A 142,821-nucleotide genomic window follows, 5' to 3' on the forward strand; every position below is an offset into this window, starting at 1 on the left:
AAATGTTTCCATCTGCCTGAGCCTCGAGTTCACTGAATGATGTACTTAGGATTTTGAGCAAAGAAGCTTCCCCAGCTTGTTTTTGTCCTTCACAAAGGAGAAAATTATCATTATTATAGCTGTGGGGTCCATCAGGGTCTAGGTGAAACAGAGCTCCACTCTGACTCTCCCACCACCCAGTAACCCAAGAGCTGCTGCCTGTCTCTACCTGACCCACAAGTGCCAGACCCTACCTGCTGTCTGCAGCTGGCCTGGGACTCATGTCCCATCCACGCTTCCTTCCTCTCCCGCACTTAGCTCAGGGAACCCAGCAGCGTTACTGAGTGGCAGAGCACGATGTGTGTGGGGCTGTGCCCAGGGCTTGGGGATGGGGACAAACCACCCTGCAGCCATGAGGCTCCCCTGCTGCCTCTCAGGGAGTCACCACACCAGGGCTGGGGATGCCAGTAAGCTCCCACCCAACCTCCTCCCTGAGCTGCCCTGCCAGGTGGTGCCCAAAAAGGCTTTCCTAGGAAAAAAGCATCCATTTTCAGACAGAATTTGCCAGCCACAGGGGGATGGCCTTGTTCACCTCATTGCCTGATGTGACACTCTCTTTCCATTCGCCCCAGTCTTTTGGGGGACCATGGTGCTTGCAGCTGGGCAGATGTTTAGCAGAAGACAGGCTCTGGTGTGAAAACTATTCCCCCACTAGTTCAGAACTGCTGAATAGTACAAGCTGTGAGGAAAGGGAGTTTTGACAAGAGCCCCTGGGTACAAGGCTCAGGTGGTGTGGCTGGAGAAGGGACAGGAGGCTGGTGACATCCAGCATCACCCGTCGACACCAGTACAGGGTGGGAAGAGATGAGAAACACTTTGTGCTTTAACCCTTATGCAGTGGGTGCAGCACTCTGCAGTGACTGCTCATCACCTCCTCGCCCCTGCTCACCCATGATCTTGGCTTGGTTTGTCTCTGAGGCAGGTGGGAGCTGCTGGCTGTAAATCCACCAGGGAGCTCATGACTCACAGGGTGGGACCTGTGGAATGCCATGAGTTACAGATGCTCACCTTTCTGAAGGAGGTTTTGGCTCCCCAGGATGGTTGTGCAGGAGCAAATGAGCCTGTGCCATGACAGGGTGACCACAGCCCTGTATGGATGCTCCAGGAGGAGGGGAAGAGCATGACCCATGTCAGCAGGCCTGGAAAACCCATCAGAACTTGGTGTTGCTTTAATTACAAGCCTGCTATGTAGGATTCTTTTGGAACAAACAAGCTTAATCCAAGGCCTCCATTGCACATACATCCATCAGTTCACTGCTGTCCTAGTGGAATGGTTTCTCCAAGTGTGTCCCACTACAGAGTCAAAGCCTTGGGCCATCCACATCCTTGGGGTACATCCACGGGCAGCAGCACCCCAGGAGCTTGGTGGGAGAGCTTTGACACTGCCAGGGCTGCTCCTGCTTCTTTTTAATTGTGGTGGGCGAGCCTGGGTGTGAGGATTAGCCTTGGGACATCTCAGCACATCCAGGGCTCAACTCAGCTCCTCATCTGTGTACAGGCAGTGTCACAACCTGAATCTTTCACTACCCCACACACTGGCTGCCACCACATCTGGCAGCAGCTGGCACTGTGCTGGCAGTCCCCAAAACACCTCTTGGTAAGACCTCAGATGCTTTTCCCTTTGAGGTCAGAGCTGAGACATGCAGCTGGAGAAGGTGTGGGAATGCAGGATGTTTGAGGGTCTTTGCTCCCTGGCTGATGTCTGCTGCTACCTGAAAACCACCTCATGGATGGCAGCATCCCAACCTGCTCATGCTGCATGAAGATGCCAAGCACAGGTAGATACTGAGGGAGGCATTAGGCAACAATACCAATCCCCAGTTAGAAAAACAAAGGCCACTAATCAGAATTGGCTCAAAGGCTGCACAACAAATTTCTCTCTGTCATTCAGTGCATGTGGGTTCTTGAAGCCTTCTAATTCCTAGGAATGGGACCTGTTTGCCTCCCAGGTATGAGGTTTCTCTCTAACTTGTGGCTGGAAGTTCTTCACAGCTGAGCCCATAATTTTGATATAACCTCCTGAGAACTGCAAGCTGTCAAGGGAGATGACAAATGGAGCTGGTCTTTTGGGAGATGGAGCAAAAACCAAGATCTGTTCACATCTGCTGCAGGTGCGTGGGCTGCCTGTGCTCAAGAGAGTTTGCTGCTGTCATGCACATGTTGGAGCTTCACTTCTAAAGTCTCCTTGCTGTAACTCATCTGGGAAAACTGGCAACTCTGACAAAACATTGCAGGGTGTGAACATCTGCTGGAGCCATTCACCCCACAGTAACTCCATATTCTTCCTTGTGAGAACATGGTGTAACCAAGGCCCGCTTCACTGTTTGCTCTCCACTCTCAGCCTTTTCTCCTCCCTTATGCTTGGCACAAGGGGCTTCTCTGGGAAGCTCACCTATGTGGTTTGCCATTCTCTCATGGTATCTGTTCCTCTTCTGAGACTGCCTGAGGTGGCATTTGGTAATGGCAGAAAACCCTTTCATGGTGTCACCTTTCCCCAGGTGTTTCTGACTCAACAGAAAACCCAGGAAGACACCTGCCATCCTTATCAAGATACAACTAGCCCAGACATTGCTGGATCACATCATTTTTTCGGCCTGTATCACCAGTGAGTCAGCCTTCATTAACAGCAGTCATCAGGGATTGTTTCACCCTACCTTTCCTCCTGGCCAGAGGCCACCCCAAAACCTATGCAACCCACTGAGCTTCAGATCACGTCTTCCAAAGCTGCAGTTGCTTTTGAGCCCAAGCTGCTCTTTCTCCTCAATACTCCCCATAAGTGCTGCTGCAAACTGTCTAGGAAGGCAGGAACAAAAAAGGACAGCCCAGCATCTCACTGGCACAAGCTGGAACACAGGAAGTTCCATTTAAATATGAGGAAAAACTTCTTTACATTGAGCATGACAGAGCCCTGGAACAGGCTGCCCAGGGGTTGTGGAGTTCCCTTCTCTGGAGATACAGACCCACCTGGATGCAGTCCTGAATAATGTGCTCTAGGAGATCCTGCTTTAGCAGGGGACTTGGACTGGATGATCTCTAGAGGTCCCTTCCAATGCAAACAATTATGTCATTCCAGGATTCCACGGTCTCCCCTAACTTTGACATTTAGGACATATGAATTAACAAAGCTTCTGTTGGGGGTGATCTCACAGGACTACTGCTGACCATTGAGAGATTTAACACAGACTGTCTGTTTTTTTCCTCTGCTGTGCTTTCGATGGTTACTTTCCCAAAGATAATTACATGACTCAGGCAGACAAGCACATACCTTGCATTCTTGTGGGAACCATAACGCCCTACAGGTAGCGCAGAGCATTTGGAAGCTCTTTGAACACACAAAAGCAGCTGAATTCCCATGACTTACCTGCCCAAACCAGAGCAAGTCCAGGCAATGGCTGCATAGTTTTTATGGAGCCCTTACCCAACAGAGGACAAACGTCTCCCCAAGAAAGCTTTGGTCTTGCAGCACCGAGGCACGGACGCTTTTTGCTAGCAGAGAAATCAAGGGTGTTTCACCAGGTAAGATTTACCATTCTGTTTTACCAGTTTTTGAAAGATCTCATCCAAACTGAGGCAAGAGCAGGAACATTTTCTACTATGAGTGTGAAAAAAAAAAAAAGAAAAGAAAAGAAAAAGGCAGTCATGTGCTTTCTGAGAGGTCACAGGAACAGCACAGGAACAGCACACAGAAATTATTCTTTCTCAAACAGATAAGTGATTGTTATAGCTAAAATAACCTGGCAGCTAATGGCCTGTGAAGATAACTGGCAGGAATGAGGTGTGGTGGTGTTTGGTATCAAACACTGGTGTAGCACAGACAGCTCTGCAAGGCACAAAAGGAGACACAGGCTTTGCTTCCAGTGCTTAAACATTTGAATTGTTGGATTGCAATTCGATTTGCTGATTCTGGAAGAAAACTAGAGAAGTAAGAAAGAGAAATATTATTCCACGTGGTAACTTGCAGGACTTTTCAGATCTTAAAACTACCCCAAATCCGGGTCCACATATGCACACAGCATCTCCTGTCCTCATCAGAGCAGTTGTCCTGGAGCACTGTGAGATGGCTCCTGGTGTCCTGCTGTGCCTGTGGAATGGCTGGGGCAGGTTTGTGATCTCCTTTGGGACAATTTGGGGGGGCCACCCTTGCTCAGCAGGGAGAGTAAGAGCTTGGCTGAAATTTGAGCTATTATTTTTGAAGGTTTTCATTTTTTTGTTCTGATCCCTGTGTAGATAGTTGTGTGCTCCTGGGTAGGGATGAGCAAGTCAAATGAAATCGTTAATGCAAGCATGGATGTATTTATTGATTTGCCTCCTACCTTTGTATCCAAAGGGATTCAGAGGATATAGAGAAGCTTCTAGTGCCTGTCCCTATCAGCGTGGGTGAACTGAAACTACTGACCTGCTAATATGTGCTCTGAGACCAGAAGGGGAAAGGTCCACCAAAAAGGCTTTGTGATGCAGAAGATTGCTTATCAGAAATGCCTTGGGGTCTCTGAGCAATGCTGGGAGCCTGCACCTGAGTCCCTCCCCACTCTGACCATCCTCACAGCCCTGAACCAATACGGGGGGATGGTGGCTGTGTTTTTGGGAAGGTTACCTTTGGAGGAGATTGTATATTTCCTGACTCCTGGATGTTTTTTTTTTCAACAAGGCAAGGGGACTCTTACAACTTACAGCTTGTCCTGACATGTGCCTGCTGTGTGTAAACCTGCAGCTTTTATAAAAAGGGTTCCTGTCCTAGGGACTGTGGAGCCTTCAAGTGCTTCTTGGCTCTGGGCTTCTCTTAAGCCGTCGTAAGATCAGATTAATGATGTATTAGTTCAAGATAATTGCCATGAGATCATGTAATTAACTTGTGATTGTGTTCTGTGCCAGCTGGCTGAAACTTGTCAGTTTTTAAAAAAAGCCTTTCAGACCAGCCACAAATAGAGCTTTTTAAATGTTGGCATTAACAAATAGCTCAGTAGTCACCTTTTGGGCTAATTAAGGGAGACCACATCCAAGGCAGTAAGAAGAGCAGTGGGTGACTAAAGGCAGCTGCCAGGCTGAGCTCTACGGTACGGGGGACACAGTTTATCACCTTGTACCCTCTGCTGTGGCCATCGTGTTCTCAGTTACATGGGTTTGTGATGTCCCCCTCCACGGCCCAATCCTTCCCTGCTCAGCTCTGTAAGGCTCCATTAGACCTTCTCAGTCCCACTTGTGTTGCCTTTGGGCAGATGGAAATCTGAGGAGAGGAGGTGCAGAAAGGCGAGGCCTTCACAGGGCAGCGATACCTGCCCAAGAGCAGCTGCTGCTTGCCCAAGAGATGTGACTTCATCTCTGCACTGCTCCCACATTTGGCATACATGGTCTTTTTGACACATAAAAGTTTTGCTCTGAGCAAAACTGAGGGTCAGGAGATGTCCTAGCTTCTCTGGACTCACTGGGAGCGAGAAGAGTCTGGATTGGAGTGTAGGCACCATCAGGATGCATATACCATTTTGGTGAGCACTGGGCTGGAGCAGGCACCATAAGGATGTCTATACCATACATGTGAGTGTGGTGCTGGGCATTTCCAGCCCATGCCTGATGAGAGGAGGACTGTGTGACTATCCCAGTATTTTTGCAGGGCACTGGGAAGCATCCCAGGGGAAGGGATCTGTCTTGTACTATTTAATCCTGTGTGACTGCTGCAGGACTGCCCAAGGCCTGCTCCTGCAATCTGCCTGAGCTCCCTGCCTCTTCTCCAGCTGGACCAAACTCCCTTCTTCAGTCCCTGCTTCTTGCCTCAGCCTCAGTGCTGCCTTGGCTGCTCACCTCATCCCTTCAGCATGGTGAATGTCTGTCCCAAACCCCACAGGTTGCTCAGAGGTGCAGGGTAGGGTGGGTGCCCTTTCTTGCTGAAAAACACCCTGGTAACAGCCAGCCCCTGCTGAAGGGTTCACAATGTGAGCAGAAACAAAGATTTCTCTCCCCTGTTCTACCCTCCCTTGCCAAACTGGTACTCAACTCAGTCTCCTTGCTGTCCTCCTTTTTGCCCCAACTACCAGCCCTCCCATGGCTGGTGGCCACCTCAGTTGTTTTGTAGCCCTGTGTCCCAGTCCCTGCCAATGCCCTATCCCCCTTTACACCAGGTTGTGAAATGCTGGTGGTGGCTCTGCAGTCACCCACCCTGGCCTGGTCACCAAGCCCTGTGATGGTCTTGCTTGGGGCTGCCCTGCTGCCCAGGAAAAAGCTGCATGCACTCAAAACTGCACAACTCCCCTGAGTCAGATCCTGCTCAGAAGGGTTCAAAAGTGAGCACTTCAAAACCTGCTATAAGGGGTTGGAAAAGCTGTTCATCTAAACAAACAAATCCTTAAGTGCAAAGGGCTCCTGTATGCTGTTTTGGGTCTCAGACCAGCAAGGTGGTGTGTGGTTATCACCAGCTATCAGTGGTCACCAGCTCTTGGTGGTCACCAGCCCTAGAAATGCTTGTGTCAAGCTGGCCTGAGCACCTCATGAAGCTGTGCCCTCCTTCATCCCTCATGGAGAAGAGGAGAAGCTAAGTCTGTGCCTTCTGGAAGTAGGTGGATGCAGATAGAGCTCTGAAGTTTAACTGTATGCAAGGACACATAATAGCTCCAAGAAATGGGAGATGTTTCGTAGAGTGTCTGCATATCTGCCCAGCAGTTCCTGGTTTTGGGAAGCAAAAAGGATGGAGCTGATTTTGAGGGCAGTTCTCGGGCACACACTGCTGGCTTCTTCTTGTCCTCATGATGCTGGAGCATTTAGGTTTGATGCTTTAATGTCCTGTCTGTCTGGATTATGCTCAGGTCGTTAACTTTTATTTTCCTGCTGTTCTGGCCATATGAATTCTGCAGTTTATGGTACTAAAAAGAACCAAAAAAAACAACATGCAGCTGCTGAGGGGCCAGAGAGGCTGCATGGCTGGTTGTCTTAAACTGGAAATGCTCCAGAAGAGGAGCTTAACTGGGGCTTGTCCTCTGCCAGCCACTTCTCACAGATTAGAGGGCTTGTAAAACATTGCTGAAATGGTTGTTCCAATATTACACTACTTTATTCAGCAGTTTGGAAGAGATTTGTAGATTAGGCTGAAAATGGATGGTGGTTTATGATCTATCTGGGTATTACTGAGGTACAGTGAAAGCTGTGAAGTGAAAGGGGCCTTCATTAGTTCAGCCCCTATTGTATTTTTACATTTTATCAGGGTATGACATATAGCACAAGTATCAGTCAAGTATTTCTTCCCTTGTTTTTTTCTTGGAGGACTAGTGGAAGCTGTAGGTGTGTAAAATGATCTCCCCCTGCCCTAAATGGAGGCTAAGCACAGGATCTGAATGGAAGCACTTTGGAAAATCTGACATTTGGTTTGTCTTCTTCTTAAAAGGTGGAGGCAGTAGGTGTTGACTACTGTCTGCAGCAAGGCTGAGTGCTTCAAACAGCTGCAGCATAAACCCCAGCCCCCGTGAGACACCAGGCTGACTGGCAATGCCTTTTTCTGCAGCTTTGCATTCCAGTGAGAAATCTATTGCATGAAAGTTAACACAGTTAGTGGGCCCTGGTCTGTGTTCATACCCATCCCTCTCCCTCCCATCCCATCCTGCTGGGCAGCTGCAGCAGAGAGTGGACACGATGGGTGCTCTGTGGTGAGACAGGGACCACAAACCCATCCCTGATCCTGTGTTGCTGGCTCTGAGGACCTGACACCACCAGCCTCTGCTGGCACCAAGCTCTACTGTGAGGGGAAGGGGTGGATGCTCCAAATCTACAGCAATGACTGAGGTTTATTATCTTTTCATTGTTTCTCATTGCCAGTGTCATTGTCCACTGTAAATATTGGCTTTTGCCTTCTCTGATATTGGTTGGACCTTATGCATCAGTAGAGTCAGAATTTTACATTTGCAATTAATCTTCTGTGTGATAGGAACTCAGGACTCCTGTCTACATGATTTCTTGTCTAGATCATTCTAAAGAGAGGAGAAAGAGCTGAGATCTGGAGGTTTGTTTTTTTCTTCTCTCAGAAAAATGAGTGAATATGAAAAATCCATTTTATCTTCTGTGCTACCTTGATAAATTGCCCTTTCATTCTTTATCTTTTATATTTTTATTGAACTTGGAGACAAACCTCTTCCTTGGCAGGTAGAAAGAATAAATTGCCAGCAATACACTTTGAGGAGATGATTTTCAGTAGTGGAACTGTACACATAATAGGTTTTCATTTCAGTGACTGAAGAGAAAAATAGAAAATACGTTTTGTTTTGGGTCATCCCCTAAAGGAGAATGTTTCTCTTCTTCTTTGGTTTCTTTTCATGAGCATCGCAAGAGACATTCTGGTTTGAGATTATTTAGTGCTTTACATAACTTAAAAAAGAAGAAAAAAAAGAAAAGAAAAAGCAAACTAAGTCACTTACAAACTAAAAACATCATTTGGAAGAGCAACAACAAATGTTTCATTTTTAAAATGTCAAAATGGAGCCTTGCAGCTCTTCTCAGAACTTTTTTTTTCTCTTTCAGCTAAAACTCATTACATATTCAACGCAAATTCACCCAGAGTCTTGGTACCTATTAATTGCCCTTGGGGTGAAATTGCTACATCAAAAAACCCCAGTCAAGCTCTGCCTGTGTGTGGTGGTGACAGGTTCAGTTTTCTTGCCCAGTAAATGCATGCACAGAAGTATTTAGTTCTACTTAAGGTGTTGAGCAATAGAGCTGGTGAAATGACCTCTGGCAGGTCTGGCTGGCCAGAGGAGCACCAGTAGAGCTGTGATTCACCCTGGTGAGACCCAGAAGGTCTGGGGCTGGCAGCCACGGGGGCAATACACCGGTGTGGGGCTGCTGCCCCTGCCAGCTCCAGCTCCAGCATCTCCCCATGATGGGATGGTGGCTGGAGTGCTCCAGTGCTTGGGAAATGCAGTGTGGGGATAGAGGCCATCCACCTCTTTCATTGTCTGGTTTCCTAAAGAAATGGTGCTGGGGTGATGGTCTCCCTCCATCACTACCTGCCCGTTTCTTCCAGGAGTGCCCTGCATTCAGGGCCCTGGTGCCATTAAATTACAACAAATTCCTACAAATCATTATGATGAAAATTGGGTGATGAGTAGAGATGCATAGCTTGCAGTGTGGTTGGTCCCAGGGGACTCACCTCACCATGAAACTGGTTCAGTTGGTGTCATTTGGGGTCTGGGTTTGGCTCAGACAACATTAGGGGAAATCCCTGTTGTCACCTCCTCTTCAGCATCTTCCTGCAGAGGTATGAAAGCTCTGCAGTAAATTTTTGTTACATCCCAACACTGCTCTGTGCTTCTTTGATAAATTAGAGGTTGTTAACAGTGGAAGGACTCTATTCCCTCCCAAGTCCATGTAATCCTCAAAATTAAGGGATGGATGAAATATCCCTGTGTGCTTACCCCACCAGGGATGCACAGGTCCAGAAGGTTAGGGAGGGAACATGCCTCCATGTATTCCCATGTACTTAGAGCTGCAGCAAACCTGTAGGTAACACCAAAGGGCTGTTAGACAGGAAAATTGTTCAGTGTCTACATCAGAAAGGGAGTTTGTTGGGGTTGGGAGCTCCAGCTTTAACTGCTCAAGGGTCTCCATCCATCCCTGGTGGCTCACAGCCCCTGCTCCAGGACTGGCAGAGCTGTGAGAGCCAAAGAGTCAGTGGCAGCATCAGCTTGTCATGTGTAACTGGTAACTCCCAACCTGCAACTCCTGTCCATGGAGGGCCTGGGGCATGGGAGAAAAGGCCAGAACTCCTGTCCACTCCCCTCACAGCCAGGACCCTGGGGTGTAGCCAAGCTGGGCATGTGGAACTGAGACACTCATCCCTGATGGACACCCTCATGGCACATCATTCTGCTCCTATCCCTGCAAATTTTTTGAGGGATTAGGAATATCCCAGCACTGGTCAGAATGGCAACAGAAAAAGGAAGCTGTCCAAGCACTGGTGGCCTTTTGACACAGCAGAGACTTTTCTATGTGATAAGTCAAAGTGTGGCCAAATCAGATACTCCTCGGTCCAACAGTCCCCTGTGAGCCATGCAATTTTTTTCTTGTCTTTTTTATTTCCTGAAATACTGATAAGATGTTTTTATTTGATGAGAGAAGCTTTTCAGCAGCTGGCCATGGTGTGGACCACGGCAGGCGCTCAGAGTATCTTCTGGTTGTTCCCCAGAGAGAGCTGCAGGAAGCATTGCAAGCATATCTTTGATGCTGCAGATCAGAGATGGACCCTGGTGAAAGCTGGAAGCTGGATGAATCCAACTGGTTGTCTCATGGTGGGATCCATGCCTTTGCCAGTGTGACAGGAGGTAGGACATGACTGCTGGTTTTCAATCCACCCAGTGAATGTGCTGGGAGCCCCCCCAGTGTGCTGCCGCCCTTCACTGTGCTTGCAGCGGTCCCAGCGGTTCTGCTGGGCTATGTCTGGAGCAAGGCAGAGCTCAGCATGAAGGTGGGAAAGGTCTGATACAAACTAGTGTCTTGCTAGGAGCTGGCACACCCACACAGGCACTTCATCTGCAACTTGTCTTCCTTCTCTGGAGTGATCTTTTCCAAAAAAACCCACAACCCAACACTTACCCTCTGGCAAGGCAATATGCCACGTGCTAGATGTGACCACCCTCATTCTCCACAGGCAGGACTCAGCAGGTGGCAGTGGTTGGGGAGGTACGAGGAGGAAAGAAGGCAAGATATCCCTTTCTCTTTTCAGTCATATTTGTGTGGGACATGCTGTCCCAGCAGTGACGGACCAAGGGCTGCCCTGACTGGGGCTCCCTGAGCAGGACCCTTCAAGGTTTCAGCCCACCTTAGCATGACAGACCGCCCAGCCCAAGGCTGGGTCTGTTGCTCTCCAGGAACTGCCCATCTCAAGAGAACACTCAGAGCAGAGGGAATACCCAACACAACTAGTGCCGCTATGGATTAATCTCTACCTAATTTCCAGACGGCTTTTTAATCCCCGTTTGAACGTTTGGCAGAAGCAGCCACATGTGCTCCCTGCTTAGCCCCAGCTCCTCTTTCTCACCGGAGGTCCCCATCCCCCAGGCCAGCACAAGCTGCCCCTCCTCGGGCAAAGCTCCTTGTTTGGCTGGGACACACTGTGCCTCGGAGTAAAACCAAAACAAACCCACAGCCTTCCAGATGACAGCACCTTGGGAACGGAAACATTTTGTTTGGGTAAAACGCTGCACTTATCTCCATCTGTTTCCCTCGGCTTCCCGCTGATAGCCCAGATGCCCTGGGAAGGGGACAATCCAAGAGGCGGCATCGCCTCCTTTTCCAGGAGAGTTGCTTTAGATAAGGAGGTTTATGCTTTGGAATGCAGCAGCCTGGGGTTCAGTCTCCCCAGCCAAGCGCCACTGGGTGGCATCCTTAGGACAGCACAGCTCCTTCTGCTGCAGGTACCCAGCCCAGGGAGGCTCTGCAGGCCCAGCACAGGGATGTTTGCTGCAGCCCAGCCATTTTGCCTATCAGGACAATCTCTGCTCCTGTTATTTTGATAAAATCTTCCCCGTGTGTGTGGTCTGTTTATAGGTTGAATGATACTGTTGGATTTGGGATCCCACTGTGCTTGGATCTGTAATGCAGAGGAGGGGAGAGCTGATGCCATCAGGAATTTATAAAAAGCCAAAGCAATTAAATACGAATATACATTTGCTTTTGGTTTTACATGTAGTTTGTTGTTAGTCTAAACTAGTGGCTCACAGCTTCTTCTAAATTATGGGCTTAACAGCATTTTAAAGTGGGGGGCAAGATCTTTTAGAAATGTCACAGGTATGGATTACTATATGGTATCATGCACCTGCCCTTCCTAAACATCCTCCTTGAAGCCCCTAGCAGTCCACAGATTTCAGACCAAAAGGTTTTTCAGTCTAACCCATGGATTGAACAAATGGCATGAACTTGAAAGGAAAAAAAAAAACCACTAGGAAAAAAACAATCTCTGCAATTATTATTTTTTTAATTGAGTTTCTGTATTGACTTTCTGCAATTTAGTATTTTTTTGACATTGAAAGAAATGTTTGAAAATAAAGAAGTATCCACCAACTCCAAGGCAAAACTAGCATTTAACATTTGGCCACATGCTCCTGTGTAGCTGCAGGTTCTTCTGGCAGAGAGGGATCCATGTGTGCTGTGGTCTGCAGCTGGGAGCAGGCAAGGATGGGTGGGCTCGTGGTGGGGTTGGGCTTGGGATCCAAAATAATCTCCCATGAGATTTTGGGGAGAGATGCTACCAGTTCAGGAGTTTTCAGAGTTCATGGTCTAACCCGCCACAGACACTGAGTTACAGTGATATTATTATCAGGTGACTCAAGGCTTTGCATGGTGTCTAAGAAATCTCAGCTGGAGCATTTTCCTGCTCCTGCAGGTTAAACCTACCCCAGCTGCCATTGTTGGAAATCCCTGTAGCACACAGGAAAGCTTTGCTGCAGGCAGGATGCTCCTGGTCATGCCCTGAGACCTCAGAGAGCAGGGGAAAGGGGGCAGAGATCCCCATGGCCAGAGGATCCCAGCATGTGCAGAGACAGGGAAGCAGAACTCTTGTTCTTTGGCAGTGCTGGAGAGGGGTAAAGGTTCATCCTGACAAGTGTCCATCCTGAGCTGACTGCAAGGTTTTTCAATAACAGCTGGATTAAAATAAATACACATATCAAGGCTGTCTGGGTGAAGTGGCAGCAGGTTGAGCAGGGGCTTTTCTGCAGTGTGGTTAAAACAGAGTTGTCACCCCAACTCTCCACACCTCCCTCTCCAGCTGACCTTTCCAAGCATTTATTCTTCTTTCCTCAGACAATGAGCTCTCCGAAGGTGCCTCAGCCCTCTTTGCTCTGGATCAACTGGGTAAGTCCATGTGTGATAATTTTTTTTTCTTACTTTTCCTATGTAAAGTAATTAGGAGGTGACTTAAAACACAAGGCAGATACTGACTGCTTCTTCCTGCATAAATTCATCGTCACTGATGCCTCCTTTCTGTGTTGCTTTTGAATGCTATCCATCAGAGGGATGGGACAGCTCAATGCTAAGTGTGCTTAGTACCTTTCTGTGTTAAATTGATGTAGTTTTTCCATGGGAGACAAGCTGTCACCTTTCTGGTGCAGAGTGATCTTGGATGCTGCTGCTTCTTGGCTGGGGGTTTGAGGTTTAGTCCACAGCTGGTACTGGAGATTCTGTGACTTTCTGGTACTTTGTAACTGAATGAGGGTTTTTTTTTTTCCACCCCCTGGGAGGCAGAAATAGATGTATATAAAGTAAGAATGAGGAATAGAACACTCAGGGAGAAAACAACTTCAAATGTGCATGGGAAGCTGTAGGCTTCAGAGGCTGAATCCATGAGGGATCCCTATCTGGCAGTGCTCTCTCCTTAATCCCAGGGCCAAGGTCAAAAAAGATGTGTTGCTCAGGAGGAGTTAGAGGAGCTCAAGGTGAGGGTGAGGACATGAGCTGCACTCTGTGATATTTTTGTTGGAGGTCTCTTGTGTAAGGAAGGTGGAAATCAAGCCCAAACCCCTCCTGGGATAATGAGGGGAAGGCTGGACATGGAGGTTGTGTGGGGAAGCAAGAATCAGATGTGCTGTAAGAGATGCCAGGCTCAGATGTCTGTACACCTTGCCTTGCTCTTTGGCAGCATGGTGGGGCCACCCTGCCCAACACCTTATGTGACCAAGCACCAGCCCTTCCTCCCAAGGAAAAGGGACCCTCCTCTTTGCTATCAGGGCAATGAATTCTCCATCCTTGAAGACTGTCTGGAAAGGGTTTGAGGCAACCAGCTCTAGGTGGTCCTGCTTGAGTAGAGATGTTGGACCAGATGACCTCCAGAGGTCCCTGCCAACATCAGCCAGTCTGTGATTCTGTGACTTCCCCTCTTCCCTGGAAACCCACCTCATTCCCAGCAAGGATGCTCCACATGCACACAATGGGCTGCTCACCACATGCAGCACTGCTGGAAACTTGGGGTAGGAAAATAAAATCTCCAGGAGCCCAAAATGTTGATTTATATCATGTGTAACTGTCTTTGCTGTAAATTTCTGCTGCTAAGAGCCAGGATCTTGAAAAAAATCCTATAAATACAAAAATGCTATAAACTGTAGGGTGGCTGGCACGGGAAGGCGTGGCTGGGCCAGCAGCTGGCTTTGCTGGCCGTCTCATACACTTGATCGTATCATACAGGAGTCCTTGTGAGCTCTCTCCACTTGGTGTCAGGATAGAGACTGCTCTGACATGCGTTCAGAGTGTCTAACAGGGACTGGGAATAAAGTCAAGAGCCTTCCCTTGGCTGCCTCATTCATTAGCCAGTTGCTGTTGAAACAGGTCAAGTGACTTTACACTGCATTTTCTGTGACACAGCTTCCACCAGTTCCTTTTCTCCTTGATCTTCCTCATGCCTTGACCAGTGCCTTCTGTCAGTGACATGTGCCCATTTCTCCTAACCTTGGCAAATGTATTCAGGGACAAAGAACAAATTCCCTCTCCCCAGTAACAAGATTTGGTTGGTTTTAGTTGAGTAGCAAGGAAATACACGAGCAGACAGACAGATGTTTCAGATGTGCAAAATGAGGTTTGTGGTGATCCCTCCTCAAGGGGCAGGACCACAGAGGGGCAGGGATCAGGGCTGTAACATGGGACAACCAGCTGCCTGGAATTCCCCTCATGTTTATAGGGAAACAGTCTGTGCCATCCAGTGTGATCCATTGCTCCTTGGCATTTCCCAGGGCTTTTGCACAGCCCTGCTCCCAGCCAAGGGGCAGCAGGAGATCCTTGCACACTGCTTTCCTCTGCACAGCAGTATTAGACATCCCTCAGTCTGGGAAAGATTATTCAAACCAGTGCTTGTATCACCTTACATTTCCATTCTGCTTTCCAAACATAGCACAAGACGTGATTGCTCCATCCAAGGTAGACATGACAGACAAAGGGTGTGAGATAGCAGAACAAGTCATGGAAAACTGATCTCTCCTCTTGCCTCCCTCCTGGCTGGTGAGTTTTCAGCTGGATCAGTCTCCTGACCTGAGTCATGCACAGCTGCGTGGTCTGCAGTGCCAGGCAAACAAGGGGCTAAGAGCAAGCAGTTGTTGGAGGGGGAGAGGACAAGACTATCCCAGTGGCAGCTCAGATTTATGCTGTGTTGAAGTGGCCATGTAACCAGAGCCTGAGAATACCGGGTCAAAAATACTCAGCCCTGGTCAAACCAGACACCTGAACAGCTGGAGTTATTAGTAGAGGAGCAGAGAATAAAACAGCATTATAATAACAATGTCCTGGGACAAAACATCAGCATCATAAGAGAGCATGATCACCATAAAAATCACAGAAAAGCAAGTCTGAGCAGGACTTTAAGAGGTCAGCAACACATCTCCTCTGCCTGAAGGCAGGAATAGTGCCTTGGATTCACCCATCACCCCACTTGGAGGACCAGCCTGTCCTAGCAGCCTTCCTAGGCAACCCACAGCAGTGCTTCACTCACTGCAAGGGTTTGCTTGGTGTTTAATTATAGTTCTGTCATTTAAGCCAATTATGCACTGTGCTGCCAAGGGTAGGCATAAGCAGGGAAAAGCCCTTTCATGGGTCAGACTGAAAGTTTCTTGGCCTCTGTGCAGGGGCTGGAGAAGCATCCCAAAGGATGCATCAAATCTGCCTCGACCTCTAGTCCTGCATCCAACTTCCTGGCAGCTTGCCCCAGCCTGCTGTCAACTGCAAACATAAAAAGCTGTGCTTGGATTTTGAGTCATTCGTGGAAACGCTGATCAGTACCAGACTTGAGAGAGGCTTTTTCATCACTTCATGCCATGAGTAACTAACCATCTGACCATACAGCCATCTATCTATACTTTCTCCTAGTCCAGCTGTCCTTTTCTTGCTCTCAGTGATAGCAAAGTATCACAAGCTGCACTTATGGGTCAACTTATACAGCATCTGCACCTTCCCCCTCATCTGCAAAGTTTATTACCTCATCACAGAAGATTAGATGAGTCTGGTCAGCTCTGTTCTTGCTGAATCTGCACTGGCTATTACTCATATCCTCCTTTTCTACACGCTTGCAAAGTCTTCGGTTATTCCATTACTTTCAAGGTTGGAGTGAACAATGACTAGGAAATTACTTCCTAGTTCTTTTTTTTTTTTCTCTTCCCATCTCCTGCTCAGCCTTTGGAAACCTCTCCCTGGGCTGCCACTATGCAAGTCAGTGCCTGGCTCACCTGTACCTTGAGCAGTGAGCACATTGCTGAGGTTCTCTAGGGAAGTGCCAGGCAAGGGAGGCAGAGGTGACGAAGGGACAGAGCAGCTTATATGAAAGCAGACACTGTGCAAAGTAACTTGATGTGGAAATGAGATACTTGAAGGAGGATATAGTAGAAATACAATAATTATGAATGGCATATAAGTAAATAAATGCAAGAGAGAAGGCTTGCAGGGATCTCATCAATGTATACAGAAACCTGAAGGGTGGACGCAAAGAACATGGATCTAAGCTGTTTTCAGTGGTGTCCAGGGACAGGACCAGAGATGATGAACACAAGCCGAAACACAGGAGGTTCCCTCTGAATACCAAGAAACTCTTTTCTTACAGTGAGGGTCACCATGTGCTAGCACAGGTAGCCCAGGGAGGTTGTGGAGTCTCCATCCTTGGAGGTATTCAAAAGCCATCTGGATGTGGTCCTGGGTAACTGGCTGTAGGTGGCCCTGCTTAAGCAGAGGTTTCGATCAGATGACCTACAGAGGCCCCTTGCAAACTCAACCATCTGTGATTCTGTGAAATAAGGGAAGGCTTAAAACAACGCAAAGGAAGTGTGTCTTCAGATAGCACACAATTACATCGTGCAACTTGCTGCCACAGGAAGTCCAGGGTGCCAAAAGTATGAATGGGCTCCAAAGGTGATTAGAAAACATCATGGAAGAAAGGTATAAGAAGGGGTCTCAAACCTGATGATGCAGCTACCACTTCTGGCTCAAGAAGGGAAGCTGGATCAGGTACTAGAGGAAATAGCATTTGTACCATTTCTTGTATTTCTCTGCAGTCATGTACCAGGGGCCACATCAGACAAGGGACACCAGGGACTCTTAGACTTCAGTATAATCCAGCATAGTCCTTCTTGTCTTTTCTTAGGTCAGTAGTGACTAACCAAAAGAAAAAAAACAAACCAGACTCACACCTCTCCTTTCCTTTCTTCATCTGTCTCCCCTCTCCCACAGCTTTGGCTGCTGGATTTCAGCAGATATGAATCAGACAGTGACTGTTGTGTTCCTTTTGTTCTGTAAATGATTAAAACAGAACATTTCACACTTGCTTTGTGGCCCAGCAGAGGAATGCTGCATTGTTTCCTTGGCAAATCCTGAGGTGGAATTTCTGGCCATGGAGAAAGTGAGGTCAGGGAGAGAGAAACTCTCCAAACAGGGAATATGTGCAGACTGCTTCGCCTTCTCTCTCTTGTGCTTGCATGTCTTTTCCCTGCCTTCCATTCCTTCATCCCTCCCCTCTTTTCCACCTCCTTTCTGCCTCACTGGCAATTTTTCTGCTTGCTGCTTTAAGGTGATTTAGTCAAATATCAGAAAAAAAAAGAAAGAAGACTGATTGAAAACTGCAAGGTGAAAGCCCCCAGCTTGGGAAGCCTTGGGGACACTAACGAGCATCTGATGAAAACAAAAAATCAAGGGGGACCCTTCCAAAATCAAGATGAAAATGCTTGTGTAGGAGATGCAGTATCTCAGTGGAAACCCCTAGGACGTGAGTGCCTCACATTTCCCAACAGCCACCAGAGGAGGAGGGATTAGCTGGCTGTGCTATTTATACCTGCACCCTGGGTACAGTCAGCACAGAGGAGGCTCCCTGCAGGAAACACTGCTTTTGTGATACTGTCTGCCGGGGGAATAAATATGCCCAGGAATGAAATCCCATAGGATAAATAAAAAGGGAAGGAAAGAAAGAGCTCTGGTCCCTGCCCTGTTTGTTCTCACCACTTCGTAGCCATCCAGCTGTTTCTTTTTCTTTGTCGTCCTGACCTCATTCCATACTGGAGTGAATCCAGAGAGCGAGTGCTCTGCTTGGCCGTCTTCTGCCAGAAACCAAACAGGTCAAGTTATGAGAGAAAAATGAAAGGTCTTTGGCAGGACTGGAAAAACAGATGTGCAGAGATATTTCTGCTGCCTCCAAATACAGTGCTGCCTGTTATGTGTGTATCAGAGGGGACCTGATAAATACGCACAGTTGTCAGTGTGAAAATCTTAACAGTGGCTAGTAATTCATCAGGATAAGTTTCCTCAGGGATCCCTGAGCTGTTGAGCTCACTGGCTGCCTGGTAGCCAGACTGCTTAGAAACCTTCTACAGATGTGGCTTTCAAAGCACTACTCCAGCACTGCGAGAGGATTTGCCTCTGCAGGAGTCAGAGATGCATCAGGGGTGCTGAGGGTGGGTAGAAGGGTCCTGCTGAAATGTGTGCTGTGTGAGTGGGACCTTTGACTAGCAAGAAGAGGCAGGATTAGCTCAACCTGCAAGAATGGTAAGGGAGTCCTTCATGTCAAAGACTCTACACTTTTTATTACTTAACTTACCTGGGTGAAGCTTTCTACCTGATATGCTCTAATTTCTTGATTCAGTTCTTACATTGATCTCAACATGGCCTGGCGGTTGTTTGTGCTGTCTCCAGCAGTGGCATTAATGGGGCTGTAGCTCTCCAGCAGCCCGTTGGCCATCATTAAAAGCAGCAGAGACAGCAAGAAGTGAAGCTGTGCAGGCATTCGGGGTTGCCGCAGTGTCAGGCGGAGCGGGACCATTATTTGTTTGCTTGCAGCATTAGGAATCCGTGGGATTACATGCATGGGCGGGTGCAAATTGAATGAACATCAATACCCGAGTGCACTAGTGGGCTGGGATGGCCCAGCCCTTCTGCAGGGCCTTGGTGGTCAAGCCCTGGTCTGGGGGCAGCAGCCACTCAGAGGTCCCCACCCATGGGGGATGGCACAGGGGTGCTGAGTGATCCAGCAGCTCCTAATGCCTGAGCTTAGGAGGCACCTGGGAACACTTCTCCTTTCCCACGCAGATTGCCAAAACACTTGGAAAATTCATGAGAGGTGTTTACTTCCCACAGCAGGGTATAACAAACATGTACTTCCAGCCTGCAGGTCATGTGTGTCTCCTGGATCTGTGGTTATCAGGGAGAAGCTGGAGGGAGGTAGTGAAGTGAGATGGCACTGTGCTCTGCTGACCTGACAGCTGTGGTTGGCCCTGGATCTGCAGGTTAAGACCAAAAGAGATGGAAGGGTGAACTTCTTTCCTTCTCCAAATTCAGCAGGGGAATAACATAATACGAATATTCATATAGTTAAATACATACATATAAATAGTGGAGCAATTCTAAAAGTCATTGGGGAACAATATATTGTATATATATATAATATATACATATATGTATATAAATACAGAAGCTGCAATGTGAAGAAGCTTGAGCAGCAGTTGCCTTGCCCTCCTGGGCAGACACAGCTCTCCAGCAATTATCAGGTGTGTCAAACCGCAGAGGGACCAGAGAACTCCCTCTCCAACCTTAGTTTATCAATCAAAACAGAGTCGAACGGGAAAAAGATTTTTAAAAATCACTGGGAAATATGCACCGGAAAATCAATAATGGAGGGAAAAGAGAAACAACACTTTTACCTAGGCAGAAAAAAGTGATGTTTTCCTTGGAAACATGACACCATGGTTCATGAGGTCCTTGTGATGCTACTGAGAGACAAGAGAGCAGATAATCCTTTTTCTTGATATATTTGTTCTTCTAGCATCAAAGTCGTAACTGATCATGATGCAGCATAAAAAAAGCATAGACTGTGAGGCCAGAACGAGAACCAAAACAAGCTCTTGGACATGCTGAGCCTGCTTGGCTATGAGTAGTACAGACAGACCCCCTTGGAATGGCCCAGTGCCCCTTGATACAGACTGTGAAGCAGAATAACCAAAACAATAATGTGTCCCATCGTGCCTCACCAAATGATAAAGTCAGAGCATGACAAAAAGCAGTGTTCGACTTGCCATTTTGAACAGGGCTTGGTGAGCAGAGCCCCCATCCCAATTCCTCATCCACTGCTGTGGACAAGCATCCAATGAGCTAAGGGCAAAATTTCAACTTCATTTACAGTTGAGCAGGTTCATGGTTTTCATGTGACTATAAGCAAAGCCAACATTTACCTCTGAGGGAGGTAGGAGAGGGCAGATACACAACTTAAAAACAGAAGACTTATTCCCCCAAGGGTCCGAGGTGTCTATCTGTCGTCAAGGTTCCTCATGATTTCACAGAGGATTCAGGTATTTAAAAACCTTACCTTGCTTCTGACTTGCTTTGAGATACTCAGGGTATCTGCAGGAGACAAGAACTGAACATCCCTTTCTTGTCCAGGTCTGGTACCCTAAGCACTAGCCTGTGTTTCTTTCCCTGAGGAGGCCAAGAATGTGGTGGTTCCCCTTGCCTTGCCCTCAAGGAGCAGCATATTTGCAAGTCTTTGCTCTCCCCCCTGAGCATAACCCCAGCCTGGATTAGGTGAGCTCAGGGAGACAGCTGATGGCTGCCTCAGCATCAAAGCTCCAGAGACCTGCAGGGACAGCACTCGTCTGCCGCCTTGCCATGCAGGCCAGCACGGAGAGAAGGGCACCCCTGAGGGTGCTCATCTCACATGGGAAATGTAGTTCAGGGCAGCTGCTGTGGGAGACGTGCAGGTGCAGGGACTGAGGAACCTGAATTCACCACCAGTATTTTTATCTCCTTTGCTTGTTTCCCACATTCTGCAGTTTCCCCATGTCTTGCACCTAAGCTAAACCCAAACTCCAAGCAAAGCTGAGTTTTGCAATTGCACAAAGCCCTGCCTCAGCCTGCTGTGATCCACAGCACGCTCCCAGTGTGTGGAGCTGCCAGGAGTCCCTGCTGCACCCATCCAGCCTCGTGGTGGTGGCACTGGGCCAGTTGCTGTCTTGCCATGCCCCTTTACAGGGCTGTGGTGGCACTGGGAATGCTCCTCTTCAGCCCTTCACTGCATTGCTACCTGCTTTTACCCCTTTGGCACAGTATTTTGGGAGGCATAAGCCACCGTTGGTCCTTTTGGAAAGGGTAACCCTGGCATCATTGGGAACCTTGCTGGACTGAAAGAGGTTGGAGTAATGAGATGGGGAAACCCAAGCAGCTGAAAAGAGGATGGGAAAGTGCTGGGAAAGGGTTCAGGGCGACTGCTGAACTAAATTTGTGCTGACAGGGCCCTGAGAAGGGGATGGAAGTGAGGTCCAAACATCCAAGGAGATCAGCCATGCTGTCTGCTGTGCCAGACCCTTGGCAACAGGGCCAGGGGGGCCTGGGGAGACCAAGCAGTTGCTCCAACCCCGAGGAAAAAGCATCCCATGGAGCTAATGTGTCAAAGAGCAGAGAAATCCTGGGTCGCCCAATGTCCTGTGTTCCTGCTGGCACAGTGCTATTCTCTAGCATTGGCCAGAAGTCCCTGATGTCAGGGGGTATGTGCATCCCTGCTCCTGGAAAATCTGTGATGGAGTGGGTGGGAAGGAGGGGAAAGGGCTGAATTTAAGATGGAGGCTGCATTTAAGAGCTGAGGGGCTGCCCCAGCTCCAAACTGCATAGCTACAGCCCACTTGCTTCCCAAAGGGCCACCCACTTCTCCACACGCAGGGGAAGCAACTGGAGCACTGGAAAACATGGATGATGCCTGTGGTTAACCCACGAGTTTGGTATTCAGGGCTATCTTCTATCAACCGGGTAACTCCTCATCCTGCGAGGTGCAGGGTGAGATCTGGAGTGCCTGTGCTGGTACCTCGGATGGGATTTACATCCCAAGCATCCCCAGGCGTGAGGTGGGGAAGAGGTGCTGAGACAGACGCCCACCCCTGGCCACACCCGGGTGGTTTGGGTTGCTCGGTTTGGGGCCGCAAACAGAGGAACAGAGGGAGGGGGGGAAACACTCGGCAGGAGGCACTTGCAGCCCGCTTCCCCCAGAGAATGGGCTGGGTTGGAAGGGACCTTATAGACCATCCTCTTCCAACCCCCTTGCCTGGCGGGGACACCCCAGGCACGCCCCGGGGGCAGCTCAGCGCCCGCTCTGGCCCCGCCCCCAGCCCCGCCCCGGGCCGCCCATTGGCCACACCCCGGCCCCGCCCCCGGCCCCGCCCCTCCGGCGGAGCGCGCCCGGGGCGGCGGGAGCGGCGCGGATGGCCCAGGTGCTGCCGGGGGGGCGCGGAGCCGGAGGTAACGGGGGGTCTGCGTGTGTCTGTGTCACCTCGCAAGTGCGTGTCTCTGCGTCCCTGCGCCTGCACGCGTGTGTGTCTGCACGCCCGTCTGCCTGGGAGCGCGTGTGCCTTTGTGGGCCGGGGGGGTGCACCCGGGAGTGTTCGGGTACCGGTACCGCGGGGCACGGGAGTGACGCTGCCGACCGTCCTTGCTTGCACCCACCCGCGCGTGGAGCGGGCGCGGCACCGGGGGTCTCCAGGAGCCTACCCGCTGCTCCCCGGGACGTGCCCCACTGCTCCCCCGGGACGTGCCCCGCTGCTCCCCCGGGATGTGCCCCGCTGCTCCCCCGGGACGTGCCCCTCAGCTCCCCCGGGATGTGCCCCGCTGCTCCCCCGGGACGTGCCCCGCAGCTCCCCCGGGACGTGCCCCTCAGCTCCCCCGGGCAGGATGCGGGAAGGCCTGGGCAGCTCCCGGCCCCAGCACACCGGGATACCCCCGGGCTGCGTGGAATCTCCCCGCCGGGACAGGAGCGGGGCGAGTTGCTCCTTCCCCGCCGCCCCGTTAGGGCCGGGCAGCGCAGCCAGGCAGCCCCGCCGATCCCGGGATACTCCATGTTTCTCCCTGAATCCTCCCTGAATTACTTCTGCGAGTTTTCTCCGCTCCGGGAAGGCAAAACTCGCCTGGTGCGATCCCACCAGGGGTGATCAGCGGAGCAGCCACCTCGCGAGTTCGGGATGTTTGCGGTGTGTTTGGCAGGAGGGACGTGTCAGGCCGGAGGGAGCCGCCTCCCGCCGCCCCGGGGCCGCGCCGGGGGGGACGTTTCCAGCGGGACCCGGAGCGGCCGCGGGTGTTTCCGCAGCGGGTGGGTCCCCCAGCCCGGGCTGTCCCCGCCGGCCCCAGCCCTGCCGCCCGCTGGGGATGAGGCCTCGGAGCAGCCCCGGGGTGACGGCGGGTCCCGGCCCGTTCCGCGGGCGGCGATCGGGAAGGGCCTCCCGCTCTCCCAGAGGCTTTTCCCACGTCGTTGCTGTGGGGTTGTGGCGAGAGGGAACTTTTATATTGAACCTTCCCTACCCCTGCAGGGAGAACAAAGATAAACTCCTGTTTCAAGGGGGGGCGGGGGTGGGGAAAAAAAGGCATTGAAAGAGGAGGAAAAAAACCCCACGTGAATTTCACTCGAATCCTCCAGCCAGGCTCTGTGATTCATAGCTTCAAGTACAGGAAGGTGGCCGCTTGTTCTTTTTCCTCTTTCGATGGAAAGAGGGTGTTGTGGGGTTGTTTTTTTTCTTTCTCTTTCCTGGTGCTGTGTGAGTGTCCCGGGAGCGGGCACCGGGACACCGGGACACTGCTCCGGGACACCGGGACACTGCCCGGGCACCGGGACACTGCTCCGCCCGCCAGGCACCGCGCTCTGTCAGACGGGCACCCCCTCCGCGGAGGTTTTGTCTTTTTCTCTCTCTCTATATATATAAAACTAAACCTAAAAAGCTTTGAGAGAGGGGTGGCCATGAAGATGAGGGGTTCCCCGATGTTTCCTGCTGGCTGTCAGGGCTATTCCTGCTCACAGGTCTGCATGGAGAGATATATAATTATAGATATTTTAGATGTATATGTACAGTTTTAAGTCTCAGCTCGACAGGGTACTGGGCCATCTCGTAAAAACTGTAGTATTACCTAAAAAGCTTGGGCTAGATGATCCTTGACGTCCCTTCCAACCTGGCATTCTGTGATTCTGATATATGTAGAGATATATAAAATATGTTTTCATATTTACATATGCATACATAAAAATGACTACATAAATATTATATATAAAATAAAATACACTATGTGTATATTTTATGTGTTTATATATAAAATATAGGTAATTTTATGTATGTAGTCATTGCTAATGGACAGGAAAGCTCTTTAAAGGGTCCTATGAATACCTTATCAAGAAGTGTCAGGGTGGTGAGGGCAGGGAATATCAGGTGGGTGAGAGTCCCTAATAAAACCCTCTCTGGGGCTGGGTTGGGTGTGTGCCATGGCCTTGCGGGGAGGGGCCACATCCTGCCCAGCCTTCCTCATCCCCAGCCCTGGCTGGAGCAAGGAGCATGAAATCAGGAGGGGTTGTTTTAGTTTGTTAAATAGAGAGGGATGTGCCCCCCAGTTTCCCCAGGCTGTGTGGGAGGGAGCTCCCCCATCACATGCATGTCTGTCCTTCTCTGTCCTGATACCCATCACTCCTCTTTGCTCTCTCTCAGCTTTTGGCAAGGGAGCTTTCCTTTCCCTTTACTTTCAGGAGGCACTTGACTGTTGGAGGAGGGCAGCTTCAACCCAAACAAGCATGGTGCTGCCCCTCCAAAGCCCCAGTACCCACAGGATCAGTGGTTACCCACTTATTTTTCATTTCCATGCACCTGGGGCATCGTGGATTGGCAAAGGGGCAATTCCTGGGGTCCTGCCCCACGCAGCAATCTGGACCAAACCTGCTGTACGTTGGCATCCTGGAGGGAGGGGCTGATGTCCAGGGAGAGCTCCAGTGCACCTCGCAAGAGCTCCTCTGCGAGGAAGCCTGGGACAGACACAGCATTTCTGCAGGGACGACACCCTGAAGGGGGTTTGCAGGGATCCCTGCAGCAGCTCTGGGAGGGATGTGTGCAGGGCTGCCTTGTGGGGCCGTCAGGCTCAGCTGGACTCTGGGGGTGCACATGGAGGTTTCAGGATGACATGGAGATATTTCTGCTGATGACTGCAGCTTTCCTTTGGGAAATGAAAGCCTGCTAGTCCCCAGTGCCATTTTTTTAAAACTCTGATAGGTGTGTATCTCTCTTTAAAGGCCAGATCTTGTGTAAGCGTTGTTTGGTGCTAAGGTGAAGGTACATGCCTTGTGCAGCCTCCTTGTCCTGGAAACCATTAGGAGGGGGATGGCTGCATACTCGGGTTTTCACACAGAGACTATCTGCTAATGGAATAGTCCCAGTGGAAACTTTAGTGCTCAGGAATATTTTGTGGATTTGGGAAAAATCCCAGGAGGATTTTTGGTTTCATACAGCAATTGCTTTTTTGGCAGCTTTGGGATAGATGTGATCTGGTTCCCATTTGTGTCCTCAATTTTTAAATCGAGCAGCCTTGCCTTTGGCTCAGGGCAGAAGTAGAACTAGATGGAAATAAATAGAAAATAATGGTAATAACAACAAGAATAACATCACCTCTGTGAAAAAGTAATTGTTAGGTCCACTTTTCAATTGAAATGTTGCACTTAGGAAGTGTGTCTGTTCTTTCTTGGTCCTTTAAGTGACTTTTTCAGTAGCTGGGATGCTGTTGTGGGTGTAAATCTGGAGAAGCTGGTGAAATAGCTCAAGATTTGGACCAATGAGTTTTGCCTCACAGTGAGGTGTGTCCCATGTGCAGCAGGAGGTCCTGCAGCATTTGCTGGCTCTCAGTGGCTTTGCCCAGCCCCAGTGTGCCCCCCCACAGCCCATGGCCATGCCTTTCCCCACGTGTGTTACTACCACATCTTGAAGTTGTGGCAGGTCCTTGCATGCACCAGGTGATGATGCTAGACACGCATCGAGGCAGAGCAATGACACATCTCAGAAAAACAGCCTGGGGTTAAATAATTGAACAATACTTGAGATTATCTGCTCTGACCATATTGGTTAGCACAAATATAAATAAATGTGCTTTAGACAACAGCAAGTCCAGTGATCAAGGCTCAGACTGGAAAATAATGACATTATTTTATTAATTTAATTAATAATTTAATGAATTAAAATGCTTTTAGTGGAATTCAGTCTCCATTGAAGATGTAAACCAACTGAAGTAATTTAAAACTTGTTATTTCTCTGCCCTCCCTCCTTGATGTGTATGCTGTGAGCAGATATTTCAGTGAAGTCCCTGCCAGGCCAGGGGATGACACATGGATCCCTTGAGGTGCCTGGAGGGCAGGAGGCACCTGGCTCCCCCTCAGGGACCTTTTCTGGGCACCTGCATTCTACAGAGGGAGGGAGGCACTTCTTGTGGGGACACTTCCTGAGGATCTCTACTTGGGGTGGACAGAGGGTTCCTGTCAGTGACACGTCCTGTCCCCTGGGACATGTCCCCCTGCCTGTGACATGCATAATTTCTGGGCCATTTTTGAGGTGATGGCTCCACACTGTCAGCCGTTACCATGATTTTCCCTGATCTAAATGTGAGCTCAGCCATCTGGGAGCAGGATCTAAGGGCAATTATCTTGTTAGCACTTCTGTGTATAATACCTTTATTAAACTTTTGCATTTTAAAAGTGGCTGAATATAAATTGCACGTAATGATTTAATAATGAAAGGCTCATAATTTTAATATGTATTCCAGCGGGAAGAAGATTTAATTTCTTTTTCCTTCAGACATGACACTTAGGGTAAGAATAATGCAAAGGCCCTGCTCAGTGCAGGGCTGCCATAAGCAGGTCTTAACATGGATCAAATGAAGCACTGTAGATCCTTAGCCTGTGGTTTGTTGCCTGTGTTTAAAAAAAAAGGAAAAGATCTGGAAATCTGAAGTTCCATACGATAGGGTTCAATGCCTGCATTTTCAGTTAGAGAGTACTGTACAGTCTTTGTACTATTTTTGTTCTGTCCTTATCCCAGGGTCCTTTGTACGCTGCAAGTTTGTGGGAATGACTCAGGGAGAAAGCTATTTAACCTAAAGGACACCACTGACAAAAAGAAAAATAAATAGATAAAGAGCCATGTCAGTGACTGTGAGCGGGAAAGGAGAAGAACATTTGTGTGAATCAGAGGATGAGGGTCCCAAAACTGCTTCCAAATGGAGTGAAAAAAAAAATAATCCGTTTCTTCAGATGATGTTTATTCAATTCAAGAAGGGAGTTTTATAATGTGGTTGTTCAAAGTAACAAGGAACTAGACTTAACAATCCACAGTCCTAGGTCCTATTTCACTTCTGGTTAATTAATGGAAGAGCTTAAACATCTGAGTGACATGGATCATGTCAGTGCTTTTCTGTAATATGATAATTTTTAAAGGCAGTAAGTCCAGCAAAGTTAATCATAGCTTAAGCTCCTGCCTTGTGTGTATTATCTGTGTGTTGTAGCTGGTTGATGTGTGATTTTTTTTTTTTTTCCCAGTGGAAAAAAAATTCCTTACCTAAGACATTGCATGATGAATTTTTATCTTGGACATTTTGTATGGCTTGGAAATCAGAATTTATGGTGTAGAGAAAATGTCTGCAGACTCCTTGTTGTGCTGACAAGTGATGTGGCTGTAGCAGAAGCGATGTCTCACTCCTTTGCTCCATGTCAGCCTTTGTATTTCACTCTTTTATGGAGAGTTTTCCTCCTTACTTGTAGCTCTGAATAATACTTACCTTTTATCTTGGAGCAGCAGCACTGACATGAGTCATTATTGTGCCACTGACACTTTGATCAAAGTAGAAATTTCAATTATTGATTCAATTTTTGGAATAAATTTAGGCTGGCTGCATATTGTAGAGTCAGTGTTACAGCTGCAGAGGCACATTTATAGCTTATAATATATAGAGACCTTAAAAATGTACATGTTTGTGCGAAACCTGGTGCAGCCACCTAAGGAACAATGTTGCTTTCTCTGTTGGGTTGATGCCCAGGTAACTGCTCAGTGCCTGCAGCTGTGATGAAAGTACTGTGGCTGCGTCCTGCCTCTCCTCCAGGAGTAAGCCTGGGAAGGGGGAAGAAAACAATGTATTATTCTAAAGTTATAAAACCCATAACCATCTGAGATGAAAGAGCTGTGACGGGCACCGTTTGCCCACACACACCCGCACACCTGATTTCCATAGAGAAGGTGGAGAGGCACGGGCATCTGTGGGGGATCTCCCGGGCAGGCAGACTTGGCTCCGCTCTTCCCACTCTCCATCTGATCTCATTCCAAGTTCAGGAGCTGCTTTCAAGGCGCCTTTGCTTTGGTTTGCTTTCAGCTTTTTTTCTTGTCCGCTTCGTTTTTTTGCTGAGGGGAAGTGTATATGGAAATAAGCGTGTGAGGCAGAAGTTTCACAGAAAGTGTTCATCCTTGTAGGCAGTTAAATTTGGGTGTGTTAGCACAATTCCTTGGGAGAAATGGGATTTGGCTGCCTCCATCGCCTTTTCTCATTACTCTTGCTAGTGCTTTCTTGGATGAGGCACTTTTTGGAGAGTGAAATGACGGTACCTGAGCTGGGAGATGCCAGGAGCTCTTCTTGAATGAGGGAGTAGCCCAATGTGGATTCTGGATCTAATACTGGGATGAGGATTTCTTTCTCCAGGACAGGGAACTGCGGAGGGGAGACTTGGTCTGGTGAATCCCGCCAGGCACACGGGTGAGGCTTCTTCTGGCTCAGATGTGGTAGATCCCCAGCTTTCATGAGGGAAGTGAGAGGTGTTGCTGACTCACATCTGTTGTACATTATGTGGGTTGGATTTCTGTCCTGCAAGATGTTGCACTGCTCCCATTAAAGTAATAGCGATGCTTGTTCAGTCCTTGCAGGGCTCAGGAACCCTGGCAGCAGATGTGAGGTTCCCAAGAAGAATTATGGGTAGCAGGGATGAGTTGGCCACACCACAAGTGATCTAGAAAACTTGCACATCAACTGGGCAACTGCAGATGGGATATGATTGCCAGGGTCTGACTGAGCCCCTGCACTTCTTTGGAGCTGGGGCTGCAGAGGAGTCCCAGCACCACTGGAGGAGAGCTGCTGGAGGTACCAAGAGCATCCTTTGGAACTGGTGTCTCTACTTTTTGTACCTAAACCAAGGAGTGGGACGCACGAGTTTTGGGTTTTTTTCTGAGCCAAATAAAACTCAGATCTCCTCCCAAGCCTTGGGAGAGTGACACGGCCGTGTGGCTGGGGTACAGCAGTCCTCCCCCTTGGAACTAGGCTGGTGCTTTGGAGGGAAACCAAGGTTCATGGCCAGGATGCACATGGAGGGGATGTCCAACCTCCATGGAGGGTCCCTGCACTCATTGGAGGGACTGATGTGTCCACCCTGGGGAATTCATGGCACAACCTCTGGGCAGCCTCTGGGACCCTAGAGCACTTTGACTGTCTTTTCATTATTTCCCTTAAATAATTTTATTTCTTTTTTCTTGTTGACCCGAGATTTTTATGCAGTAACAGAGGAGAGAAAATGTTTTAAATGTGTAATAGGGTATTTATACTCCTCTGTGGCTTGGCTATGAGACAGAAGGATAGATGTGGGCTTGGAAACGATGTCATTTTTGTTCTGTCATTTTTGGACCTCCCTTGCAAACCATGACAGTTTATAGGAAAGTGTAAAGCCACCTTACTTACTTTTTAATTTCAGATGATTGCTTTGGATGATATTTGAAATGCCTCAATCTCTTTTGAGCCACTCGCTCAGTAGGGTACAGATTGGAAGAGGAGTTTTTGGAGGACACCTCTGTGTTTTTGTTTGGCTGGCTGGCTTTTGGGTGACAGGAGAGGAGCTGGTACACACCAGCAGTGTGGGCAGTGGGGTGTGATGCAGAAACTCATCCCCTGGGTGTTGCTTCAAGCTGTTGCCTCTGAATAGCAGCACAATGGGGATATTTTTGGGTTTGACTGAAGGCAAGAGTGGTAGTACAGTCTGGCTGTAAGAAAACCATCTTCTCCAACTTTTTTTTTTTTTTTTTTTTTTAAGGAGGAAATTTTCTTATTGGGGATGCTGTTATTGCTGTGAAAACGTGGCTTTCCTGTAATGTCGCAGCAATGAGCTTCCTGTGAGGTTTTGCTTTAGATCCTTTTCAAACCAGACTGAAACCACATCAGAAACTGGAAATATTTAAGCATTACTCCTCTGTCTCTGGGTCCTTGCTGACTGTCTGGTGTTAATCTTAGCAAGTGATTCACTGAAATTGTTTTGAGTCTTCACATCAGTTGTGCTGCTGTGAAGTAACCCTCTAGGATATTATGTTTGCTTCTGGATAATGCATGTTAATCTTAACTAAAAAAAAAAAAAAAGGAAAACAAATCATTGGTGTCAGACAGTCACTTAGATGGGGAGAGTCAGTAGAGATGCAGAAATGAAGACCTGGAGCACCTGATCAATTCAGCAAGGACTGAAGCCTGCCAGCAGAATGATCACGTATTACAGTGTTGGCTGCCAGAGGCACCAGACATGTGGCAAGTGAAGAGGTGCTGTCTGTGGACTGGGCTGTATCCTGGCATGCTGAGGGCGCGGGGGCTTGCCTGGCTTTGGGATGGGGCACAGGACAGCTGGTAGCTGCCATGGGCACCTACAGAGGTGGTGGGGTCAACAGGCAGCTTGGCAATAAAACACGGGGCAGCAGGCATGGTTTGTGGCTTGGGTAGAAAGCCCCTTCCTGGGGACACAGCCTTGGAGGGGTCATCCTAGGTTTCTATCCTAGGTTGCCCTCAGTTGCCTATCAGCTGCTTACCCATTGCCACTGGGCACCACTGCTCTGGCACCAGGTTTCACTTTTAGGAATGGAGATTGCTTTTTTGGTGAGCATTGTAAAAGAACAGGGAGGTCTGAGGAAGGAATGGGTGCCTGAGCACTGGGAAGATGTCTTACACCCCAGCAGGGCTGGGTATAGCAAACCCTTTCCCTCCAGAGAGGGGAGCTGGGATTTGGAAGGCTCCAGTGACAGCAAGAGGAGAAAGAAACTTCCTCTTGTGCCTTGCTCCAAATGGCTTGTGGGGCTTCACTAACTTTCAACTTGGTGTGTTATTGCCCCTGAACTGAATTGCAGCTGCGTGGCAAGCACTGGTCTTTCATCAGCTGTTACCTGTTTGACACATAAATTGGCTTCCTGCACCACGTACAGCTGACATTTTATTAAAACCTACCATGAATGAACAGAAAACATTGTTACATAGTTTTTAACACCATTAAACATCATGACATCAGTTTATGATGATAAGATATCACCATAGGTACAGCAAAGTGGAATGGTCTCTGCTGGGATAGCTGCTGGGATAGCAGCTACTTGATTTCAACTCCGATATAACAGAGATCAGCAGCTAAGCACTTTGGCAATGCCTGGACTTGACAATCCTGATTTTAGTAGGGTATTGCTTTGCCATGACCACAGCTCCCAAAAACAAGTGGTTAGGTGAGAATATCTACTCTTATTACAGAAAAAAAAAGCATAAGTCTTTAAGCTTAAATTTTTATCTTGGAAAATTTGAAACCATGTCCCAAAGGTGCCTGCAGACTGAGAGCACAGGAGGCGAGTGACCAGTTCTGCTAACAGCTCTATTTCTTTTAATTTCTGTTTGATGAGTGGTGAGGCCAAGGTGGTAGTTGCTGGCTGTTCAGGTCACCTGTAGTGCTTGAAACCGTTTGACTTCCTTGGGTGTGCAGATTTTATATTTTTTACTCCAGTTCACTTTTTTATTCATGAAACAATCCTGTGCTGAAAACTCCCTTGTTCCATATGGAATTCCTGATTCCAAGGCAGGATCATGTGTGGAGCAGCAGCAAAGGGTGTCTTTAGTGTTACTCTTCACCAGAATAGGGTAATAAGTTTGGAAATTAGGCTTCTTGAGATTTTTTGGAGTCTGTGTCAGCATCAGCACAAATTCCAGAGCAGTCTACCATGCTTATTTCCACAAAGATCTACTTAGATCTATGCAAGTGAGCAATCTTTCCCTCTTGCTCTCTAAATATAGATGACTGCCATACACATTCATGCATAATATGAATGGTAAAGTGATGAATTCATTAACATTTTGCAGAAATGTCTATTTCCTCTCCTCTGGGCACAGAAGAAAATACTATCTGCATCTTCATGCCAGTAGAGAGGACAGGATGGATATTGCACCCCCAGTGCCCCCTGGCTACCCATTCAGGGCTGTGGGGTTAGTGATGATCTGTATGTAAGGAGAGCAAAGGAACCTCCTCATGTGATATATCACAGAATCACAGAATGGTTTGGGTTGGAAGGGACCTTGAAGATCATCTAGTTCCAACCCCTTCTCTATGGGCAGGGACACCTCCCACTAGACGAGGTTGCTCAAAGCCCCATCCAGCCTGGCCTTGAACACTTCCAGGGAGGAGGCATCCACAGCTTCCCTGGGCAACCTGGGCCAGTGTCTCACCACCTTCACACTATAGAATTTCTTCCTAATGCCTAACCTAAATCTTCCATCTTCCAGTTTAAAGCCATTACCCCTCATCCTATCACTACACATCCTGGTAAAAAAACTCCTCTCCAGCTTTCCTGTAGCCCCTTCAGGTACTGGGAGGCCTCTATGAAGTCTCCCCAGAGCCTTCTCTTCTCCAGGCTGAACAAGCCAAACTCTCTCAGCCTGTCTTCATAGCAGCAGTGCTCCAGCCCTCTGATCATCTTCATGGCCCTTCTCTGGACTCACTCCAAGAGCAATATGTTCTTTCAGTGTTGAGGGCAAATATGCTCACTGGCATACCTGGCAATGAGCATGCAGTCAGCTGAGCACAAACCAAGTGGTCAGGATTAATAAATCCGGATTACCTATGGCTGCTGGTTTTTCCCACAGAGGAAGGTGCTTGTGGTCCCTGTGCTCATGGACTTCCTGGCCCATTAGGATACACAGGTGCTTCAGTGAGAGAGATGGATGCACCACTGGTGTCACTGCAAGCCCTCCACTTCCTGCTCAGGTGCTGGAGGTCAGTGGCCATTCCCTTAGTCTAAAACCTATGGCAACTGGTGGTGTAAATGGACAGTGATTCCGCTGCACCAGGGTACCTGGAAACAAAGAGATGCTCACCTCCAAGGTTTGGACCTCAAAGAGCCTTCTCTTTACAAAAATGAGGTAGTGCTCAAAAAACAAGTAGGAAGTAGAAAGTAATAGAATCATAGAACAGCCCAGGTTGGAACGGACTTCAAAAGATCACTTGGTTAAGTCTTTTGTAGGAAGGGGAGCCTAGATGAAGTTATCCAGCACCCTGTCCAATTGCCTCTGGAAAATCTCCAGTGATAGGGACTCTACCATGTCACTGAGGAGGTTGTTCCGGTGAATGATAGTTCTCACTGTAAAGAATTTATTTCTTATATCAAGACAAAATCTCTCTTAGTGCAACTTGCACCCTCTGTCTTCTCCATGTAACTTCTAGTGAAGAGAGAGCTTCTGTCCTCTTTGTAGTGACCCTTTAAGCACTGTAACACTGTGATGAGGTGTTTCCCCAAGCCTTCTTTTCTCCAGGGAGAAAAGACCTAACTCCTTCAGTCTTTCCTCATATGGCAGGTTCTAGAGCCCTTTGATCATCTTCCTGGCCCTCATTTGGCACCCCTCTGGGCTGTCTGTGTCTTCCTTGAAATGTGGGGTCAAGCCAATGTCATTCCCGTCTTAACACTGCTGTGATGCATTTTGTATGAGCTTGTTAAAACAATCACTGCTGGAGAAAGCTGCCCCTGGGAGCAGATCTAGGATGAGCCTTGTTGCTTTGCCAGGAGAGCTTGTTCCTGCTCACTGATTGTGAAGGGGGCTGGGGGACTAGTGCAACTGTTGACATCTGTGGGATGCCGGGGTTTGGGCATGTGGCTCCTGTGCAGTCTGTGGGACAGATTCCCATGGCCTCCAGCTACAGCTTCTCCTTACCATATTAAGAACATCTGGACAAAGAGATTTATAAACTCTCTCCCCTGATAGCATTGGCTGTGTTTTATGTTTCAGTAATTTTCTGTTACTGAACTATTATCCATCAGTGGATTTTGTGGTAAAGCCTTTCCCAGGCTATTGAATGTGTGGCTGGGTCCTCACCTATCCTTCTTTCCTTCTTTTTAGCCTCCTCTTTCAGTTTTATGCTGGCTCTGTTAGCTTCATGTCCCAGGGCTGTGCCTTGGTTTGGGAGCTTGTCACTGTCAGTTCTTACAAACCAATCTGTGCCAACTTTGCTTTCAAAGGCCAGGTTGGGTTGATGCATGAAACAGCACTGATGCTGCTTCTTGTTCCTCACAGCTAATGTGTTATTTGGTGGTGAGGACAGCAGAGGTGGTTGGCTCAGTGGCCTCAGCAGGGCTTCTCAGGTACCTCACCATGCTCGAGAAACCTTTTTGGACTTCTGTCACAAGTCGTGGCTTTATATTTTGTCGTTCAAGAGGTCTATTTACTGACATCCCATGCTTCTTTCTTGCAGGCTCCACATCTGTTTGTTACAAGCCCACTAGCCCAGTCCAGGTACTGGAAGACACTGGCTTTCTTTACCAGGATCACCAGTTGTTTGCTGGCAGGCATGAAGTTTCTCCGCTGACAGCTGAAGTGATCAGTGCCAAAGAAAAAGCTGGTAAGTGCGTAATGTTGACAGAGTTGAAGGCCAGCTTCTCAGTAGAATCAAAGGGGAGTTACCTTTGACTTGAGTGTTGTGACCACCATCATTTGTCACCTGTGCTTGTGGAGGACACAGTGTTTCTGCTTGTCCTTCAGGACATGGCTGCTCTTCTCTGCACAGCTGGACTGAGGTCCATAGCTTTTTGCCAATGGAGCAGAACCACAGGCACCTTGTGAAAGGCTCACTGTTGGTCAATCCTTTTGGACCTCAGTAAAAGGCAACTAAGTACATCTCTCAAATATGAAGATGCTAAAAGATGAGTAGCACAGAGGTGAAAATCCTTCTGATGTATGATAAAGAGCTGCCTTGACTGTGTCACATTGGCTTTATCCACTCAGGCTTGTCTCAGGAGTAGTCTAGAAACATCAGCTATGAGCTTCCTGGTGTGTTAGGGTGCCTTTTATTGCATGTCTGCAAAAATGTGCAGCATGGTGAGGCTTCTGTGCACTGCAAGCACATGAATAAAGCATAAAGAGTCTGCTGTCACCAGGGTCATACAAAGTAGATGGATACCTGGCTGTTGTGCAGACAGGTAGATGGAGATGTGTGTGTCTGTGCGTCTTGCTGGCTCAAACTCTGGTCTGAGGAGCTGACAGACCCTCTGACAGCTGGTGGCCGGGCTGCAACCCCAGCGAGTCAGGCTGGCAGGCAGATAACATTGTCTCAGGGGAAGCTGAAGTGTACTTTGTAGGGCAGGAGTGGAGTGAAACAGCTTGGGAATCTTCTCTCTCCCTTAAGCCCCACAATCATCTTTAAGGCTTTGCCACAGAAATGTTAGTGGAAATGACCTATTCTCCTAGTCAAGAGTCAAAGGCTTTTCTTCCTCTGGGTTGTATGTAAGTTATCCCACAGCATGTGCAGTAACTGATGAAACCTCAGGGAAATACCAGACCTCAAGAGAAAGTTTGCTTTTTAACTACTTTCAAATGCCAAAAATGAATGTAAGTCCTTCTGAAGAATTCCTCTGAGAATTGGAAACAGCAGGAGAGAAAGTTGCCAAGAATGACCTCAAAAAACTGAACTGAAAACAGCATCTCCTTCTTCCCTAGGGACATGGGAGGACTCTGTCCAGAGCTGCTGGCTTATTCTCTCTTTTATCCTCACTGGGGTCTTTCAGGAGCACCCCTCTGGGCTCAGACACTGCTGTCAGGCTGCTGTCTTACACCACTTTTGGGATGGGTGCAGGAGGAGGGCTCCAGGAGGGAAGGATCTGGATCCCAACCTCCCGGCTGTGTTTATATACCTTTATAGAATCATAGAATGCCAGGTTGAAAGGGGCCTCAAGGATGATCTGGTCTAACCTCTCTAGGTTTATATGAGATGGATCACCACCCTGTCAAGCTGAGACTTAAAACTGTCCAATGTGGGGGAATCTACCACTTCCCTTGGGAGACCATTCCAATGTTTGACTGTTCTCACGGTGAAAAATTTACCTCTTGTGTCCAATTGGAATCTCCCCAGGAGCAACTTGTGCCCATTACTCCTTGTCTTTTCCATGTGACTCCTTGTAAAGAAGGAGTCTCTGTCTTCTTTGTAGCCACTCTTTAAATACTGGAACATGGTAATAAGGTCTCCCTAAAGCCTTCTTTTCTCCAGGCTGAACAAACCCAGCTTTCTTAACTTCTCGTCATATGGAAGGTCCTCCAGTCCTCTGATCATCCTTGTGGCCCTTCTCTGGACCCTCTCCAGCCTGTCCCATCCTTTTTGTAGAGCAGGGACCAAAACTGAATGCAATATTCCAGGTGTGGTCTGACAAGCACTGAGTAGAGCAGGATGATGACTTCTTATCTCTGCTGGTGATGCCGTTGTTGATGCAGCCCAGCATCGTGTTGGCCTTCTTTGCTGCTGCAGCACAGTGTTCACTCCTGTTGAGCCTGTTATCCACCAAGACTCCCAGGTCCCTTTCCACGGGGCTGCTCTCCAGGCAGGTGGATCCCAGTCTGAAATGCGCTCCTGGGTTACATGTTCCCAGGTGGAAGACCTTACACTATTCCCCATTGAGCTTCATAAGGTTCCTGCTAGCCCACTTATCCAGCCCGTCTAGGCCATCCCAGAGGGTGGCTCTCCCTTCTGGAGTGTCAGCCTCGCCACTCATCTTGGTGTAATCAGCAAACCTCATCAGGGTGCTGTTGATCCCAACATCCAGGTCACTTAAGAAGATGTTAAACAGCAGTGGGCACAATATCAATCCCTGGGGGACCCCACTTGTGACTGGTTGCCAGTTTGAGGAGGAACTGTGGGGCACATGGAGAATATGGAGGGGAGGGGATGGGGAGAGGATAGGAATATGTTTTTAGGGGTCACTGCAGACAGAATTAGGGATGAACTGAGGTGGGTGGGCAAGCAGGAAGCAGTGCCCTCCTTACTCCAGCTGCTTCCAGCCATATCCCCTCTGTTGCCAGGGGGACCTTGTCAGGGCAGCATTCTGGGCGTGGGGTCACAGCAGTGGGGTGTGGGAGGAGAAGAGGAGCGAGGGGGCATAATTGGTCCTTCCATGTAGCAGAGTTAACGTCTGCCTCTCTCTCTCCCTGCCCAGCCGAGGAGACCCTCTGCACCCTGCGCCCACCCAGCTTCCGCCGGGTCCCAGAGGCGGAGATGCGAGGGGCGGAGGAGGTGGCAGCCGGCACCGTCCTGCAGCGCCTGATCCAGGAGCGGCTGAGGTATGGCAACCCCAGCGAGAACATGAACCTGCTGGCCATACAGCACCAGGCGACGGGCAGCGCCGGCCCCTCCAACAGCACCGCCAGCACTCTGTCTTCCGCAGAAAACCTCGTGCCCGAGGAGCCGCCAATGGTCCAGCCGTCAGGGCGGCAGGAACCTCAGGGGCAGGAGCACCAAGGGGACGGTGCTGCGATGGAGAAGCAGCCCCGGGCCCCGCAGGCCCCTCACGGCACCGAGGAGCTCCCCACCTACGAGGAGGCCAAGGCCCAGTCTCAGTTTTTCCGAGGCCAGCCGCCGGCCACCGCTGCCGCCCCGGCTGTGTACGGCTCGTCCGGCCACAAGTCCAGGACGGAGGGGAGAGCGACGGTGAGCCGGGCCAGCAGCGGGCAGGCGCACAAGGATGAGGCGCTGAAGGAGCTGAAGCAGGGCCACGTCCGCTCGCTCAGCGAGAGGATCATGCAGCTCTCGCTGGAGAGGAACGGGGCCAAGCAGCACCCCCCGGCCCCGGGGGGCGGGAAGGGCTTCAAGGCGGCCCCGCCGCCCGGCAAGGCCACCGACCCGCGGGGCCCTCCGCCCGAGTACCCCTACAAAGGCAAGGCGGGGGCCCCCGGCAGCAAGGCACAGGAGCACGGGCTCTTCTACAGCGAGCAGCCGGCACAGGATGTCCTCAAGGCCTCCTACGCCGCTCCCCAGCCCGCGCGGGCCGAGGTGGCCCTCGTCCGCTACCAGCCGCCCCCGGAGTACGGGGTCAGCAGGTAATGGCACCGCGGGGAGGGTCTGCCCGAGGGGCCTGCTCCCGCCTCGGCCGGGGAGGTGGCTGCCGCGGGGCCCGGGGCAGGCCTGGCCCTGCCACCGCAGGCACGCGGCGGGGACAGCGCGGCGCAGCGAGGGAGGGCAGCGCAGCTGCGAAGGGGCCGTGTGAAGCACGTGCACCGCTGACCCCTGCTTAGATCTTCCCAAGAGAGCTCAGGTTGGGCTTTCACAGTACCAGGCCCCCTCGTGCCAGGCCTCCCCGTGAGCATGGATTTACTTCGGGCTCGCTGAAAGTAATCCGCAGCGTTTGCTCATGGCGGGCTGATCCCTGCCAGCGGCGCAGGTCCTGCCCAGCCCCCGAGCGGGTTTGCTGCCTTCAGAAGCAAGCCTGTGCGTTGAGGGCTCCCTTCTCCTTGCTGTGCATATAAGCAAGTGTTTCTCTGTCTCATCCCTGTCTGTCTGACCATCCGGACAGTTTTCTGCTGGATTTGGAAGGCTGGCACTGCCTGATGTGATCGTGGGTGGTTTTCACATTGTGAGCTGCCTCATTAGGTCTTTTCTGACCCCAAAATCCCAAAAGGTTTTGTCTGTGTTGACTTAAGTTGTATGCACTTATTTTGCCACAGCACAGACAAAGAGAAAAGATGGTGCAGCTGGCCCAGCCCTTCCTTTCTGAAATTTGTGTGGCATAAAATCAGGGGGTAAATGCCCTGCCTTTCTGTGTTTGCAAAAGCAACACATTTCATGTTGGGATAGGGAGGAACCTGGAGCATGACTCTGGTGAACGTTGCAAGGCGGTTGTGACAGGCAGAGGAGGGCCTGTGCCCAGTGCTCCTGGCCTTCCTCCAGCTACACATGTGCTCTGATTACCAGCCTACCACTGTGCAGAGTTTGTACAATTTTGTCAGAGCAAGATGATATTTTTAAGAGCTCAGCAAAAATCTCTGTTTGTGCTAAGGAACAGCTATATGAACCAGAGGGCAAGGGGGTTGAGGTGGGACTGTGCTACACTGCAGCCATTTGTGGCTAACAAACATCTCCAGCAACAAGCAGATTCATCCCCACAGAAAAGGAGCTGTGGGGAGAAACCACCCAGATCATGATAGTGGTTACTGCTCATTCCTGGTAAGGCAGCATGGTCTAACCCCCAAATCACACTGCATAGGGGATGCCTGCTACCCCTGTGTGCTGTTTTCCTCGTTTGACAGTGAAGAAATGTCCTTTCTGGCAGGTGTAGGGTCATTGGGGGGGGTTCAGCAGAGGACTGGCAGTGGAGCAGAGTAGAGCTGCTACGGACTTACTAAAACATCTTGGATGGTGTCGGTCTTGCACCTCAGCAAGGGCCTTAATACCTCTCAGTCTGCATATATCTCTGCTGGCTACTCCAGCATGCTTTTCCAGGGGTGGCTTAGGAGGCTAGCATAGCTGGAGGGCATTTTGTAGGTTTAATGGAAGAGTAGGGTTTGGAGAGGCTGTTTTTTTGTTAGAGGAGCCAAAGAGGTGAGAAATTCCAGCTTTCATCTTGTTGGGAGGGCCTGGGAAAGAAGCTAATGGAGACAGAGCTTTGCCTATGTTTAAATGGGAAACTCATATATCCCAGCATCTCCTTCCCTCTGTCCTGGGCATGTATCTGTTATGCAGCCCATCCGTCCTGGCATCCTCTGGACAGGGACTGGGCAAAAAGCTTCTGCCTTCCAGAAAAAAAGAGAGAAGCACAAAACTGCATGAGCCCAGAGGAGGCACTCACAGCTAGCAGGGATGGAAAAGACCCGCAGGGTCACCAATCCTCCACTCTCCCATAGTCCTTCTGTGATGAGGGACATGTGGCTGGAAACCCACAAATGCTGGCAGGGAGCTGTTGAAGATGGGTTAGTTACAGCTGCTCCTTAACTTGCTTTTTTTGGTTTGGCTTTTTCTTTGCACGTGGCTGGTTTTAAAGGGAGCAAAATTGCCTTTATAATCATCGTGATGAAATGTCACAACTTCATTGTAAATCCCAAAATACTTGTTATTGTCCAGTATCATCTGGTGCTGCAGTAAGCTCAGCATTTATATAAATTAGACTTAGTGACCTCTATTTTATGAACATCATGATTGCAGAGCAGAGCTTGAACCGTTGTCATGGTTTGGGCCTAACCAACAACAAAGAACCAGCCACGTGGCCACTCACTCACCCCCTGCCCCACACACACCCTGGGATGGGGAGTTGAAAGGCCAAGTAGAAGCTTGTGGGTCAAGACGAAGGACAAGGAGGATTCACTCACCAGTTATGGACCTGGCCAAAACAGACTTGACCTGGGAAAAAATAATAATCAAATCACTAATCAAGTGCAAACAGGATACAGACAAAACAAAGAGCAGTGCTTACACACGTTACTCCCACCCTTCTCTTCTTCCCGGGCCCAAACTACTTTGTTCCCAATTTCTGTCCCTCCTTCCCCCCAGCAGCACAGAGAGACGGTGGATGGGGTCTAGAGTCAGTTCACAGGCTGTTGTTTCCTGCTGCTCCTTCGTCCTCAGGAAGGATTCCTTACAGTCCTCTCTGGTTTCCCCAAGGAGTCCCTCCTGTGGGAGAGAGTCCTTCACAAACCTCTCGTTCATGAGTCCTTCCCATGAGATGCAGTCCCTCAGGAGCAAACTACTCCAGTGTGGGCTTCCCACAAAGTCACGTGCTGCTTCAGAAATAGTCATCTCCCCTGGCACAGGGTCCTCCATGGCTGCAGGTCCACATTTCCCCCTTCTGGCACCTTCAGGGGATGCTCCACTACATTCCTTCATGAGTGCAGAGGGACAGCCTGCTGATTGCCATGGGCTGCAGGGGAACTTCTGCTAGGGCACCTCCTTCCCTTTCTTCCTCACCGACCTCGGGATCTCTCTGTCACTGCTCACACCTCTCCAGCTCAGCTTTGCTCTCTGCACAGGTCTTGTATTGGTTCTTTCATATGTTATTTGCAGATGCACATCTCTTGTGTCTCTAAGGGCTCAGCCTTGACCGCCTGAGCTGGGGGAGCTTTTAGAAGCTTTTTACAGGAGCCATCCCTGGGGCCCCTCCCCTGCTACCAAAACCGTGGCAGAACCAAACCAGCACAACCCTGAAGCTTAAAAGGCAAAAAACTGAGAGGCAAATAAAAGGGAACCGATATTTGTTCCTGTTTTAAAATAACAGTATTTTGAAGCCAGTTGCATGGTGCCTGGGGCCCTGACTCACAACTTCTGAATGCTTTAAGTTAGCCAAGTGTAATAATCTTTAGAAAACGTTTCCTTTCCTAGATGTGCAGCTATTCCTGAATGGTGTCTTTGCTAACTTTGCTTAGGTGCATGTTCAGAGAGTCACAGCTTGTCAGGTAAAAGGGCTTGGAAATAATCTAGTTTAGTCTTTTGCACTATGCCATGACTTAATTCCAGTTTGCACATTCAGCCCCAGTGATTATAACTTTCTCCATCTGGACAGTCTATCATGGCCTTTACAGACTTGTTCCACTAGCTAATTGCCATCTCTGGCACAGATCTGCATCTTAGTTTTAGCCTGTATTTTCTAGTTACTGGTTGGGGTTTTGCAATATCTTTGTCAGATACTGTGAGGAGCCCTGTGCTGTTGGTCCTTTCATGCATTTAACAGATAGAGCCCCATAATTATTTCACTGTTGTCAAAACCCCTTTTTTCACTGTGGAAAGCTGATCTGGACACTGTTGTAGTATCAGCTGAACCAGAGGCTAATCAGATATAATATCACCTCTGCTATGTGTCTCAGTGTTCCTCGTTTACGTAGCTCATAAACACTTGCCATTTCAGACATTGGCACTGCAGGAGCTCCCCATCCAACTTGTTATCCAGTCAGGCATGTGAGAGTAGTCACATCCCAGGATAGGATTTCCTACTCTTTTACTGTAGCTTGCTGTATTTATTCCTGGGTGGATGAACTTGGACCTGCTCAAGTCCATATTGTTTCTCCATGCTCTGCTTAAGCATTGATCCAGATCACTCAGTGCAATGAATCCTCTTCTTTGCTCCCAGTGGCCCTGTCAGATCCTGGTGTCTTTTATCTGGAATGAGTTATTTCTCTGCACCATTAATAAAAAGCATTTATTATGCAAATGAAGCCTTGAACTGGAAACACCACTGCTTGTTGAGAGGACCTCATTCACAGCTACATGTAGAAGTCAATCACTCAGGCACCTTTTTATTCTGATTTAATCCATGCATTTAAAAAGATGCCATGCAACTGAAGAATAAATCTGGGCTGGTTTAAAAGATATTCCAGTTTTTTATGTGCCTCATAAAGTTCCACCCTGCTTGGATGTAGAAGCCTACATTTAACTGCTGGAATAGTCTGTGGATTCTCTGTTTATTTTGTATTAACCCCCTGCACACATTAATGCTGTTTTCAGTCAACCTGTTGATACTGACTCATTCAACCACATGTCTGTGGCTGCTGAGGGGACTACAAGGAGCTCCTTTTCTTCCCTAAGTCACCCCAGATGGGTGGGTGTGCTGGCAGCATGGCTGAGCTGAGGGATGTCTTATGACTTATGCTGGCATTTCTCTACAAGGACATCCCCAGCATGAGTGTGGGTCAGAGGTTGCACTTCCAGCTGACATGAATGCTGGCAGCCCTGCAGAAGAGCTTTGTATTGTCTCCTTCTGGTCTAATCTGCCTTTCTTTAAAATAAATGAAAGAGGAATTAAGTCGTTCCGATGGCTTGGGTGATGCCCATGTCATTTTTTACCCTCTGTGTTGTTACCCTGGTTGGTTCCTCTAGGGGCACGGAGGTTGATGAAGTCACTTCTTCCTTTGCTGATAATCAGCTGGGCTTTAGAAAGAGTATCCATTCTGAGTGTGGATCTCTGTGAAGAAATACAATATCCCAGCCTTCTCTTATCTAAAGATGATATGTTTAATGGGACTTTTGTCTTTTCAGGTAATAATTTTGCCCAGCAAATCTGAATGTAAACATTCTCCAAAGAAGCCAGGCCAAGTTTCCCCAGCACTAACAAACATCACTAACAAAACAGTTAACTCTGGAGATGTGGGTCCAAGTCTGCAAAATGGTTTTGACATAAACCTTTGTGTTTACAAGGTGCTGCAATTGTTGGTGATTCTGTAAGCGAGAGGATACCATGAGGGCTACATCTTGGCTGTTGAAAGCCTTCTCCCATTTCTGGCTATCTCAGCATTTAATTATGGGTCTGTAATTGTGTTTCCTTGCACCATGACCATCAGGCTAGACTTACTGACTTTCCCAGGATTCTGTATTTTCCCTACATGCTGACAACACCAATTATTCTATGCTGATCACAGCTACAAAGAATAGCATTTGAAGTCTGCTTCATGACTGCAGAAACCATAGCTGAAGTCAGGCAGACACTTGGGCCTGAGGTTAATCTCCAGACTCAAGGCTCCTGGTCAGTGGGCAGGAATAATCACCTTTCATGCTGTTTTTACTCTCATTGTAAGGTAAAAGCCTAAGGCAGCTTCAAATAACTGCACCCCAGAAATGCCTCTTTCTCCTCGCTGACTGAGCTAGAGCATCCGCAGTAAATGAGTGAAGTTGTGACATGAAGTCCTTGAGAGATGAAGTAGGCCAGTCTGCTCTGGAGGCAAAGGACAGCAGAGCAGTGAGAGAAAGATGAGCTAAATAGGTTAGAGGAGGGCATTTTAATTATGAATGTAAATGCCATGGTATGTTGGAAACAAAATCCTTTCTCTATTGGCTGTTCTCCCTCCCTACAGAAAGTAGAGCTGCATTGGCCCTGTAGCAGGACAGAGGTGGACTTTCCTTTCCAGAACATTCACAGGCATTTTAGTTTCATTACTTCCTAATGCAGCCCAGCTTTATTAAGCAATAGCCCTTCTGTATTTATGAATTCCTGGTCATTAACAGCAAGTGGACTTTATCATTAGTTACCCTTTCAAGGTTTCTTATTCCTACATACAGTTACAAATTCTGCCCCACCCCTGATTCCTCTGTGTTGGTCATATATATGACCAAGGGTTATACTGGAACCCTTGCTCCCAGGGGCTCCAGTATAAGAAGTGTATTAAGACTATGCCTAAATTTGGGGGCTTGGGTGGCCTCACTGAATTCTGAGGGATTTCTCATGAAAGTGAGGTCCATGGTCAAGTATTTTGCTGAAAGCACTGTATTGCAAGCTATGTATAGCAAGCTATTATGTATATCACAGGCTAGACATTACTTAAAACAGAGAGTGTGCAGTCTGGTGACCCTAGCATGGAAGCTCTTGAAAAGCTCATTGTGTTCCTGGTGCTCCCTAGCCAAAACCTGGTTTCCTTATTATTTTTTAGTTCTTTACATTGCATTGCAGAAGTGTATAGGAGCCCTACTTCTACAATAGCGTCAACAAAGAACTTTATTTTCAATAGAAATGTAGCTGAAGTGTTGCAGACATACCCAAAACTCATAATGTCCCACAGTTTAATATTTTTTAAGAAGGATGATTTTCTATGAAAATGTGTTTGGCTGGAGGACTTTAACCTGCTCTAATGCAAAGTAAGATCAACACTTAAAATACAGTAGAAGCATTTTGAGAATGTCATTCTTTGCTAAGCCTGAAGGAGCTCAGGATAATCCTGACTGCTTCATTTCTTTGGAGCTTTACATGAGAGGCTGGATGTGAACTAAGCTGATGTTATAACTCTCCTATTCCTAGAAATGTTATTTGTTAATGTGAATTGCTGTGTTGATTTTATTGCATATGGACTCAGATTTTGCAGTTGACAGAATTAAATTGGGAAAGATTAAACAAGTAAAAGGAGAGTGAGAAACATGTTCAGTATGTTGAACAGCCGTGCTTCAGAAGGCATAGTGACGACTGTGCCTGTTCAGTTTCCAAGCTGGAAAAAACCTTGGAGGATCTCTCCTATGGCCCTGGCTATTGAGACTGTGAAGCCTGGCTGCTGCTACAGGGTGTAAATCTTTAGCAGCTCAATAAGTGGTTTGTAGTTCAAGAAAATTGAGATCCTGGGGATCTCTCCTCTCTTTGCAGCATAAAGGGCCTGTGGTTAAATTGATGGGACGTTGAGATTTCGCTGAAATACAGTGTCGAGAGTTCTTACAAGTACTTGAAGAGTGTATCTACAACCAAAGATTGTACTTCATTATGAAAAAGAAAAATTGCTAAATCTCCACTGGTTTAGATTCAGAGGTCAATTTAATTATATTGCTTTAAGCTAGTTCCATAAAAGAGTGAGAAAATCTGTACCTGTAGCAAATCTGTGTCTTTGTAGTGGTGTATAATGGTGGCCAGACAGTTGGCCTTTTACTTGCATAAAATCAGCTGTGGCCTTTGCTTTGGTAAAGCCAAACAAACTCACTCTTGGTTGAATTCATTGCCACAAGAAAACATGCATGTGCAGACCAGCTGTCAGCAGCACTGAGAAGGTGCCGTGTTCTTGGCTGCCTTTGCACATGCTTGTGAAGCATCTTTTGTATAATGAGCAACATCCCTTGCTCATGATGTTCTTTGTTCAGATTTTTGGGCAAAAAAATATTCCAGTCCTGTGACAGGTGCAGGATCCTTTCTGAGTTTTACATGCTGGGACACCAGAAAGAAAGGGACAGTGTGAGGATGTTGTGAGAGCTGTTCCCATGGTGGGCTGTCCTTGCAATTTGGAGGGCAGTTTGGCACAGGGCTTACTGGCTTACACAGCCTTGGGTCACCAGGCACTGCTATGAAATGTGCTTTTGGTCTCAGAAAGGTAAAATGATTCCCCCCCCGTCAATATCACCCCTCCAGGGCATCTTGCTGTGAGGTCCCAGCAGCAGACAGAAGTGGTGAGACTGAAGAGGCAGTGAACTGCAAAGACAAGTGTGCAGGGAGCAGCATCTTAACCTAGTGCCAGTGTCCAGGTGCTCTGGGGCCACCTTGGGCCCACCATTTTGAGTGGATTTCAGGGGAGGTCATGACATGCATCCTTTTGCAGCCCAGGGCTTTTCTGAGTCTCTGAAGGCCACAGTCCAGACACTCTAGCCAGAAAGTCAGACTGAGTGGTGCACACTCGTTTTCCAAATGCGAGAGAGCAGAGCAGCCCAACACCCTGAATCAAAATCAGATGCTCCCCTTTGGAATGTCCCCCGTCCTTCTAGGGCAATGTTGAGCTCTGCAGCAAATGACTGCAGTCAGTACAGAGGAAAGAGATGCAGTAGCATCCTCTCCTCTGGTAGGGTGGGATAGTTTTTGGTTCCAGCTAGCATGGTGTTCATGGAGGGGTGTTTTTGTGTAGCTGATGTTGTTCCCTTTCTCCAGCTTCTCCGTGCAGTTGCGTTGCCACTGTGGTGTGTTCTGCAGCATGGGATAGATGACTGAGGCCAGTGTGAGCAAGCAAGGACAGATAAAACTTTAGAATGTTTTTTAAGAAAAGGTAAGAATGGAACAGATGATTCTGGAAGCTATGTTGAAACACTGGGAACACAGGGAGGTGATTAGAGACAGCCAACATGGCTTCACCAAGGGCAAGTAGTGCCTGACTAATCTAAGGGCCTTCTGTGGTGGAGTGATTGCATTAGTGGATGAGGGAAGAGCTACGGTATCACCTACCTAGACTTCTGTAAGGCCTCTGATGCAGTGCCCCACAACATTCTTCACTCTGAAGAGTCCATTGATGGATGAACCATTATATGGATAAGAACTTGGCTGGCTGGCCTTGTCCAGTGAGTTAGAGTCAATGGCTCAACATCCCCGTGAAAACCAGTGATGAGTGGTGTCCCTTGAGGGTCCATACTGGGATCAATACTATTTCATATCTTCATCAATGACATAAACAGTAGAGACATCAAGTGCACCCTCAGCAAATTTGCAGGTGACACCAAATTGAGTGGTGCAGTTGCTTCAGGGAAGGGATACCATCCAGAGTGGCCATGACAGGCTTGAGGGGTGGGACCATGCCAACCTCATGAAGTTCAACAAGGCCAAGGTGAAAGGTCCTGCACATGGGTTGGGGCAATCCCCAGTATTCAATACAGGCTGGAGAATGAAGTGATTGAGTGCAGTCACACAGAAAAGGTCTTGGGGATACTGGTGGATATCAAATTGGATGTGAGCTGGCAATGTGCACTTGCAGCCTAGAAGCCAATTGTATCCTGAACTGCATCTAAAGAAGTGTGACCAGCAGGTTGGGGAAGGTGATTCTACCCCTCTATTACACTCTCAGGAGACCCCACCTGGTCTACTGCATTCAGCTGTGAAGTCCTTAGCACAACACAGTCATGGACCTGTTGGAGCAGGTCCAGAGGAGGGGTACAAAAATGGTCAGAGGATTGGAACACTTGTCCTGTTAAGAGTCTGAGAGAGTTGGGATTTTTTGGCCTGGAGAAGAGAGTGCTCCGGGGAGATGTTATTGCATCCTTTCAGTACTTAAAGTGGTCTTATAAGAAGGAGAGAGACACTTTTTACCAGGGGCTGTAGGGATGAGACAAGGGCCAACAGTTTTAAACTAAAAGACAGTAGATTTAGAGGGTGGTGAAACAGGAACAGGCTGCCTGGAGAAGCTGTGGTTGTCCCCTCCCTGGAAGTGTTCAAGGTCAGGCTGGATATGGCTTTGAGCAACCTAATCCAGTAAAAGGTGTCCTTTATCATTGCTGGGGGAGTAACTTTAAAGCTCCATCTGACCCAAATTATTTCATTACTCTGTGACTTGCTGTATGTTTAGTTGGCCATATGTGAAGTGCCGTATATCACCTCCTTGCCTTACTGTCCTTTGGAAAGTGTTACCCACTTTCTGTAGAAATCTGGCTCCTTAGTCATTAGCCTGCACCTCTGCCAGAGTAGTAACATGCCTGGAACCAAGAGCAAACTCTCCTTGCTCTGGGAGCTGCTCAAGGGGAATAGCCCCCTCTCCTGTGTTCCTGGTCTGCCTCAATGGATGTTTAATTAGATGGGGAGACATGGCCTTTGGCTGTGTCTGTGCTGTGCAGGTAAAAGCCCTCTGGAGGCCAGAGTATGTTCAGTACAGGCTTTCCCAATGCTGGTTGCATGAAGCTTTGCCAGGATCTTCCTCTCAGGGACACTGAGCCCAGACCAGGCAGGATAGCAGTGTGCTTGCATTGGGGAATAGCTCATCTCTGGTCTTCACTGTTTCAGTACCTTCCTGTCCATGGCGGACGCATCAGGCAAAGAAGGGGAGCAGGGATGGGAGCACGAGGCTGTGTGTGCACTGCGTCTGGGGGGCTTAAGAACCCCATTTGGCTGACTTCCCTCAGTGTTGTGTGGCTTGGTGGGGTCAAGCTTGTTTGAGCAGTGCTGTTCACTCTTAGGGCAGGGCTTTAAAACTACCCTCACTTTTCATCTTCTTGTGCTGCAGTTGAAGGCGGTGACAGGTTATTATCAGTAGAATTAAGCCAATGCTGAGAGCTTTTGAAAACCCTGCTTTGAGAAGCTGTGTAGGTGCTGAAGACAACAAGCATCATATTTATTATGTATTTATATAGCACAAAATTGTCTGCCTAAAAAGTATCATTAATGGATCTTTGAGGCCAAATGGGGTAAATACATATGTTTGTTAGGTCTCCTGCCTCATGTAGGGTACAGAAATAAAGGCAGCGATAGCTACAGCAGGCCTAATAGCTTGTGGTTAAGCTAAAATACAGCTTTCAGGAGGTGCTTGATTGCAGGCTTCAGGTGGGATCCAGCAGCCAGCTTATTTTCCAGCCAAACTGGGCTTGAACATAGATGTGCCATGTAGTCTCTGTTGAGTCTCTTAGACAAGTGTGGTGTAGAAAGTTGACAGCTTTGGTGTCTGGGCTGAAGAGAGGCTCAACCTGTGTACAGCGAGGCTCTGCTGCTCACCCTGGCCGAGCCTCCAAGGCAGGCTATGTGATGGAGGGATGGAAATGGGTCTGGAGCAGACAAGCTCTGAGCTGCTCCCTGCCTGAATTTTTGCCTTATGAAACAGGGACAGTCTCCCTTCTCGAGCTCACAGGGATGAAATACAGGATAGAAGTGAGGGAGTTGTCCTCACTGCTAAGACATCCTCCGGGGTTATCTCCAGCCATTCCAAATTGTGACTTGGGTGGATTAAAGAGCTACCTGCTGTCAGAAAGCCTTACCCACAAGCAGGTCCATCACCAGCTCTCTTCTTATCCTGCTCTGATAAGAGCCTGGTACGTGATGGATGCGGTTAGCTGGGGAGTGACACATTGAGGTCTTGCACTGGGAGGTGGCAGTTGTGGCTCACTGTGACTGACTGGGGCTAAGCCTCCAGCAGCTCTGCAGCAGCCCTTCCCTCTGCCGCTCGCTAGAGCCGCTCAGGGACACTGCTGCGCTCACATCACTTCCTTTCGCCTCCCAATTTGGCCGATCAGCCGGTCTCGCTCCAGGCAGGGAGCTGTGTTTGAAGGGTGAGTAATGCATCCCTTGTGTTTCCTCCAAGCCCGCTGGCTTATGCTTCTCAGTGGTGGGGTTTGTGGCAAGGGGGGCAGGGAGAGGCTCGGTGGCTGCTGAAATATTAGCTGCTCACCTAGGCAAAAGTGCCGTTTTCCAGTCAATGCTTCTTTTATCCGTTCGTGCCAGATGTATACATCACTGTCAAAAGCAGGCGAGGAGACAATTTACCCAGTCCCTGCTGTGATTGTTGGTATTTAGCAGTGACTAAGGACAGGAATCACAACCGTACAGTTATAACCCTATTAATAAACCATGCAGTCATTAGGTGAAAGCTCCTGCGCGCGTTTCAAGGGCGAGCGGCTCTAACGCCTTCCCCTGTGTGCTTCCTCACAGCCGACAATGCCAGCCGCCCTTCCCGCCACCGCCGGCCCAGCAGCACAGCCCCATGTCCTCACAGGCCACTGCTGCTGGTGGCCCTTTGCTCCCAGGAGCCTTGCCACCACTGCCAGCCCCCACCACTGCCCAGGCGTCGACACCGTCACCACCAGGCCAGCAGCTGACACCCGACGCTTTTGCCATCGTGGAGCGGGCACAGCAGATGGTGGAGATGCTCTCTGAGGAGAACCACGTGCTGCGGCAGGAGCTGGAAGGGTACTATGAGAAGGCAGACAAGCTGCAGAAGGTATGTGGAGAGGTGGGGATGGGGTCTGCACAGGGCAACTGTTTTCATGCTCCTTCCTTTGAGTCCTCCAAGCTGTTCTTCATAGTTGTGCCACTGCAGTGGAGACACACCACCTCTAAACATTGCCTCTCTGTGGTGGAGATGTGTAATCCTGTGTCATTTGGGCTTTCCTGCTTTTAGGGCAAAATGAGACAGCTCATAACATGTCTCTCAGCTGGGGATTTTCCCTTTCCATCCTTCTGTGCCAGCCTCACTAGAGCTTTCCCTGGAAGTCTCCCACAGGCAGAGTCTGCTTCTGGTGCAACTGGGTCCTGCATCATCTGCACAGGCAGTAGAGGTGCAGGTTAGGAGCATTTGAAGAGTATCTGTCTTATCTGCCTTATCTGTCCTGAGTGCTCTTGTCCACCACAATATGCTCAAGTGGTGCTCCACACTCTTTGGAAGTGTAACAGCCACTGGTGGGGTTGCCTTTTATTTGGAAGTGCATTAATTTGATTGTCTCTGTGGGCTTCTCACAGCTGATGTGAGACACCTACCTTTGAACATGTTAGTTCAAAGAACACTGCCCACTTATCTGAAATAACCATTTGGTAAAGATTTTGCTCAAAAGTCCTTTTGCAGAGATCCTGCACCCTCTTTTCTGTATGCAAGTTGGCATTTTCAGTGGAGAAGGGCCATGTCTTGTGTGCTGCCTGGGGTGACAAGAGGAAGAGTCAAATTAAACAAAATAGTTGCTTGAAAATGGGAGTTCACTGAAGGCAATGCAGAGATGTTCCCCAGATGTGCTGGTTTTGAGTCCCAAGGGCCCAGACCAATGAGTTATTTGAAATCCTACACTGCTTTTTAATTTGTCTTCCCCCTGCTTATACACAAATGGGCTCAGGCTGCAGGTCTTTTATCTCTGAATTTAGCCTAACTAAGACCTCAGTTTTTTCCTGTGCTGTGAAGCATCAGTGTGTTCTTGTAGACACCCTTCACAGGAGAAGAGACAGCTCTGAGAGACCAAATTCCAGCCTCAGTTTTGGGAAAAATCTATGAAAATCTGTTCAAACAGGTTAGAAAAAAGACCTGTTGTTTGGTAGCTGCTGTCATATTTTCAGCCTCCTCCTTTGAAACCAGTGGAGTTGAGTTTATTCACAGAATTCACTAAGCTTACTTGAGAAATTTTTGCAACAACATTAACTATTTGTGAAGACATCTGCAAAGATTTTCATGCTGACTTCCCTGTAGCCTTCGTGGGCAAAAATAAATATTCCAGCTGTTTAATTTCACAAAAGCTACATTGTTCAGTGAAAGGTATTTGAGTGCAATGCCCTAAAAATATTCTGATTTCCTTTTACACTCTTGGAAATGGCTCTCTCTTTATCTTGGATGCCCCTCGAGTCGATTGCATCAGACACCAACTGAAAGGTATTCAAGCATGGACTGAAGTCTCACTTCAGTCAACAGAGCATGGACTTGAGTCCCATTGACTTTGGGGGAATGTAAGCAGAGTATTAAAGCAAAATGTGTGCTCAAGTGCATTCTTTCTTCCAGAAAATGTCCTGAACCAAAGCTTTAATACACAGGATCCCTCCCATGCTAGTTTTCTGTGTTTGAACCTAGGACAGGGCATGTCCTCTGTTCCCACAGTTTCATCTCCTGTGAAAACGTGACAGTGAGTTAAATTACATACTGGGTGTGAAAACTGTTTTCCTATTGTTGGAGGTTGAAGGGTCACCAGGAGTACTTCTTGTTTGTCTGTGTGTAACTCATTTATTCTAGGTAGGACCACTCTCCCATCACTTTTATTCATTACAGAATAGGAGAAGAATTAGAGAAAATAAGTTTGATGTGGCGAGTTCTCTGGGTGTTCATACGAACAGATCAGCCCTGAGGGTTGTCACATTCCCAGTTGTGTCTGAACAGACTTTTTGCAGAAAGGTACAAGGTGATTAATTCCTCTGCTGTTTGATGAGTTGTCTGGTTTTCTTACCTAAAGAGTTAGGGGGCAAGAGGGTTGTAGGCATTTTACTTTGAGCTTTTTTTGCAAAAGCAAGGCATTACTTTTTCTTCTTTTTTTCTGTTGTGTTGTTTTTTTCCCCTGTTGTCTTTTGTTGGATGGTGTTACCTTGATGAAATTTAATTGCCAGGCTAGGCTGTTTCTTCCCCGTGCATGTGTGGGTTCTTTGAGTGAGTCGGCTCTGGGAGCTGCCAGGCAGAGAAGAAGCTGAACGTTTTTTCCCCTCTATAGAAGAAGGAGAAGAAAATCCCAGAGCTGCTGAGAAACACCAACGCAATTTATGGCTATTCTTCTGCGCTCCTTTAATTTGGTTCATGCTGATGGAGGTTCTTTCTTTTCCTGCAGCAAGTCTTTGCCTCCTGGGCTGCAGGGAACTTGTGTGATGACGTGTTTTGGGAAATAATGGCAGATAATGGGAAGAGCAGAGTCCTTGCAGTAACCAGCAGCATTGGGCAGGACTGTTGGACTGTGGTAACTCCCTGCAATGTTGGCAAATGTGTGTGGCTATGGTAGGAGCTCTCTGGAGCAGGCATCTTCTCCTGCAGATAGTGGCTCACCCAGGAGAGGGGAGGCACAGTAACTGGCAGGTGTCAGGGCACCCAGCTGAGCATGGTCTCTGGTTGGGATCATGCAGTTAAGAATTCAGGAAAGTGCTTTAAAAATTATTTATGCTAAGCCAAACCTCCCTTTCAAGGAGAGAGAAGCTTAATCTACTTAAATGGTCAAGAAGAGCAATGAAAGGTGGCTTGAATATAGCCTCTAATGACTTATAGGAAGAGAAAAGCTTCTGCTAGAAGAGGTCACACTGATCTAAATAAAAAGCTGTAACAGAATCCAGTAGCTGAAACTATGCTGTTATTGGAGTAACTAGTCAATGTCATTTTGATTCCAGAAAATTCACATGAAACAGATGTTCTCAACAAAGTTCCAGCTTTTGCTATGGATATGAGGATAATTAAAACTGACTGACTTTTTTGAACCACAGTAAGGTTCAGTCTGAATTTCAAACAGGTTTGGATTTGTGCAGTGTTCCTCCAAACATGCTGTCCTCATGGTGGGAACACACTTGGTGTCTAGCCTTGCATCAGCAGAGTGGAAAAGAAGGACCTGCTTCTCTAGATGTGGTTAGTGAAAATGTAACAGGGCTTCCTGAAGCTCCTACTTTAAAAACAAACAAACAGAAAGAAAGTCAGAATAATGATTAAGTTTGTAGTTCACCAAAGAAGGAGTGTCACAGCCAGTTCATTAGATCATCCTCTTCTTGGAGGTGAGGACCATTGTCAGCTGAGATATAATCTCCATATGATACCTTTTACTGTCATGCATGTAGGAGAGCAGCTTGTATGTCTGTGAAATACCTATGAGCTGTTAAATCACCACCGGTGTGAGATAGGTGATGTGATACCCAGCAAGGTACTAATGCAAAGCTGCTGGTGTCATGGGGCCACACCATGGGCTTTGCAAATCACCACTTGTTTCAGAAGCTTTTGTGCCTGAGAGAGCTGAAAGAAGAAATCGGGGAAAGTAACTGAGTTCCCCATCATGGCTCTGCCGGGCTTTCCTTGGTGCGTGGTTTGGAGGTGCCATATCCATGCCTGTATCCATGCTGTATCCATGCCTGGCTGCAGGTTCCTAAGCAGGCAGCTGGATAACAGCCCCAGTGTCCATGGAACTTTTGTTCTGCAAGTGCTGCAGCTAGCAAATTACACCTAAAGCTTAATGAGCCCTGGAGAGGAACCTACTCCACAGCAAGTGGAGGTGGGCTCACACGCAGTCTTCACAAATCACTGGTTGGTCCCACCCATGATTCAAGAGGCTGAAAAAGCACCAGATTTAGAAAGTTATGTGGGAGGCTATATATACCTCTTGGTTTTCCAGCCTATGCACATTATCAAACTTTTCTCCACAAACACAAGGGCTAGGCAAGCAGGAGGAGATTCCCACATTGGTGTTGATCATTCCTGCAGCAGTTATCTCAGCAGAGCACTTAACAAGGCATTAGCTTAATAAAAGAGCTGGACAGAATTGACCTGAACATCAAAACTTTGCCTGGGACTATCCTCCTGTCAGTTTTTTGGATTTGGGTGTTAAGATGCAAGTTCACCTCAAAGAAGTTGCTCTGCATCCTTTACCTGCAGTTTGTCATATTTCAAGGAGATGAAGATAAGAAAATTGAAAGACCAAAACAGTTGGTTTGATCTGTTATAGTTTCTTTTTGTATAGAGCAGTCTTTGGTCAAGGGTGCAAAGGAGTGAACTGCAATAGTTTAAGACTGGTGGGAGGTCAGAGCTGAGCCTAAAGCTTTTCTGGTGGTGCATAGAGCTTAGAGCTAAGTTTTGTGTTAAGGATTTGGCAGAATAAAAATCTTTCCTCCTAAAACCCTTTATAGGAAGGAATACAGTCCATGCAAATGTGCTTTTTCCTTCACTTCTCCTCTTGAATGATGTTGAAGCAGCCACCTTGGCTGTAGAGGGGAAGCAGCTGAGTGGTTAGTTTATGCCATCCTACACCAGGAGATTAGTCATTGTAGAGCTGGTGCTGGTGTAGCATTCAGCACTGACATTGCTCCTACCCTTGCACCCCATCAAGATGTGCTAGGCAGATGGTGGGATGCATTCCTTCTGGGCTTTAATGGGAGCTCTCTCTCCTTTCAGTTTGAAGTAGAGATTCAGAGGATTTCAGAAGCTTATGAGAGCCTGGTCAAGACCACCACTAAGAGGGAGTCTTTGGACAAAGCGATGAGAAACAAACTTGAAGGAGAAATTAGGAGACTTCATGACTTCAACAGGGATCTCCGTGGTATGTTACGCTTGCTTTTCTGTGTTTTTTTCCCCCCAGTTTATATGGTATTCCACGTCTCACAAGCTTCAGAGTAGCAGGCTTCAAAGGAGTGGGTTCACACGTGTTTTAGGTAAACTTCTGGAGAAGTCAAGCCCTGCTCATTGACTTAAGACAAAACTGCTGTCACCCCCCAGTTGCAAAGAAACCTTCTGGCAAAATACGAGAGCCAACTTCAGACAGTACTTTTGACTTGACTTTTACTTTGAGCTATTAAGTGTCCAGGTGCCTGATGGGAGTACTTTGAAATGTTTTTGGGCAAGGAAATGCCTTCTGCAAGCTGGCTTATGCTTTTTGGAACAGTGCAAGGGCTCTGGATGACGTTTTTGGAGGAGTGGGGCACCTGAAGGCAGGCCCTTCCCAAGGGAAACTGTTGCTTGCTGCAGAAAAATGCTTCTTTCCCAGGGCAGTGCCAAGGATGGGTGTCGCCAGGCTAGGGGCTGCCTTCCCCCAGGCATCTGGCTGGACCAGGGGCTGCACTCCACTGTGGGAAGGCACCCGTCCCCTTCAAAGCTGGGCAATTGAGACTGCAAATGCCTTGTGCATTTTGAACAGCATGAGAAGAGAACTGTTCAGATGCATCAGCCATGGATGGCAGAGGCTTTTTCCCCAGTTTCTGTAAATCTGAACCCAGCTTCATGGCAAAGGTCAAAGGCCTCATCTTTTATGTATGTGTCAGCCTCCATTTTCATGCCCTCCTTCAGAGAGTCTATTTATACTGCTCTGCTGGCATGCATCGTATTTTCTTGGTTGGCCTGCAATTTTATATACATATATTTATACTTTAAGTATTTCCTGTTTTTTGCAGAACGACTGGAGACAGCCAATAGGCAGCTAGCCAGCAGAGACTTCGAAGGGCATGAGGATAAGTCAACAGAGGGCCTTTATGTCACTCAGAGTGAGTACTGTGCTCATCTGTTTTGAAGGTGCATATATTTATATACGCACGCATATCTGTATATATCTGTATGTCTGGAGGTGAATACTCTGCTCTTAATAAGACCACTCTTAATTGTTATTGTCCTTAAGACTTGGTTTTACTTGACTAGTTCATCATGTACTCTTATTTGAGCTACAGATTGGATTAGTTTGCTGTTGTGGTATTTTTTTTCTCTCTGAGCACCAGAACCAGCAGTAGGAGATAATGGTAACACAACTTAGCTTATTTATGATAAATATTGATCTGAAATGGTGAAGTGTTGCTTGCATGGATCATCTCTGGAGCTGCATGCTTTTTAAAGAACCCAGATTCTTCTCTTGCCTGGAATAAGCCCAGAGCAACCTCTGCTGAGTTGTTAAGAGTGACAGGGGTTGACTAACAGGAGCCAGAGCAGAGCTGGACCCTCCTTTTTACAGAGGTTGGAAGAGACAAAGATTTCACAACTTCTGCTGCTATGAGAAACACCCATTCCTGTCTAGTTTTAGGCTCACATAGTGCCTGAGCACAGTGCTGCAGCATTTTCATGCCATGTGCTGACAGCTCCATGTGACCAGCCAGAACCCAAGCAGCTGGATGCTGCATGACAGCACCTGGCTTCTTGTGCATCCTGAGCATCTTCAGCATACTTCTAGAAGGGCTTGACCACCTGGGAGCTGTGCAGGACCTTGTTGGCTTAAATTCCATTGAAGCTAAATGCTGTATACAGCTGGTCCTTCAGTTTTATTTACTGCACTGAGAGCTTCCTTGGAAGATGAGCTGCAGCTGCAAATCCTTAGGTGGAAAACTGGCCACCTCCATTAGCAGTGTGGTGTTTGGTAATACTCAGCATGCCTCACCACCAGCCCTGCAATGTCCACCAGCTGCTCCAAATGCAGGAGAGCCTTCTCCTAGCTCCTGCAGGCAGTGACTATGCCCACATGACAACTTTGCTGAGAATTTGGTGTATGTGTCCACAACCCAGAAGAAAATCTAATGATCTTTTCCATGACTGTGTTAGCTTTGCCATATTAGCAGATGCCATAAGAGCTTGTAGATACTGCTGCAAATCCAAGGGTATGATCTGTTAAGAAAATATCATCGCTATGTAAGTCCTGGCATCCTTGGGAAGAGTTCACACGGGGTAAGTTGCACAGTGTGAACTGCAGACTGGGGTCTGCTGTCTTCATACAGAGATAGCCTGGCAGTGTTCCCATGTACTAGTAGCTACAAGGGGGAGTTAGATCCCCAGGATGTGCTCAATTTGTGTAATTTTCCAGCACATAAACATGCCCTGTGCTTCTGTTGATAAATATCTGGCAATAAATTTTGTGCTGTGCACTCAGCATATTACTGCTATCAATTCACAGCTTACAAACAAATATAGCTTTTTGAATCCTATCACATAAGATGGGCGGGATGCTTGGAGTGTCTCCTGGCTGGGCCAGAGAGCTAAATATTACCAATGTGATGCAGAGTGCTTCCAAGAATAGAAAAATGGGCACATGTAAAGCAGGGTCCTCTTCAGTTATGTTCTTTGGGCACGTGCAGTAATGACCTCGATTACCAGGGTATCAACTTAAAACACCCCTCTGAGAGCCCATAAGGGGCTTTCCTTGGAAATCCTGTGTCAGTGACTGAATCTGTACACTGGTATTTGTGAGTCTTCCACAGGGACAGAGCATGACCAGGATTGCAGCACACTGTCAACCTGGGGGTTTTGCAAGCATTGTCTGCACCTTCCTTACATCCTTTGATGGGGATGCTCAGGCAGAAAACTGAGAAGAGAGAGAGTGCAACTCGTTTTAGCTGCCACGTGTACACTTGTCTACTGAGACTGAAATAGTAATTTTAGAAGAGAAAAAATGGTGCCCACGTGCACTCCCATCAGCTGCTGCAGGTTTGTCATGAAACTCACGGTTTTTTTTTTTCTAAGGGTAGTAGCTTATTAAGTCAGATTAATAAGTGCAAATCTTAGTTTTCATTAGGAAAATAAAAACAGATTTCTAGTTCCTACATTTATGGAAAACAGCCTGAAAACATGGCTCTTAACATCCTCAACCCAGGTTATATAAAAAGACTCCAATATCAGCATGTTCCTGAAAGTTATAATTTTTAAGCCAGGCTCGAGATGAGATGAAGAGGGAAAGATAAAAATCCTGAGGCTTTTTTTGAACAGTCACCCTTAGTAATACTGCAAATGTACGATTAATGCTGCATGTGGTAGAACTCCAATAGTAGGAAAAACTCCTGAAAAAGAAGTCTGGCAGACAAGATGAGTTGGGATCATTTCTCAGTTCCTCACAGAGCTCTCCATTAGCAGTCCAACAGTGCAGAGCAGTTGTGCGCTCTGAGGTGAAGACTTGAGGTGAGAAAAACTTATTATTTGTAATAATAGTAGGCAAAGCCAGGCTTTATGCCTCAAAGTATTAAGTGCTAGGCATTTGTGCCTAAGAAAAAGGCTACTATTGTACTGGGGGTAGGACAACACTCACGTGTTAATTAGATGATGTTTTGTCAGAGAGAAAGGTTCTTTTAAGGCAAGACATGAAGCAGTGACCAATGAAGTCTTACAGGCACAGACAGGCGAGGGAAGAGCCAGGCAGGAGGAGGCTGAGAGGTTGCTATGGAAAGGGAGAGGCAGGAAGACTGAGGGTGGTTTCAAGGGCATAGAAAAAGCTTATGATATAGCATATAACGGGAAACATTTGTTTTGGTGGAGGCTAAGAATGTTGTGTGTTTTTTCTGGGATTTCAGGACTTACAGATGCTCTGTTCAAACAGGGATTTCTCCAAGGGGCTGTTTTTTCAGGTGTCTGAGGCAGATTGAGGTCTGTGCCCATCCACGTGGCTCTGGACCCATTAGTGGAGATGGATAGACAGTTTTGCAGTGTGTTGCTAGAGCCTCATACTTTGTGGGACTGTGCAGTGGCTGCGCTGTGTATGTGTATCTCTGTCCCAAATATTCCAGGCAAAGAAATGTTCCCATCAAATGAATCCGCCTGAAGAAAATGCTGACAGTAGATGTTTTTGAGCTGGGTTTTAAGCCATTTGGTATTAAGACAGGAAATAAATCAGGGCCCAGGCAAAAGTTTCAGGGATGACTGAAAGGGAGCTCCTGGCCCTCTCACAGCTGTGAGCTGCATGCAGGGAGGTGGGGAGCTGCTGCCTCCCTGCATCCAGAGCCAAGGGCATCCTGAAGAAATGGTGTTGTATAGCCAAATGCTTCTGCCTCCCTGCACCCAGAGCCAAGGGCATCCTGAAGAAATGGTGTAGTATAGCCAAATGCTTCCATTCTGTGGGACTTACCCTGCACTCCGAAAGGAAGGGGAGTGGGAAATCTGATTTCAGTTTTCAACGTGCGAAGATACAGTTCTTCCCTGAATATGCCATGCAAATGGAAATGCCCTAACTGTAAATCAGCCCATGCTTAAGCTGTCTGCAGTACTTTGTAGGGTAAGGAAAGCCATCACAAGTTTCGATGGAGATTTAATGACTTCCTCTGGCAACAGAGCATCAAACCTTTCTGCATCCCTGCTAGGTGAATGACCATATGTAACCATGTATCAACCCATTTATTAAGTACATTATGATTGATAATAATTATTAATGCCGGTGCAGATTGAGTGTATCTTTCTGTCTACTGTTTCTCCTTCAAAGTGGGGTCAAGACTGGTCTAGCCTTGGTGTACCTACCCAGCTTGACAACTGCAAAAGCCTTTTTACGAAGCACTGAAGTAGGCTTTTGGCTTCATCCTCCTCTTTCTTCTACCAGCCACAGAGTATCAGTGTAATGTCCTCAGTGTCTTGAGGTCCAACAGTCAGAGGCAGTGGAGAGACAGCTGGGAGATTACAACTGTAAACTACAGCAGAGAGGCCTTTTGGGGACTGTTCAGTCACAGGGTGTAGAAGTGATCCACCAGGAAATACAAAGAGTTCTTAGCTGGAGTCTGTTAGGTAAAAAGCACATGCCTGGGCAGAAGGTACATGCAAGTGTAGCACGGTAAATCAGTATTTTCAGACTTTAAGGATACCTGCATGTACTTAAAGAGAATTTAAGGTTTGTTCAACAACGACCTTCTTTCCTAAAACTTAGTGCAATATAGGAAAGTACTTAGAAAATGTGCCTCCAGCATTTTGGAGTGAGAAGCCGACGTGGAGAAGTGTTGAGAGCTGTTAAGTAAAATTTTTCTTGTCAGCTTTCTAGTGGGTTCAGTGGTCATTTTGTGTACAGAACAAAAATGTGCCCTGTATCCTTCTTTTAGGGTGGGATAGAAAATGTAATGCAGTAGAGCAAGTTGAGTGCTTTGAGTTCCGTGGATGAACATGGAAAGTGAAGGTCTCAAATCCTATTTTGCTATGTGCTGTCCTCCTATAATATGTATTTAAAATCTGAAGCACAGAAAGTCTGGTCCCAGCATGAGATGGTGAAGTGCTACAGGCCTGAAATAGCATTCAGCTTCCAGCTTCTTCACCCTCTAATTAAGTTAGCTGCTTGATAATGTGCCCAGATTTACACTTTCATACAATAGATATTAATGTTCCTTTTGGTGAATCTGATTGAAGTGAATGTCTTTGCACTGAAGGAAGAGACCTGCATGTCCAATATAAAATTTCTTGCTGATGTTGGAGGACTAAGGTGATGTCATACCAAGATGGCTTATGGTGGCAGTCAGTGGAATAGTCTGTGCAGCACTTGCTGGGCTTTGCTGGTGGACTTTGTAGAGGCCAATGTGCTGATGTTACTGCCAGGGAATGTTTCTGTGAGATGCTGAATTCTTCCTTTTAGGATAAATGGAAAGATGGTGGGGTGGATTTGGTCTCACCTTGACCACTGGTGCCTTGTTCCACATGGCCCAGCCTGTATGTATCTCATCTTGCTTCAGGCACCTACTGGCAGTGTGTAAGTTAAACCCATTCTCATTCTGTCTGAAATTAAGGAAGAATAAGACCCTTTTGGGGATAGTTCAGGTCTGAAATGGCCTGTCTTTGGCCACATGAAATTTTCTGAGCCTCCTCAGGGCAGAGGTGAGATGATGGGGATTCCAGCTTGAATCATCACACTTGGATGGAACAGGCTGGATATTAGGGGCAGATTTTCCACATTTCAATGTTTTTGGAGCAACTTTTCACTTCAGGAGAAAAATAATAAATTCTGTAATACTGTGTTTAAAAAGTATAAAATCAAAATAAGGTTTAATTGATGCCACATTATTTTTTTGAGGAAATTTCCCTTCCTGGAGGCTTGCCAAGTGCTCTATTTTTGTTGTCAGTTAGAAGGAAGGCCAGATTTTGAAATCCATCCCCTGCTCCCTCCAGTCATTAACTGTTTGTGGTCCAATGTCAGGGATCCAGTGACTGATGCTTGTGTTCCCTGAAATGGCTTCTCAGCATTGTCAGGGCAGAGGTAGATGGAGCTGAGCCTTCCACCAGGCCGCTTGCCAATGAAGTCAGTGGTGGGCCTGCAGTTTGTTGCCAAAGAAAAAGATGTGAGGGAAGCTGACTGAATTTAGCCAGTTGTGGGTTTTTTTAATGTCATTTTAAATCTTACCCAAAGAAGGGATGATTTTTCGTCACAGAGGTTATCTCCGTGTTTTAGTCTCACTCTGGTGCTTTAGGGTGCTTAATAAGGGAAAAGTACTGATTGCTGGACCCTTGGAGGAGTACTGGAAAGTCACCCAGGGCCCCCACAGGGTTGGAATGCCTCCCACAGCCCCCCATTCTCTGTATGGCCAGAGAAAGCCTGTTCAGATGCTTCCTGTCTTACTCTTCTTTATTGCTTTCCCCTCTTTACATTTTCAAACTGTCCAGCACAGATCTGTGTTTATTATTTAACTGCCTCACATGTTTTATATTTAATTATCTCCATCCTTGCAAATAAAATGGGCCAGGCACAGTACAGCTCACATCCACATGGCTGAAGTTTCTTGCTTCTTAGAGAAGGGCAGCAGCATCCAAGCTGGCAGCTATAAACAGTCCTTGATGTGGGCTGTCCTGGGTGTCATGTGGGAAAGGAGTAGCTGGTGCAAGCCAAAATTTTGTCAGGGAACATGCTAGTAGTTCAGCAGAATGGACAATTACAAGGCAGTGCTTGGGTCCACAAGCTCTTATAGTGCAGATGCAACCCAAGCTGCCACTGGTTGCTGCTGCTGGTGTTTGCATGAGGCTGGGCATGTGGAGGGGCTGAGTCTTGGCAGTAGGAACATCTTGCTCATTGTGACTCAGCACTGTGTTGTAATGGGCCCACTCACTGCTGCTTCGCACAATTTTTGCTTTTCTAGGGATGTAGTAGCTTACCCGTGGCACGTGGCGCAGGGCCTGTGAGCTGTCCTCCTAGAGCAGCTCTTGTTCTTGTCTTTCTTGCAGACAAAGAGCACCTGAAGGAGAAGGAAAAGCTGGAGATGGAGCTGGCAGCTGTGCGCTCTGCCAATGAGGACCAGCGGAGGCACATTGAAATCCTCGACCAGGCCCTAAACAATGCACAAGCCAAGGTCATCAAACTGGAAGAGGAGGTGAGGCGTGGGCAACATTTCTCTGCTCTGAGGCTAGTGGTGGCTCATGGTGAGGGCTTTCTCCATCTGGGTCCTGAATCTCTTCTAGCCATGGTGTGGTGGGTCTTTCTGCTCCCTTTGCACTGGCCCCCTTATAAAGGAAATGCATAGAATATTGAGCCAAACAAGCAAGCAAAGGAGGCCACAACCATAGATGTTTTCAGAGTAGAGCTTTCAACATGTAACAAGCAGCACCAAACTCAGCTAGCTGGTAGCTGAGGTAATGGTAGGACTCAGCAGAAATATAAAATAAAAAGCTGGGTACTCACTGACTCAGGACTGCAATACAAACATGTGATGTTGGTGCATTCCGTTTCTCCCCAAAAATTTCCAGGAGGCTTTTGAGATATGCACCACAGTGTAGGGCTTGGTAACTTTGCATCTGAACAGTGTTCTTAAAAGAGCTGACTGATCTGGCTGGAGACAGACCTTCCAGGATTTAGAGCTACAGTTTTTATCTGAGAGCTGGAAAACACCTGTCGTACCACAAGACACAAGAAGTGCCATCTGTGCAAAACCAAAGAGGTCTTTAAGGCTTCTATAAACCTGATAGTAAAAATAGATATTCAGATAGGAAGAGAAATCCCAGTAAGCCAGGGCACTTCAAACTGACAGACAAGTACAGAACAACATCTAGTAGCTGGAAGCTGGAGTGACACAAATTCAAAGAGGAAATAATGCTCAGTTTTAACTGTAACTAAGAGTGATTTCAGTTCTCCGTTATTGGAAGTCCCTGAATCTAAATTTATTTTGTTCTGTGAAACCTTCCACCCAAAGTTTTGGATTGAATAACTAACTGAAAGCCTATGCACTCTGGCAGATCAGGCAAGACTCTTCAAACAGGCCTATTTGGCCCTAAAATCTCTAGCCCTGTGGCCAGCAAAAAAGGAGGATGCTTTATGGGGAATAAAATAAACATAATCTTTACTATTGGAGTGGGCAGGCCATTGGTGAGGGGAAGGATGTGCACCTGGCAGGTCTGAATAGAGGTTCATGCTCTGACACAGACTGCTGGCATGATCTTGGGCAGGCCTTTCCCCCTCTCTGCCTCATTTCCCACCTGCACCCTCCCCAGGGCTGGCCTGGGGACAAATCCACAGGAGCCTGCTGAGTGCATAGATGCAAGGGGTCTTGTGAAGAGCAGAGAAGGTCCTTTCTCAAATACCTACAGGTAACTTTAGTTCATTGTCTTGGAATGAGGAAGGGTGAATTGCCCTCGGTGATATTTTGGTGTTTTTAATCAGGATAACCAGCATTGCAGACCCCCTGTCGGGCTAACGTAGGTTACTTGGAGTCTGGAAGATTTAAGGTGCTGTATGTATATATATATATCTATCTATATCTATATATATGTATGTATGTAAGTGCTGAAGATATTGCTGTTTGGTTCCTGACCGTTAGACCATTCTGATTTCCAATTTAGAAACATTTTAAAAACTTCTTTGCCTTCGGTGGAAGAAGAGGATCACATTAAGTGTAACTGCTCCTTTGTTAGTTAGACTAAAGCCTCCTCACCATCCCAGTGTATTTGGGGCAGTCCCTTAAGGGAAGCTGCAGGAGCCACTGTACCTTTAATCTGCACATAATTCACTTGACACTGTTTGCCTTCAAGGAAACCAAAGGATTTCTATTTGCATTTCATCACAAAGTGGCTGAATAACTGAACATTTTAGGTGGCAATGCCTGCTCCTACAGTAGCAGCATCATGCAGGGAATGGAAAAAGAAGGTTTAGCTCCTGCCTGCTCTGCAGACTGTCAGTGGGGTATTGGCAGGTAACACTGACTTGCTGAATACACACCAGTGAAGGCAGCAGAAGCATAGATGCAGATTTCCATGCAGGTGGTGTAAGAAGCTACCTTGTCCCTGCTGGGCTGTAGTAAATACACTTGCAGCCTTAGGGCTCTGTCTCTAAGGGGTTTGCAGTTGCCAGTTTCTAGTCCAGTCATCCTACAGAAATGTGCCTCTGCTGGGGATCGGAGTTAGGATCCTGGACTGTGGACTGGCAGAGCTGAGGAGAGGGTGAATGTTCCCCTTTATAGAGCTGCTAACCTGTCCAGGGCATGGTAGATGTTGTGGAGGTGGTAACCTCCTGCCTCTGGTATTGTAGACCTCAGGTGACATCTGAAGGTGATGCAATGGTATTTGCCAGAGTTTGTCTGTCAGACCCCTCAGTGTAAGCAAACCCACATTGACCTGGTAGTGTTTAACTGAATTTTTCATTCTAGGGGGATTTTGAATGAATTTTATCTCATTTGCCTTGTTTTAGTTGTTCATGTCAGTGTCATGCAGCTCAGGTGAGGTGCTGCCAGCACTTGCCCAAGCTCCTCTGCTCCCTTTCCCTTGATTTTGGCTTGTTCAGTCATTAAATCAGAGCATCTTTTCAGCAGTCTCTGTTGTTTCTGGAGCTCAGTTTGACACATATGCAGCAGATATTGTTGAAGACTCGAACCTTCATCTTAAACCAGGGATTTTTATTATAATTTAGAATATCTTGAAGGAAACACAAAATCACTCAAATGAAAATTACTGGTATTATTAACAGAGCTCTGCCTCATGCAGTGCGTTGTAAATCCACCCAGATTTCTTCTACCACCAGAATGTAATTAGGTTTAAAAGCTTGTTAAATCAAGGTTTGAGAAATAAGTAGTAGCTAGTAAGTGGAATTAACATAATATAGAGTACTATGTAAATCTACATTATCCTGAGTGCCTGCTAGTAGAAGGATTTAATTCAAAAATATGTAGGTGGTATTATCACCACATGTCATTTAGGAGACTGCTGCTGGAATCGTGTGTCTGCTCCATGCTTTGGGTAGAAGACTGAATAATTGGAGAGGGCTCAGAAAACTGCTGTAGAAATTATTTGGGGCCTAGAAGCTGTTATTTGCTGTGAACAATTAAAGTGAAGAGGTGGCTGAGCTCCAGTCCGTGCATATGAACATGAAGAGGGGATTGCTGTCAGCCAGATTAAACATTGCTCTTTAATGTAAGAAGAAATAATGAGATGCAGTGTTTGCAGGCTGAAGCTGAGCAAATCAGGCTGTAAATAAAGAGTTAGAGTAATTGACACTGAAAGAACCTACTTAGGGTGGTTCTCTAACAGCCTTTAACTGGAGACTCAAATACATGAAATAGATACTCTGTAGCTCAAACTGGAGTTCTACTTCTACTTCAGATATTTTTCCAAGATCCACTCATCTTTACTCAGATTTATTTGCTTCTATCAAGCCCTTTTAGCCTTAGCTCTTCTTCATCTTTGTTTTCCTAATCCCTGGGACAAGGACAGTGTTCAGGCAAGTTTGCCGATGTTGTGAATATGCAAATTGTTTCATTAAATGCTTCTTGCTCTAGTACATCACAATTTGGAAAGAGAACAAGAAGTAATTTGCTTAAATTGCATAAGAGAAAGCCAGATTAGGCATTAGGGTAAAGGTTTTCTGGCAGTAAAGGAAAATAAGCTGTGAAGTAGTTTGCAGGAAGAGGTTTGGAGTCCCTACTCTTGGAGGGCTTTGTAAACAGATTATGTAGACATGCACCAGGTTTTAGGTAGAGTTGACTTTTCCTTGCAGCAGGAGGATGAGCTGGTACCTCTTCAGATGCCATCCAACTTTTTCTGATTTGAGTCTGTGTATCTGTGAGGTCGTGGAGCTTAGAATCATGCATTTCTGAATGCAGTCCCCCCTCCCTATGAATGCATACTGCACTGACAAGCCCATTAATTTAAATGACAACATTGTGTCCTTCGTTTTTCAAATGTGGATGAATTTTTTGCTTATGCATCTACAGGCAGGATAAAAAATCCAGATCTGTCTCAAGAACCTCCCTATGTATTTATGAATGTGGGAACTGTCTTGTTGCACATCTGCAACAACGTTTTTTTCTAAGGTGGTGGACACATGTACATTGCCTCACCCACACAGGCAAAGGTGCACTCATGCGTGAGCATGTCAGTCCTGGGGCTCAGAGGGCTGCTGCAAAGCCACATTCTGTCTGCTGCAGTACAGATGGACCCTCCAGCATCCATCAGGACATGGGGGAGTTGATGAGGTTTGCTGCTGAGGAGAGACCCCAGGGGAGCCCCTTTCCCCTCTCTGATACATGCTCATGCAGCTGGGAGGTGGCACAGGCACCTTCCTAATGCCAAAATAGCACATTCAGCAAGAAGCCACCACTGTGTCTGTCTTGCCAAGTTGTGACCTCCTGAGGAGTGCAGTCTTCATGCTTCTGCCAGAGACTAGTGGGGGTTATAATCTCATTCATTTTCATGGAAAGCCCTGGGAGCTGTTAAGTGTTAGCTTGGATTGCGGCAGGGCTGGGAAGGTCACAATGCCAGTCACTAGCTCTGACTGGGGAGCTTTGCTTTTGATGTGAGCAAACCTGTATTTCACCTGTGACATGGATGGATTTAGTGTGGCAGAAGATTAATTTCAATAAAAAGTTATTTAATTATCATTGTAATCAGTGAGAGGGGACCTAGTTGAATCTAGCATCATACAAATAAAAAGCAATACTTCTTCGCAGCATGGGAGTCCTGGGCTAAGCAGAGAACTCTGGGTGAAGGGGAGTCCCACACAGGAGAAGAGACCCAGCACTGGTATTTGCTCCACATGCCCAGCAAACTTCTCACTAAATCCTCTAGATATTTAGACACAAATGTTTTGTGGCTATAGCTCCTGTATCCTAGCCTACATTGCAGTTAATTTCAATACTGATTTGAGTACGTAAAAAAGAGGTAGGCACTAGGATATAATTTGGGCCCTGGCCTCTGCAGCTCACAGCACCTCTCCAGCCTCTCTTATTTATATAGTTACCCAATGTCAGCTGGGGTTAATGTGTTTTTCTGCCTCCTCCTTTGCTTCAGGTCACAAACAAGTGTACAAATAAATGAGAGAGACTAGAAGTCCTAAAGAGAATCTTAGTGATCATGGCAATGACCTTGAGCATCTCTTATTAACCCCCAGACTGCAGATGGAGTCCAACTGAGGCTTAGAAAAGTCTACATGATCCAGCCTTCAAACTGATTCACCCTCCCTTTCCAAGTCAGAGGGTTAAGTCAAGAGTATTTTGAGGTCTTTTGAGGTTTGTTGAGTTCTTTGGGGTTTACAGCTTCAGTTTGTGTGCACTGTTGCTTTCTTTACTACCAGGCAGATATCTTTAGAAAGTTAAATTTAGTTATAGATATTTCAATATTACGTGAAATATCATATTCTATTTAAATATGTGAGTAGTTACAAGCATTTATAAATTTATGCTTGTGAAGATAAAATTAATGACAAAAAGTTGGGGGAGAAGAGGGGATCTGGGTTTCCCCAGGCTGGTACTGCAGCCTGTGGGATGAGCGAGCAGACCTGGCTGCTGCAGCCCCGAGGGCAAGTTTTTATACCACGCTGCCCAGGGATGAGGATGGCTCATGGACACCCAGGTGTGTGTGGCTCACCTGAGTTCATCCCTTCTCGGTGCCAGGTTTTGGCTGGGGGTCAGGTTTCAGCACAGGCTTTGCTGCCCATCCCAGCGCCCAGCTCAGCTGATGCCCAGCATCTCTGGTGACTACAGCCTCCTCTCCCTGAGGGCTCTTTAACATGCCAGCTCCTGCTGTGAGCCTCCAACGGGATACCCTGTGGTGTCGCTGCATGCCTGGTGGCACTGTAGGAGGCCAGAAGAAGTGGGGATAGCTGCTAAGCACCCTGAACATCTGCAGTCCACTTGCAGATTCCTTTTGGGGTGTGCTGCTTGAGCAATCTCTGGCTGTAAAACTCTGTATTGCAAAAACCTTGTGTCATGTTTAGCCCTTCAGTAATGGCATTATACACATGAGCAGGGCCCCACTTTAGCTGCCAACACATTGATACATCAGCACGGCCAAGCCCATGAGCAGGATAGAGCAAGTGGAGCACTTCTGGCTGCTGACACTCTGCTTGTTCCACCTGCTTTGAACAGATTTGCAGCTCAAAAAAAGAGACTCTGGGTGCAGAGACAATGTGCTGAGTGTCACCAATCAATAAAACCCTCCAGGATTACTCTTAGCTGAGGCCAGCCTGTGTGCTTGCCCATAGAGTATCCACCAACATGATGGATCTTGCTTAGAAAGAGCCCCAGTGAGGCCTGCTATGCCCTTTCCCTGGCCATCAAAGGGGAAACTGGAGAAACTCCAAAGCAAATGGCCAAAGCCACGCTCAAGCCCAATGGATGCCTGCCCTGCAAGGGTGCAGGGGTCCTGGGGGCCAGGGTGGGGCTCTGCCCCCGGCGCTGCTGAGCCCTGTCCCTCACAGCTGCGCAGGAAGCAGGCCTACGTGGAGAAGGTGGAGAAGCTGCAGCAGGCGCTGACACAGCTGCAGGCGGCCTGCGAGAAGCGGGAGCAGATGGAGCGGCGGCTGCGCACGCGCCTGGAGCGGGAGCTGGACTCGCTGCGGATGCAGCAGGTGAGGAGGGGGAGGTCTGTGCAGGACCCCAGCACAGGGCCTTTGGTGGTGCTTTTACAGAGGGATGGTCACTTGCGGCCCTGCCAGGTGCCAGCTTGCTTTTGAGTTCAGGCTGTTGGGTTTTCTACCTAAGACTTTCCTTTGGGTGTGGTTGTGGATGCCCCCTCACTGGAAGTGTTCAAGGTCCGATTGGACAAGGCTTTGAGCTACGCGATCTAGTGGAAGATGACCCTGCCTGTTGCAGGGGGGTTGGACTTGGAATGACCTTTGAAGGTCCCTTCCAACCCAAAGCAGTCTATGATTCTAAGTCCTGATCTTCAGCAGAAGATGGGGAAGCTCCACAGTGGAGCTGCTGGACACAGCCAAGCCCTGCCTGCTGTGGGGCTGAGAAGTCCTGGCTCCCCTGGGAGGTCCTCTACCCTCATGTGTCCCCCTACACCTGCCAGGGGAGAACATCCTTCCAGGTTTCTCTCCAGCAATCACAGATTGTGCAAGATCAGCTTCACACCAAAGGGAGAGAGGAAAGGTGCAGTACATGTGAGCATGAGATTTAGCCTACAGCTTTTGGCAGATTTGCTGTTGAAAAAGTGAAGTGGGATGATGTGGAATTAGTGGGATCAAGAGCTTGGGCAATATTCAGTCTGGACAGTGATTATGTACTTGGTTTACAGAAACGTCTGTCCCTAACAGATCTGGAGACAAAACAAAAAATTATTGAATGTCATGAGTTGGAAGAGACCCATAAGGATCATTGAGTCCAATGGTGTCATCATCTTCAGGCAATAAATTATTTAAAACCACTCCAGTCCAGATGGGCTAGAAGTGTAGTTTTGCATTCCTGTCCCCTTGGTTTTTGGCAGCCCTGTGTCTTCAGAGGGATGGTGTTCTGTATGTATTTTATGCACAGTTATTCCTCTGGATAGCTAACATGATCTCTTACATTCTCCTCCATCCCCAAGTCCCAAAGTCCAGTCATCTGTGAAAAGTGGGGAAAGAAGCCTGGGGAGGTGGCAGGAAGATTTCCAGGTTACAGCCAGCACCAACTGCCAAATGCACAGTCATTGGCCAGCAGATGTACCAAATGTATCAAAGCACCACTTGGGGAAAAAGCAACATAAACAAAACATGATGCACTTGTAACTCTTGAAAGGCTCACTAATATCTCTGTCAAGAAGTACATCTGCTACAATAACCCTTATTTATGAGCCATTAGTGGAGGCCCAAGCAGCTGTTGCACAGAGCTTGTGCTGCCAGAAAGCAGAGGGTGCGATGCTGCTGGCGGGATGTGGGTGGGAAATAGCACCGTGAGCAACATCAGTGGTTGGCAGTCACAAGGTGGCCTGACCTGAGAGCATCCCCTTCTCACTGGCAGACCCAGGGCAAGGCAGGTCCCCCAGCAGTGGCATCACTGTCCACTGCTGTCCCTTCCCATCTGTCTTGGCTCTTCCTTGCTGCTGTTAAAGTATGTTAAGTCTCTCTTGCCCTGTCCATATGGGCTTGCTCTTCCTGTGTTCTTCTAGTGGCTTTTCTCAATTGCCCCTTAGCCTGCTTTTTCTTTAAAAAAGAAATTACCTGGGGTATGATATGCTAATGCTGGTGTAAATGAAAGAATCTTGGAGAAAACAATTAAAATTCCAGTGTAGGTAAAATTAGAACTAGAAAAGCTTTTGTTCTCTGAGATGGAATGGAGGGACAAATCAATGTATTAACCAAGTGGGATGAACTGTTGATAAAGTCCTTGTCTTGGGAGTTCAGGCTATTTTGGCAGAAAATTCCTCTGTAATGTACAGATTGCTTTGTTTTTGAATTTTTTTGGCATTGTAATCAGCAGCTGCATTTTGTGTTGCCATAGTTCTCAAATGCCTACACCAGCTCCCTAACAGGTTTTAAGAAGGAAGATGCTCTGACTTCTGACCTTGTAGCTGTGAGAGGAGGCTTTGGGATATTTCTTACTATTTATACTTTTTGTTTTATGAGCCACAAGCCTGCAATGAATCTTCTTGCTTCAAAATACCCCAAGTTTTTAATTCAGATCTGTTTTCTCTAAGTTACCAAAGTTATGTCTACTGAAGTAGTTTCTCATTGCAGAGAAAAATGAAGGAGTTTTTTTTCTCCTTCTTACCAGAATCAGCGACCCAGAATCTCTTCTGGTCCTGGCTTGTTGGTAACCAAGTCCGAATGGCAAATCTGCATTATCACTGGTGCATGAGCTGGGACAAAAAAAAAATCCCTTTGACTTAGCATTGCAGGCTGAGCATGCAGGTCTGGCAGAGGTTTTCCCTGAGAATGAAGATAAAAGGCACCCACAGTGTTCCAAGATGCCATTTACAGACCAGGACTGTGCCTTCCAATTACCTTCCAGCCAGGGTCTGGGCAATATCTGAAGTGCAAGTGGTATTTTTTGCAGGAGCTGAGTTGCAGCTGTTGCTCCTAAGGGCCACTCCATATTGCATTTCCTGAAAGCAGCTTCCAGACATGTTACTGCATCAAAGGCAAAGGCTGCAGCCTTCCTCTGGTATCTCTAGTTTCATGTAAGCAGAAGATAAGTGTCTAGAAGGAGGAAATGTGGTATGAAAAATGAAAATGGCTGTTGCAGCCCTTGCTCTGGTGTGCTGGGACTGTGCCAGGGAAATACTTTGCCTGTGGAAGTTTGTGGTGTAGGATGGATGAGAAACTGGTGCTCCTGAGACACATTTTCCCCTTTAACACAATTCTGTGCACAGTGGAGTGTAAAGTGTAACAACTGTCTTCCATTTTTTATTGAAAAAAAACCCCAACCAAACACATGTACTTGTACTGACTTCTTCCAGAGCTTCATGCCTCTTCCCCTAGTGTAGGCTCATCGCTCTGAACCTCTGCTGAGCCACAGGCTGGATCTCCAGCCTCCAGCTCATCCCACAGAGCCTTCTGCTCTCCACCAGCAGTGAAAGGAGCTTGGGGCAGCTACCCATGCCACTAAGGGGGTTTAATTAAGTGTGTGTGACTGGGTGGGATAAATCCTGCCTGGGGAAGTGCTTTTGTGAAAGCATAGATACAAAGGGTTACACACCCATTGCTGCTTGTCAGCATCCCATGAGAGCTGGGAATCCCACAGCACCTGGGAATCTTCTACACCTCCAATAACAAAGTTACCTGATGCACCACAGAAGTCATCTTCTGAGGGCACAGGAGAACTATGTGCTAGAAGATACAGGTGTAAATCGGTGTCTGGGCTATTTTCCCAGCTGCTGTTTTAAATAGGTTACATGTAGCTACATTATGTGTCACCTTTTTTTGTTTGTTTGTTTGTTGTTGTTTTGTTTTGGTTTGTTTTTTTGTTTGTTTGTTTTGGGTTTGTTTGTTTGTTTGTTTGTTTCTGCTTTTATATATAAACCCTCTGGTAATAGCTGCCATCCATACCAAGCACTGCCCAGCTGTGGGATGAAGTCCCAGCAAGAAAATTATCTTTTAAAGCTTCATTGTTTCTTGTTCCTACCAACTTTTCTTTCCTAGCTTTTCCCTTGGTTTGGAGTATCCCGTGAAATCCCTGCTCATCAGGGCGAGCTGGACCCCTACTTCTGTCAACATGGTCCAGAGATGCATGTGCTAGGGTTGCACACATGGTCAACCTGCCTCTCCTCCTGCAACATAAGGGTTTTAGCCTGGGGTTTCCACCTGCTCTGAGGTGGTCAAAAAACATGGGAATGTCTTTGTGTGCTCCAAAGAAGATGTGGGGAAAAAAGGGCTGGCAGCACCTGTACTTGGCAAGGGGTGAATATCTATTGCTGTTTCTACTGGCAGAGGCAGGGCAGCTACCAGGCAAGCAGCCTCCCAGAGCACAATGCCCCAGCCCTGATGGAGCTGGTGCGGGAGAAGGAGGAGAGGATCCTGGCCCTGGAAGCTGACATGACCAAGTGGGAGCAGAAGTACCTGGAGGAGAGTACAATCAGGCACTTTGCCATGAATGCTGCAGCCACAGCTGCAACAGAGAGGTAAGATGGCCTCCCTGCAAGCAGGCAGTTGTCTTCACTGCAGAAAGCATGGGGGAATAGTAAGGAATGGATATTTTCTTAAGGCTGGAATTTGCTTGCCTTTCCCTGCTGAGTCGTACTGCCATGTCTAATATACCTCTCCATGGTGTCAAGCCAGTGAGGTACAATATTTGGTTAAGACAGGGTTTACCCTTCTGACCAGGTCTAAAAGCTTATCAAATGGCCTCAACAACAAAGTCTCAGGCTGCCAAATTGCACAGCAGAGGCAAGGCAGCTCCTCCCCACTGCAGCGATGGAGCAAGCTGGGATGATTGGTTATGGCTGCATCCGTCCCATGCTCTACAACATGGTTGTTTAACCTGGTTTTAAAAACCTGTCACAAAGGAAATTTTGTGGCCTAAGACCCCTCTTTCATTGCTTCATTAAGCTTCAAATTGAAAGGTTCTCCTGATAACTAAGTTAAGCCTCTTCACTGCAAAGTACCTCAGTTGATTCTTGTCATTCCCAGGTGTACGTGATGAACAACAGGTTGCTGTTAATATTTTAAATACTGGAGGACAAATATCCCCTGTTGTGTCTTCCCTGGCCTGAACTGACTTACTTCCTTCAGCCATTCAGTCCTATTGTGAACCCCTTCCCATTCCTGTTGCATTTGTCCAGACTGTCTCCAGTTTGTGTGTGTCAAAGCATGGTGCCCAAACACAAGGCACTGCAGCGAAAGCTTTCCAGTGAAGAGGAGGACTGGATACTTAACTTCTCACTCCAGTTTCTTAGAAGCCAAATCCCTGGAATACACCCTTAGATGAGATTTTCCTTTGAAATGCAGTTAAGTGCATGACTCAGGATAATCCTTTTCTTTTGCACTCCAGTCTAGGCAGCAATTCCAAAGTGTATAATTTCGTTCCTTGTTTCTGATGTAGTCTTGTTGACTTGGGACCATTTTCCGAGTGAATGAGTCCCTCTGATGTCTGTCCCTGTCCTTCAGGATGGTTATTAGCCCTGTGGGGGTTGCCCACAATTTCAGTGTGCTCTCTTTTCCATCAGCCCAGTTAATTAATGGTGTTAATGACTAAACCCATGCCTGCAGCAAGATGACCCAATGCCACATAGCCATGCACTTGGGCAGGCAACCACTGCTAGCTTGAGCTTCGAATGTGGGTTTGAAGTTTTGTTTGCAAATGCCAATCTCACTTGGAAAAGCCACCCCTGCAGTCTCACTTGGAAAAGCCACCCCTGCAGTCTCAGGAGCCTGACTCACCATGTGGAACCACTTTTCCAGGGACACCTCAGCCCCGAGCCACTCACGCAATGGCAGCTACGGCGAGAGCGCGCTGGAGGTGCGGGGCTGGCAGGAGGAGGAGGAGATCGTGCAAGCCAACCGGCGCTGCCAGGACATGGAGTACACGTAAGGGGCCATCATCTGTACCTGCTTGTCATGGGGCTAGAGAAACCAGGATGCCCTTTTGTTCCTTCATGCATGCCTGGAAAGGATGGGCTTAGCTTCACTTTTGACTTAGTATTGCTCTTCGTCATTAAAACAGGGATTAAAGAGTTGCTGTTGTTAAATAACTTCCTCCCTACCTTCCTGTTAAATCTTCTCTGTGCCAAAAAACACCTTCTTACAAAACAGAGGCTGTTCTGCTATTAAAAGTAAGTTGGCGTGCGAGGAAGCTGAATGCTTGTTTAATCTTGGTGAAAATCCCCCTCTGGAATCAAGAGCATCTGGTTGTGAAGGCTGAAATTGTAATCCCACCACTACATAATCAGCAACGTGAGGGCTTGCCTGTGCCTTGCTCTTTGCTCCTTGCCTGCATAGTGCTCTTTCTAGATACACTAAGTTTCACACATCCAAGTTGTGTGACAGTCACATTGGCATTTAGGAGCAAATAAGCAAAATTTAGCACCATGAGCAGCATTAAAAATGATGCATTTGCAAGAGTAGAAGATAGAAAATAAACTTTTTTTGAGTAAAAATCCCTTGAGAAAGTTTGTGTGTTCCTCTAGTTTTTTACTCAAAAACTATTTAAAATCTGTTCTTCAGTGTTGGCTTCCCCACCACAAAAAAAAACACTCTGCAGACACTTTCCATGAAAAGGTGTATTTGTTGCTTGTGGAAAATATCAATGATTTTTTTACTGGGTTTGTTTTCCTTTTCCACTCACAGATGCAAGCTAATCCTGCTTCCAGTGAAGTAATGGAGGTTTGCCATTTGGCTTCATTAAAGATAGATTAGGATCTGGAATTTTCATTGCAAATTAGACATCTGATTATGAAAACTAATGCCAACATGAAGTTACCTGCTATCTCCCTTGTACGTACAGGTTTTCCAGATGTGACATTTCAGCTTTCACTGCTTCACAAAATGCAGCTGCATTGGACTAGATATTGTTCATCACAGTAAAGCTATAGTTGTCTGGCTGTTGTATTGTACCTGTACAATATGTATCTTAACATGTAGAGTTTTTTGCCTTTTGGTTTGATTTGGTGTTAATTATTCCTGGAGAAAAGTCTCAGATAATCCTATTTTTTTTTGTGATTGGAAAATCTTTAGGGTCTGCCTGAGAGAAGTGACGAGCTTTGCTGGGCTTTGCACAGTGTGTGCTGGTATTTCTGCAGTGATGAGGGAGACACAAGAGCCCAGCCCAGATGTTAGACAAACCAAAAGCAACCTTTCCACTCACTTCAGCAGGGCTTTACTCTGGCTGACAACAGACCCAAATGGTGGGGCTAACTGAGCCTGCTAAAGGAGAGTTTCCAGATTTGGACCCCATGTATTATGAGGGTGGAAATTGCTTCTGCGTTTATAATCTGGTGAAAGCAGCAATCTGCAGCCCAGTCAGGATACTGCCCTCAGTACTCCTGCTGGGCAGATAAAACCACAGCAATAGATGGGCTCAGTTAACCTTGCAGAAAAGAGTTCCCAGATTTTACTTTAATAGCTAGAAATGCTGCCTGTTTCCAAGTGCATGGTTATCCTCAGGAGAACCGGTGGGAACTGCCTTGTCTGAGTCATTCAAAACCAGAAGGGACAGAGCAGCAGGGCATGTTCCCAGGGACCCATCCAGCTGACCCAGGGTGAAGAGAGCTGCCCATATACATGTTTCTTCCATTCCTGTAAGCAAGGCGTTCATATTTTGGCAGAATAAAGAATCTCCATGCAAAAATCATTGAGAAGGATGCCATGATCAAGGTCCTTCAGCAGCGGTCGCGGAAGGACCCCGGGAAAGCTGACAGTGCCAGCCTGCGACCAGCTCGCTCCGTCCCTTCCATCGCCGCTGCTGCAGGGACACATTCGCGCCAGACCTCGCTCACCAGCAACCAGATAGCTGAGGAGAAGAAGGAAGAGAAGATCTGGAAGGGAAGCATAGGTGAGCTCCTTTTTTACTTCAGCTTCGGCTTATCCATCACTTTGTCCTAATCCTTCTGCTTGAGCTTAGCAGAAGTGCCCCTGGCCATGGAACACACACCTGAACAGCTCATTGCCAGAGCACTTTCCATGGGAAGAATGTGTATCCTTGTGCTGAAGTAAAATATTAGTTAGTTTTTAATCTTGCATTGTATCTTAATTCTGTCTTAATCATGTGTCATGGTTTGACTCAGGATCCTCAATTAAACCAGCAACAATAATGGTCTCGATCCCCTCCCTCCTATGTAGGGAAAGAAGAGGGAGAATAAGGAGAGAGTCTTTCCAGATCAAGAACTAATCTAGACCAGCTTTAATGAAATAATAATGACAACAAAAAACATGTACAAATATATACAAGTATGTGCAGGAATGTGCAAACCCCTGTCACCTCCCCCACCCCAGCAACTCCCTCCTGAGCTGTGAGCAGTTCTGAAATGTCCTGGAGCTGCTGGAGAGAGGGCAGAGCAGACAGGAGCTGAGGGGAGAGCTGTGAGGGTCAGGAATGCACGGGCCTGGGGATCAACAGTGGTGGATAGATGGAGTCCTCCCTGGATGCTGACCGTGGATGGAAGAGAAGGGAAGAAGAAGAAGGAAGGAAGGAGCTTGACTTCCATGATCCCTGACTTTATACCAAGACTTACATGTATGTGTGTGTATGGAATATCTCTGATCAATTTTGCTGCCCTTCTAGTCTGCTCCTCCCTACAGGAGGCTTGCAGACACTTAGCATCCAAACCAAAGCAGAGCAAAGTGTCCTTGGTCTCTCAGCAGTAACATAAACATTCCAGCTTAATCAGTCCACTAGCTGGAAAACTTGCTGTGCTGTTTAAAAGAGAGCTGACTTAAGGGAAAAAAAAAATCAATAAAAAGAAAACTGGCTTCATCCTGGCTTAAACCAGGATGTCATATTAAATTGTTCTGCACTGATTCTAGAAAGCCATAGATGGGAGAAAGCCTACCAGAAACAAGCAGATGATGTTTGCAACTTTGTGGGAGTAAACAATAAATTTGAGCTAGAAATAAAGTCTGGTTAAAGAAGAAGGTGAACATCACTTTGAGTAGGAGCATGTGATGTGATGTGGCAGCTAAAAAATGAGTGCAGGACTGTGGTTTGGGGCCGCATGGGACAGGGGGCATGGAGGAGTGTGAGGCTGCGCCAGGTGTACTGCTGGGATGTGCATGCAGCAGGGGATGCAAGAAAGGGCAGCTGCTTGCAAAAGTCTGGTTTTGTAGGAAAATACCATGTGGATGTCAGGAGAAGAGCAACAGGCAGTGTAAAGGGGGAAAGCTATGCCAAGCTAAAGGGCTGGAGACATACCCTGACCAGCACCTTGTAGCTCTGGGGTGTATGGGGGGGACAGCTACTTATGTTTGAGCTGGGATGTGACTGACCACCACGTGTTTGCAGGGCTGCTCCTGGGGAAGGAGCACCACGACCACTCCTCGGGACCCTCGCTGCCTCCTCCGCTGCCCTCCTTGTCCTGCATGCCCATCCCGGCCCCGGCAGCTTCCCACATGAAGACGGGCAGCAAAGACAGCAGCACCCAGACGGACAAGAGTGCTGAGCTCTTCTGGCCCAGCACTGCCTCCTTCCCTGGCCGAGGACGGCTGGGCACCACCCCGTCACACAGCCCTGCCCCACGGCCCCCGGGGACACGAGTCACTGGTGAGAAACTGGATGAGCTCTGCCAGATCAGTGCAAAATACCAGCACCCCCAGACACACCCCAGTACTGATGGAGGGGCATGAGGCCTTCACAATCTGCAAAGTGGTGGTGGGGAGGTTTCTTCAGGGAAAATAAAATCATAGGGAGAGAGCTTTCCAAGGTTGCCCAGCCTGGCTTTGCAGAGCTTCATGCTTGGCAGCTTCTGTAAAGCTCCACTTGCCTGCAGCAGATGGAGTTTCCAACCAATGCAACTATTCCTCCTGACAGAGATTAAAATTACAGTCTGACACCTTGAAACAATCAACACCTGCTCACGTACTCAAACCTTTCTCCTCTTTTGAACTTTAACCCTGGTCAGTGAAGGCACCATTGCCTCCCTGATTTTTAAAAGAAACCTGGAAGGAAATAATAAGGAGAAACTGGAGATTTGGAGGAGGGTGGGGGTGGTGTAAAGAAACACAATTCTAATTATTGTTGTAAGGTGGAAACTGATGGTTTGCAGCTCTAACAAGGGAGACATTTACACACATTACTTTGAAAAAGCCAATTTCCTACACATTCATCTTGTCTCAAATGCAAGCCTTCCATCTAAAAAATGCCATGTATCATTAATAAGGCTGAGTATCACTGATTCCTTGAAACTGGACTACTGTTTTCTGAGTAATCCAGATTGGAATTTGTTTCATGGTGCTCTCAAAATAGCCTTTCAAGCTATTCTTGTTTGTAAGAAATCTGAGTCCTTCTCCCTGAATTTGACTTTTGAGAGCTATGGTGATGAAGATGAACACCTAACAGCATCTATCATACATTTAGATAATTGGCCATACACAGTCTCTTAGCCCACCCCCCTGGCAAAGTAACACATTTTAGATTAAATCACCTACCTCATTATTTGTATACTGTCTTCATGATGTTTTAAACTCTTCAATTTTGCACATGAAGCCAAATAGGAATATACATGTGGAGAGGTGGATCAGATGACAAGCAGTAACTTGGTAAAATGATGCAGATCTTTCACAAGTGCCTGTTTCTCCCTAGGGCGTCAGCTAAGAGGTACTTGGGTCTCTATCTCTTAAATACCAGCTTTATGCCTGCCCTTGGGGTCTGTGGACACCAGCACACCTACTGACATTGTGCAGGGAATTCAGCATGACATGTTCTTGGCATTCTGATCAAATTTGGCTTTCAATGAGCTGCTGGAGCGAGTTCAGAGAAGGGCAGCCGTGCTGCTGAGGAGGCTGGAAAACAAGTCCTATGAGGAGAGGCTGAGGGAACTGGGATTGTTTAGTTTGGAGAAAAGGAGGCTGAGAGGAGACCTCATTGCTCTCTACAACTACCTGAAAGGAAGTTGTAGGGAGGTGGGTGTTGGCCTCCCAAGTAAGTAATGGTAAGACTAGAAGAAATGGCCTGAAGTTACTCCAGGGGAGGTTCAGACTAGATATCAGGAAGAACTTCTTTACTTAAAGAGTGGTCAGGCACTGGAATGGGCTGCCCAGAGAGGTGGTGGAGTCACCATCCCTGGAAGTATTTAAAAACTGTGTAGATGAGGCACTTCAGGTCATGCTCCAGTGGGCATTTTTTTAAATTATTGTTTTTTGGGGGACAGGGTTGGGGGGTTGACAGTTGGATGCAGTGATCTTAGAGTTCTTTCCCAACCATGACAGTTCTGTGGTTCTGTGGCATACCTTTAGGATGTGCTTCACCACTGGTTTTCTATTTGCTTTGAACAATTTGCTGTTGAATTTGAGCTGAAGACCAACTCTCCCTTCTTCTCATTACAGACAATGCAGGCCATGGGAAGCTGCCTGACAGCAAAGGCAGAGTGAGCAGCTTGCTCCACAAGCCTGAGTTTCCAGATACAGACATGATGGAAGTCCTCATCTGAGCAGAGGGTGACGTCTCTGGGGTTTCACATGTGTTTACGGCCAGGTCTAACGTGGTCCTCGGTGTGCCAACCTTAAAAACTAACCCTGAGAGTTTGAAGAAGGATAGTGAAAGTTTGTACCCAAAATTAAGCTTGAGTCTGAGATGTCAAGACTTTGGACAAGACAAGAACTCAAGAGCGCTGAAGAGGAGCAATGAAGTGAATGTCTGGGATTTTCCAAGCAGAAGAGGACATTGAAAATGGAATGTGGTGTGAGAAGGGGATTGTTGAGGGAAGAGAAAATTGCATTTTCTGGTATAAAGAGAAGGTAGTGAAGTTACAGACTGGGTGCAAACTGCCACTCTGTTTCCCTGCCTCTCTGCAGCCAGGGCAGGGAGTGAAATCCTGGCTCTTTTGAGGCCAGAGGGACTTTCTGAATAACCCAGGAGAAACGTGCATCTTCCTCAGTATCAATTAATTTCTCAGCTGCTTAATTTCAGTGAATATTTGGTCCGTAGATGTGCATGGCAGGTTCTTGTAAGTAGTTGTTTGAAGTGGTGTGGTGTGGTTTTCCTGGGCAGGCAGGTCAGGTGGCTCTTCCCTGGCTGGCCTGGTATTGCTCTTGGAGCTGGATTTACAGTGCAAATATTCATGTCTTGCAACCTCAGAGCTTGCTGAGACTTCTTTTTTTGGTAGGAGCAGTTGTTGGCTGGAATTCCTATTGAAGCATGAAAGTAGAGGGAGGGAAGAGGACCCTGCTGAAGCAATCCTTTTTTTGAGGATGGGAAAGTTTCAGGAGGAAAAGTCAGGAGAGGATCCCAGCAGCTCCCTGAGGGCTGTGTGGTGTGGAAGCTCATTTGGGGCAGGAGTTGCTGTGGGGAGTGTTTCCATTGGAGTTAAGTGAAGCTTGCTTGTGAGATCAGAAGGTGGCTCTAACTGTGCACTGGGTCATAGTAGTGGAAAAACCAGAGTGTTTGTGGTAAGAACAGGATTTATCCTTTATTTTCAATGCCTACAGCCAAATCCTACATCCTTGAGCGTAGAAACCTGCTGTTCAAGCTGACATGGAACAGGGCATTAAGGGGTGTAGGATCAGGTCGGGAAGAGTTTAACTGCAAAGCAAAGCATGAGCATCACATGTTTTTTGTGCTGAGCTAAGTACTTCCTCACAGGGAGGGTGATTAGATGTTGGAATGGACTTCCCAGGGAAGTGGTGGAGGCACCGTCCCTGGATGTGTTCAAGGAAAGGCTGGATGTGGCACTTAGTGCCATGGTCTAGCTGATGTGGTGGTGTTGGTCATAGGCTGGACTTGATGATCTTAAAGGTCGTTTCCAGCCTTGGTGATTCTGTGATTCTTTTCACCTCATTTTACCTGGGACGGAACATTTCTCATTTTCAGCTTAGTCCCTGGTTTCTGTAGGAGGTGGCCACTGTCTTTGTAAGACAGCCAACTCACCAGCAGTGTTAATCAGGGTGTACTGTTTGCTTCATGCATTGCACATGCTGATCAGGAAATTTTCCTCTTGGAGGTATTTCTGTACTGGCTTTGCAGTTCCTGAGCCTTGTGGTGTGCCATAATGGCGTTAGGAAGAACATCCCTTTGGGGAAATGGGTGATGGGATTTTATGTGAAGCTGCCTAGAGTGGAAAATTGATGGGTGCTGGAAATAATGGTGTGCTCAGGGCTGGCTCAAGGTCACCCCTTCCTGTAGGTGTCGGGTCAGAGCCCTTGGTTGTGAAAACACCAGGCACTTTAAACTCTGCTTCTACTGAAAACTGAAGTCCTTGCAACCTCAGCGCCTGCAGGGGCCAAAGCCCTGCACTCAGTACTGCCTGGCTGAGACCTTTTTTTAAAAAAAAAACACACCAACATTGCTGTGTTGAATCTATGCACTTATTTCTGCCTGTACATAAAGTTACACATACGTCAGTGTCGCCCTCTCTCTGTTTTTTGCACCTGTTGAACAAAGTAATGGTAGGTTGTGTGGGCAAGCCAACTGTGTCTTTCAAGTATTAGCAGCTTTGCATTGTGAAACCAAATGTGTTTGGTTCCAGACCCCTGGAAGAAGTTACGTGGCTTAATATATGCCTTGTAAAATAACTTTATTTTTTATCTCTGAAGTTAATTCAAAGGTTATAAGTGTTTGCATAAAAGCTAGGCCTGCTCATGGCAGCAGCACTGAACCCCCTCCATGGCCCTTCCTCGAGTGTCTGTAGTGGGAGTGGGGCAGGAGGAGGACAAAGCAAGGGGATACAAGTAAAACAATGGTGAGTGTTTCATTTCTTCATGTAGTAAGGATATCCAGGTGCTTGGAAGTCCCTAAGCGTTTTTTTACCGGCTGTATTATTTCTTATGATGAAACCAATTAATAGTTTGTGTGCAGGCAGAGAGCTGGGCATCCAGCAGAAGCAGTGTTGGATCAGCATGAGTGATGTGGCTTTCAGTTATGTTTGGTAGTAGTGCAGCTCAGCTTCTCCAGCTCAGCTAGAGTACAGCACTCCTCATCTTTCTCCTCCCCATGGAGGCCACAGTCCCTCCAGCTTCTGGTACCCCAAGGTGTGTTTACAGCCAGTGCTGCTCCAGATTCATGGTCACATACAGGAAACCTTTTGTTTGAGACTGCAGTGCAGGCAAATCTCATCTGCTTTTGGAGTCCCAGCTTAAATAAACTCGGAAGTTCATTCTCCTCAATTATTTTGAACTCAAGAGATGTTTGTTTTCCTGGAGAGGGAAGGTCTGGAGGACCAGCAGGTCTCCCCCCAGCCAGAGCACTAGCAGGACTTGTGTGGGGCAGTACTGCCATAAATCAGCCCCTCTCATCAGAGTGATGCAGGTCCATTTGTGCTGCTTTTCCCAGCTCTTGGAACTGTTTTGTGTTTGGGGAAATGTGCTGTAGCCATTCCAGGTGACATTGGTAACTAGTTGTAAAATAATGATGTTTTTTAATTGTCGTTGGTTGTATAGAGAAGCTGGTGTACAGTGTTGTACAGCTGGAGGGTTATTTGTACATAGAGGGGAAAATTAAGAAAGTTATGTGTCACCCACAGCAAATATTGATATTGTTGGTCAGCCAAAGATTTCTTGTTCTTTGCTGTTTAAACTTGTGCCTTAATATTGTATATAATAAATGTATAAACATGTTTCTTTTCTCACTTTTCCAGTGTGAATATATTCAGTCCCTAAGAAGAAAGGACTTTTTAAACCATTCTCTAAGCTTTGCACACAACATGCTAGGACTAGGTGATACCTTGGGGACTTTAAGGTTGCCCCTCCTGTGTTCTTCAAGGCTGTTAATGAAAGGCCCCACATTGGGAGGTGGATGTGGGCACAAAATCAGTGGATCTGCAGAGCAGAGGATCAAACTGAGACCTTTGCCAAGCAGGAAGAACAGGATTTTAGCAAGATCATCTTCACCTAAGGGAAATTAGGGTGGAAACTTAAGACACTTTGGTGAAGATCTGCAGATCCTTCAGCCCTACAATCTTTTAAGCATACCACTCTCTTTATTTATTTATTTATTTATTTATTTATTTATTTGATATTTTTTGTTGGTTTTGAGAGTCTGGGGCTTCTTTATGTGGCAAGTGTTGGATCAGTGCGAATGATACACCCACCTACCTTGTAGATCTGGATATTCTTGAATTACTATAATGTCCTCAGTAAGGAATAAAGAGCAGATCCCATTTCAAGCTGTTCTGCAGGCGAGGGGAGTGCACCAGTCTGGTGAAAATATTGCTCCTATGTTTGCTTATGCAACTGAAATAAACTGGGGGAGGGGACCATAGTTACCCAAGTGTCTGGGTTTGAGTAAGGGAGGTTTGCTCAGCAGGCTCTCACATGCCTCTTGAAAGTGTCTGTTTGAAAATTCCTGAATCAGGTCCCAGGGAGCTGCAGGCATGAAAAGCATGAAAGCCACTAAGGACATCTCTCCCTATGGTCTCCCCTCTGCCTGTCCCAAACTCCTCTTCCCAAATCATGGCACACATTGAACAACCTGCCCTGGGCAGGAGTGTGTCAGCCAGGACCCAGGGCTTTTGCAGAAACTCAGAGTTTGCTTCACTCACATCCTGGCACCTTCTGTTCCTCTGTGAGCACAGGCCGGCCTGACCTATCTGACTACTCCATCAGACAGGAAGCTGGAAGTATTTTTAGTGCCCTGTCTCTTTACCACCAACAACAAAAATTTGGTGATTGTTGAGGCTGTGGCTTTTCAGCTTTCTTCAAGATTTGACAGTAAGATTTGGGGCTTAGCTTGGTTTTTCAAGGCCATGAGATAAAAGAAATCAACAGAAGTAAAATCAGTAATAGGGTGGGGAAAACCTTGTGAGCAGCTGTGTTCAGGTATAACAAGGTGGGGTTTAATCCCATTTTTGGGTTGTGCCTTCACCACGGATGCTCCAACAAAAAAACAAGAACATCACTGCAATGCTGTCTCCAAGTTAAGTACATTTTGCTTATTAACCTCAGGGAAAAAAAAAAAAAAAAGAAAGAAAAAACCAAAAAACAGTAAAAAGAAGCAAACCTAGAAGTCAATTTGTTTAAATTTAAAAATCCCTGATTACTGCACATTCCCAGAAATATGTCCTGGACAGTGGGCTCCTTACTTAGGCATTCAGGGAGAGAGCTCAGAAGAGCTAAAAATATTAACAAAATGACCATGTAGATGCATTCAAAAATCACGAGTCAAGTCCCACCCAAGATGATGAGACCTTTTCAGGATTTGCTTGGATTCAGTGCACTGTACAGCTGTGATGTCTCTTCTGCTCCCTTTTGTTACCATATTCAGGGCTTTCTCTTCCCTGCGTTGTAGGAACAAATACGCCAACAGCTGTGAGGTGTGTTCTTGGGGAAAAGCTGAGGCTTCTCACGTTGTTAAATACCTCTCAGAGCTGGACTTCAGGCACCCTGCACTGAAACATGCACAAAGTGCAGACATCCCTCACCAGCGGGAAAGGTGCTGCCCCGTGTCCACTCACCACTGGGATCCCAGTCTACGGTCTGGATGCAACCCAACAAACTGGGCTGGGTTGGGTTTGAACATCCTGCTGTGTTCCTGGACCATCCTTAGGCAGTTTTTGGACACCCTAGAGCAAATGAGCTTCTTGTCCATAAAGTGGACAGCATGTAGGTGGGGGAGCCCCAGGGGGTCAGTGGTGCCTGGTGGGGTCTGGCTGGGCTGCCCTTCCTGGCCGCCAGCCTGCGGTGGTGGGGGCTTGAGAGACCATCTGCACGTGGGCCTTGAGACCCATCTTCCTACAGCTCCATAGATCTTACCACTGAGGTCATGGGAAATGCTCCTCCTCGCCCCCGTGATTCATGAGTGCTGCTTGAATGGCAGCTGGGGGGGAAAGCAAAGCACAGGGACGTGCCCACTGGTGCCAGGCTGCCTCCTGTGCTGGCAAGGCACTGAGTGCTGGGCATGGACCCCCCTTGAATCCCAGGGCTAAAACTGGTAGACCCAGCGGTCCCACAAGCCTGAAGGTAACATCCTCCCCAAAACAGAGACCAAAACCAATGTCTGAGACAAGTGTGGAAAACAAAGTGCCATGTGCAGGAGTGCAGTACCCTCCTGCAAGCCTGGTAAAACACGAGCAGCTGTCATTGTCCCTGCCGTGATTAATGCTCAGCCAGACCTTAAGCTGCGGCTTCACAGCCTTGTAAAACCAACCAAGAGCGCCCAGCATTCCTGGGCTATAAAAGGCCCAGGAATTCATTGACTCGAGGTATGAAAGACCACAAGCTATTTTCTTCCATACCGACCACTTCAGCTTTAGATGAATAAAATATCAGGGTGCATATTTTCCAGAGCAGCGCAGCGTGGCCCTGCTGCAGCCCAGGCCTCGCTCCTTTGCCAGCGCCGTCCACCGTGACACAAAGCAGAGCAGCGATGAGAGATGAGACCCAGGTCCACATCAGCTCCCCCTCTTGTGAGGGGCTGAGGACCTGCAGCAGAGCTCAGTGCTGGACTTGTGTTTCCCTGGATGATGCTGGGAGAGGCAGCAACAGAGCCACCAGCAAGCTAAAAGCTGGGGGACGGCAGAGCCACTGCTTCTAGGAGGTCATACCTGTGTCTGTTCATCGTGGTGGCTTTCCTGGCTGCTCAGTGACTTCTAGCTCCCCTCAGTGCCCGCATGCCCTCAGGTCCCTGCAGAAGTGTGGTGGGCAGCCAGTGACCCTTCAGGCATGTGAAGCTTCCCACAGGACAGCTGGGATGGGGGTGGGGATGGGGGACTGTGATGGCAGCCAACATCTCCCCACCAGCCCCTGGCTTGGGACTTGATCAACCCAGGCAGAAGAAATCCTGCTAGGAGGAAGCACCAGGAGAGAGAAGCATGTCATAGGGCCTGAGGACATGGAGGGTCCCTCCCTTGGCCAGGTAATTCAGAATATTTTTAAGAAGAGCCTTTCTGGTAACCTCACTCTTATAATCACATTGCAATTTGGTGCACAAAAAAGTTGCTGCTCAGGGAATGAGTTCGACCTGCATTCCTAACACCCAGAAACAAGCAGGCCAAGCACCAAATCCAGCATTTTTCTGCTCTTACTGGAGGACCAGTGGCCACCACAGCTTTGCTCTGATGCTGTCTATGCCCTGAGCCCATCAAAGCAGTGGTGGGACCTGGTGGCTCCGTAGGGAACATGGAGCATGGGACTGTCAAAGGAGCAGGATCATCCAGGTGCAGATGGGGGCTGCAGGAAGCCCCTCCCCTCCTTGCCACTGGGTGAAGCAGGGATGGGGAGCCCCAGGGCCTGTGGGTCCTGTCACATCCCACAGGGGCTGGAGAAGAGCCCACGGACAGGACATGCTTGCCCCACACCTGCAGGGAGCCCATGTTGTGTGGGTTTGGCCCGAGTCAGGTTTGGGGCTGAAGCAGGTCAGGGAGCCAAAGCCAACACCTGCACAAACCTGGGTCTGGGGTGGGCAAGATGCCAGGGGCAGCAGTGACTTGTTTGCTCCCTTGGTGGGGGGTGGGGTGACAGTGGGGGCTGCAGTTGGCTGTCCCCATCCATGCCCTGCTCCTCCACAGGGACACATCATCATCCCTGCCCTGCTCCTCTGCAGACACCTCTCTATCCATGCCCTGCCTCCTCTCCAGGGAAATGTCCCCACCCATGCACTGTTTCCTTGCAGGGAGACCTTCCCCCTCCATGCCTTGCTCCTCTGCAGGATGTGTCCTTGTCCCTCACCCTGATCACCTGTGCTGCCACCGTGGCCTGGCCGGCCTGTCCTCACAGTACTCATCCCACCCTGCCTCTCTGCTCCATCCCTCCCACCCTGCTGCCTCCCACATCTTTTCTTGTCTCAATGCTGCCAGAAACAGACAAGGAAAGCCCAGATGTTCAGGTCCTCGTGTGCCACCATTTCCCAACAATTCCCTGTTTAGTTTTAAGACTGAAGAGCCAGGGAAAGAGGTTTCCCTCATTTAGGTGTTCATACAGTGCCCTGCACAGTGAGACCATGTTCAGTGGCCCAAAAGCACTGTCTTAAGCTGTAAATAATGGTATTTGATTACTATTAATACTGCTGCTACTACTATTATTACTGTCATTACTGTCTACATACCAGCTTGGTGCACCTTTGCTTTTAAAATGAAATCGTTTTGCACGCCTAAATCTAGCACCAAAGTAAGAGCCCTTTCACTTAGCTGTTAAATAATGCCTCTCCCCCACTGCAGGGCTTTTTTTAGATGGGTGAGCCTTTATTTTCAGACACCCTGAGCTCCTTATCATGTTACCCCCATGCTGTGGCGCTTCTCCTGCCCTCAGGGCCCTGCAGCCTCACCTGACCCTGGCCAGAGCTGCACCACCAGCCTCCCGCATTCCCATCCACCATCCTCTGGTCCCCAAGGCTGGTTTCCAGTGGCCGTGTGCCAACTGCTGGGAAATGCCAGAAGCAGCAAGAGGTCTGCTGGAGCAAAAAGTGGGAGCTGCACCACCCTACAGCCCTGTCCTGCCAGCTCTCCCCTGGCGCTTAGACTGGGAAGGCTCCAGGATGAGGGTCATGGATATTTTGTGTTTGTGCAGCACTCTGCATGGTTGGATTTTGGTGTGAAAGGTGGCTCCAGCCTGTACAGATGGTGCTGATGTGATAGTAGTAATAATAGTGATAGTGGTAGTAATATGGTAATGATAGTAACAGTAGAAATAGCAATAGTAATAGTAGAGGAATAGGTTGAGGAAGAAGAATAAGAACAAGAAAAAAACCCAAACACTACAGTAAGAACAGGAATAAGAATACTTTCAAAAATAATAAATTCAGTTCATCACAAGAAACAAGATAATTTAAGGGTAAGAATAAGAAAAAGAATGAGAATAAGAATGAGAATAAGAGTAAGAATAAATATGTTCACCACGAGTAGCAACAGAAGGGTTTGAAGGTGAAGCACCTGATTCCAGAGTGTGCTGCATGTCCATGCAAGGAGAAAATTGCCTGAGCTCAGACTGAGGCCTTTCCAGGTAAAAGTTTGATCCAATCACAAGGCTCTGAGTTTGCGTGGAGAAAATGAGTTGATGTGTTCATGGGAACTGGGATGCACTTGTGAACTCTTTATTTTATTACATAGCCTCTTTACTACAAGCCTCCTTGCCTCCTCATCCAGTCAATGTGTTCAGACCCAAAACCAATTACCGTGGGTCGGGTTCCTTTTGGTTTTAGAGAGGAATTTCACACACCTCTTTAGAGCAAACACTTCCCAGCACTTGGCAGCCTTCACCCATCGGTTTTCTCCTTGGATCCTTCACCAGCAGCAAGATTTTTCCCATGTGAAAAATGCACTTAAAGTCCTAAGAGATTTTTTCAGATGCACAGACTCACCCCAGCTCCCTGGGGAGGGGAACACAGTTTTGGGGCCTGTCCCAGGAGCAGCTCCGGCATCACGCTGTGCTGGAGATCTATTGGTGGGACACACTCTGGGCTCCCAGAGCTCCTCAGCAGTGCAGCAGCTATTTGACATCCCATTTGTACCCAGATTTCAAAGAATTCAGCCTTAAATGACCCATAAGCCTTATGTTCCTAAAACATGCCTGTTTCAACGGAATGGGAGGTTTGCAAACCTTCAAACAATGAGAACCAGAGGCCAGAACCAGTGGAGAGAGAAGCTAGTCTGGAGTCTTCCTTGGCATTGAGATGGAGGATGGGGCCCAGGTTTCAACCAAGAACCTACAGGCACTTCCAAGTGACACCTTTATTAGGGGTCTGGGGTAGAGCAGGGTGTGATGAGCTGAGGTTTGACTGAGACTCGGGTGAAGGAAAGGGAAAATCAAAAGAATAATTTTCAAAGGGACTGACCTTTTATCAAGAAAACTATCTATTCCTAATGGCAGGTTCCAGGGTGAGTCTGCAGAAGATCAGGCCAACATTTGGGTCAGGCAGGGAGAAGTGTGTGGGAACTGGTGTGAGGAACAGTGACTCTGCAGCAGGGGTGGAGAAGACTAAACAGACCTGGTAGTGGCTCTGCAGAAACATGGTCTAATGCAAACACTTGCTTGGGAAGGAGAAATCACATCCTTCAGTGCTTTGGTTGGGAATTATCTAGGAGATGTCAGCAGCAATAGGAAGGAGACAGGAGCCTCAAAAAACATGTAAGGGTAGGCACTTTCCTCTTGGTATGAGGGTCAGTCATGGGCATGGACAGGGACTTCTGTGCTGTTCTAGAGTGATACTGTCAAGCAGGGCAGTGGTGTCTTTCAAGAATAGCTTAGTTTCCCATCACACTTCTAGTAACAATCATAGAATCACAGAATGATTTGGGTTGGAAGGGACCTTGAAGATCATCTAGTTCCAACCCCTTCTCTATGGGCAGGGACACCTCCCAGTAGACCAGGCTGCTCCAAGCCCCATCCAGCCTGGCCTTGAACACTTCCAGGGAGGAGGCATCCACAGCTTCCCTGGGCAACCTGGGCCAGTGTCTCACCACCTTCACACTAAAGAATTTCTTCCTAATGTCTAACCTAAATCCACCCTCTTCCAGTTTAAAGCCACAAGCCCTTGCTGTCTCACCACAAGCCCTTGTAAAAAGTTACTCCCCAGCTTTCCTGTAGCCCCTTCAGGTACTGGGAGGCCACTATAAGATCTCCCCAGAGCCTTCTCTTCTCCAGGCTGAACAACCCCAGCTCTCTCAGCCTATCTTCAGAGCAGAGGTGCTCCAGGCCTCTGATCATCTTCATGGCCCTTCTCTGGGCTTGTTCCAGCAGCTCCAGGTCCTTCTTGTGTTGGGGGCTCCAGAAGTGAACACTCTGCTGCAGGTGGGGTCTCACCAGAGTGGAGCAGAGAGGCAGAATCACCTCCCTTCACCTGCTGGCCATTCTTTTGATGCAGTCCAGGACACAGTTGGCTTTCTGGGCTGCAAGTGCACATTGCCAACTCATGTTGAGCTTCTCATCAACCAACACCCCAAGTCCTTCTCCTCAGGGCTGCTCTCAAACCATTCTCCACCCAAACTGTAATTGTGCTTGGGATTGCCCCAACCCAGCTGCAGGACCTTGATGTGATTGACACAACAGTCTGGTTTCTTCACTGCAGTGTCATTAACCTGACAGAAGGGAAGACTTTTTTTCCTTGGCTTTGCTAAGAAGTAACGACAGTATAAAGGAATTTGTCATAGAAAATATCATGGATTAAATGCCCTCATGGTATTTAAATTTAAACTAAAAAGGAGAACGAAGCCTGCTGCCAGCTTTTTCTGAGAGGAAGATTGAGAAATTAAGGGAATTAATCAGGGAAATTGACTGAATTTACAACAATCTAGAAAGCAATCCCATCCCAGGCAAGAGAGGAAACCTCTCAGGGGAAAGGCCAAAGTCTTGAATGGATGAAGAATGACCACAAAAAGAATATTAGGAATAACCACAAGCCTGTAATGGATGGAAAAAGGGATTAACCAGCAAAGAGAGGTTTATGTTAAAGGTCAGGCAGTGCAGGGGTAACATGAGAACTGCCAAAGTCAAGCTGTGTTAGATCTTGCAAAGGAAATTGAAACAACTGCCAAAATATTTGTGAGTCATAAATGAGAAAAGAGAAATGTGACTTCTGTGTGCCCGGGGTGTGGCAGAGTCCACCTCAGATCAGGTGGCTGCTCAGTGTCAGGCTTTGGGAAGAAAAAGGATGATGCATCTCAGGCCACACTGAGGATGGATGGTGGACATCAGGGTATGGAAATGACCACATCTAAAGTAGAAGGAAATCTCACAGACCCTGAGTGCATGCAGATTGAAGGAACTGGGCCAGCTCCACCCCAGGGAAGCCAGGGAAGGTATGGCCATGAAATTGCAAGTTCAGCAGCAAGTATTTTAAATTAATCTATGGTGGTTTAGAAGCAGTGCTGGAGAACAGTAATTTAAGAAAAGCAAGAAAGATGCCCCAGGCAGCTATAGTTCCACTGGTCTACAGTAGGCCTGCCAAATGGAATTGTTGCCAGAGGATTCTGCAAGCTTTCCTGAATAACTGATTTTCTAGGCAGGGGCATCAGTCAGAATTTGCTGCACATTAGCACTTTATTTTACTTTTGTTTGTTTTTGTTATGGTGTCCCATGTGAAATTATTAAAATGGGGAAGTTAATACCTGGTGAGAGGAAACTCTGAGATGGGTGGCAAACAGACTAAGGCAGATACCAGGGCTCTGTCTTAGTAAGGGTTTTCTCAGACTACAAGGGAAATAACTCCTGGAAATCCTCAAAGACCATTCTTTAGCATTTCTGGGAATGCCAGTGGCACAAGAGAAAATACACTAATGAATTTGTGGTAACATAAACATGTAATAGTTTTCAGGGGAAAAACAAACAAACAAACAAAAACTCAAAAACAACAACAAAAAAGGAAGGATTAGCACGTCATTTTGGAGGAACCAAACTACTCTGGGGAGTGGAATAGTAGAAACAGGATGGAATTTGACATGACAAAAAGCCTGAATTCATGCATAATGAATCACAGAATCACAGGGGTTGGAAGGGACCTCTGAAGATCATCAAGTCCAACCCCCCTGCTGCAGCAGGAACCCCCAGGGCAATGGCAACATCCCCTAGCAGACAGGTATATATATCTATACATCTATATATCTGTGTCTTGGTTTCAAGTGATGAAGAGAGGTGATGATGCTGAGCCATCAGCATGATGGTGTCCTGGAAAACCCTGCAGGCACCCCTGCAGTGCTCAGGAGCTGGTAACTGGGAGCCTCCCAGGGCAGCGCTGTGTCTGGAGACCAGCAGAACATCACACAGCCCAGCATGGGGGACGTGCTGCACCATCCAACTCCCCAGACTTGCTGACGGATATATATTTTTTCCAGGAAAAAGGATTCCTTACTGATGCTGCAGGCCTCTTCCCACCAGATCCCTGCCAAGAAAAGCAGCTCTTTAAGCATGAGGGGAGAATCAGATCTGCTGTGAGCTCAGTCCCCAGGCTGCTGTGCCCTGAGGCTTGCAGAGGTGCTGTCTGGGTGGTGCTGCTTCTGAGTTGCACATTGCTGCATCTCAAACCAAAACGAGCTGCAGCAAGGCCCCCAGAGCTACTGATAATAAATAATACAAATAATCAGTTACTACTAATAAGTAATATTAATAATTATAGTTATGTCAACCATTCTTGCATAACCACCAGCAAACCTACCCTTGTGTCCAAGCTCACTTATTTGCAACCAGGAGATGTTGCCATAGGCAACACACGGGATCTATTGTCTGACAGAGCAGAACCAAAAAGGGATTTGCAAGTGCATCATGATATGTAACATTTCCACGGCAAAAATCCACCCAAGGATCACCAAGCATTTCCCCAAGGCAAAGAGACTTTCTTCTGTGGTGCCCTGGAGAGGCAGGGAGGGAAGTGCTCAGAGCCAGACCCTTAAATACGTGTTGTCCCCTGTAAGGGACAGAACTGGTCCTGGCTCCCACCAGCACCCCTAGAAGCCTTGGGGCAGCCAGCAGGGCTGGAAGCAAGGTCACCACTGAAGTGGATTTACTTGCTGTCCTTGAGACTGACCCAAAGCACCTCCCTGGGTCACCAGGGAGCTGGAGGGAGGATCAGCCCTTCAGCTTGTCTTAAGCAATCCTTTCAGTTTTCATTCACAGAACCACAAAAATAGACCTTGCAGACGAGCTGTAGCACCCCAGAGAGGTCCTGGGTTTGGGACCCTCCTTTTCACTGCCAGCAGTGTCACTCCTTGAAGACATATGGGACCCCTTGCACACCAGGCACAGGGTGGGAGACCTTGTCCCACTGAGACCAGATGCAGGAGGCACCTCTGCACCCAAGGAGCAGGCAGGTACCAAACCACCAACTGGCTGCAGACGCTAAAACTGCCCCACCGGGGATGTTACACCCCAAACATCAAAGCAGATGAGGGGACAAACTCCAGCACTGGACACTCAGTTGCCCACAGTGCAATATTAGTTGCCTTTTGGCCCTTCCCAGTGTGGCAAGCTCCAGCCAGCTCTGCTCAGGGTGAAACCACAGCCCAGCTCTGGGCACGTTCCAGGGACCCTGTACAAAAGGCACTGGACAGACTGGCACAGCCCAGCTCCTCCTGCCCCACAAGCTCCTCCTGCACCATCCCAGCAGAATTCATGCTCTCAAACACCCACGTGTGCTGGTGAGCCACCACCTGCACACCCAGAGCTCCCCAACCTTCTGCTAGGAAACTCCAGAGCAGCAGGTAAAGGCAGATCCCTTGCTTCATGGTGGAATCTAATAATTTTTAAAAACACCAGTCAGACTAAAGAGGATGCCTGTGAGCCCCAGGAGCGCTGGGTGATGGGGATGTGGTTGTATGGGAGGGATCAAGCCTGGACTGGTGGCATGCACAGTGGCTGCCCCCTCCTGTTGGGCCACAGGGACATTCCCTTACATCCTAGACACACATCTTCACCTGGCACAGCCACCAGGGGTGAGTCATGTCCTGCTAAGCTGGCTTGGCAGGATCCTTCCGTCTGATAATGCTGGTCCAGCCTTATGGTTTGGTCAGGAAATATGGTGGGAAGCAGGTGAAGGATGGTACCTGGGGGATGGGGTTTGAGGAGGCAGGGGTTGCCTCTGGCAGAGCCACAGCAATTCCTGGGTGAGATGCCAGGGCTGCCAGGAGCCCCTTTGGCTCCAAAACCAGCTTTTTGTTTCCAACCAAGCAGATTTTTACTGGTTTAGCTGGTTCAGGGTGGGATGCTCAGCTCCAAGCCACCATCAAAGGGAAGTGGGGAGAGGAAAGGAGTTGGGAAAAGATAATTGCTTTGGCAAGGGGAGGTAATGGGATGTTTTTGTGTTGGGTAAGGGCTAGTGCAATGGGGCAATGGTTGCCCTGCTTGCTGCCCTCAGCCACGCTGGGGCTGAGATGGGTAGAAGAATTGGATGGTCTTCTATAAATAACCAGTTTTGCACTTTTCTTCTGGTTTTCCAAAGAGAGGTCTATTCCAGGAAAAGATACTGACTTAATAGGAACGACTTTCATGTAAAACAGGACTTCTGTGTAAACAGAGATTATTTGAAATATTATTAAGTATTAGTCTGTGTTAGCATGATCCAACACTTTTCATAAACGCCAGCCAGAAGTTTCGATAGAAGCTAAAAGCTCATTTCTTTTTTGCCTCCTGGAGATGGGTTCTCTTTTACCCTTCTGAATCAGCAAGTTGAAATGTTTTACTTGACTCAAAGTTTTATTTTCCCTCAAACTTTTAAAATAGTTGGAGGCACATGGGAAGGGAGCAGGGTGAGGCAGCCTTGCCTCAGTTACTTTTGAGCCGTTTGCTCAATCGCATTAAAAGGAAAACACAAGCAAAAGACACTGATTAAACAAAGCACAGAAAAATCTGATGCTACCCTTCATTGCTTACGAGAGTTCTACCCTGCCAGATAAACACTGCTTGTCAGAGAGGAGTCAAAAATGCAGCGTGTAAAGCGAGTGGGGACAAGAAAACATATAGTTTATATTAAAGGAGCTTGTTTTCATTTCTTTCTCTTGGGATCTCTGGCCTTGCCTTGACCCCTCGTGCTGTGTCTTATAGCCTGGAACATGGAAGAGCTTCCTGGGCTGGAACAACAAAGAGGCCACTGCAAGAGATATCCCTGATGGGCAGGAGAGGTTATGTTGTCTTCACCCTGACCTCTGCCTCATCCCAGGGCAGCACAAAAGAACTGGGAAGATGCAGCTCAGTGAGCCGGGGCTTGACTTTGGGACCGGGATGCTTCAAAGCAGGGAAAAATGTTTGGGGGTGTTTTAATGAGCATTGGGCTCCTTGCCCACTGTCTGGCATTGAGGAGAAGGGGTGACCCTGTGCTTCCATGCAGGCTCTTGTCCCTCCAGCTGCCCCCCTGGGTGAGTCCTGCTCATTGTGGGTGCGCTGTGGGTGGGGAGCCAGGCTCTGCAGGGCTGGTTGCCACCACTGTGCCCATGCCAGAGGGCTTCAGCACATGTTCCCCAAGGAGCAGTGTTGCCCCCTGTGGTACTGGCTGTCCTGGAAAGCAGCTTGGTTGGCCTCTCCTCTCGATGCTGAAGGGATGACTCTCAAAGGTGCCAACAGAGAGGAGCACAGTTGCATTTCTCCCTCTCTTCACCCTCCTCATCCCCTTTGTGAGCACTGTCTTCAGCTCTTCAGCCCTATGGGAGTTCCTCAGCTGCCCTGAGACCCAGAGAAGCAGAGGACAGCACAGGCAGCACATTTGAGGGGGTTCTCCTCCTGCCCCAGAGGTACAGGATTTGAAACTCTTATTCTGCACCTGAATCGCAACTGCTGCCCCTTTTGCTGCCTCCAAGAACAACTGCAAAGAGGTTTTTCAGAGCTGTGAGGACTTTCCATCATCGTCCAGTACCACTGTACTGGCAGCCAGGGAGGAAAACAGAGCAACCATGCAGACCTGCAGAGCCACCCCAGCCCACAGGGACTCCCTGTCCAGCACACTCTAATGCCCATGTATCTGTTACCACAAGGTCTGAACATTTGACCTGACTCAGTCAATGCCACTGCAATCAAACCATACCTGTTTGAGGCTTACCAGCATGGAGAGTACCTTCTCTTGCTCCTCAGGCAAATATCTGCCAAACAGCAAGACCCTCAAGCTCCCCTTTCTGTTCTAACAGGCAAAGCCACCACTGTCCCTTCACAGTCAAGCCATCAGTCCTTGCTTTTGACAGCAACCAAGAGGTTTTATCATGGAACCATAAAATGGTTTGAGTTGGAAGGGACCTTGAAGATCATCTAGTTCCAACCCCCTGCATGGGCAGGGACACCTCCCACTAGACCAGGTTACTCAGGACCTCATCCAACCTGGCCTTGAACACTTCCAGGATTGGGCATTCACAACTTCTCTGGGCAACCTGTGCCAGTGTCTCACCACCCTCATAGTAAAGAATTTCTTCCTGAATGTCTAATCTAAATCTCCCCTCTTCCAGTCTGAAACCATTACCCCTTGTCCTATCACTAAAAGCCCTTCTAAAAAGTCCCTCCCCAGCATTTCTGTAGCACCCTTCACATACTGGAAGGTGCTATAACGTCTCCTTGTGGCCTTCTCTTCTCCAGGCTGAACAACCCCAGCTCTCTCAGCCTGTCTTCATAGGAGAGATGCTCCAGCCCTCTTCAAAGCCCTTGTCTGGACTTGCTCCAGAAGCTACATGTCCTTCTTATACTGTGGACCCCATAACTGGACACAGTGCTCCAGGTGGGGTCTCAAGAGAGTGGAGCAGAGGGGCAGAATCACCTCCCTTGACCTTCTGGCCATGCTGCTTTTAATGCAGCTGTTAGCCCCAACTCTTTTGCAGAGTCAGGAGGAGCCAATTTCAGCTTCTCTGGCTGCTTATCCTTTGGGAAAATCTAGCTCTTGGAACTGGATTTTAGTGCTGCATTAACATGAACCTCCAGGGAGGTGTGAAGCCAATGGTGCTGCCTTACCAAAGCCAATGAGCGTCCCAGCAGTTCCTAGAGACTCGGTTAGGACCAGGCCCATATTTTATAGATGTTCCCTCCCCCTGAGGCTTAAGCTCATATAAAGCAGCCACCCTGTCCCACCTGATGATCCTTCCTCTGTGGCAGTGATATACTCACACTTCTGAGGAGCTACAGAAGTCCTGGTCAGGACACGTCCTGGCTCCATTTGTCAGCTTCCTCACAATGGAAAGGAAACCATCCTTGTAAAATTGCACATCACGAGCAGTGGGATGATGAAGTGTTACTTACAAGTGTTCTAGAGGACCAGATTAGATTTCAGTATAATATTGGAAAACAAGAAAGTCTTCTTCAGCTCAGACGATGTGAAAACAGCTTTAAAAGACAACTCCAGTATTGGAGAGGCCCTTCCAAAGGCAGAAACTCCATCAAGGAATGAGCAGCCCATGACAGGGCTGTGGGTGCACAGCAGCACAGGACAGCCGCGACCAAACTGCAATGCAAGAAAGCAACCATTGCTCCAAGTCACACCTGAGACACACTGCTCTGTCTCACCAGCACTCTTCTTGGCAGTGACTCCATGGACACGTTCAGGACCTCAAATTGTGAGAGTATAATGTTTTTTCCTCATTCCCCCTGCAACTGTGCCTATGATAATGCCAGCACGGAAGCACCAGAGGCTGAGGATACATCTGCTATGGGAGATGACAAGTATGAGCTGAAGCCACCATCCCTGCTGCATCTGTTGTGTCCAGTTTACGGACATTAATTGTTACTGCCAAGGTCTCTCTGGCATTGGTGCCCAATGCCAATACATGTTGCCTTGCACGTGGCAGCACCATCAAGCCTTTCCCAGATACAGCTCACAATGAAAAGAAAGAGCATGCTTGGGAGTATCTTCATATGTTCTGAGCCCCCTGGATACTGCTTTAGAATTACCAGCTATATTCTGCCCTACTGAATGCTGCATGAAAAATAGCCTGTGTCTCCACTGTTTTGCCTAATGTAGGCATTACAGAGGAAAGCAGAGAATTAAAAGCTAGGAGTAGAAAATAAGCCATGGACTCACTCTTCTGCTGGCAGAAGTTGGTTAAGCTGAAGATCCAGTGCTGGTCCCACTATGTCCTTCACACCCCCAGCCTGTTGTTCCTGTGTCTTCTCAGTCTCTGCTGCATCGGCAAAGAAAACTTGTGGGGAGTTTTCAACTTGCTGACAAATCTCTTTCCTCAGGGAGAGCAGCTGCTGCGTTAGTCCCATAATGTTGCCTCTCAGCATCAACCCATCCCTCTAGAGCCCAGCTTGCCACCTCTGCAGCTGCTACTCTCAGACTCCCAGTATTCACTGTCCCTGCATCTGGGAGGGGTGGCTGATCCCACCAGACTCCCTGAACTTGGCAGGAAAAGATGTGGCTGACTCTTAGGATGTTCAGGATATTCTAAAAAAAGTCTTTGGTTTAGTGTTATTTCCACTTAGAGAACACTTTTTACTACAAAAAGAATTCCAAATATTTAGAAACATCTTGGTCTTGCTCTCCCATCTGTAGCAGGGAGGACCAAGAATAACTCCATTGCAGCCAGCAGTGTAACACTGGGATAAAACCAGAGCCATGCCAGTCACAGGATTAATGTCTCAGAGCACTGATTTTCAAGCATCCTGGGACAGAAATCAGATCTTCAAAAGCTTCCAGTTCCCTTTCAGACACTTCTTAACTGGTCACAATTTCAGATGTTGCTCAGCATCTTCTCTGCAGACATTGAGTGCTGTGGAAAACCTGTTGACAGGCCCCTGAACTGGTTGTCAAAAGATCTGTGGTGAGACTCTGAAACTCATCCTTTGTAGCAGCTGAAACAAGTTCAGCTGAGCTGTTGAGAGCAAACAAGTCCACCTGGTCCTAGTTAGTGGGTTATGACCTCTTTGGTTCAGGCAGGTTACAGGAGTGGGAAGAGCTTCTCTCTGACTACATTACTTGGCTCATCCCTCCTGCTCATCTGTCATGTTCCTTCCAAGCTCCTGATCTCTTCCCTTCACTCCATTTCACAATTATGTTTTTCTTTAACTTTCTGCATCTGCTAGTTCTGCCCTGTGTCTGTCTCCAGCTGAGAGTGTTCCAAACACCATCCAGGTCTCCCATCAATCCCACCCTGCATTCCCTTGTACCAAGGCACCTTGGGACATCTCCCTGGGTTCTTGCAATGCACTCCACACCTTTCTCTGATTTGATATCCTTGGCAAGGAGAAACTATTGGGGAAAAAATAGATGAAATTAAATTACAAACCCACTCAAACCAACAGATACTGAAGAGGAGCCAGCCAGCCGGGCTGTAGCAGTGTGAGAAGGAAAGGCTTTATCCATAAATGCTTCCATCTGCCATCAGCAGTTGATAGGAGCTTTCTATTGAAAGGAAGAGTAAAATTAAAAATGTGTTTCTGAGAGAGATCAGTGCTAATGGACCAAAAATGTTGCCTTTGACAATGTAAAATTTTAATTAAATCTTAATACCAGAAGGCCCTAAGTCCCTTTTGTCAGTCTAGATCTGGCCACACTCTTGTAACACTCTTGTGCTCTGCAGCCATGGCTGAGCTAATGGGCAGCTCAGCAGACCAAGGTATGTGCCAGGCTCTGTCCTCCTGCAGGAGTTTGACCTGGAAGGCTGAAGTCCAGATGGGTTAGTGCCACCCCAGGCATGACCCAGAGGGTGGTTGCATCCCCCACTGACACCACTGCCCACCACAGGAGTGTAGTGCAGCCACTGTCTATGCCAACACACACCTTTCTGCATCAGGGACTGTAGTTGCTTCACCTCTCTTCAGCTCTCCACCCAGACAGGCAGAAGACATCCCTGCCCAGGTCCTGCCACAGGATCATGGGTGGCCAAGAGCCTCCAGACTGAGGGACCCACAGGCGCATAAGCCATGAGCTCACCCAGGGGACCAACACTAAGCACTTCTCCCTCTATCCCCTGTCTCAAGCAACATCAATTCAGACCTGTTGCATCTCTGTTGTGACCAACTTCTTAACAAGAGCATTTCTAAGTAAAGAGCTGGAAGGAGGGGTGGATCTGCAAGCCAAGCAGTGAGCAGGCACCAAGGGGAGACTCCTGACTCCCAAATACAATTTTCTTGGGACTCAACAGTCTGTCTCTATCCTGCCCTTCACCCAAACTTCCAAGCATTTAGGCTCTTCTGAATACAGCCTGCTGTACAGCCTCTCTTTGCATAAAACCTACTATAACACATCTCCGTTGTCAGTTATGAAATAATGTTTAGGAATAATTTTTTCTTATCCACATGCTGCTGATTTCAACAGAGAGGAAACAGACTTACCCATTTTCTCAGCTTCTGTTTTCTACCTCCTGTACAGTGCCACTTCCCTCTGCTGCAGAAGGGATTGAGGCTTGGTGGCAAATTGGGATTTGGAGATATAATTTCTTTAGATGTAGACAACTCTTCCTTCTGCTTAGAACTGCACTAGGAATATCAGAATTCCCAGCAATTTTGTGTGTATGTGCATTTCTCACTTGACACATCAAATTTTGTTAGGATTAGTGACATGAGGCTTCTGGTCCTGAACCGCTGCTACAATTGGGAAAAAACCTCCATCTGCTCATACATGCTTTTATCATATGCCTTAGGTATATTCCAACTCTGAACTGAAGCAATTGAAAAACTAGGCATAGTCACTATTTAACTTGCAACCTAACTTCCCTGCCAGTCACAATATCACAGTTGTTTTTCTTCAGCTACATCCCATGATATGTCCCCCTCAGCAAAGAAAACGAAGTCTGGAATACAAAAAAGCCAACCTGTGATCTCTGTGAAAGAGAAAAGCAGCACAGTGGTGAAATACATCTGTGATTGAACAACATAGGAATTCAGGTTCTGTTTTCTGTTGTTTTTGTTGTTTTGTTTGGTTTTTTTCCATGAGTGACTTTGACACCTGTGGAAACATCATTCTTCTTTCTGTTTATCCCCGGTGCAAAAAAAGAGCTCAGTGGAGCTTTCTTGGGAAACATGATTTTGAACCATGTCTTGGTGGACATAATGAATGGTAATATGGATGCATTTGTTTTTATGGCTGAACAACAGAAGTAGCAGCTGAACTTTACAACAAAACCTAGGCTTTATTTCTTGGGAAAAAGCATCCCAAGATTTTGTCCCAAATAAGCAAGACAACATTTGGCAGGAAGTTTAGTTCTTCACCAACTAGCTAAGTTTCATTCTAAAAGCTGACAGGAGATGTAAGGAGGACTTTCACGGATGGGAACATTTCTGTGGGGGTTTCCTTTCCCTTCCCCTGAATCTGTATTGCAGAGCTCTGGGCACTGAGAGAGAAACATCAGAGAAGCCCCTATATATGATTCTGACTTTCCTTAGAAGAGAATTAAGGCTTCAGGCTCCAACCAGCCATGACTGTAGATAGGAATAAACACTTCAGCCTGAAGCACTTTCTGAGCATCAGCACATCCCTTCAAGGCTTGAATCCTACAGATCTTCCTTTGAAGTGAAGCCTTTCAAGGCAACACCCCCCATCCGTTTGATGGCTTGACCCTGTGCTCAGATCTCACCTCCGGCATGAAAGACTCCAAGGTATTTGTAGTTGCAGGAAAAAGCAGAGAGACATTTCAGCAGCTCAGTGGGAACCGTGGCTGAGACACGAGGCTGTCACCTCACCAGGCACCCGCTGGGCTGCCCCGAGGCCCTCAAAGGCAAACAGAGCAAGGACCAGATCACCTCTGCCCCAGGATTTCATTTCAAACAAAACCCAAGGAACTGGAACTCACCCAAAAGGCTTCACTTTCTTTTTAACTTAAAAAAAAAAAAAAAAGAAAAAGAAAAAAGAAAAAAAAGCAGAAAATCTCCTTCCAAGCATTGGTAGGATGGGATGCCCACATAGCACCTGTGACTACATGAAAACCTCCCAATTGCAGCCCATAATTTTGTGATATGAAGCCTTCAATATTCAGCCACTTACGTGAGGAAGATAAACAGATGCCAAACGTTTTAGAAGCTTGTATACACACATGCACACTTATTTCCAGCTGCAGGACTATCATGAGTCTTTATTCCTCAAACTATTAATCCCTTTAGAATTATAAAACATATTCCATGGAAACATTTGGAAGACAAGGCTTTTTTAAAAAAAAGCTTAGAAGTTTAACTGTTAGTTCCCATGAAAAATAGATCCTGTTTTTCAGCTCCAGAGCTACACCAAAGACATCCACAAACAAGGAGGACAGTTCATGCAAAGCGAGTTCCTAGTTACAGTGAGCTTAGGTGTTACTTGCAAAAACAGAGGATTAAAAAATCCTGATTGCTAGAAACTGTAAAATATTGCATTCCTTGAGGTGCCAAATGTTAACCTTCTTCCACTTCCCCTCCTCAACAGCTGCCTTGCCAGCTCCACTGCCTTTGTTCAAAGTTATCTGTCACACTCAACAGAAGTTCCTGGAAAAAAATATGCTTGAAGCAGAAGTGTAGAACATCAGTCTGTTTTTTTTTAATAACTCACAGTCAAGCTGCAGTTTTACAAGAACCAATGATCTGCTTGTCTTTTCCTAAACAAGTATAAGCTGCTCAATATAAAATTAAGCCTCGATAAAGCATTAATATTGAAAGCACAGGGCTCTTTCCTGACTAAAAGAACAGAATTAGAGCTTTAGTTTTCTAGTACTGGTGAAGAAAATTCAGTAGTTAATGATGCAAAACCCATCAAGAGATAAGGTTTGAGATTCCTTAATTATCATGTTGTGTTTGTGTATTGCTGAGTCCTCAGGTTGTGGGTCAGTTTACACTGCAGGAGGCTAAATACAAAAGCTTTGAGGAGGGAGGTTAGAGATAGGATCTGCAAATTCTGTAGTTGAGTTGAACAACAACAAAAAACCTCAAATAGAGTTGCAGCCCAGAGCTACCCAGTCCCCACAGCTTTCTGCAGAACCCCGGAGGGAGAGAGCTACTGGAAAAAATTACTCCAGTGCACCCATGCATAATGCAAACGTTTAAGAAAGGGATGGTCCTGCAGGTGTGGAGAACAACTGTCTGCAGAGCTGAAGAAGACCTCGTCCAACCCCAGCCACCTGACCTCTTATAAGTATTACTTTTCTTAAGAAAAGAGCTGTTACCTCAAGCACACCATTGATGGCGTTTATACATGTACAGTTCCCATGAAGGCATTGAACTGGCATTTCAGCTATGTCTCCTCCTCTCCAATAAAACTGTTCACTCACTTGCTCACTTTGGCACAGTGATTAGATCTTGTAATACTGCGAGACCAATGTATTTTTTGTTGTTGTCATGACAACCATGCTGTTATGTCAGCCCTAAAGCAGCAGCTGCCTTCACCACTGCCAGACCCCGACAAGTACAGCTCTGAACTTTTTTTCCTCCTTCTAAAGCTGTTGCCTATTTACCAAGATTTTAGTAGCCTTAATTTAAACAGAGAGAATCACAGACCACAGCCATTTTTCTTCTTCTCAAGAATCACTGCTATCATGAGGCTGCTCAAACACGTATTCCTCCAGTAACTGCAGGAGCTCACATGATCTTAAGCACGCTGAAAATCTCACTTCCAAGTAAATATGGGCATTAGCTGCTGGCATAAGAACACCAGGCATAGCTCAATGAAAGGGTGGAAAATACAGCTAAAGCTGAAGAAAGCTTTAATGGGATCCCAGAGTCATGCCCACCAAAAATCTAAAACATTGTGCTGCTCTACTTTTACTCTCTTAAAAAGAAAAGCAGATGTATTTTCAAATTAAGAGCTTGAAAATAGTAATATTATAATAAAAGTGTCTGTAAGGATAAACTAGACAGAGTTTAACAAAGGCAAGGAAAAGGGCAAGAATTTTTCATATGCAGAATCACAGAATCACTGGAGTTGGAAGGAACCTCTCGAGACCATCTAGTCCAACTCTCTAACTGAAGTAGGATCATCTACACATTACTCAGGACTGCATCCATATCTCCAGAGATGGAGACTCTGAAGAAGTTTTTCCTCATATTTAAATGGAACTTCCTATGTTCCAACTTGTACATAGTGCCCCTTGTTCTGACCCTGGGAACTACTGAGATGAGCCTGTCTTCATCTTCCTTGTACCCACCCCTTAGATATTTATATACATTGATAAGGTCTCCCCTCAGCCTTCTCATCTCTAGGCTAAAGAGCCCCAGCTCTCCTAGCCTTTCCTCATAAGAGAGATGTTCCAATCCCCCCATCATCTTCCTCCTCTGGACTCTCTCCAGTAGCTCCCTGTCTCTCTGGAACTGGGGAGCCCAGAACTGGACACAATATTCCAGCTGTGGCCTCACCAGGGCAGAGTAGAGCGGAAGAACAACCTCTCTCAACGTGTCTGAGTTCTGCCACTGTAGCTTTCTAGGTAGAGATAACTACCTATTTTGCAAATATTAGGTTCATATCCAGTGCATCACTTGACCAAGACCTCAAACACACCTGAGATGACAGAAGAGAGAAAATAAATAAATAAATTCTTTCACAACTGAGATTTTTTTTTCAGTCATCCATATTTTATATTTTCTGATGAAGTTTTAAAATGGACATTTAAGAAGTAAACAAGTTGTACTCTGGTACCTTGAAGAGACCACACATTTAATAAAAGCACTCACTTGCAAGTTTGTGACAACACTAATGAACCACACACACAGAGACTGAGCCTTGTGGCCACCTGGTTGTGGCTGAGGGGTTGAGCACTGCGATGGCTTATTAAAGAAAACCAAACAGAGCTTTTCCCTCTCAATGCTCACCCAAGCATTACATGGTACTGCCCCAGAAATGCTGAGCCAAGAGAGCCCAGAGAGCAGAACTGCTAAGAACTTGGAGCTACTCCACCAAACTTGTTCATAGTAAGAAGAAACTAAAAAGGAAGATTATTAACTAAGTTTCTAACTAGCTAGTATGAGGAATTCGAGTTTGCTACAAAGTGTAGCTCCCCCCAGTTCACACTGCTTATCCTAGGCAGCTATTTTGTATCTTTGATTATCCTGATGTTTATATAAGTGTCCTGTGTTACAAAGCACTGTCCCTAGAAATACAGGTTGTTGTGGAAAGCAATTTGAACAATTAGAAATATTTATTGCAAACTAACTTGTCTCTTCTACCATTTACAAGGTGGCCAGTAAATGTAAACACACGTGAACAGAAAGCATTCATGAAACACAAACTGATTTAATTAAAATTTAGAAGGAGAATATATTGCAGGAATAAAACTCCAGATACATAGCCATTACTACTTCTGAAGCTGTTGATGATCTTGGAAAAGCATGTGGGAATTCATGACCAAGTATTCAGCTTTGAACTCTGAGGGAGAGGGAGGGAACAACCATGACCTTCCAAGTCCTTCAGCACCAGGGCACATAAAACTGTACTACTTGATATATTTTTCCATGAACTTCTTGTGGAATTCTGATCGCAGGGTATCATTCACAAATCTTTTGTCCTTTTTATTTTCATCTATCCCCTTGGCACAATTCTTGAAGACAACATCATCATCCCATCTGCAAACAAAAGTTTTTAACTTCAATAAGTTTGCATGAAAATTAGGTGCAATTTACAAACATATTTAAGTGAAGTTTGGCCCTCCTATTTAAGTGAACTAAGAACAACTACTCATTAGATTTTAGTCTAATCCTAGACTAAAAAAGAAAGATCTGTTTTGCTAATCCAAGCCATCTCCTACATGCTGCTGAGTTAGAAACAAGATGAGGATCAGGTGACTAAAGGTTAATCTATTTTTACAGAAAATAACTATTCAAACAGAGCAGAAAAAAACCCACTTTGATCTAATGGCCCTAATTTTAATAAACACAACAGTAGCTGGAATAGCTGCAAACAAGAACTGGACTCATAAAAAGGCTCATTTATTAATTCTAATTACACTAAAAAACCCAAATTAACAAAAAACATCAAATCAGCTAGATTTTAAAGGGGAGTATAATATCAAATTTCTTGATGAACTTTGGTCCTGTTACTTTTTGTATCATTACGAACAATGCCAGACAAAACAGAGGTCTCAGTCTCCCCTTCTCTCTTTTTTAGACAGGAAGTAGTAGGATGATTAGTTCAGAGAAATGCACAAAACAATCACTACATCCACCACTATCCCAGTTCTACATGACACCACTTGTGACAAGATCTGAGGAAGGAAATGAAAACCAACAGCAGTGATGATGTTTCCTGACCCTGAGTGTGGAGAGGGAGCAAGGGGATGGATATGACAGGACAGACTGCCCAGTACCTCCTCTTCACTTTGAAGTTTGCTTGGGGCTGTGCTGGGCCGGTCAGGTTCAGCAGGGGGTTACCACTCAGAATGTTCTCCATCCGAATTCTTTCTTCTTCAGCCTTCTGCTCTTGTTCCTGAGAGCCAGAAATAAGATACTTCACTTTTCTGGGCCATTATTCTCATCTAGAGATCAACATAACTAAGCTGCGAACATCCACACAGATGGATCTTTAATTCCTAGTTTAGGATTTCAGAGCATTTGACACATATATGGGTAGAATAAGGATAGAAGCAGAGATACTCTAAGGAGCTTAACACTGCTAATGAACTGTCAGTCTAGCAACACTCACATCTGCTTACTTACCTCTAATGTTCCACCAAATATTCAGTTAGATTTTAGCTTTACCATTTACATATTTATTATATTAAAATGTGTATAGAGATTAAAAGATTTTTTTATCCTCATGAGAAAAGAGAATACTCTGTATTCATTAGGTGAAAGAAACCTTAAGGATGTTGAAACTTCACTGTCTTCAGCAATCTGCTTGGGTTTTACAACCACAGCTTCCCTGGGGACCAATTTAAAAGAATATTGAAAAATCTAAGGTGAAACTGAGCACTGGATGTCATAAGACAATTTAAGAGTTCCAATATTAAGGAGCAGTAAAAGTTTCTTCTTGTACTGTCAAAAGCATGTTGCTTGAGCCTAGGAGAAGAACTGCACCGCAGGCAACACAAAGCAGATTACACTGCCCATGCTCCCAAGCTGTGCTAATATATTTAGTGACCTAAATGTTCACAGACTTCAAAATGAATACACAATATTCATCTTCCATCAACACAGTTTTTCACAACCTTTCAAATGTATTACAATGACTGCTCTTCAATGAAAGCACTAGAAGAAAAAAAAAAAAAATCCTTTACTTTACATTACTAACTAGGTCTCCTGCTCCCAATATGCTGAAGTATGATCTGAAGACATTCTACTTAAAAAAAAATGCACAGAAGTCTCAGTAGCACTGCAGGAGACTTAAAACATGGCTTTAAAAATGATAGAAACTAAAGACAAAGAGATCATAAGGCTGGGGGTTGTTTTTTTGTTGTTTTTTCCAAACTGCAGAAAATTCATGGCTGAGCACTGCAATGGGATCCCAAAGGAGGAAATGTTTTACTTCATTATAGTGTTTACAAGCCTTAGGCACCAACTTTAACCCTGATGCTGGCCTGAGTTCTCTAGCTTCAAACATTTAATCAATACTAAGTGATATATTACTAAAATTATCTCCAATTTACAATATTCTTCAACTGGACTGATTAGGTACTTTAAATATTCCTTTAAAACACCCCAAGTCTCTTAAGAACAATACTAACTTAGCATCCATATGAGTACCAGTGGATGCAGAATCACTGGTAAGGATTTTTACCTTTCAAAATCTCCCCAAGTTTCGCTCATGAAAAAACACCTACCATTACACTGCTTCTCAAAAATAAGATTTAGAACCAGCTGCAGTTAACTGTTAGTGGGATGGGAAGAGCTCCCCCAAAGGGCATATTGCTTAAAAGCATGGCACAGCTTCAGGACAAGCCCTGTAATGCCCTTAATAAAACATGTGCATAACTTGCCCTTGCTGCTGTATCCATGGAGCTTTAATACAAACTGCAGCAGTTGAAAGTCAGTAACAAAAATAAAGTTTTGCATTTTCAAACACAGCTCTAAATCCAACATTTGCCTTTCAACTTCAGTTGTTATTACCACCTCAATAAATAAGGAAACACAGAGAAAATATTTTATATGGAACAGCAATTTGCCCCCATATCAGAAATACAAAATCCAGTGATCCATTTCTTTCCCCTGTGGATTACAAACAAGGAATGTATGTAGCCTATTCTGCACAGTGTGCCAACCTCTGATTTTCCACCCTCTTTCCCTGCAAGATGGAGGAGCCAACCGCAGTGAAATGCAATTTGTTGCAGTCTGTCATGTGTTCCCACCAGAAGTCCAGCAACCCTCAGACTTCCTTACAGCACATGCATGCAAAGCACTAAATTGTATCAGGCAAAATCCAGGATACTGGTACAAACAAAAAAACCAAACCAGTATTGATTTTCAGGAACCTCTCAAGAGAAGGTCAGATTCTGCTTAAGACCCTTAGGCAAATTTACAGCATGATGCAAGCATGTGAAGCATTCTCTGTGTTGTTCAAAATGAGGTGGGCTCTGCATCATTACATTTATCTCCAACACTCCATTAAAAGTAAGACTTTGAAGAAACAAGAGGTCTGGGACAAATCTTGAAAGCAAGTAAGAATGCTACAAACCAAAAATTCATACCAAACTAAAGTCAAGAGAAGGCAGCACTAATAAGAACTTTGTAAGAATCTTTGTAGGCCGCTGTTGACAAATGCTTCTGGAGAGGGAACTTTCTTCAAGCCCTTTATATGCAAACAGACACAGCAATTTTCCATGTCAGAGCTGAACTCCAGGGGAACTCTTCTCATGGTGGCATGGCACAGTCTCACCCTTACATTTCTAAGACATTAACTTCAGCCATGATGCAGAGTTCCTGAACCTGTGCATCCCACAGCCCTCTGGGGCACAAACAACTATCTTATGCTGATTTTTCTACTATGCCTGATAATGCAGCCACACACTACTGACAAATGCAGAACCATAATGCACTCCAGGCTGTGTTTCTTCAGTGGTGGAAAGTCCACTGGAATCAGTCAGCATCTTTATTAGAGGGGAATCAGTTTCTCTCCCCTCTCTTCCCCCATTTTAAGATTTAACCCAAAAAAGCTGATTGTTCCAGCATTTTCTACCATGCATTAAGAGAAGTGAGAAACAGTCATAATATAATAATAAAGTCAATATTAAGAATCATTAAAATATGCAAACAGTAGTAACTATTCCAGTGTTTTTATTACACAGAGATGCACACTTTTCTGTAATAAGATAAAGTCATGTTAGACATCACCCTAACTTTTATCTGCTTTACATAATCCATGTAATACCCTTCAGCCTTAATTAGCCTGACAGACTTCCTGATAACAAAAAAAGCATTATCAGATTGAAGTGATAAAGTGTGGTGATGTGAAAAAAAAAACAGAAATAACACTTAAGAACAGCTACACTACAAGGAGTAGTATAAAATTAAGAGTAGAGTTTAGCTCCAGATTAAGACACCTATATCTAGACATGCTTGTAGGCACCTGAGCTCACAGCTCAGCAAAGATCTAGAGAATACAATAAGGAGTCAAGACAGCTCTTGTGCTCACCCTGAAGTGCACTCACAGGAGACCAACCACACTCCAGGCTCTACTGACTGCATCTCCACTCCACTACCATGGAAGCTGGATACATGGAACTTGTACATGGACCCCAACAACTTGGCATTTCAAGATTAACTCAATTCTGTCTAAAACTGCTAATTGCTAGCAAAAAACCACACTGACTCAAGTCAACTACAAATCCAGAGGACTGGAGGTAGCAAAAATTGCTCTATAATAAAAAAGGAAGTGGTGGGGCAATCTTGGGAGTTTCAAATTATTAAATATTATGTTTTCACCTATTAAATTATTAAAAACTATTATAAACACAATACTAACGGAAGCTGTCAAACTTATATAGTCACTTATATAGTGATAATAGTTACAAAAAACATCCATTAATCTTATTTTCAAAAGTTGATTCTCCATATTTACAGTAAGACATGTTGCAGAGCCCCTGGGCACTGTGTGACCCTTTGCTGCTTCTCAGCTCTGCTCATAAACAGAACTCTTGTCTTTTAGACCTGCAGAGGCAGCACACCTAGAAGTAGTAACAAACTGCCTAAGCTTATCTTTGTCATCAAAGATGAACAGCTTATAGATTCTGGAAGCAAACAGGGAACAGATTTGTTGAGTAACTGACCAGTTTCAGTCAGGAGGATGGAGCCAGGCTTCTCAGTGATGTCCAGTGATAGGACAAGGGGCAATGGGTGAAAACTGGAGCATAGGAGGCTCCATGTAAACATCAGAAAAAACTTTTTCACTGTGAGAGTGACAGAGCACTGGAACAGGCTGCCCAGAGAGGTTGTGGAGTCTCCTTCTCTGGAGACATTCAAAACCCATCTGGATGCAGTCCTGTGTGACCTGTCCTGGTGATCCTGCTTTGGCAGGGGGGTTCGACCAGATGACCTCCAGAGGTCCTTCCAACCCCTAAGATTCTGTGACTCTGTGACTTACAAAGAAGACCCAGGGCACATGGTAATTTAGGTATGTAATTCAGTCATTCAAAGCTGTTCTAGGTTGGGTGACACCTCAACATATTTTCTACACATTTTAGGAAGCAGACTAATTCTGAACTGTCTTCAAGATTTCTTTGTATTATTTCACTTCACTAAAACTTTCCAAAGAATGTATTCAAGATTTAAAAAATAAGGTAATTTACTAAGTTTTGTATCTTAGCGACATGATACACAGAAAATACCAGGTGTAATTCACAATAGTGTAAAGTTGAGACTTACACTTAAGCTAAGTTACACATTTTGGCCAGAACTGCAGAATCACTCCTCTCCAGGCAAAAGAGGTTTTCATTACATTTCAGAATTTTCCAAATAAATCTTCCACTGACCACTCTGAAAGCCGGGACACTGCAGACAATGCAGCATGGGTTGCATCAAAGCAAACAGACCAGACACAACCACCACTGCCGTCTGAGCTTCACACCTCTGAGGCACCATCAGGCACAGCTGCTCCCAAAATCAGCTTCTTTAGTTGCTCCAAAGCATGGAACAAAGACTTACTAACCTAAAACACTATGGATACAACAAACCCACAACAGAAGAAAAGCCCAAGGGGGGAAACAATTCATTTGTATTCCCTCCACCCTTTCTAAAATAATGCCTCTATGCACGCCTTTCTGTTCAGCAAGACCAGGTATGCAACCCTTTTCCTAAGCCATTTCAGAAACTATCCAAGCTACATTCCATCACTACAGCAGCAGTGTTGTGCTTTTCACTGTCAGTGTGTTGCACCAATGACCTGCAGAGATGAATCAGACATCAACCATGTTGTAACCACCATGTAAGAGACAGAGGCAACAGAACAGGAACAGAGTGTGGGGAATAAAGCTGGATGGGCAGAGGGAGTCCCAGATCCCGAGGAAGCAGATGGAGATGATGCTCTGTCAATTGGATCTCACAACCAGTCTCCACTGTACAACTGAACCCACTGTGTGGCATCACAGCTGGGGAAAAATATATTAACCCTAACTAAACAATTATTCTTTATCTTGCTGTAAGAATAACAGTCCCTTGGCATATTTGTTTCTGACCACAAAGGAAAGAAAAACATTATTGTTACCATGGTTATTTTATTTTTTTAGTATAGTTCCTACCCTTAGCACAGAGCAAGATTACTTTTACAGAAAGTGCTGAAATTCCTGAAATTACTCCATTGTATTAAAGTAAGTTATCCTGTTCAGTTTTTGAAGATGTTGAGTAGCTGAAAGAAAACCTGAAAGACCCACATTTCATTGAAGGCTAATAAAATAAAACCACAACTTTATTTAAATGCTAGTTTTTGAATGACAAATTGTGACAGCACTGCCTGGGGCAGCTGGGAATGAAACTTCATAATGCAGAGAGATCCACCCCAGTTATTTGATCCTATGCAAATGACCAAATGAATGCAACACATCGATTCAAAAAAACAACTGAAACTGCAAAAAAATAAGAGCACAGAGTAATCACAACTGCAGAGTCTACAGGCAGATTTGTTGTCATTTGCATACAAGGGAGGGGACATTATCACTAGATCTTGGCAATCTGCATTTGCCTCTTTATTTAAAGTCTTTCTTAAGCACTGATTTGGTATTTTAGTTAGACTCTTAAAATGTAAGTGAAAAGGTTAATCCAGACGCATTTTTTATTTTATTTAAAAGCCTGTGACATGGCTAAAACACAGGACAGAGCTAAGATCTATTTTGACCACTGGTAAAGTAATATAGTTATAAACACTTGGTTAAATCCAACTGTAAGAAAACAAACCAAAAACGTTAAGTTGGTTCTTGGATAAGCATGAAATGACTGGATGTTAAAATAGCTTTGCTGGAACTGCACACATACATTCAGCTGCTCACTGGTTTGAGGTTTGGTTTTAATTATTTCCATCTACCTTTTAAGGAAGTGCTTGCAGATTGAAAATCAAAAGCATCATAATGCTGAGTTTAGAATATGGAAACAAGTTTCCATTAAAACTACCTGTGGACAGTTCACACAGACAGCAGACCTAGCTGTACTGTTTTAGACATGCCCGGAATCATTCCACAGCAATGGCTTTCAAAACTAAAACTTCCCAGTAAGTTTAGTGCCTACTAGAAACAATTTCAGAGATTAAAATTGTGGAGGGTGTGGGAAAAGTCAGGAGGAATCCCATGCTCAATCAGTTTTTAGAAACATTAGTATTTATTTGATGTTTCTACAGAATTCAAGAGAATTTAAGCATTTTGAGACATTAACAAGCTTTGACAGGAATTGCTTATTTGGTTGACAAACTGTTTACTTCAGATCACATGGAAGTACCAGTCTGAAGGAAGCTGGAACCTATTAAGAGGTCAAAGTAAGATTTAGAGGATTTCTATGCAAATTGGCATTATGACATAAGGGAAGTTAACAGAGAGTGTGATGATCTGAAAAAAAAAAAAAGCAAACCAACCAGATTTTCATACTTTGTTTTTAACTGCTGTCTCAGAGGAGATGTATCTTAAAAGCAGGCCTCTTTTCATGGCAACTTAAATACTGGACACCAAAGCAATGAGTGAGAACAGTTAACAAAAATACAGGTCACTTTAAATAAAGTCCCAGAAATAACTGGACTAGCATTTTAATAAATCAAAATAAAGTATCAGGAAAAAAACCCTACCTATAACATGAAAGTTACATATATTTCTGTACTTTACCCACTTCATCTTGTTATGACCCTGGCATGTTCCAACAAGCCACAGAGATATAATTAATCTGTTAAACAACACAGAGATTTGAGAACAAGGTGCAGAAGAGTGAAGAGGCCTACACTCTGCAGTTCCCTTTGCCCTGCCACTGGCTTCCCCAGGCTGCCTACTATAGACAGCAGCTTTCAGCAGATAAACCATCTCTCTGAGTGGATTAGGACTAACAGCAACTGCACAATTAAGTCTTTACATGAGATGTTATCCTGAAGTCAGCCAGATGACTAATAAACTATTACTTACAAAATTAGGTTTAAATTATAGTTTGCAATACATAATAATACGAAAGCCTACGTATCTCAAAGGGAATTTATACCAAATGGCCATTAAATTGTTTGCCAGAAATGCCTTATTTCAAAGTCATGGAAAACAAAGCCTAATCTAAACAGACTGCACCCCTAAAATCAATATACGTAGGTGATCCTTCCTAAGGAGACCCTTGCTCCTAAAGACTCTTTCCAAGACTGTGCCCCATCTTGGTTTTCACTTTTTCCATCAACAAGAAATAAATAATACTAATTTTTAGGAAGAAACAAACATTCATTTAAGTGTGCATGTACTCAGTATGCATGTTGCACTGGATATTAAAATCTTGTTTCTGGGGGAAGAACAACATCCATGAAGGTAAAAGATAATAGCAGTTAAGAGAGCAAAACAAACAAGTGCTATACTAATTACTTCACATCTTTTAGCTCCCTCTAGTGACAACATTAGAATTTCACAGAGATTATAATCCTGCTCTCTACACATGAACAGAAAAACAATGTACTTGGTTGTCTGTGCTGCAATTTACTACTATTTCATTGCTGTGTCACGTGCTTCAGATGTTTAGATAAAGATGAGAGAGACTTTCAAAGACAGGAATGTAAGAGACCACTCATGGATCACATGGAAAATCAAGTTTAAACAGTTCAGTATAGCACAATTTCTGCAGAGAAGCAGCATGGTACAGCTTTTAGCTTTCCCAAGTACTTAACTCCAGAACTGCAGAGCTTACTGGTTTTTCAGGCCTTGTTGGTTCTAAAGGTAATTTTTTTATTGCTAGCCAAGAGTGGTCAAGCCCTACATTGCTGCCTAGAGTATTTAAAACCTTATTCTCTCATGGCTGTTGCTAGTGCCTGCCTGATAGTGTGTCCTGTTCACTGCCAGTTGGCTCTACTGGAGAGCACTTGTGGAACACATCAAACTGTAAGTGCTAAGCTACTATCAGTTTATGAGCAGTGCAGAGGCACCAAAACATTAAGTTGTCACAGCAGCAAAGAATCCAACCAGCATTTAAATTACTTAGTATGTTCTAAAAACAACTCAGATTGCAAAGGTGATAAGGCTGGGTTTTGGGTGGTGCTTTTACTCTGATGTAGAATCTATATATAGCAGCATACAAAACTACTCAAACTGAAGCTTGCAACATTCTTCAAAAGCCCTAAAAAGATTTAAGCCCTACTCTAAAAACAAAACAAAACAAACCACAACCAATCAGAAATAGCCTACTAAAAGTATAAGAGGGAATGCTGCATATCTCCACCACTTCTGTTGCACCATCAGAGGCAGAACATTTCAGTAGTGCAGATGAAATACCTGGACTCTAAACTCCACTGCAATACAATGTTAGAGCCAACAGAGCTCATCCTAGGTCCTGTCAGTTTGACAACACAGGCTATTCCCAGAAACAGTCCCTAGAAGTCCATTCATCAACTAGGGATTTTGCTAATATATCCCAACAATCTCTCTTAAATCAAGGAATTTGATGTTGCTCACAGGAAAACAATCTCTAACTACAGGGACTCCCCTCCTCTTTTAATGGCAGAACATGGTGTTTCTGTCTGGAGAGAGATATTAGAGGGAGGTATGAAGACTACATGTAAATTGACTTTCCAAGTTCTGAAAAGACTGTCATATTATTAATTCATTTGTGCAAAGACATTTTTCAAATCAATGTCCATGTGTCTGATCACATGAAAATAGTTCTGGTCTTATAGTTAAAACTGGTGCTCCTTCTCAAGGCAACACAGCACCAATGCTGTGAAGAGCAACTACTGTAAAACATTTGCAGCCATAAGCAAGATCACCAAAAAGCACACATACTTTTATTTCATAAATAAAAAAATAATCCTATTTCTTGTTACATAATTCTAGTTAACAAATGAAGTTACACTGAACAGTATGTAGCTTGTTAATGGAACTACATAGTTTGATATGACAGCAGTCCTCAGAGAAGGACTTCCATATGAAAAGCAAGAACTTGACTCACTGCCTCTACAAAGCATTGGGAAAGTGGACAAAATTTTTTAGTGAGTAAAATGCTTAGTATGCCTACTAAAGAAAAAAATTCTCGACAACAGTTATTAGATAGAAGAACAAATCTGTCACACCTGGGAAGAGTTTTGAAGGGCACTTTGTGTACCAGTTCTTACTCGTCCCTAAGCACTTAAAGCAGACCAGTTTTAATAAACACCAGTTTGCAAAAAAAAGATGCTTTTCAATGGGAGAGATTTTACCTTTCGAGCTTGTTCCTCAGCTCGCTCTTTCTTTATTTTTTCTAGCTCAGCCAGAAGAGCTGCAGTGTCATCATCATCACTGTCTTCCAAGTCCTCATCTTCATCATCCTCCTAAAAAGCAATAAATGGAAACAAGAAGCAGCTCGTTCATTTCATTTAACAAAAACAGCTCTTCATTCTGAAGCTTGTTGCAGAGACATGTTTCTCATACAGAACAAAACAAAAAAGGGAAAAAAGCCCCCAGGCCTGCCCGGCCAAGGCTGCAATTTGTTGCTGATTGACTTCTGAATTACTTGGGTGCTTGCAGCAACAGCAAATACAATAAAAATTGTTTATTTGCTCTTGTACAGTAAAGTCAAGACAAAAATCCATCTGTGATTTTTGGATGACTGAAATTAATTTCTGTAAGTCAAATGCTCTGTAGCCAGCAGATTCTAGAGAATGGCTGTCTTCAGCCACTTTATAATCATTGTAATGTCAGTCATTATAATAGCATGACCAAATACACCATCCAAAATTGTTGGGACCAAATATAACAGGATTTAAAAACACTCAGCTTATTGTCAAGCCTTAGACCTAACCCTTAGGCATGAGAATGAGGAGAGGAGCCAAAAGCAAGAATCCTGTGTGATGTACTCTGGGTGACCTTGCTCTGGCAGGGGAGTTGGACTAGATGATCTTCGAGGTCTCTTCCAACCCCTGAGATTCTATGATTCTATGATCCAGTGCTCATGCTGACTTTGTATCCTAACAGTTTTACCTTAGGGAAGTCTAACTAACCCATCAGTTGACCATTCCCCCTACTTTAAGTGGTATTTTCAGTTCCCTAGTCTTTGCTTTCCAAGAACACCACTACAGCATGGACCAGAATCCTCTGAACCACTCTGTACTTCCACCGCAGTACAGTAACTGTAAAAGGAAGACATGCTGGAACCTGTATTAAATCTTTAGCAAACCTAAAATGACAGTACATATTCTACTAACAGAAAATCCGGAAGGCTGGACAATGAAAAGTAAGATGACAGAAAAAGATACATACATCAGTAAGTGGATCATCTGCGTCAAGGTTTGCTGCAGGAATCTGGTCTAGCCGAGGCTTCTTAGACACAGAAGATGATGTTGTGTGTTCTATGGCACAAGATTAAAAAAAAAAAAAGCCACCAAGTGACTAAGTCACTTAATTTAACAACACCTAATGACAGAAAGCAAAAATTCTTCAAAAGATTGCATTAGAGTACGAGATACAAGGTTCTGCTTACTTTTTTCTCACTTCTTAATTTTAATGCCCATGCTGATTCCTCCCCTGCAGATATGCCCAAGGGAAGCTGTAACATCCCCAAATTTACAATTTGGCCTCCAGAAGTTCTTATGAAGCCATTATTTCAAGAGCAAAGAACAGCAGAGGAAAAGGCTAAGGAGAAATATCCTTATTTGATACATCACACTGGAGGGTTCCCATCGGAGACCACCCCAAAGCTGTTGGCCAGTTTGGTTCAAATCACATCTGCCTTCATCTGTGAGCCTGAAAGCCCCATAATACCTTCACTCCTGAAGTACCATAATTTTGTCAGGTTTAGCATTACAAGTGACTATTCAGGCTGTGTGGCCAGCAGATTGAGGGAGGTGATGCACCCCTTCTACTCCACCCTGGTGAGACCCCACCCAGAGTACTGTGTCCAGCTCTGGAGTCCTCAGTGTAGGAAAGACATGGACCCATTGGGGCAGGTCCAGAGAAGGGCCACACAAATGACCAGGGGGATGAAACACTTCTCTGATGAGGACAGGCTGAGAGAGTTGGAGTTGTTCAGCCTGAAGAAGAGAAGGCTCCAGGAGACCTTATTGTGGCCTTTCAGTACTTAAAGGGGGCTTAAAATAAGATGGGGACAAACTTTTTAGCAGGCCCTCTTGAGACAGGACAAGGGTGATGGCTTTAAACTAAAAGAGGGTAGATTTAGACTAGATATAAGGAAGAAATTTTCTACAGTGACAGTGGTTAAACACTGGAACAGGTTGCCCAGGGAAGTGGCACATGCCCCATCCCTGGAAACATTCAAGGTCAGGCTGGACGGGGCTCTGAGGAACCTGATCTAATTGAAGATGTTCCTGCTCATTGCAGGGTTTTGGACTAGACGACCTTTAAAGGTCACTCGCAACCCAAATCATTCTATGATATCTCAAAACACACACCTTTGATGCATTTCAGTTATCACTTCACTATATCTGAACAGAACTGCAAACCTTAAAAACTGATTTATTGTTACACTGGTGCTGCAACACTAGAAGATGAGTCACTCCCTTTCTCCTTCCTGTCTCACTTGTTCAAGTACAAAAAAAGCCTTTTATTAGCAGTACATACTTGCTGCCAATTTATTACAATCACACTATAACAGCTGTTCTGTATGACAGCCTACACTCTTCCACTGGCTGGCCTAGATTTTGTGCTAGCACGAAGCCAGCCTGAAAGCCAGTGGACATCCCCTTGCAGGTCAACAGCCCTGAACCATCAGACCAGTACCCTGAATTCTACTCTCATGACATGCTGTCTGCAAACTTCCTACAACACCAAATTCTGTTCAAGAGCAACACTACACAACAGCATTAAGACATTTTGTTCCTCAGTTCTTACCTCTGGTTGGTCTGTCTCTATTCTTTTCTCTTGCAGCCACCCTCTCTCTCTCCTCCAGCTCCCTTCTGAAGTCACGGTTGCGCACCTCTTCGGGAGCATCCTGAGTGGCCTGCCTAAACAACACGAGGGAGGAAAATGAAATGAAGCTGGCAGCTTGCAGCTCAGAGCAATGTGCTGAAGGAGGTCAATAGATCCTGGAGTGAACAGCTAAGTTTACAGAATAAGAACAGGGTACCATGTAGACATAGGTTTCTTTATTCCCTGCTCATCCCCCCTTCTCTGCAGGCATGACACACAGACACACAATGCCACACACACGTGCTCCTTCCAGTGGCCCTCGAGTTGACTTGAAAGACCCTGCTGAAATTCCTGCACAACCAGAATGACCACATCTACCCTTGTCTAAGCTGTGTCTACATCTTCTGCTCTTCAGCAGTCCAAGCCCAGTGTCTCAGCAGACATCCACCAGCATCATGGTCAACTTTCCTCATCCTTTTATCATCTGAGCTTGCTGCTGCAAACAGTCTCTAAGGCTTAATAAGACCAAGACTAGAACACACTTTTCATAAACCTCTCCCCTTCCAACCAACATATGAGATAAACTCGCATGAGATTAAAAAAAGAGTTGGGAAAACAGGCAAAACACTAGTGAAACATGGGAATACATGGGTTTGCCCCTTTTATATAACACACATTGGCCAGAAGCAATACCCTTTATATTTGAGTCACACTAAGTTCCATCCAGTGAGCACTATTTTCTGTGAAAATCTTGAGAAGGACTAATGAATAAAAACAACCAGCAATTCCTTTCACCTTTCTGTGAACCCAGTGCTGGAAATAAGAACCCCTGGAGGAAACCCAGACTTGAGCCATTATAAATACACTGTCTGCACAGCCTGTCTTTAAGATGAAGTCTTTAACTTGCTTTTGTAATTAAAAACCTGAACCCTGATATAGTTGCAAAATCTCCCCCAAACCCTGTGCCATTCAAGCAAACATGAGTGGGAATGAAACACTGAACTTTTATTGCCATGATGCAGTCCTGGCAATTTAACAAAGACAACATTGTATTAGGTATTTGGGAGAAAGGAGACACCTGATGCCCCTTTCCATCTCTCAGGAACACAAAAAAATTGGTTAAAACATACATTGTATATTTCTGTACATATTTGTCCCCACAGGCTTCCTTCAAAGCAACAGACTGGTGTTCCACACACTACTTCTGTTTACAGAAACAAACCACCAGCCATTTTTCCCATAACAACAAAATGCACTTGACAGCACTTTTTGTGCTGTTGACTTTGCTAGTCCTCTAAACACTAACTCCCTTATCCAAATGTATTCTTCAAAACCCAAAGGGTGGGAGGGAAGAGGTGAAAGGGGAAGCTTCTGCACAAAACAGTGGAAATACAAAACCTTAACAGTAACTTCACTGACCAGAGTAAGGTTAATTAGATGAAAAAAAAAGATTTTCTAGCCTAACACATTTTATTTAAATTCTAGGTATCTGTATCACACTGACTCGCCATTTCCTTTAATCTTTCAAAAGGATAACAAAGATTTACTGTGCATTTCAAACAGAGGAAAATATTCATAAGATCTCATTACCTTCCACACTGCTTAAAGCAATTTCCTCCCCCAGGATCTGCATGAACCACCTGCAGTGTTTAACATCAGCTCTTCAAACACATACTGAGTGCTTTTTCCCACGATTTCCCTGCTTCCTCTTCATGCCCCTTCCCCAGCAGACCTTTGTCAAATAGATGACACTATTTTCCTCCTTTCAGGACATGCCCAACTTTGCTCCCCTTGTCCCATCTTGTTCTGCAAACAACAGCACCCTCAGCAGCTCCTGTCATTCCCAATTATTTTCTTTCTACTCCACTGCCTGAAATGCTTTATCTCCCAAGCTCACCTTATTCCCATGATTCACTTCTGTACATGGTAGTAAATACCACTAAAATTAAACCTCTCCAATTACTTGCAATGCATTCCATCTCCTAGGCGTTCTTTTGAGACCTACACGTTCAGCCCACTCATCCAGCACCACTGCACAATCTCTGGTGTCTGCTCAGTGCCCAGCACATCCACATCCACTAAGTAAAACTTCAGAATACTGTGCATAACAAAAAAATCATTCCCAGGCTGTTTTGCTGTAAGACAAAAAACCCAATACCAACCTGTATTTTATTTTAGTGTGAGAAGGAAGGTCTCTGCTGGAATATTGCTTTGATAGCTGACTTAAGTCTCCTTCACCTTTTCCTCTTCCTCCTCTGGCAGGTTCAAACGTTGGCCTCGCTGCTGTGGTCATTTTAACTACTACAGAATGAAAGGTCAAAAACAGCTGTCAGTACAACTTACAATGAAAGACATTCACCAGAAGCTACTTTGTTCCTGGAACTGTGCAAGCAACAAGTCCCACTACAGAACACCTGCTATCACTCAGCTCATGATCCTCAAAATTTATTAAGCTTTTTATTGACAGAGTCTATTCAGATTTTCCAAAAAAAGTCTTTTCCAACATATCTGAAAGATGATACATAGACTCTAACAGGAATATGAAGCAGTGTTTAGAAGGTAAGTACAACTGCCCAGGAATGAGTCTCCTACTCTTAAGGCAAGTGGTTCAGACTTGTAAGTAAACTCTTTCCTCTCCTGAAGGGTGACATTTAAAATGACTGCCTACTGGGAATGACCCCTTGAGGATTCCCCGAACTATATCTAGGTATCATGAACAGAAATGCTGGCTGACACAGACTCTACAGCATGCTCAGGATGGTGTTGATAATTAGATACTGATGAAGATTATGCAGCTGGAATGCTCCAGCCCTCACCATGGCCCTGTTCAGCTCTCTAGTACCAGCACAGAACTGTCACTGATAGTGCAGCACAGTCCTTTGGGCCCAGCCTGTGCATAGCTCCACCAGAACCTTCTGAGGGGCCAAGGTTACTGTCTCCCTGGTAGCACAAGCACGACAGCTTCACCTGTATGTAAACAAGGGGCAATTAAAAAAGCTCAGGTAAATGCAGAAGTTTTCATTAGCTCTCATTTAGAAACTGCAGGAGCTCATGTACCACCAGCACATCTAAAAAATTAACTAGCTGATGCTCAAAAATGGCTGCTATCAATTCCCACATGGGTGAAGGAGCAAAACCGGCTCCAACCAGCCTCAGCCACACAGACACCCTGTCAGCAGGCACTTGCATTCCGTGCTGCTGGACAGGAGCTGGATGCCCTGCAATCCTAAACCACTGTGCCAAGGGTTTAAGACGGTTAACCAATGCCAAAACCCCCTGCATGGTCAACCAGTGGCATCTTAAAAGCTACTGCCTGCAACTATGCCCCCTCTGCTTCACCAAGGCACAGGCATCTATCAACCACAGACCACAGATGCAAGAAGGAATAATATGCAGAGATACATAATGGCACCAGTCCTTCCCATCAGAGGGTTGGATGTTGGAGAATGACAAGAGAACATGTAAAAGAATATTAAAAAAAGAAACATTATATTGCTTCATATGCTTTTGTGATACACAAATAAAATGCATTTTAGTATTTATGCTCTGCTTGCATTATTTGTTATTTTTTCACTTGTAATGAGATCACAAAATACATTGCTTCAGTGTTAAAACTGTAAAAAAAATGTGTTGCTCAAAGGAACATGACACCAGGCAGAAGACAGTTCCTGTGTCCTGTACACTGGACTGCTACTCAGAGAACCAAATCAACATGCAGGAAACACCTTCAAAAAGAAGCCAGGCAGTAACTTGGCTGGTTGGCCAAGGATTGCTGATGCTTTTCAGTGATGCTGTGCAAGTCAGCTGGAGCTCAGCAGGACATCTGAGCTCTGCCTTGGCACAGACTTCACCAGACTCATGATCCAAGAAAGCCACTTGCTCTCAGAACTTGTACGTGCTCATGATCTGTAACAGGGGGAACCCATGAATTCAGATGGAGAAACAGCTCCAACGTGGCGACCCTAGAAACTGTCCCTACCTCCTCCTGAAGTCAGTCTGCAGTCGGACTGGCCTTAACAGGACCTAAACTCACTCCCAAACCACTCGCGGCCCGTCAGACGGACCTCTGGTGTCTCAGACATGCAGCCCTGCAGAAGCCAGGAAGGGGTGACTGACTGACGGGCACTGACGGGGCTCGGCCCGGACCTCCCCGGTCGCACCGACCGCCCTCCCGGGGAGCCCGGCCCGGCCACCGGCCCGCCGGCCCCGCAGCCCCAACCCGCCTCAGAAACAGCCCGCCCAAACTGCCCCGCGGGACCCCGGCCCCACAGAGGGGCCCCCCGGCAGCCCTGCTCCCCCGCAGGGACCCCAGCTCCCGGGTACTCACGCCTGGGCCTCCTTCCTCCCTCCCTCCCCGCGCAGCCCGGCCCTACGCCGCCATCGCTCCGCCGAGCGCCCACAAGGCCCCGCGCCTGGAGGACTTACCATAGAGAGGGCTCCGCGGCGGTCACGGGGGGTGCGGGCCTGTCCGCCATGATGGCTACCGAGGCGGAAGTGGGGGGGGGCGGCCTTCCTGCCGGGGGGGCGGCCTTCCTGCCTCGGGGGCGGCCTCGCCTCGCCTCGCCTCGCCTCCCCTCCTCCTCCTCCTCCTCCTCCTCCTCCTCCTCCTCCTCCTCCTCCTCCTCCACTCCTCGCCAGTGTGGCGAGGGGGGGGACAGGTAGGAGGAGGGAGCGCGAAATACTGCATCCGTAACTGCGGCCTGCTGGTGCGAGCCCCTCTCTGACCCGCCGGTGCGTGAAGTCACTGATGGACGTACAGGCCGCACATCTCAGGGGAGCCTGCCCAGAGGCTGCTCGCTTGATGTGGGAGGGTTGGAAAAGGGCGATGTGTTCTTTATGTGAAGCAGCACCTGGTGGGTTCAGGCTGCTTGCTCTAGGTGTCAGCGTGAGGAGGGATGAGGCTGTGGAGGAGGGAAGGGATTCATAGAATCATAGAATCACAGGGGTTGGAAGGCACCTCAAAAGATCATCTAGTCCAACCCCCCCACCAGAGCAGGGTCACCTAGAGCACATCACACAGGAATGTGTCCAGGTGGGGTTTGAGTGTCTCCAGAGAAGGAGACTCCACAACCTCTCTGGGCAGCCTGTTCCAGTGCTCTGTCACTCTCACAGTAAAAAAATATTTTCTGATATTCACCTTAAACCTCCTATGCTCCAATTTGTATTAAGGAGATGGGGTTAGGATCCTCATAGGGGTGATAAGAAAGGATAGAAACAATGGCAGAGGAGGAAAAGGGACTATTTCTCATTTTTGCTCAGAGGTCTGTATTAGCCACATTAGCCTAAGCAAGCTCCCTTCCCTGCCCCGCCTTACAAAGAACTCCTTTGCATGGTGTGTATTTATTGCTGTCTCTGTAAAGAAGCTAAAGAATAAATGAGCACCACTCGGGGATAAAATTCCCCCTTTTAAAATGCACGTGCTTTCTTGCGTTTGCTGTGGCTCTTTGCTGTCAAACTTCTGCGAATCCACATGTGTGTTATGTTGAAGGAAAGGGCTCCGATGTATCTGCAAATTGTCACAGCAACATTTTCCGGAGCACGCAATTTAGAAGAGAGTCCACAAGAGGTCCCCAAAGAGATTGCTATCCAGAGAGCTCCAGAAACAACGCAAATTGCACCCTTCGGTCAGCAAGCCACCAGAGAAAGCACTTGGAATTGAGCCCTTGGTATACAAAGAAACCAGTTATTTTAAAGAACCTGTCATAAATGTTAAGCTTCACTCAGAAGTCAGGTAAATAGTAACAAAAATGAGTGTCATTTCCTAAGAGCTGCCCCTGTCATTCACTGTTGCATTTTCTTACCCTTAAGCCTCAAACCCTGTGAAATGGTTTATGATTGATTTCACTGCAGGCAGTTCAGACTCAAGATCAAACCTCGCAGAGGAGACAGGTCAGGAATTCAGCATTTCCGGGCTGCAGATCACAGCTAGAAATCAGTGCCTCATCCTGGAAGGGTGGGTGTTACTCACAGACTGCAAATCTGTGGGCTTTACATCAGAAGGAACTGTCGTGCGACTGTCCTGGTGCAGCAGAGGGTTGTGCTTTGCTCAGTAACCTGTCCTGAGGGCAGTGCCTGCTGATCAATTGTGAGACCCATCTGGCAGAAGTCTTGATTAAAGACCTCAAGAACTGAAGAGACTTCCCCTGCTGTTGGGTTAGAGTAAATGGCAAGCATTCCCAGGCTGGAGGTTTACCTGAAGATGAGAGCTAAAACTACTAGCATGTCTCCTGCTCTGAGCAGATACAATGGTTCTTCAAACAGTAAAGGAAAGGCTTGGTGTCTGTGGCCAAAATTGTTCTCCACAGCCCCAAGGTGCTTCCATTCCACGAAGCTGTGAAGTGCAAAGAGCTACAGGAGGATTTTTATGGTTTGGTTTCCTTAGAAGACTTGGGCACTAAAGAAGGATATTAGTGGAGTGGAGGTACCTGAATCCAGATTCCTGAAAATCCCTATTCCATCTTGCTGTGGATGCACCTAGCCTTCTCAGGTCCACAACTTTTGGGTTTAAAGATCTCTAAATATACAGAGTTTTTCTCAATCTTGAACTTGTTTGGGCTTAATTTAGGTATAAGAAGTTACCAGCATGCTCTCACTGGGGCGTAATAGATATATCTCCAGCTCACGTGCTCGGAGTGCTTCATCTAGTAGTTCTTCTCAGAGCATGTCCAGCACTCGTGGATGTCACTGTCAGCCTCCCAGGCCCTCGGGGGCACATCCTGTAGCCCTTTCCCAAGCAGGGCTGACCCCCTGGGCATGGAGACACGTCAGGCAGGCAGCTCTGGGCTGCTTTGGTGCCTAGGAACCTTCTCCCCGTGTTTTTGAAACTGGCTAGCTGAGTGTAAGGGAAGGAACTGAGGATTCATCAAGAAAGACAGCCATGTATGGAGCAGGGAGCACCAGTCAAGTTCAGTGGTGCAAGTGGGAATTCCTGGATTCCAGGATTATGCATTAAAATGTCATCAGATAATATAAATAAGGAGGCAGTGACAGAACCCCAGGTGCTGCCCCTTCCCACGGCTGCTCCAATCACAAAACAGCTCAAGGCTGAAGCTCTTTTCCTGTGGCACACTGAGCCCTGGGTCTCTCCATACAGTAGTTGGCACCAAGGATGCACCCTCATCTGTTTGTCTGCTCAGCAGTTTGGCTGAGGCAGCCCTCAGAAAGGTAGTTTGTCTTGGGTGGAACACATGAAAAGCAGAACTCACCACTTCCCTTGAGAGTTTCCTCCAGTGATTAATTACCATCACAGTTTAAAACTGCACCTTATTTTTTATTTCATTTAGCTTTATTCCCAACCAGGGATGCCTGTTGTGACTTCCTCTGGTAATTTTCAAAGCTTGTTTTCTCAGCTTGGTAAACTAGTCTTGCCACTGCCTTTGGATAAGGTAAGTAGACTGGGCTCTTCCAGTCTCTGAGAATTGTTTCCTTCCTCCCACTACTTACTTGACGGCTTTTTCTTGCTCTCTATCCAACTTATCAACATCAGAAATACAGGAACTGTTCCAGCATCTGCTCCACTAATGTGAACTGGAGACATAAAATCACTTTCCTCCTCCAGCTTTCTACACAGTTCTTTATCTATCTGAGGATCACACTGGCCTTTTCATCCACACCACTACACGAGGTGCTTGAGTCCAGGTGCATTTCCATGGTGACTCCTCAGGATCATTGCTTTCTGGATTAGAAAATTCCATGTAGGCTCTGAGCTGAGACAAATAAACGTGTTTGGCTGTGTTGAAGGCATCTGTCTTGAAAATAAATCCCTTGCTAGTGTCACTGCCATGGCCCCTTAGTTACTGTCCCAAATTCTTTATGGTAGCTGTACATATTCTCAGTGCAATTTTATATCTGCTTGTGGATCACACCAGGAGACCAACATTCTTGGGATATCTCAGTGCTCTAGGATGCAGGTGTCTCCTAAGTGCTGGTCTTCCTCTGAGATTACTGCAAGACTGCAAAAGACATTGTGTCCTGAAAGAGAACAGAAACATTTATAGAAACCTTGTGCCTGTTTGGAGCCTTGTTACTGTTTTCATAATCTACTTCTTGGCCTGTGGCGTTATGAAGGAAGCTTGTGCTCCTAATGGACTTAGAACACTCCCCCTTAGCCCTGCCAGTGCAGGGATTTTCCCCTGTTCCCTGTGTCAGTTTTCTGTTCTTCAAAGCTTCTCATGTACACTCTTTGCTATCTGGTTCCCCTTTCTTCCATCAGTAACAATACTCTGAATTGTTGCTTTGCACTGATTGTTTACCAGTCCAGATGGGAATTTAGTCAAGGCTTCTTTCCTGAAATCTTGGGTCTGTAGAGTCTGAGGTATCTTCCTACTCTTAAAGTACAGCAGGACAGAGATTCAGTGTCACAATGGAAGTCTCCCAGCTTGGATTTTCCCCTTGCCTCCCTTCCTGTAGGAGCCTGTCGTTTGCCATCCAGGACACAGCTTGAACGGGCCGGGCTGCAGCGAATCCTGCTTCTGCACGTTTCCTCCCTCGGGACTCCCTGTGCTTTGAAGGATTTGCCCCCCCGCTGGTTTACAGACAGGGAAGGGCTCAGGGGATTGTCTAGAGCGGCGGCTCGGTGCAGGAATGCTCAGCATCCGAACGGCAGCCTTAAAAGAAGTTGGTGGGAAGTTGCTGTTTCCTTGATTGGGAAAAGAAGAAAGGCCGGGCAGGGCTGTGACTCAGACGGTGAGTCAGCGGGGGCTGCTTTCCGATGAGGCCATCCTGGGCTGCTTAGCTCTCCATGCTCACACCCTCCCCGCTGCCGTGGGGCAGTAAAACTCTTGTGCTGCTGCTTTTCCGCGCTCCCAAAGTCGCCCTGGCCCGTAACCCCTTCCCTGCCGCCTGCCTCTGCACCGCCTCCTCAGCTTTCCTCCTCCGTGCTCCATCCCACCCCCGGGCTGCTGTCTGCTTTCATGCCTTCGGTGCGGTGGGGGAACCTTTGTAACCTATTTACAACGGAGAGAAAACGCCGGGAGTCAGCAGGAATTCCCCACAAGCAAAGGCCCAGGGTGAGGACCTGACCTGGGTCCTGCCCGGGGCAGTGATGACCTCCCTCAGCCACCACGTGAAACGGGCTGGACCAGAGCTGCAGGTCTGACCAGCTGGCTTTGGATGTGTGGTCTGTTCATTGTGTCTCCCTCTGCTTCCCCACGCAGCTCTCTGCTGACATCCCAGTGCTCTTCACACGTGAGGTGTGATGTCAACCTACAGGCACCCAGGGACCCGGGGAAGGGGGGGTGCAGGAGGAACAAGCGATGCCCGAAGACACACACAGCTCACACTTCCTGGCCTCACAGCCTTGGATGCACACTCAGCTCCACAGAGACTCTCTTGTTCCTACCAAATCGATGTATTTATTTTTTTGAGCTTGGACAAAGCAAATCATTTTAGCCATGCAGTATTTACATCCAGGCCAGCAGCCAGGACATACCTCTGCCTATGGTTGCATCCACTGTGAAGCAAAAATGTCCCACTGTTTTATTTATTAGCCAAACATTTCTACTAATAGCTAAGCTATTTTTATCCTTCTCTTCTTGCTGGCCCAGGATGACTCAGTGTGGCTGGGAGGAGTCTCTGTAGCTCCGTGCCCAGGCTCGGAAAACCCAGCGTTACATGGAAGGAAGGGCTGGCCATCCACACACCACAGCAATTCTGGCCGTAGACCTGCTCATGTCCCTCTGTCTTCTCCATGAAGATGTGGAGGAAGGAAACCAGTGAAGTAATCCACAAGTGAGCTTACTGGGCAGGATGGAGCAAAGATGCATTTTTCTCTGTAAGAGCCACCTGCAGCTGTGACTTTTAGCAATAGCATCAGGAGCTGATACCTGTACTGTTCTACCAGTTTCTTCTCTGCTTTAGCTTTATAAATATTTCTGGTGTGAGTCAGTCCTCAGTTTAAGTACTGCTTTCCCTTAACCGAGATTCACAAAATGTTAGGGGTTGGAATGCACCTCTGGAGATAATCTAATCCAACCCTTCTGCCAGAGAAAGTTCACCTAGAATATGTTGCACAGGATGGCGTTCAGGTGGGTTTTGAATGTCTCCAGAGACAGAGCCTCCACAACCTTTCTGGGCAGCCTGTTCCAGTGCTCTGTTACCCTTACAGAATTAACTTTAGAATTACTCTCATAAGGCTCCAGGTTAGTGAGGTGTCTAGTCTAACCAAATCTTTAAGGCTTCTTTTCTATTCAGTGGACAATGGCAGGTTCATGTGGGAGGTGATTCATTCACTTGTCTTGGGCAATCTCAGAAAATCCTGCCCTGTATTACATTAGTATGTTATAAAGACAGGTAGAAGATGTTGAGGTTACAAGGTAAAACAATATAAGTAGTTTTGTTCGAAAGATGAGGGTAGGATAGATGAGATCCTTCTGGATTTAACATTCCATTTAGTGAAGGCTTCAAGATACAGCTTTGTACTTTTTATAAATGGGGCTGTAAGGAATAGAGCAGTCACCCACCATGAAAACACAGAGTCTTCTAATGTATTTAGAGTCTCCAAACCAGAAATACAAGGAAGAGTTTATAAGAGTAAAACAGTTGAGTGTCATCCTGACCAAGTTAAAACCCAACTCAGCTTCCTTTCCAGCAATATCTCACTAGTGCAGTTCTCAGACTCATTGTCAGCCACAGGATCAATTGTCACCTCCTCCAATGATGCTGTATGGATGTAACATGGTTTCTTACCAAGGAGGATTCTAGCTGGTATCAGCTCCTGGTAAGCTCACTTAACCATTGGGATAACCTGTAGTTATTCTTAGTTATTCTTTAGTTAGCTTATCCTTAGTAACCTTTAGCTATCCTTTAGCTTGCACACACACTGTGACAAGGGTTCACCCAGCAGTGAGGCAGATCTGGCTTTGGAAGAGTGTTAACCACTGGCATTGTTTGTTTCAGAGTGGGCAGAAGCGATTTTACTCTGACTCAGATGAAAACAAAGAATAACAGCTTGGAGATGAACTCTTGACCCACAAGTGGGGTCAAACAGGTTGTTTCACCATTAGCTCTAGATTGCAAATTCACAGTATTTTAGCTGCTGAAGCCTCAGGGGACCCTTTTGCTCATGTGGGACTGTGTCAGTGCAGAGGGCTGGTGCTCAGGAAGCTCGTATTTTCTTCCCAGCACTGCCACTAGCCTGGGGACCTTGAGCCTCTTCTCCCCAAATCCTGTGCATTTCCTTCTTTATGAAACCGTGGATAATGGACCAAAGGCTTTTTTTGCCCTGTTATCTGTAGATGTAACATCCCATGTAAAAGCAGGGTACAAGGTTTGATTTCCTGTATTACAAAGTCCAGAGGCCTTTGCTGTGTAATTTGGCCATCAGAACCACCACCTCTATTTGAGCTAATACACTGAGTTCTGCTGTGGGGAGCTGACTAGGGGTGAGGAAGGCTTCTTTTATAAGGTCAGTAACTGTGAATGAAGCCCCTCCTGGACTACACGAGCCTGGCAAAACTTGTTCCCTTCCTGGTTTTTGATCTGTCATTTGGGGTTTGGGCATTGGAGTGGGAGGTGTTCAGCTGAAGTTTAAGGTGTTTTTGCTGGTTAGGACTATCAAAACCTGACTAGCAGCATTGGTCGGTTCAGGATTTGTGGTGGCCAGTCCCTTCGGCTGAACACAGAAACCCAGCAGGAATAAGCAAAGCCCTACCTGCAGAAGCAGGAGGCCTGTGGAACAGGGCTTTGCATGCTGCCCTGCAGACTCAGGGCACAGCGAGGAGGTGTGTGCTGCCAACACATCTGCAGACGTGCCTCGTCTTGGCAAGACTCTGCCTGTTTCTGTATCGTTGGTGCTGAGGATTAGCAACTGAAACCAAGCTTTCATTTCCCTCCCTCTTTTGTTCTCCTTGGCCTGTCACCTGCCATGAGCATGGTGAAAGCAGCCACATCTCTCCTGCGTCCCTGCAAAAACCACACACATGAAGCAGCAAGACTTCATTGCTCCTACCCAGCACTACCACAGCATGCCCTTAGTGACTTTGTTTTGCCGTCCTTGTAGGTAAATTTTTAAACAGGAATAGAGGGTTGAGTCCTGATCCTGTGCAAGGTGCTGTGTCCCACCGGTGGGACTAGGCTGTTGGGTGATCAGCTGCAAAGGGGAGAAGCTGGTGCCTATGGGGGAAGGGCTTGCACAGGAATGTTTGGCGTGGAATGAATGCACTTTCTGCACTATTCGCATCTCTCCCCCTTCCAAGTTTTCATTGTGTTGGAGCCTGCCTACTCCAACAACTCCAGCTCCTGCAGTCTTTATCAGCTGTGAGCTCTATGATCTGTGATAGGTAGGCTTCAAATGCTCTTAATCAGGTGTAAGGATGTTCAGTTAGAAACAAGTGGATTGGTTATACACTGCTTTGTGCTAGGGGAAGGGCAGAGGGCTGGGGTGTCCTCCAGGGGGTTCTGGTTCATGTGAATGCTGCGCAGAGGATATGATTGTGAGCACCATATTGTAGGCACAAGGGCTGCTGCTCAGAGAGACTGTAAGCAGCACGATCCAGGCTGGACCAAGAGTCTCTTGCTCTTGTGCTTTCACTAAAGAGTAGAAGGGGTTTTACCTTCTGACTTTGTGAATGGATAACTATTTGTACAAGCAGTCCAGGGCAGCAGGACAGTGACAGCAGCACCATGATGACAATGAGACAGTTGGCTCCAAGCCTCTCCTGCCTCCTGATGGAGGGAAGACTAAAACCCCTGTATTCTAGATTCTGACACTGAGCTTAAGAATGACAGGACAAAGTTATCCTTCCTTGAGTGCCCACAGGTGGGAGAGTATTAATGCCTAAAGAGCTTGAGCATATGCAGGCTTTTAATTCTCTTTGCAAAGCAGTGCTGAAGGCTTACATTTTGTCACTGGTGACTGTGTAGCTTACAAGAGTCCCTGTGTGATGTCCTGGCTTCTGTGGATTCTATTCTGCTGCATCCTCTGGGGACCCATAACCCATACCCTGAGACCTTGAGTTTTACTGTATGGAAGGACATACAGACATGAGACACTACAGCACTGAAGCTGAGTGCACCCTGAATATCACCTGATGAACCATGTGTTTAGGGACTGGCTGCTCTGCAGCCTGGTACATGACAAGTGTTACACAGCCACAGCCAAGTAGCTTCCACCCCCCAAGGAAGTCAAACCCAACAGTTCTGCAGTAGATCCCAGCTAGGTCACTGAAAAGTCCAACTCTTCTGGGCAGTTTTCAAAATCAGGAAGCTTCCAGGTCTGCTCTCCAGAGACTTTGGGTTTTACACTTGTGATTTAACCTGCAGTGCCAACTAGCCACCTGCTTATTTAAAGCACTAATTTAAGGCCAGTAATTCCTGCCACCCTGCTGCCAGTTAGTGTAACTAAAAGCACTGTTGCTTTTGGTTTTTAGAGGAAATACTTTGTTCTGGCTGTCATACACTGATGCTGTTCTGTGAACTCTGAGCGCAGAAGCTGTGCTCTGTACTCATGGCAGTGACGGGATCCTGGAACTGGTGACTGTTTTTCACATCTGAATCTTTCCCCCGGCAGTGCTGACCAAGAAGCAAGATATGTGGAAAGTATGATCTTACGTTTATGCCTTGCAGCAGTTGCAGTCTGTATTTCAGTAGCAAAGCTGAGGCCTGAAAGGAGCATGGGGAGAGACCTGCTTGCTCTTCGCATTCACAGCCAACACACTCAGTTTTTCATGGGCTAAATCCCTGTGGTGGCAGGAGTATTCAGGTCCTGCCCAAGCTTTGTCTGGCCAGCTGTGGACATTCTGGGCTCACTTTACAGCCTGTGCAAGAAACAGAGGCACATCTGGAGGATGCCATCTCGTCCTTACCCGGCCTTGTAGGATGATGCAAGTCACACCCTTGCAGTGCCTACTTCTCTGCTTGGCTGTTGGAATGACTGGTCTCCTTGTGGGCATCTCCACTGCCAATCTGAGCAGCATGGAGGGTGTTGAAGCTGGGGTGCATGGTTGGAGCCTCACCTCTATCTATCAGGTGTGGCCAAACCTTTAAAGGAGAACATCTCATTCTGTGGTTCCAAAACATGGTGGTGTTGCTGGAGACAGGCAGTCCTGGGCGCGGCTGATATTTTACCTCTTGAGTAAACTTCTGGATCCTGCCAGCAGGTTTAGCTTTCTCAAGAATTATGGCTTTCTCATTCTCTCTTCTGGGATGACGCAAGCCTAACAAGCTTATACCTCTAATTTTGTTCCCACCCATCAGTCTCTCATCAATGCAGACTGTCAGGAGCTGTCTCACACCTTGTTTTCTGGCAGCATCTAGCACAGCAAGCTCTCAGCATTGACTGAACCACAACACACTTTTGAAAACATAAAATATAACACACAAATTTAAAAGAATGTCAATAACAGTACCTTAAAGAAAAGCATATGAGTGGGTAACTTTCATGTCCAAAACAGATTTAAGGTGTGAAAGAATTGTTATGACACTGACCAACTAACAATCTGTACAACAAAGGCCAGTACCACTGAAGCATCAATTCTTTAATCATAGTTGCTATTGTGTTAAAAAGCATGTATTGATTTAAAGAATAAAACTGTTGGAGCTTTCAACACATCTCTAAATAACTAATTCTGATAGTTAATCCTTTGCACTACTAAAAGCATTTCCTTGCACTGCTATTCTAAATAAATTCTACTTCTGCTGTCATTGAACTTGTTTCTAACAGCCTGAAGATTAAACAAGATCTCTTGAGTCTGAAGGCTGTGATAAAGTGCCAAAGGATGTAGCCTCTGGATTTTATTAATTTAATTCTGTCACTGTCCTAAAGGTGTTATGGCCCAGAAAGCAGTATGTTTGGGTGCTTCACCATTCTCAGTCACCACCCTCTTCCTCTGACTGTGCACCACAGACAACCTCCCCCATCACTTTATGTCTCAAAGCTCCCCATCTTTTTCTCTTCTGATTTCAGCTGTGACACCACTTTGAGGCATCCACTGCCTGCTGTGGACAGAGACTGTGAGTGTGGCCAGGAGGAAAGGCAAGTGAGGAAGGAGAGTAGCCAGATCAGCACCCCTGGCAGTTTGAAGCAGTTAATGGCCTCTCACTGGCCCATCATTGTTTGTCAACGTCACGGCAGAAGGCGAGCAATGAGGTGGGACTGTCAGTGGTCGACCATTTGTTGTTCTTCTGCTTCCCTGGCCCTTGAATGCCTTAGTTTTAGCGGGAAAATTGTTTCATTCCTGCTTTTCTTCCTAGCTCAGCACTGGGATCCTTTGCCAGGTCAAATTTTTAAGCTAATTTTAAAAAGAAGCTCTTTCCCCATGAGAGAGTGAGGAGGCAGATGTGCTCTCTGACATGCCATGGCATGTTTACTGGCACTGCTGTGTTCCAAGTCCAATCTTTGGAATCTCCACTGAATCAGATGGTGTCTGTCCAGTGGGACTGCTTGTCCTTGGAGACACTTTCCTCTTCCTTTCCTTCTCAGAAGAATGGGACAGTCACATATAGCACCAGGGTCCCACAGAGAGGTCGTGGTAAGAGACAGTAGATCAGGCCTGGAAAAATATTTGGAGTCAAGAATGTTTTGAAAGCCTAGACTAGAGGGGTCAGGCATGCGAGGAGAAAGATTTGCTATTTGTAACAAATCCAGTGTCAGCCGTGTGAACAGAGACAGGGCTGGGGGCACAGTGTGGGAAAGCAGGCAAACAAGCCCAGCAACTTCTTGGTGGCTAAAGGGTTTGGATGCTGGCATACTTTTCCAGTTTGTTTTTCAGGGAGGTGTTTTTTTCTTTGAGGCATTGGTCTTGGTTCTTGAGACTCCTGAGGAAGGGGAGGATTTGTCATCTGTGTCAGGTCAAGGAAGATGGACAGCTTTCCTCAGCTTGTTCTCAACTCCTCACTTGGCCCATCACAATCCACCTCCTGGGTTTCCTCACACTTATTTCCATTCATTGTCCTTCTTAACCTTTCCTTAGTTTTTAAGGAATGCAGATCCACCTCAGCTCTCTTTTTTTCCCCAATATCCTCCTTTTCCTCCTGGTCAACACAATTTTCTGGATCCTTACCTCTTTTCTTGCCCTTCTATCTCTCCAATCTCGTTTCCCTGATGCACTTTATCTCTGGTCAGCCTTGCAAATTCTGTGTCCATACAGCCTCTTGCCTGCAGCCTCTCCTGTCCTCCCACACACCCCTGCCTGCCACTGGGAGATCACTTTTCTCACGTGTCTGTGACCATATTACCTGCCTCTTTGCATCTCCCCTGGGCTCCTTCTCCTCTGTCACATTAAAAAGATGCTTCTGTGCATTGCTGTCATGCTGGGCTTGTTGCATTGTCACCTTCTGGTGGGTTTGGAGGAGGCAGTTGGCTCATGTTGCCTGTTTCCAACTCAATGTGCATTTTCCCAGATCCCTTCTGCTCACATCAACAGCCTTAGGGCTGTTTGGAACCCAACGTTAATATTCCCTTTTGCATCACAGGGAGCGATGCCTATAAAAGCCTGTGATAGCAGACAAGCTACCAGAGCACTGAGTTGTCAAAACCTCTGACCAACTCCATCTCACTGTGCTTCACCCCTGTCTGTGACCCCTTGGCTGAGAGTGTGACTTTCCTGGGAAGGGTAGTCCTTTGGCCTTTATCTTCCCAGCATGGCGAGTGCCACAGGGTGATGATGGCACCCAGTCTCTTTAGTAATAGTGATGTTATCAAAACCAGAAAAAAATACCCAGCTCCACATTCAAAGGTCACAACAGGTACCTTAAATTGGATGGAAACTGGAGAGGGGCCTGATCTAGAGAGAAAATGGGATTGGGAGTAGAGGAGTGGAGCTCCATACTGGATTTCATGTTGATGCTCTTCCTAGGAGATGAGAGCCTCAGGCTCTTGCTTTTCAGGCTGAGTGAAGGGTTATCTGTTCCCTGGTTAAATACAGAGCCAAAAAGGTAGGCAGATCCCAGCCTCACAGCCTGAAAATAAAGAGTTCCCAAAAAGCAGGTAAGAAGCCCTTGAGGCTTGGAAGACAACTTGAGGCTGTGCATCCCAGTGAGACAGAGGTGCTGTGTTGAGGGAGGAGGTTGATACACAGGTCCAGAAGAGAGGCAGGAAGTTTCCTGTTAAAAGTCATTGATCTGCTCATCTTGAGACACCTCATACTGTGCTTTCACAGAATCACAGAATCCTAGGGGTTGGAAGGGACCTTGGAAGATCATCTAGTCCAACCCCCTGCCAGAGCAGGGTCACCTAGAGTACATCACACAGCTTTCCTTGGATTGGAACAATGCTAATCCTGGGGCAGTGCGTGTCAGCCATGGAGTGGGGTGTTTAAAGGCATCGCCTGGCCCAGGTTTGCCTGGGGAGCAGGGCTTACCATGCTATTTTCTTCTGCTGCACAGGTAATAGCAAGCCTGGGATCAGAAGAACATTTAATAGCTGAGATTTGGCTTCAGTTCTTGATTTCCCAGGAGCCTTTTAACATCCAAGAAAGTGACGTTTTAAGCCTGTGTTTTGGAGCTGCTGTCTTCAGATCAGGTTGTATCTGTGCTTTCATTTCCATAACCTTTCCTGAGCATGACTAACTCTTTCTGTCAGGGCTGGGTAACCAGGTATCTGCCTGGACCCAAATCAAGCCCACTTACTACATTTCCTGTTGTTCCCCAGCCTGTCCAGCCCACCTCTGTCTCGCCCAGCTGATAACACCACAAGAGGTGCTGCTGTATTTCCCTGCCTGGTACCTCTAAAAGTCACCCCTGAGAAGAGGAATGATAGCCTTAGAGTCCACTCTATATTTAGAGCTTTAGAGGCTCCTTCTCTGACCTAGGGCAGACACTTCACCACCACCCACTGTTCCATTTCATGATCTGCAATATGGATTACCCCCACCTTGTCTGCGAAGCACTTGGGGGTTGGTAGCACTTGGAATTTTTGCTTGGAAATCACTTTAACAGTGTAAACCAGCTTTGTCTGAAACAGACCTGTGCCTTGTTGACAACCGCAATTTTTTTTAAGGTTTTTGGCAACACAACTGAACATACTTAACTTTGTGAGTGGGAAATAGCACATTTTCTTGACTCTGAGGAACTGCTCTGTAGCCTCCTTTCCATCCTCGCTATTCTGAAAACACTAATTTTCCAGTCACTGAAGGAATGCAGCCTTTACCCAGCAGCAGCTCTGGTGATCATGAACTCAGAGGAGCAGTTTAATTCTCTTTAAGCTTTTGTTTTGCTTTGGTTTTTGTTTTGGTTTGTTTTTTTTTATTTGCTAGTTCATAGGTTTGGTTAAAATATTCAGAGATGTGTGTTGATTAGGGGTATGTGATCCAAGGGTCTTCTTCCTTCTGTCTCTTGTCAATCTCTCCTGAGGGAGGGTCTGCCAAAGTGAGGTGATACTGTTCCACGGGAGGGTTTGAGATGCTTCCCAGAGAGACAGGAGGAGAATTCCTTTTGCAGATGCCTTAGCAGCACGTGGCTGGCAGCAATAGTGGCGACAAACAAGGGGCAAAGCGGGTTCCCAGCAGTGCCTGTATCCTGCCACCTCTCCGCTTTTCCTTCTCTCTCTCCCTCTCCACCTCTCTTAGCCAGGCTCATGGCCGGGGAGGGCAACTAACACCTACTTCGGGGTGGTGAAGCAGGCTTTGCAGCATCCCCCTGGCAGCCCCAGGAAGATTTCTGGCTGCGTCAGCCAAAACTCCTGCCGGGGAGTGCTGCAATGCAGCACACCCCACCCCCGCGGCTCTGAGCCCCAGCCTGGGCTGCCAGTGCCGCCGGGTTCCAGCCCCGCTGGGCCGGCAGGCTGCCCGCCTCCCCTTCCCGCCGAGCCCTGGTGATTCCAGGTTGCTCGGCATTCCCTGCTGCGGGCACTTGGCATCCCCGGCGTGTGTCAGCGCTGCCCGCCGCGCCTGCGGGCTCCCAACGCGCTGCCTGCAGGACGCGCCGGCTCCCCGAAGGGCTCGGCTGTGGTTTCGTATTTCATTTCCCTCGCACGCTACACCCGAATTCCAGACGCTTTCTGGCTTGGCTGCTGCATGGACTCAGAGCACAGGTCCTTTGCCGTACCCAGAGGAGGCAGACGGGGCTTCCCTCGGCTCCGGGGAGTGGACCATGAAGACGTCAATTGTGTTTCTGCTTTGCGCCTCGGTTTTCCCAGGCTTTTCCCAGGGCAGAGTTGTTGGAGAGGATGAAACTGGTTTTGCCGAGTGTAATGTGTTCTTCCCTGGACAAGTCCCACCCGAAGGATTTACAGAGCCTTTCCACGTGAAAATCTGTCAGCAATACAACAAAGAGCCTCGCTTTGCAACCCTCTACAGTACTAAGGACAAAATCCCTCTTTATTCAGCTTTTAAGTATACCAAGCCAGCCCAAAACAAGGAGGAGAACTGGCTGGTTGAACCACAGGTAAGTCAGCTTTTCCTTTGCTGTAAAGCAAATGTTTCTGGGGAACATTTCCTCTGGGGTGGAGCTGGGGATAGGATTTTGCAGAGGAGGCAGGAGCTCTGCTTGTTGAACTTTGTTTGATATTAATTTAGTGGAAGCAGAACTTATTTTTGTGCTTGGAACTGAGCAAACAATTAGTTCCTTGTCTCACAGGGCTTTTAATGAAAGCTGGGAGGGGAGATCTTGTAAAGTCATCTTGGACACCAGCTAATGTGCCTGTCCTGCCTAGGCAGCTCTCATGGGCAGGGAGCACTGCTGGTGGGTAGCAGGGTTAAACATCACAGGGTCAAGCTGAAGTTTGTTCTGCTGCCGGTATGATCGCAGTGTTGATAAGAGCTCTTTGGCTTCACTGCACAGGGATAAAACATCCATTCACAGCTCACCGAGTTGATGCTGCAGCTTTTTGTTGTGTCCCTGTGTTGCAGACTCCTGTAGGGAAATGAATTAACATGTCCTGGAGCATGCAGGCTGCAGTTGGGTCAGAAATGTGCAGGATAAAATGAATTTCCCCAGAGCCTCAGTGGTTTTTGTCTCCCCTGACACTTGGCATATTTAAGGAAGTCCTTCGGGTTGCTAAATTTAAAGGAAATCCTTAAAAAATTCCTGGTGCACTCAGACAACACGTATGGCTTGGTTTACCTCTCCTTTTCTTTTCTTTCTTCTTTTTTTTTTTCTTTCTTTTTTTTTTTCTTTTTGCCCTGTTTCAGGTTTTTCATCAGCCATGATGGGGACTTTTGTAGCAAACATCAAGCTACCCCCATCTATTGTGCTCAGGAATAGATGGGAATGTGCAGGAGTGCCTTGTCAAGGCAGGAACTGCTGCAGTATCAGAGCAGCGTGTTGGGAGCTGGACATTGCCAGAATCAAGGCTCACTCCTGACCCAGGAGAATGGCTGCCTTGCTAATTTTCCTCATGTGTGGTGATGAGATACTAAGGCCATGAGGTCACAGACAATGAAGACAGGAGATTCTACGTCCCTGTCTTCACCTTGGACTGCCTCCTAGCTCTCTGGGCTGATTTTTGAGTTGCAGGAGTTCCCAAGGACCTTTTGATCTCTCTTTCCACTTCACAGATGGCTGTGGGAGGTGTTTGCTTGCCCTTTTAAAACAAAGGGAAGCTTTTTGCAGACTCTGCCATTAGGAAGTTAAGGAAGGGTGATGAATTTTTAAAACACAAAGAGGACCTAGGTGAGTGAGGTTCTTTGGTCAGTGCCATGGAGACAGTGAGGCAGAGCAGCAGAGATGAGATCCTTTCCAATATGCCTTGGCCACTGACACCCTTCCTCACCTCTAGCCCCCTTGGCTCCTCCTGCTCTTTGTGGTCTGTCTCACCAGACCTGCCCAGATAGCCTTGAAAGCCATTCCTGCCATGCAGCAGTGGGCAGCTCCTCCACAGCAGCTTTGGTTCTCCAGCACCTTCCTCCATCTGGCACCCCTGCCCTCCCCGCTCCATCCCTCTTTACCCCCCACCTTGCCATACAATCATAGAATCACTTAGGTTGGAAAAGACCTTCAAGATCATCAAGTCCAACCATAAACCCCACTCTACCAAGTCCAGCACTAAGCCGTATCCCCAAGTGCCACATCTAGACAACTTTTAAAAGCATCCAGGGATGGTGACTCAACCACCTCCCTGGGCAGCCTGTTCCAATGTCTGACAATCGTTTCAGTGAAAAAGTTTATCCTAACGTCTAGTCTAAACTTCCCATGGCACAGCTTGAGGCTATTTCCTCTTGTTCTATCACCAGTTACTTGTGAGAAGAGACCAGTGTCTACCTCTTTACAGCCTCCTTTCAGGTAGCTGTAGAGGGCAATGAGGTCTCCCCTCAGCCTCCTTTTCTTTAGCCTAAATAGCCCTAATTCTTTCAGCCTCTCCTTATAATACTTGTTCTCAAGGCTCTTCACCAGCTTCACTGGACACTCTCCAGCACTTCATTGTCCTTCTTGTGTTGAGGTGCCCAAAACTGGACACAGTGCTCAAGGTGCAGCCTCACCAATAACAAGTACAGCAGGACCTCCCTGTTCCTGCTGGCCACACTATTTCTAATCCAGGCCAGGATGTCTCTGGCCTTCATGGCCCCCTGGGCATGCTGCTGGCTCCTGATCAGTGGCCAAGCAGTCAGAACCCCCAGGTCCCTTTCTGCTGGACAGCTCTCTAGCCACTCTTACCCCAGCCTGTAGTGTTGCTTGGGGTTGTTGTGGCCAAAGTGCAGGACCCAGCACTTGGCTTCATTGAACTTCATATAACTGACCTCAGCCCATCGATCTGGTCTGCCCAAGTCTCTCTGTAGAGCCTCCCTACCCTCAGGCAGATCAACATTCCCTCCCAACTTGGTGTCATCTGCAAACTCACTGGGGGTGCATTCTATCTCCTCATTAAGATCGTTGAGAAAGATATTCAAAATAAGTGGCCCCAACACTGAGCCCTGATGAACCCCACTTGTGACTGGCCACCAGCTGGATTTGGCTCTATTCCCCACCACTCTCTGGGCCCGGCCATCCAGCCAGTGTTTTACCCAGCAGAGCCAACACCCATCCAAGCCATGAGCAGCCAGTTTTGTCATCAGAATGCAGTGGGAAGCAGTGTCAAAGGCCTTAGGGAAGTCCATGTCTCATACTGCTCCACCTCCTCGTTTTCCAGCTCAGGAGACTAGGTGTCATCATCCTTGTCAGCATTACAGAGTCCCAAACCTTGTGTCTTCTGCCACCAAAATCTACTGCAGTGCCAGAAGTAATTGGCCAGGTGCTTCCTTTAGTTGCTTTGTCTTCTCCAGAGAGCCCCCATGGGTTTCTGTGGGTCTGTTCTTACTTTACACTAATGAGTCCCCTTCACCCAGTGCTGAAATGCAGGTGTCTCAGAGGTGGGAAGCAGCAGCTCTGCCGTTCACTGGAGCAACATCACTCTGAGAGAGAAAATACCAGGGGGAAAAAAAATGGCAGAAGAATTTGTAGGGGGAAGAAATTAGTACTATGAAAAATTTCTGTAACTCAAGAAATAAGCATGTACATCCCTCTCAGTCACTGCCAGGCTGGATCTGGGAGGAGAAGGTGGAAAAAAGATTTCACACCCATGATGTGTGTTTCTGTCAAAGTCATGTCAGATGGTTAGGAAAGATCAGATGGCTGCTTAAGAGAACCCATAGTAGCACCTGCTCTGTAGCATCTTTTCTGGGTAATTTCCTTGCCAAGACAGGGATAGCTGGGTATGAGCAGGCTCAGTTGCACAGTGTCATGTGCTCATGCCTGTGTATATGCACATGAAGATGCAGAAACACAGGAAACAGAAAGAAATCTCTATAAAAACACTCTCAACACTCTCGTGAGGGCTTCAGGGCTGCCACATGCCTTTTTGGGGTAATGATGTAAGTGGTGAGGGCATTGTCTCACTCCTTGCATGCCTACCTCCTCAGGAATGTCTGCCTGGGAAACAAATGTCAAATGTACTGCAGAGGCAGTAACTGGGTGAGAAGTGCAAGGAATGTCAGTGCCACCCACCACCAATTGGCAGCTGGAAACAGCAAATTAATTCAGCAATTAATGAAAAATTAGAGAGCAGGAAGGGTAGACTGATGAGCAGGTTACTGATGGCTCAGGTCTGAAAACTTGCTCTGTCACAGATCTCCTAGGGGCTGAGAGCAAGACACTTAGGTGGCTTTCCCCTCATCTCAGTTTGGTTGTATGAAAACCTATGGTTTTGAATCTTTCTGTAGCTTGGAAGGAGATTGAAAACTCTGGAGGTTCTTTTTCTGCCTTAATGCATGAAGGGCTGGAAGAATCACCTTGTGTTTTTGTTTGGTAGATGACACCACCAGCCAGATGACCAAGGTGGGGCTGGCATTGCCCACCTATAGTACCTCTGAGCTCCTCTTGCCATCTCTCTTGGTAAACAGTCAAGAGAAACAGGTATTTCTAGAGCCACCCATGTGAATGTTCTACAACAGAAACCTTGGTGTAAGAGTTACTGTGCCTGCTTCCTGACAAACGAGTCCCACACTAAGGTTAGATGAAATATTTCCACTGCAATCAAAGGTGTAAGCTTGCCTGAGGCAGCAGTGAGGGGAGTGGGATGCTGACGTTCACCTGGATCCTCAGTACAAGGGTGGGTAAAGTGGGAGGTAGCAGTGTCCTGCCTTGTTACATGACCAAACCTGATGGAAGCTGCCTGCCCTAATGCCTGTGTGTTGCTTTCAATCCCCCTCTGCCCCTTCTGTGAAACTGCAACCCTCCCTTAATGGAGCACACCAGTATTGTTAGGTGCTCACATCCATGCAGGTGTTCAGATGCATAATTTATCTTTAAATCCCCATCCTGTGAATGAGGTATTTACCTGTCTGCTTGGATCTTGCCCTTAGCTGTTCCAGGTGATTTGGACAGGTGGCTTCATGGCTGACTCCATGGATGCAGATAGGCTTTGGCAGTGACACAAATGAAAAGCTGTTTGAAGCAGTGAGGAAAGGCATCTTGCAATGCAGATAAGATGCAGTGCTGGAGACAGCCTGCCTTTGGGGCTGAGCTGGAGGAGGCATGAAAACCTCAGCTACACACGAGTTATTACAAACCATAATATGAGTTATTATAAGCATACCTTGGTGATGTCAGAACCTTACGCAGGAACAGCACACAGCCACATTTTTATCATGGTCTTTTTTAATTGCACCTAAACAATCCCAATGGTATGTGCAAAAGCCTGCAGCTGAACAGGTAACCAGACATATTTTCTTGATAGGCACCTCAAGCTTTGCATGTGTCAGCTCATAAACAGAGACAATTAACTTTATACCATATGCTTCATGTAGGCTGGGAGTGTCTGCCAGGAGGCAGAGCTGACCTGTCTTGGGTCTGTGTAGTCTTGTGGTACAGCACCTCAGCCTTCCTGCAACATTCCCCTTCACTTGTCAAGAAGGCAGAAGGGTCCTGAAGCAGAAAAAGGGCTGCAGTGCTGCCATGGGTGTCTCTGCAAGTGTGTCAGGCTCACAAGGGCCATAGCATGAGGGGCAGTTCCCAGGCACAGCCTCACACCCAGGCTCACTCCCCCCTTACCTGTACTGTGGGGTTAAATGCACCTAGTGCATCCTTTGTCCCCTAGCACAACACTGTCACCTCATCAGAACAGGGAGAATGGTTTGGGGGGACAGGAAAGGACAGTGATTTTGTGGAACATAAAATGTCTGGCCTCATCAGCCATCTGCAGCCTGTGAGTTTGGCGTGAGCCGTCTGCAGCCTGTGAGCCTGAGCAAGAGGAGCAGAATAAGGCAGCAACAATGCAGGATAAGTCTTTTTTTAAAGGGTGTATTTAGAAAAAGCTATGTAGGGCTCCCTGCGATCTTTCCAGTCCTGCAGGAATAAGCATCAGCTGCTTCCAAACAAAGTGCAAGAACCCTCCTAGCAGGAGGTGGGGGTAGTGCAGCCCTCTGCAGGGGCTGGGCTTGGCACCGTGACCAGCCGTGGTGCAGAGGGAGCCCTGAACCTGGACCGCAGGGGCTGGCTGGTGGCTGTGCTCGGTCCTGTGGCCAGGGGGACGGACAGCTGCTGCTGACGGTCGCTGGTGGTATCTCCTCCCCCTGCCTGTCAGCACAGGCTGGCACAGAGCTGCCAGGAGCTGGTATGGCATTAAGGGATGCAAACTCTGGGTATGGTTGCAAGGACGTAATTGAACATCTGTCCAAGTGCATTGCAGGACAG

The 142,821-nt window shown here is 46.8% G+C and overlaps 3 protein-coding genes across 4 annotated transcripts in view; 2 read left to right on the top strand and 1 right to left on the bottom strand.

The window, feature by feature from the left end:
• The first annotated feature begins 22,164 nt into the window (after window positions 1-22,164).
• AMOTL1 (angiomotin like 1) lies at window positions 22,165-82,710 on the top strand. 2 transcript variants are annotated; one of them, XM_051625300.1, is made up of 13 exons: window positions 22,165-22,245; window positions 34,298-34,444; window positions 37,026-37,905; window positions 49,638-49,926; window positions 54,583-54,727; window positions 55,575-55,664; window positions 62,047-62,192; window positions 68,501-68,650; window positions 72,431-72,621; window positions 73,901-74,026; window positions 75,763-75,989; window positions 77,436-77,693; window positions 79,475-82,710. In XM_051625300.1, the coding sequence occupies exons 1-13, from the start codon at window positions 22,209-22,211 to the stop codon at window positions 79,576-79,578; spliced, it is 2,790 nt and encodes a 929-aa protein (XP_051481260.1). In that variant the 5' UTR covers window positions 22,165-22,208; the 3' UTR covers window positions 79,579-82,710. The 2 variants fall into 2 exon arrangements, with proteins under 2 accessions (XP_051481260.1, XP_051481270.1); XM_051625310.1 differs by lacking the exon at window positions 68,501-68,650.
• A 21,867-nt stretch (window positions 82,711-104,577) lies between these two features.
• Window positions 104,578-122,179, bottom strand: CWC15 (CWC15 spliceosome associated protein homolog). Its single transcript, XM_051628280.1, has 7 exons — window positions 122,108-122,179; window positions 119,943-120,081; window positions 117,763-117,875; window positions 116,176-116,264; window positions 115,137-115,247; window positions 105,667-105,785; window positions 104,578-104,926 (listed from the first exon to the last, which is right to left on the bottom strand). The coding sequence occupies exons 2-7, from the start codon at window positions 120,071-120,073 to the stop codon at window positions 104,797-104,799; spliced, it is 693 nt and encodes a 230-aa protein (XP_051484240.1). The 5' UTR covers window positions 120,074-120,081; window positions 122,108-122,179; the 3' UTR covers window positions 104,578-104,796.
• Window positions 122,180-136,590: 14,411 nt separating this feature from the next.
• The window catches only part of ENDOD1 (endonuclease domain containing 1), a 12,656-nt gene continuing 6,425 nt past the window's right edge, over window positions 136,591-142,821 (top strand). The window contains exon 1 of the mRNA XM_051644195.1: window positions 136,591-137,100. Coding sequence (XP_051500155.1) covers window positions 136,807-137,100 — 294 coding nt within the window. The 5' untranslated portion in view covers window positions 136,591-136,806. The remainder of the gene's footprint in view (window positions 137,101-142,821) is intronic.

The sequence above is a fragment of the Apus apus genome, chromosome 1 (assembly GCF_020740795.1).
Source record: "Apus apus isolate bApuApu2 chromosome 1, bApuApu2.pri.cur, whole genome shotgun sequence".
NCBI classification, from domain to species: Eukaryota; Metazoa; Chordata; class Aves; order Apodiformes; family Apodidae; genus Apus; species Apus apus.

Excerpts from the sequence above, each read along its gene's own strand:
- AMOTL1 (XM_051625300.1), top strand. The coding sequence starts at position 22,209 with ATGGCCCAGGTGCTGCCGGGGGGGCGCGGAGCCGGAG. Across the intron at positions 37,906-49,637 it reads CCGGAGTACGGGGTCAGCAG|CCGACAATGCCAGCCGCCCT; the intron begins GTAATGGCACCG and ends GCTTCCTCACAG. Across the intron at positions 49,927-54,582 it reads AGGCAGACAAGCTGCAGAAG|TTTGAAGTAGAGATTCAGAG; the intron begins GTATGTGGAGAG and ends CTCTCCTTTCAG.
- CWC15 (XM_051628280.1), bottom strand. The coding sequence starts at position 120,073 with ATGACCACAGCAGCGAGGCCAACGTTTGAACCTGCCAGAGGAGGAAGA. Across the intron at positions 116,265-117,762 it reads TAGAGACAGACCAACCAGAG|AACACACAACATCATCTTCT; the intron begins GTAAGAACTGAG and ends CTTGTGCCATAG. Across the intron at positions 115,248-116,175 it reads CAGATGATCCACTTACTGAT|GAGGATGATGAAGATGAGGA; the intron begins GTATGTATCTTT and ends ATTGCTTTTTAG.